Source organism: Lepeophtheirus salmonis, chromosome 7 (assembly GCF_016086655.4).
Source record: "Lepeophtheirus salmonis chromosome 7, UVic_Lsal_1.4, whole genome shotgun sequence".
Lineage (NCBI taxonomy): Eukaryota > Metazoa > Arthropoda > Copepoda > Siphonostomatoida > Caligidae > Lepeophtheirus > Lepeophtheirus salmonis.
The window spans coordinates 4,759,036-4,903,214 of NC_052137.2; the positions used below are offsets into that span (position 1 = coordinate 4,759,036).

The following is a 144,179-nucleotide window of genomic DNA, read 5'->3' on the forward strand; positions in this document are numbered from 1 at the left end:
ATTACTTTTTCTCCAATCTACATATATTATTGGTATAATAAATCCATGTGAAATCCGTATAACACCGATAATACTAGAGTTGTATGAAATATGACCTCAACGCATGCAATATATCTGGAGATTATTATGTTTTTATTTTTCAATGGAGTTATCATTATTCTTAAACTCTTGAGTTCGATATAATCACAAGTGCATGTACTAATGCAAGACGGAGAGTAACATACATGATTTGTTTCATGAGTTATCAGTCTAAGTCCTTATTGGACTCAGAGTAGAATTGAGGATCGACATCGGAGTAAATCTTGTCTATGTCCTTGCTTGATACGGAGAGGGTGTGATGTTTAATATATGTCCCCCGGTATGTAGCAATAAAAGAAACCAAAAATTAATCTGATCACCCTGACAATTTGAAGGATGTTTGGGAAGAGAGTACCTTAGCTTCCATGACGTTTTATTAGATCATCTGTAAGTTGCTATGAGAGGAAGGAAATAAGCACAAATCTCACTCCGTATTGAACAATGTGTAAATTGGTAACGTATTCCTTTTTCATGATCCTCCACTGGTGGTTAACAGAGGTCTTCAGGGCATCACTATTTGCAGGCCTTTTTCTCAATTTGCCCCCAAATGAAGTAATCCAGTGGATTCAGATCTGGGCTCTGAGCAGGTCAAGGTTCTTGGAACAGAAGTTCATGTTGCTACCCATCCACTCTTGCACAATATTAGAAGTATAGGCCAGAGTCCCGTCCTGCTGAAATACATACGTGGCCTTGTTAGATTTATTTATAGTATTGTTGATCTATGGGAGCCCATTTTCGTTCGACACCGTCAAGTAGTCGGCCGAGGGTAACCGATATCCAACAGGAAACCAAATGCGAGGCATTTTTTCTCCAGTTGATGCTGCAACCCCCAACATTATAACATAGGCTGGATGTTTGGTCGTTTTTCTTTTTGTTTAGGGTTTCAACAGTAAGGGCCTTTTCATCAGAGAAAAAAATTACCCGGTTGCTGTTGTGCTTCAGATCATTCAAGAGTTGTTGACATCGATGAAGACGGAGTTCTTTTGACGTTGGGACAGGAGTGGCCTCTCAATTCTTCGAAGCGACTTTCATCCAGCCTTTCAGATGACCTTGCCCATACTAGACAGATGCCCCTTCTTCTTTCTTGGCGTACTCTGACATCTTCATCGTTGGGATGACCTACTCGGCCTGCATGGCTTAACTTTGGTGGGTTTTTCAATCTTGGTTTTGTCATTAAGTTTGTCACCATCAGCCAAAAAATTTCTTGCCTGACAGGCTGTGGCCTTGCCGACGTATAAGGTCTTCCTGATGTCCAAAGTGGTCCTCTCGGCGCTGATTAAATTGTCTATGATGGCTCTTCTGTCCTCCATCGCGACATATACATAATTTTTGTTTAAAACATATACATCAATCAAAGGCTTAGAGTCTAAACTATTCAAAAATATTCGGAACTTTAAGATTTAATCAACAACAACTATGGCAAACTGTATTTTTAGAAGGTATCATTACTTTTTCTACACCAGGAACAATAAAGTAAAACTAATCTCAGAAAAACGTTTATTTGGATACGAAAGAAAAAAAAATGTTCCAAATGTAAGACTATTTCAGATTAACATGAAATTGTATTTAAGTTTTGCAAAAAAATAGGTCAGAAGAACTATCGTTTATATATCAAATTAACCTCAAATGCAATGTTTGATCTTTTCAACTAATTAAATGATGTTGATTCTTTATACAAGGGTTATCAACATACGGTACTTTCACCTTAAGACACATTAAGGCCATTTATTATCAATGATATTTCGCCTAAATGTATAAATAAATGAAGTTTATACGTCGTTATTGTTTATTTTTGGATAAAGTTGATGTTCCCTTTCAATTTTTAAATGAAAACACGTTAAATAGTTGCTTTCTGTTGTAATAATGATGTAATTATGCCCAAAATTTCAAACCATACAATCAATATCTCAATATGTAATGAGCGGGAGACAAAATAGGTAATATAATAAGACAAATAAACCAACACGACATCGATTCGAATGGAAGAAGTAAGAATCACTTCTCCCATCTCTTTCGCCAATTATCATTCGATATGATGGATTATCATTACGAACAATCATAATATGAGACAAAAGCAATGATTTCTATTTTGTTATGATCCATGATGTGTCATATGGAGAGGTGGCTGTCTGTTAATTATGAACCATTCCTTGAGTGCCTCCCCGAATTCTCTCCGTGGTTTGCCTCAATAGAGCCACCCCGTACTTCTTTAGGATCATAACAAACTGGAAATAACTGATCTTACCTCATAACAACTATGTAAAGTAATTCACCGCGTGGTCCATTGAAATCTGAGCACTGACCAGTTCAATAATTAATTTAGGTTGAGTGATTGAAATTAATTCCTATTTCGATCTATATTAAAGCATAAACAATTAATCACAAAACAGAACAAATCTGAGCTGCCTTGAACGTGACCGACGAATTTTCATTCGCGTACTCTTGGACGCTAGGCGTCTACCCCGTCAGCAAGTTCAAAAATGTTGGAGAGGAAAAAGGCTGTGTCAAAAAGGCCAAACTGGAAACGGAGGAATTAAAGAAAAATGGACCTGGCCAATATCTTCAAGTCCATGAGGGCCCATGCAAGAGATTTCGTGTTTAAAAACCAGATTGTCCAAAGAGCTATCAAAAAGTGGTTGGAAAGAGACGTGCGAGGGGGCAAAGGCTACTTTTGACACCAGCTATGGAAGAACTCCATCTTCTCCATTAGAAAAACTATTTGAATGATTCTTTTGAGTTCTCATTCACTATATTGAGACACTTTTGTCAGCCCCCCTACAGCCCTGATACCAACCCCTTGCCAAAACCTGCATGTCGTGGGGAAGGCTGCAGTCATCCAAACAAACCCTCAAAGCCACTGTCAGTCAGTACAAGGTCACCATGACAGTGGACTACATCTGCAGAGGGTTCCAGGCTCTTTACAGCCATATGGAAGCCATCATTGCCGCTAAGGGCGGCTGCATTCCTTATTAAGAGAGTTCAAACACACATCTATTTATAATATTAATTTTGTTGAAGTCTATTGTTAATTAATAAATTATATCTTGTTGAAGTTTAACATTCAAAGTGTTTTATATGATATAAAGGTTTTATATCTCTTAACGTCAGACGGAAGTTTTAAAAAGAAGTACTTTAGTAATTTTGCTTGGAACATTAAATGACTTTTTAAAATTGTATATAATATATCTTCTTCATTTTTTTAAAAAATAATTTTGATTTGTGAATAAAGATTCAAATTCAAAAATAAGTATATTTATTCTTAGATATGAAAAATCAATTGAGATTTAAAATTACATATAATCAGGAAAGGCTCAATATTAAGTACAGAGCAGAAAAACATGACAAACTTTGATAATGAATGAATTTGTTCTAGGTAATTTTGCCGACAACATTTTTTGCCGCTGGTAATTTGGCCTCAAGGAGACTTTGCTCCAAGACATATTTGCAGACTTTAAAAGGGTTCATTTTATCTGTTCGTACTAACTGTTGTATCTCGATCAGATTAATTATATAGCTAGTAAAAAAAGAAAATAATACCATTATTATTGACTTATTATCATTGATCGACCCTTGATTAATGAATTTTGTAGTCTTCTTTGATTTTGAATTGCATGGATACAGTCGATCCATCATTTTTGGGATTTCAAATATTATCTCAAAATAGAGAAGTTACTTAAAATACCACGTGATGTTGATATGATATAAAATTATAACTACGACTTATGGCCTTATAATTGTACAAAGTTTGACCAACAGGAGTTTCTCATCAGAAATGATGTTGTTCTCTAGAACAGGTTGGGTGATTGAGGATTGGACTCCTCCACATAGTATACCAACCAATTTATTATTCCTGTTCATTATTATTTCATCGTTATTTTTCATCTAGCTATATAGTTAATCTGATCGATAAACAATCGTACAGTTCGATCTGTTAATATAATAACATAAATAGGCGGCGAATATGTCATGCAGCAAAATCTCCTCGAGGAAAAATTACTACTGGCAAAAACGAAGGCGGCAAAATTACCGGTCACGGAATAAATCTCATCTTAGATTTTGTACTGATTGCATCATAAGTAAATGTCGAAATATCGGTATGTTGCAGATACTGGATATCCTTCCCGATATAGCGGGTTCCCGATTTTGATCCGATGATTCATCTCACGTCAAGCTATACCCATGAGCTTGTTTTTTTTTCAATATATATCTATCAAAACAACTGGTCATAGAAAAATCAGGTATAATATTCAGAAATGTTTCTATAATACTAATATAGGTATATTCTTGTATTTATAAAGTGAAAGAGTGGACACTCAGCATAAGGAGGGCATATTATTTATTTCTCATTCTTAATTGGCTCAAAGTTGTCCGAAAATGTATATTTTTATTTGAAAAGTCTTGGAGGCGTTCTATTAAGTCTACATAACACCAAATTTAATTAGATTCTTTATAACTTTGAAAAAAAAGAACAGAGTCACGTTTCGATAAAACTTTTACAAGTTGATGAGTAGGGTTGTAAATCCTATGGATTTTTTAGCAACCTGAACAAAACTTACTTTCTATAGCTGTTATGATTATTCTTTCATACTTGATTAGATATGTTTTCAAGTATAAATTGTAACCACGAGGATGTGTGCACATAAAAAACAGAGAGAACCCCCTTGAATTTCAAAATTCAACAATATATAATTAATTAATTAACAATAGAATTTCTACAAATTGATAGTACAAATAGATGTGTGTCTGAGCTCTCTTAATCACTGTCCTTAGTCAGATGGCTTCAGGTGGCGGTAGAAGGCCTGGCACCCCTGTGGAAGTAGTCCTCTGTCATAGCGTCCCAGTGCTGGCTGACAGTGGCTTTGAGGGCCTCGGTGTCTGGGGAACCAACACTGCAGGCCTTCCCAAAAACATCCAAAAGGAGTAGTCAAAAGGATTGGTATCAGGGATGAAAGGGGGCCAAAAGTGTCCAAAAAGAAAAAGACTCATTTAAAAGAGTCTTGCAACACATTAGATGGGTTTATTTTATTGCTGGTATCAAAAGTTCCTCTTTACCCTGACAAGGCTCTTTCCATCCACTTTTTTGGAAAGTCTGATGTGAAACCTCGAGATCTCTTGCATGGACTCATTACATGAGGGATTTGCCTGGACTGTTTTCTTTAACTCCTTTGTGTGAAGTTTGGTTTCTTTTTTGACAGAGCCCTTAGCCCTCTCTCCAACGTTTACGACTTGCTGACTAACCAGACGGTCGTCCTGGAGACGCTGGACTGCTTGGAGTGTCTGAATGGAAATTCATTTATACGTTCAATGTCATTTTCTCAACTTGTACCTAAGCTAAAGAGGTAAAATTTGTTTTGCATTGTATCTAATTGATCATATTTTAATGTATCGAAATATGAATTAATTTCAAGCACTCAACCTTCATTAATTATAGAATTAGCAAGTCTTCATATTTCAATGGACCACCCGGGTAACGTGTAACCCCCAATTTATTTTTCTATATTATTATTTAAACGCTGAACGGAACACTAAAAAAATAAGTTGAACGAAACGCTTACAAGTCTGTTTATGTAATTAGGATAAGTCCCTTTTGGACTCCGAGTAGAATTGAGAATCGAAAGCACGGCTAATACGATTGCTTGATACAGAGTGGGTTTGTGTTTATTTTCTTTCTCTCATAGGTGCTGCTCGCAGCTATTCTATTAAAGCACGATGACAGCTAAGCTACTCTCCACTTAAATATTATTTAAATTGTCAGGTTAAACTAGTTTTTTTTTTTTTTTTTTTTTTTTTTTTTTTTTTACAAATAATAATTGCTTCCGATTTACAACTCTATATGTTGGTGTATATATAGAGGTGTAAACCATTATTCTCTCTTTCTTGCGGTGAGGGAATCTAATTATACAGTGTTGATCTTATCTAGTGGTACACATTTGATGCTTTTCCATTTTAAGAGTAAAATATAAAAAAAAGGTCTTGTGAGGGATTTATTTGACAGAATCATCTGAAACTTGTGCTCCGCACAACTTTTATACAATATGTGAGCCCTCAGCTCTAATACTTCCCTTAATCCCTTGCAGACCTTCACTATGTACTATGTAGTCAGACTCGAGCTTGGACTAATCCTTCTTGATGGAAGCCTATAGAGACTGGGTACACCTGTGAGGAGTAGCAAATACCCCCTTCTCCAGAGGTGCCTAGAAAGAGTAGTCTTAGGGCTTCACATCTGAAGAGAAGGGCGGACACGTGTTGAGGTCCCAAAAGTCCAAAAAGTTGTTTCTCAGGATGGTCTTAGCGTCACTATAGCATGGAGTTACGTCTTGAGTGAAAACACAGTTGTCCCCAAACTTTTATCTGGCCCAAGGTAGCACTTTCTTCTCCAGAAGTTTGATGTAAACATCTGTATTGAACCGCTCCTTCATTTCCATAAAAATGGTAATGCATACTTCCACTCTGCTGTCCACTAAGCCTGAGACCATGATTGGGGATGAGTAAGTCCTTGGAACGATAAACAGTGCTACAGCTACACCTGAGGGGCATGCCGTGTGTGAGAAGCTTCAAAATTTTACTCCTTTGTGGACCCTTTTTTTTTTCTTGTTCTCGTTTTTTTTGTTTTTAACTGAGTCGAAACTTTACATAAGGAATCTTGTGTCACAAAACCTATCCATCACCGAGTTAGAAGACAATCGATGAAAAAATTCTTAAAATCTAAATTTAGTGTAGCACTAAATAAGATCAACCCTATAAGGAGACTAATCATAACACAGAGTGACGCTGAGGATTTGTTGGGGAGTTATATGATATGGGTTTTTTTCCTTGCCCACGAATGTGGGATTTTATTTCATGTTCCTTTAATTGATCAGATGGAGTTGCACTGATTCAATATAAGTCAACATTACAGTATTACAGTTACTTCATATGAATATGGAATCTTCTTTGAAGTCCATATACATAAACTATATTTCCTTCCCTGAGAACGACCGGAGCGCGAACCTACGTACATTGAGTTCAAAAGAATAATTTCTCCCAAGCGTGTTGTCCATTGAGCTACATTGTTCCATTAAAGGCTTGCAGTTCACAACTCTACTGATTGGAATGCCAAAAACAGAGTTTTTAATCAAGTAACCCCCACCATGTTATTTAATTTTTTTTTTAGAGAGAATATAAAAAATTACTTTATTATTATTTTTTTAAATTATAGGCAACTCCCGATAAATAAAAAAAACAGTTTACCAAACATAAATGTTTTGCAGGATTATTTATCAAATGTCATACTTGAATAATTTAAAGCATTTGTTAAGTAAAATTATACTCTTATAAATGATTGTTTGCATTGTATATATTAAAAGTTCCTTTGCTTATTTGCAGGGTAGCCAGGGTAGAGTTGGAACATTTTATTTTTTAGGCTCAATTATCTGGAGCTGGTTATATTAAGACTCGCCCAATCTTACCACAACATACGTAGCTTTTTTGGCTATTGTTGAAATCTATTAAAATATTATATCAGTGAATATTTTTTTATACAAATTACATTTGAATGGTACTCGTCAAATGTTGCAAATGTTGCCATAGCACAACATACTTACAGTTTGTTAATCCAGCGCGAAAATAGGCTATATGGACAAAAGCTAGAAATGTGGCATTTAGTTTTCAATATTTTAGTGAGTATACAGGGTTGATCTTAGCTCAATCGGAGGAGGACAACAAAACATATTAAGGCATTAGAGATACGGGTTCTCATATTGAAAAAAAGTTGTACCGAACACTATTTTAAGATGATTTTATTATATAAATGTCCTCACAAAACCTCTCATTTAAATTATACTCTTGAAAAAATTGTAAATAATAAAATGTGTACCCCTTGATAAAATCAACCCTGTATCTTCGCAATGGAGGAAAGTTACTGCCATTGTTGCAACTGTCCCCTTTGAACTAAGCGTTAAAATATCTCAAATTCCTCGTCATTATTTTATAATTTTGATAACAATGTACCAATTGATAGCAAAAAACAAACAACGGACTGCATTATTTAACTAGTGACTTTACCCGGAGTAATTACGGATCAACAAACTGACAAACTTTGCTTTAATAATATTTAAGATAACTTTTCCAACAAATCATTCCTCTCTATTTTTCATGAGCAAACTCACACGTAATTACTTAATACTTGGATGGTCTCTCCTCAAGAACAAACAAATAATAATCACAGCTTCATATTTAAAAAAAAATGATGTGATGAGTTAGTGAGTACTTCAATCTTTAGGGAGCTCACTGTTGCTAAACATTATCTAACTCCACAATCATTATTTTTTATAACAACGTACTCTAAAAAAAAAAAAAAACTCAGAATAGCCAAAATATAATACGACAAACCCAACATATGTCTCTTATCTCTAATGTTAAAAGTTTATCCACAAATTGCATTTGAATGCAACTTGTCAAATGTTGCAAACGTCCTCTGAGCACAACATATATAATCCCGAGAGAAAATATATTATTTCAAGGTTTCGCGTCTGGAGGGTTATATATATATATATTTGGGGGGGAGTGGTGCTTGTTTTTTTTTTCTGTTTTTGTGAAAAATATTTCACTCTGATGGATAATTTATGACCTTTTTTTTAGAAAATATATCCTTAAAAAAATTTTGGGTCTATTTTCGCATTAATTTTTTCTTTAACAGAAATTATTTGTTTTAGTCCAAAACAAAAATTCTTGGAAGGGAGCGGGGCTACATCCCCTCCATATCACCTCCAGAGGACGCCCCTGTATTTGGACAAAAGCTTGAACTAAGATATTTAACTTTCAATATTTGTGAAACTATATCTTTATAAATATTGAACATAGGGGATTTAAATTTGGCTATTATCATTAGGATAATCTAGTCCAAGGATGTCCAACCTTTTAATATAATGGGCCACGTTGCCACTTGAAATATTTTAATGGACCACAGAATCTATTAAAATAAATTTGAAGAAAATGTCTTCATCAACAAATAAAACTATTAAATACACATTTATTTTAAATTTAGGCAAAAACTAATTCTTCCAGGCCAAATAGCTTCAAAAAAGTCCAATCTGGTAGTTTTGTTAATGAAAATCCGCAAGAGGCAAAAGTTAAAGGCCCTCTCTTGAATAAGCTTGTGTTGGATATCAATTTGTAAAAATATAAATGACAAACTAAGAAAAAATTTGTATGGACAAAAAAAAAAATGAAAAACGATTGAAAAACTTTTTAAATTTATTTTAGAAATCAAAGAAATATTATTTTTCGAAAGAAGAAACCTCATTTAATTTAAATTAATAAAAATTTTAGCGTGTTTTTTTTGTTTTTTTTTTTAACTTTTTGCTCTGTTGCATGATTTGGTCGAATTTGATCGGAAAAAATGTTTTCTCTGTGTTTCTCTGATTGCAAGTTTCTTTAATTACGTATGCTTGTTATATACGTTTACTATATAGTACATTTTTGCAGGAAATATATATTAAATTTTGTGTTGAACAGCGTTATCTGTTTTGGATTGTATAATCCCCGTTTACATTTCGATGTTATTTATAACTACATATTATATTATACTAAGAAATGAAACAGTTTACTAAAAAACAGATGATGTTCTATAGTTGTCGGTCCGCAGAAAATAAATTAATATTTGAATTTTTTTTCCCTAAAAATTTAACTTTTTTGTCAAAACTATGGATTTTTGTAATTTTTTTCTTCAAAAAATTAAACTTTTTGTGAATAGTTGTGGATTTTGGAAATTTTTTCCCAAAAAATGTATTATTAGAAACTAATTAATTACTAAACTAAATTAATTTTCTGTGAATAGCTATTGATTTTTGGAATTATTTTCTAAAAACATTAATATTTGAAATAGTTTTCAAAAATACAATATTTGATTTTTTTTTTTGAAAACTATGAACTTTTGAATTATTTTTCAAAAAAATTTAACTTTAGAAAATTACGTAGCAACTTAATAAAAATGTATAATTCAAATGTTACAGGAAAAAAAAAATGCAACATTATTTCACATTAATTTTCAAAATCAATAATTAATAATCAAAAAGGTCAAACTGGATCCGGAAGAGTCAAAGAAAACAGCCCAGGCCGATCCCCTCATTTTATGAGTGCTCATGCAAGAGATCTCGGGGTTCACACCACACTGTCCAGAGAACTATCAAAAAAGTGGGTGGAACGAGCCTTGCAATGTTGAAGAGGCCCCTTTTGAAATATGCAATGGAAGAAACCTATTTCCTCCGTTGCAATAAAGGCGGAGGAGTCGGTACAGAAAATGCCCGACTCCGAATCCACTATTTTGAATGTCACCGACTCCGATTCCGACTCCAACACACATGATTATTTTTTGATAATATGTTTTCTAGCCAATATAAGTACTATTGAGTCATTTGAGTGTATATGTACCCTTTAAATATAGATTAAATTAGTAGTTATTAGTTATATGTAGTAAATAATTGTACCAGCTATGAAGAAAGTATTTGGAATATAAGATATTTAACTAGATGAACAAGAAATGAAATGGATAAAAATCTATATATTGCTAATATATTCATAAGTTTCGGAACATTAATTTATGTACTCTTAACCGAAGAACAATACAAACAACCTCTTACTGCAACGTTACTCTTTACATTGACTATTCACAAGTCCAATTAATGAACTATAACGGCTAGTGGCTATGGTTTAAGCAATATAATAATTTAGACTTTAGAAGTGTTTGGGAATGGTGATTGTATGGACTATAGAGCACCTTTGAAATTTGTGAAGTAAACATATAAAATAGTAAGTTGCATAAATTGATAGAACTTAATACTTATAATTTATAACCATTTAGAAAATAACTTTACAAATACTCAATATAAGCCTTAGACTATAAATAACTTTTATTTACACAAAGTATAATAATTTTTGTAGCCGGAGTTGCAGTTTGTTCAAATTTTCCAACTCCACAAAAAATGGCAACGACTCCGAATCTGCAAACCTGTTTGCAATACTATTTTGAACTTTTTTTTTTACACATTTGGCCATCCTACAGCCCTGATGCCAATCCCGTCGACTACAACTTTTGTGTGCATGTCTAGTCCTTCAGTGTCTATCATCCAATCACTGAGGGCCTCTAAGCCACTATCAGTTAACACTAGGACGCCATGACAGAGGTCTACATCCGTCTACAGCAGGTGCAAGGCCTTCCGCCACCACCTGGAAGCCATCATTGCCGCTAAGGGCGTCTACATTAATGATTAAGAGAGCTTTATTTATAGTACTAATTTTGTTGAAATTTAATTGTTAATTAATAAATTATATGTTGTTGAATTTTAAAACTTAATGTCTTCATATTTTAATAGACCACTCGGTAGATTGTAATGTAAACTTTATGATTGTAGCTATTTTGATGTTCGAGAAAAAGAGACTGTTGTAACTATCTGGGGTTGCAACACTCTTCAGTCCACCCTACTAGATATTTTACTTATAAAATGATGTGAAGGGCATACATAATATGATACTATAAAGATGTTTATCTTGACATACATGGACTTTATGTAAAGAATATTACTTGTAAACATATGCTACTAAATACATACATAGCAAATATATACTGAAGCTCATCTTATAAATAATATTGAGTAATTATTACTTGCATAGCCCGAACTCATTCATCCTCCGTTAGTATCCTTATAATCCTCCCTTGGGGTGCGTAATAACCCCAACACAACTTATTTACCCTTAGTTCTTACATATGATGCCACAAGCATCATATGAACCAATAGGGAATGCGCAAAATAAAAAATATATATGATCACTGATCTGCAAGGTGATATCAATATGGTGACGTCATTGGCACGAGTCTTGGTTATTAATACTACATAAACTTAAAAAGAAAAAAATTGTGGTCAATTGATATTTCTTAAGCCATATTTTACTAAATATAATGCCAAAAATAAGCTTTTAGATTTAATAAATTATTAAGAAATAGACGTAACACTTGTTCATCAATTAAATGTTATAATATTTTTGATTTTTCATATATTTAATTTAGTTAGGTAACTAAAACTATAAGATTATGTCCAGTGGTTATTTGTAAAAACCCAAAATACGTTTCATGCCACTGATTACCGAAATACCTTGAAAGAGGGAAGGCTTGGATTTTGCCGAAGACAAGACGAATTCAAATCTGATGAAACCAGAATTTGAACTCATTATTTTGATACTTAGTGTTTGTTAATTTATTAAATTTAAAAACTTACTTTTGATATTATATTTAGTAAAATATCTCTTAAGATATATTGAGTAACCCCTTCTATGATAATGATATAATTTATATAATATTTTACTTTTAAAACTTATGTAGTATCAATAACCAAGACTCGTCCCAATGACGTCACCAGAAATAGAAAGAGAGAGATATATTTATTTAATAAATCTGAAAATGGCCCAGCCATTTTCTTGTTGCCTAGCCTTGTTGTAGTAACATTGGGGGATATATAATATGCAGCTTCTTGTTTAAAAAATGGCGCATACTCAGAAGAATTTTGATAGCGCCCTCTATGTGAGAAACATGGTTTTACAAAATTTTTAGTGATGGGACGATTCCAAAAAATATCCCGATAATGATTTTAATCTTTATTTTTTTAAATAATAGTTAAAAAAAACATTTCGCTATAAATTAAAGAAATTCTAAAAATAACAATTGATAAAATAAGTCGCCTTCCCTTATTTAATATAAACAATATTTATAGTGATGTGCCTAGACTTGAATTTTGCTCCTGAAAAACAAGCAAAAAAAAAAAACACTATAGGAATTACGGGCTTTAATCGTTTCTCGCTTGCTAATCCCCTGAATACCCGTTACTCCCCTGAATACTCGTTACTCACCCCAACACTTTTGTTTGCTAAAAACCCTGTCAGACAAAAAAATTATATTTTTAAAAGAATTATTGAAGCTTGAAATTTAAAAATTGTTTTTTTGTAATTTATTTTCCAAGCTTAACTTAAAAGTTAATTAACTTATTTGAGCCATGTTCATAAGCGTAATTCACCTGTAATTTCATGTAGGAAAATAAAAGTTTTTAGACGGCTAATATTTATTTTTTTCATGTTCGTCATTAAAGAGGGGAAAATGATTTTCTTTAAATATATCGAATATGAATACATAATAAAATTTTAAACATTAAATTCACTTCAAGTTGTAACTACTATTCAAGCAAAGAAGATAATGATGGTTACGAAGATTATACTCTAGTACTGAAACACTACAATTGCTAGAGGAATAGGGTTTATGTTGAAGCTAAAATCTCAAAGGATATGCCAAATGAATTATTAGCGCGCAGATTGAAAATCAAATTTGACGATTCAGATTTATGTTTAATAGCGGTCACTCCCACATGCATTTGGAAATATTCATTTATTAATTATCATTCATCTATATTAATGCAAACAAGTTTATCGCATGTCTATTGGTCTGCAGAGGACTTTAGAGTATTGCTTAAATAACTGCGTAAATCCAAGCAATGTCGATTACTCCCGTTTGTCTAAAACAAAATTAAGGAAATATTACTTTTGAAACGAACTGCAATTAAGAGTACACATTGATCAGAGGTCAACAAGTTTCCACATGGTGGAGAACACGTAAATTCTAAATTTCAAAGAGAAAGGAAGCCAGTCTTGGAAGATTTACATGTTATAATTGGCTCGAAAAAGAATAACAGAGAATCCCAATTAGTAAATAATATTACATAAGAATCGAAATTGCAAGTTAAACTTTATTTTTGTGATGCCGATTCCAGAAAAAACACTCGATTCTCTTATTTCCGATTCCGATTAGTCGTCCCATAACTAGTAATTTTGCCCCGAGGAGATTTTGCCACATGACATATTCGTTGCATAATTATGCTTACATATACATATATTATAGGTTCGAATTTTAATCTCGATCAGATTATTTATTTAGGTAGGAGAAGAAAAAATATCAATATGATTGATTGAATTATTCTTAGTGAACCATTGATTAATGTATTTTATAGCCACCCATGTTTTCCTTTGATTTGGAATTGTATACATTTAGTCGATCAATCCTTATTTGGAATTATTTCTTCTTCTCTGTCTTTGTTTCTATCTCTTCTAGCTGGGGCTTACGAATACTTATGCACTTTTATTATGAGATCAATTCAAAAATGAGTTTTTTCCTTGAAATATTGTTGTGGCCTTATCTCAAATTGACAACGATATAGACCGTTTTTGGAGTGGCTCTTTTTTTAAATTAAAGTTCATACTTTAAGCTTTCTAATGCAATACTTTTAAACTTTTTGAATCTATTCGTCTTGAAGCTATGAACCTCTGAATAAAAAGTACCTATTTTCCAATTTAAACAAAGATGACTTGAATTATAGGTATGCTGCTGAAATTTTTAAAATGGGTCTAGAATTTTTCAACATTCGGCTTTAAAAGATATTTATATAATTTATCCATATCTTCCATACCGAGGGCTTAAAACAGCTATGAACATTAAAAATATCAAAAAAAAAAAATGTATGGCCTTTCTCTGAAGGCCACGAGGCTATGTGAGAAAAAAATAAGGCTATATTTGGAATCAGGGGATCAAACTGTACTAAGTTGATCATATGCTATTCTTGTGCTTAAAAAAAAGTGTGATTTGGTTGGATAGTGTTATTTGCACAAATTGTAACAATTAAGTGTTGATTAATTAATGCTTCATTCATTTTGTTGTACCATGCAGACACTATTGCAGCCTTCTAGTCGTCGACACTGCAGTAGGAAGTCACACTAACCTCCTTCTCCAGAATGGACTATAAGCAAAAATCCATTACCTTGAGATCTGGGGAAGAAGTGCTTGAAAGGGATTTTGCACACCACTTGTACAAACTTAGAAGTATGTGAAGGGCTTCATCCTGCTGGAAGCAGAACGACCCTTCCCTTTGATGTTTCAGGATCCACGTAAGTACTTGGGATAGTAACATGCACAGATAGACACGTTTTTTGAACTTCACACACTCGGGAATGAAGATACAAATGCCAGTGTGTTTGTAAATTCAGTTTTTATTTCACTTGGTATTTCTGTAAAAAGAAATCTTTCTGTATAGTATTAGTAGGGATTTAAAAATTGTTCGAACCGCGGTGAGTGTATTTACTTTTTTTTAAAAGTGTAAATCCTACAAAGCGGGAGTGGCTTTTTCTAGTTGGCAATCTGAACAGTACTTTTTATTGTCCAATGCTGCATTCATTATTATTTAATTCTTGAGAAGGGAACATCTTAGTATAAATTAATAACTAGAGACTGTGCTCATGAAAACGGAGAGTAACAATGAAAGTTTGCTCCGGAGTTATAAGCTGTACTTGGAGTGGAATTGAGGATTGGCATGGGAGTAACTCCAGCCTACATGATTGATTTTATCTAGGGTACATTTAATTTAAATTTTAATGAATCCGAGATTTATTCATTGATTGTCGTCAAACTCAGTGAAAAATAGGTTTTGTGACTCAATATTCATTATGAAAAGTCTCGACTCAATTAAAAACAAAACAAACGAAAAGGAGTAAAGTGGAGCTACAAGGAAGTGAAATTTTGAAGCTTCATCGACGCGGCATGTCCGTTATTGCCATATCCAAGTAACTCATGTCATGTTCATTGAGACATGACTTCAGAACAAAAAAATCCAGCCGGAACCATGGTCTTGGGCCTTTTGGCCAGCACAGGGGAAGTTTACCCACACATTTATGTGAAGAGGAAGGAGCGGCTCAATGAAGATGCTTAGATCGAACCTCTGGATAAGAAAGTGCTACCTTGAGTCAGAGAAAGGTTCGAAGAGAACTTTATTTTCACTGAAGACGTGAACATGTGGACGCCCTCCTCTCCAGACACGAAACCCTTGGACTACTCTATCTACCTGTTATTGGAGGAAAGGGTGTGTACTACTCCTCACAGGAGTGTCTTGTCTTTAGAGGCTTCCATCAAAAAGGAGTGGACCAAGCTCCAGCCTGACTATATAGTCAAGGTCTGCAAGGGATTTAGGCCTCGTATTGAGGGAGTTCTTAGAGCTGAGGGCTCACCTATTGAATAAAAGTTTTGTGGAGTACTATTTTCAGATTTGTGATATCACAAAATCTCCTGTTTAAATATTACTCACTAAAATTTAAAATGATAAAATGTGTACCACTAGATAAGATCAAGCCTGTATATGTCCTTGATGTTTATTAACGTTTTTACACCAATCAAAAGTAGTACCTCCCTCTTGACATGTCTGATAGCTCTTTTGTTGTGAGAAGGAGTTAGTTTACAATAAGCGGACAACCATAAATGTCTATAGAATTATATTTCTATATAGATATTGACAAACTCACTTGCCAACCGCAATTTCTTTACCATTGTTTACTATAAAATTATCCAAGTATTCAATATCTTCATGTTTCACAATAGTGTATTTGTCCAGTACTTCTTGACATGAGTGATTTTTTCTACATTTCACTTTTTTATTATCAAAGATGTTATATTTTTTAATTTTCCCCGACTTTGAACAAAATACTTCTAACATTATTCATAACTAGCGGCAATACCCGGCATTACCCTCAGTAATTAGGCGTCGGCTATGAGACAAGTTTATCCTTAATAATATAGAAGATAGCTCCCTAAGAAATCGCCATTGTTACTCTCCGTTTTTCATGAGCACACTCACACGTAACTACTCAATACTTATAGCAATTAATATGGGTTCTCTCCTCAAGAATAAAAGAATAATGATACAATTTTGAGATTTAAAAAAAAAAAAAATATGATGTGATGATTGTTGAGTACTTTAGATACTAAAGTTATGCACTTACTGTATGACTTGATACATTTGTACATAATATTGTTTATATTTTATTCAAATCTTAACACACAGTAAGTGCATAATTATCATGATATACATCAGAGAGCAATAAAAAAGCGGAAACAGTTCTCCTTCTATAAATGCACCCGTCTGCAATATTTCATTCATATAAACTACTTGTTATTTTAAGATCAAAATATGTTCATGATATACATGAGGAAGCAATATACGAGGTGATTGTGGTGTTGTTTTCCGAATAAACTTTGCTGACACTCGTCTCATGTCCAAAACATTCCAAAAAAAATTATGCACGATCCAACCGATAAGTCAATATCCTGAGCAACTTCTCTGATAGTGATTCGACAGTTTTCAAAAACCATTTTCTTCGAGTGTTTTGGAGCAATTAATATCAATTTTTACACAAAATTTGATGCGAATTCTTTGATTCATGTTTTGCAATAGCAAATAGCATGGATCAAAACATGCAAAGTACTTCAAACCGTTATACCTCTCACAAACAAACTAAACATATTATATAGCTGAAACAGTACATATATGTTTGTGGTGAGTGTAATAATTTAAAAAAATAGAGCATACCAAATGTACCTTGCCCGCGAAATTTGAAACGTCATACTACTTTTTGGAGAGACTCCGTATACAGTGCACTCTTTGACTGTTTTTCAGACATTCATATATATGTATATACAGATAAACTTTGCTTTATTAATAAGATGTTATGTTTATTTTCTGCTTCAAAATATATCTTTTCTGAGCAATTGTTATGATAATTCATGATTGCAGCCCTTTCTACATACGGGTTACTACTTTTTAAATGGAAGATTTTTGTTGAAAGGATCGATATGGCGAAGTTTTTTTTTATTGAAATTTATTTGAAAAAGCTTCTTTTTAGTTAGGATCGATTAACCATTTACATTATAATGGCGAGGAAACAGGAGAATATCAATTGACTAATAATCATTGATAAAATCATTGCATAAAGGACTTTAAAATGTATATATTTTTAATTTGGTCGTCGATTTTATCCATCCTCGGCATTTCATCCGTGTATAGGGACTTAAAGATGTTATTTTTCCGATAATAAATATATGAACATTCCGAATTTTGCATTTTTAAATCAATTTACAGCAAGGATAGGCAAGAATTCTCCTTTTAGAGGGAGATGTTAACACATGCCCGCAACTTATTAAATAATGAACAAAAAAAAAAAAAAGAGCACACGCATCAACCGTTTTTATTTTTATAACCGCTATACTTAGTTCGTTTCTTTACACAGGTTCCTTCTTTGGTTAAAGCTTACATCCAATCTAGAGAGAATGGATCGACTCATTATTTCCGATGACGTAGTTGCAAATTAGAAGTACAAAGCTAAAATTCAAAACAAGAATATAAAAGAAAACTAACTATAAAGAGTTTCGAAAAAAATACCATTATAAAGGACAGCTCTTCATACAACATATCATTTCTGCTCTATATCCATTTCATTTTTTATTTAAAGTTTCATCTATCTCAGCAAATTATATGCATTTTATCCCTTGTCCTCAAAATCGCCCACATCTTCCTCCATTGGATTGATTAATATCAAATTACTAGTTTGAGAAAGTCATTATTTTTTAAGCTTCAGAGATTATTCCATCTCTCTTTTTCCTTATAATGAAACCTTTGTTGTGATTTTTTTATGTTCAATGGAATAATATCCTTAGATTGAGTAACTAAAGACAAGCTTTCAGTTTGTCTTCTGGTCAATATATAATTCAATGTCCAAATATTCAAACTCATCTTTGGACTTGTTATACGACAGTGATTCCAAACCTATTCATCACGGAGATATAGACTTATCCAATCGTTCATTAAAAATCTTCATTTGGGATCTAAGTAATCAATCTTGGAATTGTGGATCGTCTAGTGAAAGATTTCGACGGAAAATTTCGGGATCGCATCACACACAAAAAAAAATCCATCGGATTCAGAATCGGCTTGTCATCAAAATTGTCAACTTCAACCTTTGACCTCAGGCCGCATTGCTGGTGCCTCTAAATTACCTTTAGTTGTCTAAAATTCCCTTCTAATCCTGCAAACCAAAGTATCTCGTTTTTTTAGGTGAAGCTTGAAATAGTCACCCAAAAGCAATTATTAAGTATGATTCAATTCTAATAATTTTCAAACGTTCAAAAAAAAAAAAATCATTTATAGACGCGTTTTGATTTGAAAATTTGTAACATAATAAAAAAAGGAAATTTGGATGTTGTTTCTCTAAAATTATCGATTTAAATCCACTTACATGATTTTTATCTTTTTGAGTATTATAGAAGAAATGTATATGTTGCAAAATTATTTTAACAATCTTTCTGTAACTTGCCTCATGGTATGAGTATTTTAGTTCCAAACATGCTACAAATAAATAAATATTCTCTTTCGGTACACCGTATTGCGCGCATTTGTTTCAATGTTTCTCTTCATTTTTATTACGAAAATCTCATTTTTTAATACCAAATGTTAAATATATTATAACTGAATATATTATATTTCTTCATTTACGCCAAATAAGAGACCCTATTTTACAAATTTATAATTTTGCCCTACGAAAACTCTGAATTAAACTCTTAAAAATATAACCTTCTATTTATTATTCAAAATTTCTAGTGTTGATATCTTGCTTTTTAAGCATATTTTTATGTTATATAAGCTTCATGTTTTTCATTTACAATGAATATTTAATTTTTTTTTTTTTTCCCGATAACCTTTCAAAAAAGAAACTATCAGTCAATAATTGCTTCTGAATATTTTTTTTCTTTCATTAATACGGAAAATTTAACGTAATTATTATTTTCCACTGTAGTTCTCCCTCCTTTTTTCCATAAATTTGAGCTGAAGCGTTGGTTTCTTCTTTTACTGCACGTCCACAACTTTGTGTGTGGCATGGTATTTTGAGAAGTCGAAGCAGCGAAGATACAAAACTAATCAGTTGACTTTGAGGAATGACTACTCTCATAAAAGGTCCAGTGTCGTTGTTCCAATCCTGGATATTAATAATTGAAGTAGCATCCCAATGGAGGTTAGGTGAACAGTATGGCCGTACACTGAACCCTCCCAAATCACTTCCATCTCTTATGTATCTTATTTGGGATATTCTGACTTGTCTATCTTCTTGCTTAAAGCGTGATAGTATTGATAGTAGAGCATCATGCTCAGAGTGAGCAAGCCACACACCTTTCACCACAAATTTCATGGCGATACTTTATCACTTTCTTTAAAAATGCATCTTTATCTTCTCATGTTCTGAATTAATTATATTTGATGTACCGTTTGTGATGGACCGGTTAAAATATTTAAATCTACTTTTATTTCGAACCACATATGGAATTAAAAATTAACTATGATCTCGACTATAATGTGCAACTTTTTTTTATCTCCAGCCAACCCATGCTTTGAGATGTAGGTTCGTACGAAACGAATGAATTCGTATGAATCCTATTATATGTGAAACAATGACTATTTTCATTTTAAGAATTTATTCTTCTACAATTCCTAAGATTATCATTTTTACAATGCGATATGCATAAAATTGACCCTTAGACAAATCATCAACGACAATATCAGACATTTAATGCAGGTAGGTAAACTTGAGCTTATTTTTCTGAATCTTATCTTAAAATCGAAGTCGTGAACGTTACTACAAATAATTTAACACAAGTTTCCCTATTTATAATAAATAAACGTATAATAAAGTTGATATATATTACTCATATAGTCTAGGACACCTGTAAATGAGTTAGATCAATTTTTTAGACCATCAAGTTTAGTCATTATGTGGAATAAAGGTAATCTATTAGTATGAAGTTCACACCCTATTCAAACAAGTTTATGGACCAAAAGGTTGTCTATTAGTTCCACTCTGAGAATGTTCTACCTACATCTTTATTATAAAGCTCTAAGTAAGAAGATAGAATGGGATGCAGCCCAGCTCATTATTTGGGCAGCTGTTCCTTTATTCAATGGGGATTCTATTCTGGATATAATCCGAGGCAAGGTTAAGAAACCTGTCTTTTTTTGAAATCTTAACACTCCAAAGAAATTAGAGGAAGAAACCCTGGAAAAAATATATTAACCTTTCATGACCTAAAGGCGCAAACCCCTTTTGCGATAGGCGTTTTTCCTTTTCTTTAAAATGAGCGAAAAAGGATTTTACTGTTCCTAGACCCTGGCATCGTAAAATGAATTTTATTAAACCAACAGACGAAGCTCAATCTATGTATTTGTGATTTAGGATTTCGAGAAAATTGGAGAAAATGAATTTTGTATTCCCTTATGCATATTTCGGATGGTAGGAAATTTACTGCACAATTTCGAATCTCTGACAATTGTATCAAATTTTATAAGCCATGCAGTGCCTTATTAGATTGCAGGGCTGTCAAAATTCTATAAAGATTCTTCGCCATCAACATCAAGGGTCTGAAAAATGAAACTTTGAATTTAATCAAAGCTTCTATACTCTTCAGATTATCTCAAAGGAAGAAGAATTCTCCACAGAAGTCTAAAGCCATTGATTTTGCTTTATTAAACACTGAGGCATTAATTGCTGGAAAGCTTACATATATACCCTTACGAACTCAGAGCAATTTTTATGGCATCCACTGCTAGATATAACACACTTTCCTTGTAAATACCCAATGCTGATGACAAATCCTGGATCCCGGTGGCAAAAGAAGTGAAATTCTATCCATCGGTATCACTCCAACATATGAAGTTGCTAAAGTAATCCTCCGAAGTTTTAGAATTTCTAACCCGGACTCTTGATTGCTAGTGTTTATTTTTATATAGTAACAATTATGGATGTATTTTTTTAACGATATTTTTATTTTTATTATTATTGATCTTTGATAGAAATTACGTAATTGCTTAGTACATATAATATGAACAGTAAAATAAAAAGATACAACAATTCGGGCTTTCAAAAATACACGACATAAGAGAATCATTGTACGGCCATACAGTTAACCTAACCTCCATTGGGATTCTACTTCAATTATTAATATCAAGGATTGGAACAACGCCACTGGACTTTTTATCACAGTAGTAATTGCTCAAAGTCAACTAATTAGTTTTATTAAAAAAATATATACATACATATTCATCTTGAATGAAAAATATCAAAATGTAAATATGCTGAAATAAAAACAAATCAACCTTAGAAATTAAGGAATAATCCATAAAGGTCGTATTTGTAAAAGTTTAGTTGACAGTTTTTGTAGTCCAAAATTATAAATGGGTAAAAATAGGGTGACTTATTTGGCATAAATGAGCAACTAAAGTATATTTGATAATAGTATATTACAAACTTGGTATAAAAACCGAGATTTGAGTAGTAAAAATGAAGAGAAACGTTTATATAAATACGCGGTATCAAAAGAAAATATTTTTTGATTGGCAGCATGCTTGGAACTAAAATACTCATCCTTTGAGGTAAGTAAGAGAAAGTTTGTTAAAATATTGTTCCAAAATATATGTTGTCAAATCGATTCAAATCGATAATTTTAAAGAAAAAATATCAAAATATCCTTCCTTTCAATATTTTACAGATTTTCAAATTTTTAAATTTCATTTTCCTTCTAATATGCTAGAATACACCCACGCCCACGGATTGTGGGCTGCTGGTCCCTGACGCAGATTAAATTCTTACACTGCCACTTCCTTGACCATCAAAAAACACGTCTAATATTCAAAATACACCCTGCCCCTCAGGTTGTACAGCAGAAGTGCAAAAAAAAAAAAGATATTATAATGCCGCCGTGGGCCCAAAGACAAAAAAAAAGTTACCAGAACCGTTTCTGGAGCCTTTGAAACATAAATAAAAAATTTCAACAAAATCGATTCATTTAATTGACCGTGATTGAAGGACAAATATACACAGACACATTTTGGTGAAGGAACATAACGCAATCTACGACACTTGCAGATTTAATTTCATACGACTCCTGACTCATTTTTACACTGCTGGACTTAGAGACTAATTTCCTTAACGAAAAAGTCACAGTGTCATTTTTAGTCCTTTTTCAGTCTAATTTCTTGAAAAAAGCTTCAAATTGCGTTATTCCTTTGTTCAAACGCCTTTATACAGTGGATAAATTTTGACGTCTTATATGTCTTCCAAATCAAAGATCAATACCGTTAAAGTCATTAATGACTATGCAGAAAGAGGAATAAAACTAAGCTCGGACTTTACTGGCGTTGCTCAATTAAAAGTTTTACAGGTAATAAAAACAAATAGGATTACGCAAGAATAAGCTAATGTAATAGTGAGTAAAACATAAGTAGCTGTGAAGATTATTTATTTACTCTTGATTTACATATTTCGGACTTCGACCTTCAAAAAACGAAATTCGAGTATTTTTTTATTAACAACGAAAACAAATAATACAATTTGATATCTTATGTATTGAGCAAGAAAGTATAAACGGGATATATACTTCTTATGATTTAAACTACTTTTGTCCCATTTATTTAGTTTATGGGCATAAAAATTGTAATATATTTTAACATTGATATGGGGCCGGTAAATGTTAACCAAAATTTATGAAACTTCTACAAAATTATTTTTTTATGAGGTAGAACACTTTTACTATATCGCCATAAAGAAATAAAACATTTTTTTAAAATCAAGGGGGGTAATGTATCATAGAGTACCCATAGGCCATAAGTTTTGAACCCCACTGAAGTGATACAATTTCTTTCATTCATTTGGCTCTCTTACACCAATTAAATCCATACTTCTGGATCAGTAACCCTGTATTTCTTACTAACTAAAATTAAAGCAACATATCTTCAAGGATGTGCATGTTAACAATAGTAATATTAAATACATAATTCTTGAAAAAAATGTTTGCGTTGCTTGCCATAGTAATATAACCATATACTATAATATTCTCATTTCAAAATACTTACTGTTGCAGCGTTAAAATTTATTCGAATTTAAAAATATCTTATACCGTGTGTTTTTATTATAGACTAGATCTAATTATTCTATAGAACATTTTTATCATACTGCCAAAGCAATATTGTTTACTTGTGGGGGTCTGATGCACCGTAACATACATACAGACACAGACACTTCATTATTAATTAAATTTTGTACGCTTTAAGAAAAGTTTTGTGTTATGAGTTCTGTTGCAAGACCATGGGGCATGTTACAGGAACCATCAGTATCAATACTACCATAGATATTTTTTGTTTTCGTAACCGTAAGTCATTAGTTTTTGACAGTGTCATAATATTATCCTTGTCAGACATCGTCATTGTTTCGTCGTAGTTATCTTTTATTTTGTCTTCGTCAGAATTACGTCTTTGTCAGGTTCTTCTTCGTCATGATTTTTTTCAAATTTTGGTTTTTGTCATGATTTTTATCAAATTTTCGTTTTCTTCTCGTCTACGTCATGAAAGAAAGTTTCGTTGACGAAATGATCTCGTCTCGTCAGCCTTGACGAAGTTAACACTGCTTCTACATTATCATTCATTGTTATCATCAGTGATTAATCATCACACATATTTATATAACTTATTGAATCAAAACAGAAATACTTATAATAAAGAGGCTGCGTGATTTTAAAAGTGAATAGTTTATCCAGATGTTAAGGCTAATTAAACCAAAGCCACTTATAGGGCTCTGAACCAAACAACGAGCTTAAGTATTCCCTGGTTCATCAAATCATATTATATTTTCCCCCAAACTATTATTACATTTTTTTATTCTTGAAGAGAGAATGTCTAAATATTGACTGAGTAGCTACGTGTGAGTTGCTCACGTAAAACAGGTGGTAAGACCAATTATTTTTTGAGGTGGTATCTGTCATATTATGAAAGAAAAATTGTGCTTCGTCGACGCCTAATAACTCCGGGCAAAGCGGGTACTACCACTATTAAACTATAAGGCTAAGCAATTAGACAAAAAATTAATAACATAAGCTTAAATCAATGAAGTATCAAGATGCATAATAATGTTGTTGCATTTTTTACAGCCAGGGGCGTCTACAGGGAGAGGGTTAGAAGGGCTGTAACCCCACCCCCCACCCCCCGTCTCCATTATAGAATTTTTGCCTTGAAGAATAAAAAATTAGTTAAGTTCAATTGATCAAATTCCAAAGCGATGAATAAGTTTAAATATAATCCTGCGGACGCCCCTGACAACAACTGATAAGTATGAATGTTTTAAAGTGTGTATACCATATTAATATACTTTACAATTGTTAAGAAAGTTAATTTCTCATAAAAATCATTTATTGAGAATAAATACTAAAATAATTGTTATTCAGATATTGTTTTGTTATATTTTCTTCAATATAACAACATAACTAAAACTCTAAAAAAACCCTTATGGGAATTATTAAGTATAATTGATAATTTATCAATTTATGTGGATATCTTAGATCCTCACATCGATGATATAATTATGTAATCCTTATCATTCCTGACTCACAAACTTTTAAAATCTGGGCAATATTTATATATTGTGCAGTTATTTCAATATAAGTCCACTAAAGTTAAGAACAAAATTATAATGTAATAAAAATATAATCACTTAGAATTTTGTATCACTTCATGATCTAAGAATTTCTAAGAACTACTTATACATATAATATCATAATCAAATACTGATTTGCAGACGAAAATATCTAGAAAAGAGAACCACATTATATTTTAGTCTAGGATCGTTATTTCTTAGTATTTACTGTTTAGTATTTTGTATATAATAGGTTCCATGGTATTTTATCTTCTCTATCCATAGAAAATTGAAAAGAATAATGAACGATATCTTTTTTTGGAGAATGCTTATTTTGACTAAAGTGCAAAGAATTTTCTCATATTAATAAAGTAAATGCATTAAATTGAAACTTAAACAACTCATATTTTAACGATATAAAAATATATATATATATATATATGTATTTATTTATCCCAGTCTTATAATTAAACACATATATTTTATTATGTACAATAGTTATATACCCTAACACTGAAGATAAAATTAAGCTAATTCACAAGTCCATCAAACTTACTAGAAAAAAATTAGCAGTTGAATAACTTTTTAAAACACTTTTCCTTTTTGTATTTCCATAAAGTAGGCTGTTTAATACAGAAACAAAAAAATTAGCCAACTTATTGAATAATTTTGATGTAATTTAATGGAAATAAGAGCTGAGTATGTAGTGATTATTGAATGGCAATTATAGGGGATTTTGTTCAGGCCCAAACCCGAAAGCCCACAGTCCAAATTTCATTTTACCAAGCCCGAATCTTTCAGCTCGACGTTTATTTTTAATGTAAAATAATTATTTTACAACTAATCGATGACGTATTCCTCAATTTTCCACATTGTGAAAAATAAGCTTACAATTACGTTATGGATTAATTATTTTTAAGTGTTACACGTAACAAAATGGAAAATATTAATGTTTTGGCTATTTATAATCTCCTTGGCCCAAGGTTAAAAGGCAGATTATTTAGAGAGGAAGAACTAAGTTCAAAATTGATCAAACTGAACGAAAATGAAGATATAAGATTCCAAATTACACAGAAAATCTCTGCATCAAATATTTCATATGAATCTTTGAGTTTTTTGGGCTTCTATTGACGGATAAATTGACTCTTGAGAGAGAGAGAGAGAGCAAATTTCAAAATCCCTATATCCCGAAATTGAATGTCAAAAATTACTTTGACATTCCATTACATCCTAAAACTTCAAATCCTCTGCAGTGGTGGCTTTTCCTCTTATTTTTCTAATTGCTATGTAATATTTGTCAATACAAGCAAAATTTCTCCCCTCTATTCCATCGTATTTTATGATTGATTTTGTACCGATTTACACTAAACTACAACACTTAATATCATAAAATCTAAAATTAACTGACCTCCAATAATATAAACTGAAAAAATAGGCATGTTTGTAAGATCAAAAAGTCATAAAAATATGTTGATCAATATATAAAGCTTCAAAATTAATGCCTTCTTATTGAATCTATTCTGTTATATTTGAATTGAGGAATTAGTTATTACAAGGATATGTTTTTAATATATTTAACTCTAATGAGTAAATATTGGAATGAATACCTTTATTGCATAGATTATCATATTTTTGCCCAAAAGCCCGCGGGTTGGTCCGAAATCCGACACTTTGTTGATGAAACCCCGATATTTTCTAGCCCAATATACCTCTAATGGTAATTTTTAAAACCATGTTAGTTAGATATAAAATTGATTTGCTCTCACTCATTTGCAGAAATGGGCTTGGATACATATTGTGTAATATAATATTTCTATTTGATTTGATTATGATAATGAGGTTAAGTTTAATATATATGATACATATTCTATGTCATTCAAATGATAATTGTTTCATTTATAAACTTTCTATTAAAAAAATATAATTATGACATAAAATGAACAAGATATGAGCTGTTAAAGCTTCAACTTATGTAATTACTTTATGAATATGCATTAACATTCGTTTGCACTCCCGTCAAGCACAAAAAAGAGGGAGTTATATAATTTGCGTACAAACATTGTAACTTGTATAAAAAACTTGACAAGTTACAGCCAAAAAATGAACTGAATAATTTTAAATTTAAGGATTTACTGTACTTGGGATGAGGATCATGCAATAATTGAATATACCATGGATGATCGATATATTAATGCTATAATTTTTAACTAAGTTGATAAATATTACTATAATATATTATAAGGCACATTATAAAGTTCAAATGCCCACAGTTATATTACTCATAAATACATAACAACCATACAATGTTAATAGATCAAAATTAAATGACAGTATCAATGCATAGTTGGGTATTAGAATGACCAATCTTGTAATTCAACATTGCCAATACGATTTTAATTTATTTTGTAGATATCTGTAAACAAATGTAGAAGAGGTTGCGATGGTAGCATTTAGATGGGTCTTTGTTATACTTATTTACAATACTATGACGTCATGCTGCTTTTATTACTCTTCATCACATCATTAATAAATGAAATTTACTGTTTTTTACTTTTCTACTTACTTTATCCATGGACAACCAGAATAAAGGACTAGAAACATAGCGGAACAGCTGTTGACTGCAGTCTTCAAATTAAATAAATTTATTCATTGTTGATTTGTTTATTCTGGGATTCATTTTATGACGTCACAAATAATAATGAGCAATGAAGTACAAGGACTACAGTCAACAGCTGAATCAATTCCATGTCCAGTCCTTCTCTCTAGGTGTTCTTGTTTTGTCAACTTTATTGACAACCTATATTCATCGAATCATCTGTTTCTTCCGAATTATTATTTTTTTGTACACACTACTTACTGAATTGACACTCAAAGAATGATAACGAAGAAGTCTCATTTCCGAAGTATTAAGATTCGTTTTGAACTAGAATTAGCGTCAAGCTCCTTTGACACATCCCACCTTCTTCAAGTATTAGAAGAGTACCCCTCACTCCATTGGATAGCTTCTGAATTCGCAATTGAATCCGATTCTTTGGAAGAGTCATTGCAGTTTTATGAGTCTTATAACCCTTTAGAAAAAATATCATCTCCTCACTCTCAAAATTTGAACTTGCCTCTTCGTTGTTCCTTATGTTCCTTTTCTACTCAGAGAAAATCCCATTTCCTCAAACATGAGAGACTTCACAGCATCGTCAAAAATATTCTGTCATGTCCGGAATGCCCCTATCAATGTCTTCGAGCATCAACTCTCTCCAAACATCGATCCACTCACGCCTCATCTCTCCTTTCTTGTACCAATTGTTCCTATCAAACGCCTAATCCAGTCTTGTTACAAAAACATCAACGCTATACTCATGAAAAGCCACCAATCAAGTTTCCAAAGGAATCGTTATCCTGCCCACAATGCCCCTACTCTACAAAAAGCCCTCATTTCTACAATCGACACGTTCAAAAGCATAACTGTCCCATCAAACGTTCTTCAAAACCATCTTCTCTTTATGTAGTATGCCAACGTTGTCCTTACACAACCAGAAAGAAGGCTAATCTTAATCGACACATCCTATCTGTACATCAAAATAAAAGACAATTCACGTGTTCAGACTGTGGAGCCAATTTCAAACGAAAAGACACTCTCAAAACACATAGTTTGCTTCATAATAAAGACAACACCTTCAAGGTTAAAAAATCACTACAAACCTATATTCTTAATGAAACTGGAGACTTTGTACTTGCATCTGAAGGCTCTAATATTCCTCTCTCTTTACAGTCTCTTGAAATTATTAGACCCAATGACAGTTCGTCTTGAAATAAAATATCCTTCATCTTTGACTTATCTCATTATGTATTAATTAAATTGTTTATATATATTTTTTTACAGAACGAAGAGTGATTCTGAATGTTCAAAATGAGTGGAACTGCAGGAAAAGTCTTTAAGGTAATTTTTATCTTCTTTAATATGCGAAGTGGAAAGAAAGAGTTCAGCTATTTTATCTTAGGCCATTAAATCATTTTTTAACAAACCAACGAATACAAATATGCTTCAAGAGTCAATAAAAGTCCAAGAAAGTGCTAATAAATTAAATGCAGTCAAATTGGATCCACAATCTGGTAAAACCAGTCAAGAGCAAATAAAGATCGTAGAAAGTGCTCAAAAATTAAATGCAGTCAAATTGGATCCACAATCTGGTAAAATTAATCAGGAACAATCAAAGATCGTAGAAAGTGCTCAAAATTTTAATGCAGTCAAATTGATTCACAATCTAGCAAATCCAATCAAGAACCTGTAAAAGAAATTGATCAGAGTAATTCTACTTTAGAAGAGTTTAAAGAACCCTTGAAAGTCGTCAACGTGGATAAAATACTTGTCAATGACGATACAACATGTATTAATGAAGATAAAATGAACGCCAATGAAAAAAATATATCATATATTAAGGAAGTGTCGACCAAAGAGGGCAAAGCTGAGCTTTGTGACATAAAAGAAGAAAAGGTCCTTGAAGACCTCTTCCCGAAAACCTCCAATATTAAAGAAGAAGCTTCTCATTGCATTCCTCCAACAAAAATTGATATTCCTATCGTTGAAGATGTGATTTTAAAGCAAGTTCTGCCATCCAAAGATAATTCTCAGTTGAGAACGTTTAAAGTAAATTTGCACTCCTCTTTCTTTACATTTCGCATGCTTCTTCGATTATTGCACATCTCATTTTCACTTTGCCCGTCCACAAAATTTATATATTCTTATTTTCTCTTTTTAGACAATCAAACCCCATATTCCATTAATTAAGTTCAGAAAAGGCGGACTTGCTCTACAAAGTATTGCAGCCAATGTTGGACAAGTTAGTGAAATGCCTGTTGATTCATTGTCCAATAAGACAAATCCTATGGCCACAAAAGTGTACTCTTTAGAATGGTGGCAAACTCCTTCAAAGTTTAAAAGGCGAACCATTGATGAACTTGAATGTGATGCTATTAATAATGGCGGTGGTGATCGACTTTGGCAATGAAAAATTGCCTTTATTATTATATATAATTAGAAAAAAAATCAATTATAATAGTCATAATGATGTATTTTAAAAAAAAGTAGAAGGAAGATATGAAATAATGGTGCTAACTTGAAAACTATGTATTGAGGATCTTTCTTAAAAATAAATCAAACTTTTGAAAAACAACATTTGTATTGTGAGACAGCTATTTAATAATTCTAGCATTTTATTATGTACGAACATAGTAATTTTACATTCTTTTTTGTTAATTAAAATAATTAAAACAAATCAAATAATTATAAAAATGCATTGACCATACAAATTAAGTAGAAGGAATTGAGTGCTATGATAATGGATGCGGAACTTTGACAATTGTACCAAAAGCTCTCAGGAACTCCATGCGCTGTATGCAAATACATTGGAACTGAAAGTTCCCCAACTTTAATCCATTTTCCCGAATCCTTATATTGAATAATGTGTTTTTGTGGGACTATTATGTCTACCGCCTGAAAGATATTTAGAAAAATTACATTTTGTACATTGTTTATAACTGATAACGTCTGGATTTAATTTATTATCATTACTTGCGTCAAATGTCCTCCTATAAGGTAGAGTTCATTTGAATTGAGAGAAACCATGGCTGCCTTAGTAATTGAGTGATTCAACCTTGGTCCAAAGAATATCTTGTTAAGAACAGGATCAAAAATCTCTGTGACATTCAATGCCTTCCCTTCCTCATTTTCGCCGCCCGTAATAATTACTTTTCCAAGGTGAAGTCCGCATGAGTGAAATTTACGACCAATGTTAAGCTCTGGCCCAGATCTCCAAGTTTCAAATTTCCAATCATAAATAAATGTCCTTGGTGATATTTGATCTATAATTATTAATAAAGGTTTTACTTTTGATCTTTTTTGTCGGTAGAATTAGAACTTACTCTGGATTTCCCCACCAATGATCATGGTTGTATTTGAATTAATATTCAGAGCACAATGATGAGCAATTCCTAGATGGGGTACAATTATAATTTTAAATTCTTATGAGGGTCTTAAATGTTATTATTATATATTGAATTATTTTGATTGAAAACTAAGCATTTCTAATAATTTAAATCCAATTATTAAGTAATAGTTTGAGAAAATACATTTAAGTGCATTTTTATAGTAGGATATTAACTCAATTACTCTTAGTTTATGTTCTTTTAGTTTATTTTGGAATACTGTTACTGATGTTTACAATATCCATAACGATAATAATTTATAAAGAATTAAATACACTCATTTGGCAACTTATAATATCATCTTGTAAATAGGTTATTCGGCTAAAATCTATTAGATAAAATTTGGAAGGTAATTATTTTTTAAATCAGAAGTAAAACTGAATTATACCTAATTAATTCACCAAAAGTTAGTAATAATTGAAGAATACAACATTAATAATTATACTAGTTATACATTTTATTGAAGAAAAAATCAATAATAGCATGATAAAATAATATATCAAAACTCCATTGCTTAGAAAATTATATTTTGATTTATTTATTTCCACTTTAATAAAATATTAGTAATTTTTACGGAAGGTTAAAAATTTCAGTACTTAACCTCAATAAATTTCTCCTTATATAGATCGAAGAAGTTCAAATCGATATTGTTGCTAAACTAAACTGAGGTTGAGGTCTAGGCTCTGCGGCGGTCAGAAGTGCATATTGGTATGGAACTACTCTTGGGGTTTCTTTGCGGTGTGGGCAGATGTTCCATCTTGTTGAAACACCCAGGGAGAATGGCCAACGATGGATTTGATCCATCGGATAACTTTAGTGTTCAAAATTTTGATGTGCTCATCATCCTTCAACCTGTCTCCTAAAGGGAGTCATACAGGATTAATAACCTTCCCGTTGCATGAAACCAGGCCTAGCATCGTCACTGAAGCAGGGTCTTTGGTGGTGGAGACTTATAGGTGCTCCTCTGCTACATCCACAAATGGCACTACTCGATCATTCTACCTGTTGAAGACAGAGTCAACAGAAAAGGTCTTCTCATCAGTTAACATCACAATGTTTCCACAGGTTGAGGTAGTTCAGGATCGTACTGTGTGCTTATGATGGCAACTAGGAGAAGGCTTTTCTTAGCAATCGATAGCTTATTAAGTGTTCTACAACATTACTCATGGGAACATTGTAAAAAAATGACTCTTAACCTTTCAAAATATCCATAATAGAGATGAGTAAATAATAACGGTTGGCCTGGTAAAGTATTATGAGCACAAAAGAATACATTGGTTTTAATGTAGACTATTGTGGTATCTTTTTACTCAAGAGTTGACTCAAGCATATGTGGAATAAGAGTAATAATACTAAAAATAATTTTATATTCAAAAATTTTCTACAACCGAATTTGATACGAAAAAACTAATTACAGATTCATGATCAGCGTGTTAAGTATTGCTTGAATTATATGTGGAATTTAAATGATTTTTGACAAGTCAAATTTTGTTTACTTGCGTTATGAATAAACTAAACTTATGTGGAAGTGAGATATGCTTGAGTCTTTAACAATGATCAGAGGTTATTACTACAATCACAGATCTGTTTAGACTAACTTTAGGAATATTCTACCAGATGGTTGGAAGTTGGAAACGTTAGAGAGGAAGGAGGGTTCTGTGAGAAAGTTAGAAAAATAAAAGAAAACGGCCCAGGCCAATCCCCTCTAGTTTATGAGTGGCCATGCAAAAGATATCGGGACTTCACACCAGACTGTCCAAAAAGTGCGTAGAAATACACTTTTTAGGGTGAAGAGTCCACTTTTGATACGAGCAATGAAACAAACCCATCTCCTCTGTTGCAAGACTCTTTTGAATGAGTCTTTTAAGTTCTTTTGAACTCTTTTTAGACACTTTTGGCCAAATACAGATCTGATGCCAACCTTCTCGACCACACCTTTTGGTGCATGCCGAGGAGAAGGCCTGCAGTGTCCTTTATTCAAATACCGAGGCCCTCAATGTCACTGTCAACCAGCACTGGGATGCCATGCCAGAGGTCTACATTCGTTTAAAGCAGGTGCAAGGCCTTCTGCCCCCACCAGAAGCCATTATTAGCCCTAAGAGCGGCTACATTAATGATTAAAAGAGCTGAGACACACATACATTTATAGTATTAATTTTGTTAAAATTCTATTGTTAATTGATAAATTATATCTTGTTGAAGTTTAAAATTCAAAGTGTTCAAATTTTAATGGACCACTCGGTTGAATCATTTTATTTTTAATTAATGGTATACTATGATAGTTAACGGTAATTGACGGTAAATACTCTACCCAAAGATTGATTTTTTTAAATGTCAGAGGGATCAAGAGACAGATTAAAGTTGCTACTGTTCAAAAAATTTCATATTGCTTGCACTAGTTACCCTTGACCAATATTTATTTATTAATTTAATAGCTCAGGTAGTAGTTCCGGATTTCCATGAGAATAATAAAGGTAGGTAAACTCAATTATCTTTGATGATTCATAATATTTATTAAGTCAATGAAAATATGCAGTAATATGTCATCTAAATATAAATTTGATTAAGTACTATTTATATTTCAAAATCTTAATGACCTCTCTGACGAATCTCCTCAATAAAAGTAAAATAAAGAAATTAAAGACTACAAATAATCCTAGTAACACCTCTAAAAAGGCTACATATTTTGTCTGCCTCAGGCTCTGCTAACAATAAAACCGCCCTTGTATATGACAGGAGGTAAAGGCTTATAATGGTCCCCTTTTATATCATAGATAGTGAGGAAATTTGATCATGTTAAAAAAAAGAAACGGAAAATTCATTCTTCAGATTACCAATTCCAAAAAAAGAAAAGAAAATGGACCATCTAAAAAGTTCACCAGATTAACATCAGTGTGTAGCATCTGTTATGACTTAGGTACTTATTAAAAAGTGTCTTTCCTTGGGGGTTAGATTATGTAAAAAGTCAAAGGCTTGTCAAGTCTGTCTTGCATAAACATCATTCTCTTTTTTAACCCTGACAATTCGAAGAATGGTTTAGAGGAGAGAAGCTACAATCAGCTGTGACAATGTAGGAGGGGAGAAGGAAATAAACAAGGGCATTGGCAAGAATTACTCACATGTCTATCTTCAATTCTACTCTGAGTCCAACAAGGACTCACAATTATAACTCTGCAAAAAATCCTTCGGGTTACTTTTCGTCTTTTAGGAGCACATACGAATGTTCAATCAGGTTTTTAGTATAATGGAATGTATTATAAAAGGAAATTCAGTACTCAGTAATGCAATAATAATGACAATTACTTAGGAAAGGAAATTCATTCTTCAGATTTCCAATTCCAAAAAATGGGCCGGCTTAAAAATACACACGCTTTACATCACTTTTCATCATATGCATCTTTTGCGTTACTCTCCTTCAGTCATGGGCACACACACTCGTGGTTACACTAAGATGTTCTCTACACAAGAATGGAAGAATAAAGATAATAACATTAGAGAAAAAAAACTGGTCATGTTGTCAACAACAACCAAACTCGCACTCTAAAAAACCCTTATGATTGAAAACCCTCTGTTATGTACTCCCATTTTCAAACTTTACTTTTGAACTTTAATTACAAATGGGCCTTTTCTATATTGTTATTTCTTAGATCAAGTAGTTATGCGGTTCTATGCCTTTAAGCGCAAACTCAAAAATGAGTCAACCACAGACCAACAGACAAACTTTGCTTTATATTTATATGTAATGCGAATTTTTTTATATGTATAATTTGTATCTTAATCTCACTTTTGACTCTTAAAAAATTTATTAATGAGAGTAACATATTTTTTTTGGAACAAAAATGATGCATATTTGAGATTATATCCTCGAGCTATTGATATGATTAGAATGCATGGGATTTTATCCAAATAGGGATGACTTCAATATAACCTTGAAATGTAAATGCATTTCGCTTATATTAAGGTGCATAAATGTTCAAGTGGAAATAAAGGATATGGAAATTTAAATACTCGTATACTTATTTGGAATATAAACAAGAGTGCATTAAGCTTCATCAGATATATATACAAAGGTGAAAATTCAGAGTAGAATGGACATTTAAAAAAAAGAAAAGAAATCGAAAATCTATATGGTAACCCTAAATATTTGAAAAATATTTTGGAGGAGAGAAAGAATAATGCTCATGACGTTTCATTAGATCAGCTACAATCAGCTGTGACAAGAGATGAAGGAGAAAAGGATATAAACAAGGACATTTCCTAGAATTACTCCAATGTCGATCCCCAATTCTACTCTGAACCCAACAAGAACTTACAATTATAACTCAGCAACAAATCCTCAGGTTTATGCTCCCTCTTTTATGAGCACGCAATAATGTTCAAACAGGCTTTGAATAGAATTGGATCTATTTAGGAAAGGATGTTCACTAATCAGGTATTAAATAATAATGACAACTGCTACGGGGAAAAAATCCTTCGTTTCATTATCAATTACAAATTAACGGGCCAGCTAAAAAACAAATCGTATTTACATCATTCTGCATACAATTTGTAAAGTATACCGGATGTTTCATCAGTTGTTGAATACTTTTTAAATTTAAGGTATGGATTTATAAGAGGTTGAATTAATATATATACTATTTGGACTGTATGTTTTTTGTATAAATAAAGTGTCCCAAAAAAACAAAACATTAGAGCCAACGTTTTAAAATAGACTACCTACGGAAACAGTGATGGTGCCGTGGAGACCGACCAGATGATATTGCCAGCTACTTTTGTATCTCTAGGGATCCTGTAAATAACATAGATAAGTTGAATAGTAAGTGTGGCAACGAGAAAGGGAAGCCAATGTATGAGCAATCTGGATATGTTCGATCCGAGGACCTTATTACGTCTGTCAAGTTTAAGACATTACAAAATCTTGAATCGGCCAAATACCAATGAATCCGGCTCATTACGTTTTTCCAGCCCTGGATGATTCATCTGGCTAGTGAAAATATACATGAACTCAAGACGGTGCCCCTTCTATTGATCCAAAAATACCTAGGCGTACATCCGCGAAAAGTTTAGGCTTTCCATATTTTGGAAGAAAAAGATGTGGACACCCTCATCTCCTAACTTATACTTGCTCAGCAACTACGAATGATCGCGAATTCTTTGAGAGGCTTGTAGGAACAGACACCGCAATATTTAAAGATTGAAAAGGCTTTTTTTGAGAAGACGAGGAGGAAGGAATCCAACATTGAGAAATCTTGCAAGGCCTATTCCCATCGAATGGAGGCTTGCATAAATCATAAAGAGGGTTCTTCAGAAGTAGTAAAATATATTCCCGTAAATATTACTGTATAAAAGAAAATTTTCGGTAACATTACATGTCTTTGAAAAGGATACTATAATTTTTTGATAATTTCTATAATTTTTTAAGCATATCTTTAGTATTAAAGCAAAGTATATCTCTATGTCTGAATGTATGGAAAACAGCCACAATGCTCTGTATATTATTTTCCCTGATGTATATTATATACATTTTTTTGACCTAAGAAATAATAACGTAGTCTTATAAATGAAGTATTGGAGGCCTGTGCATATAGCATCGAATATGTAGCAATGTTTATGTTTGTTTATGTTATTGCTCTCTGATGTATATCATAATTCATATGCATCTTCACTATATGCTAAGATTTGAATAAAATATAAACGCTGGTGTAGAAAAATGATTTTTTTTATGAGTAAGTGTTTTTGTTAGTGAGGACTCTTCAGACTACACTACTCATCCGTCATCCTAAAGTATTTATTTTTTTCTAAATCTCTTATTACTATTCTTTTATTCTTGAGGAGGAAACATGTCCAATGAATTGTTACAAGTATTGAGTAGTTACGTCTGAGGGTGTTCATGAAAAACGGAGAGTAACACTGAGAATTTCTGGGGGAGTTAGAGGTAAAAGGGCATTTCACCAATTATGCAGCAGAGGAAAAAATTGAATTTTTCGGATTGTTTCCAAAAGTTCGAAAAACCAAGCCCCCCCCAAAAAAAAAAAAAGTATATATATGTAATCCTGCAGACGCCCCTGAGTGACTATTTGCTAGAGGTGGATTCGGTATAAGCCCGAGCCCAAAAGCCAGCCATCCAAACCTCATTTTGCTAATCCTGAAAAACCCGTGGCCCGATCCTTTCAGTTCGACATTTATTTTTAATATAAAGTAATTCCTTTACAACTAATCGATGACGTCATTTTATATCTGAATCTCTATGTAAAATAAGGTGAAGTTGAGATTATTGATTAATTATTTGTACGTGTTCCACTTAAAAAATATCTTTTTTAGATCGTATTTTTATGATTGATTGTGTACTGACATACGTTAAATACCTAAAATGTTTGTTCAACCAAACGCTAATATTAGAAATGAAAATAATAGGCGTAAAAGGTCATAAACACATTGATATGAGTTTATTAATAGCTTCAAAATTAATGCCTTTTTATGAAATTGATCGGGATTTCATTGTGTCTGAAGGGGAGGGGGGATGGAGGCGCTGTAGCCCCCGCCCCAATATACATGTATTTGATCCTGCAGATGCTCATGTTGTGTGCGATATTTGACTTCATCAATTAGTTATTACATTCTAATGTTTTTAAATATATTTAGTTCTCATGTGTATATATTGTAATACTTTTTTTTTGTGTGGTATAGATTCTCATATTATGGCTGGAAAGGCCACAAGCGTGCTCAAAACCTGATATATCGTAACCTGACTTAGTTTTAAGCCCGATATTTTACATCCCGATCCAACTCTACTACTTACCATATGGTAAATTAGGGCCTGATCCCCATTGTTTCCCGTTGAATACCTCAGAGTCTGCATCAGGTGTGTCTTTTGAGTGGTAGATGTGAAAGCCTCCAGTTATTAAGAATTTTGAGTCAGAGAGTTGAATACTGGCTCCTCCTTTTTCATATTGCCGGAACATGGATGAGCTTCTCTCCCACTTATCTGTAATGTCATAAAGGATTTTTTATAAATATTCATCTAGGAAAAAATTCCTTAAACAGACATTTAGCTATTCATAATAAAATATAATAGTTTAAAAAATATATAAAATGTATTTGTTTATTAAAAGAATTAAATAATACAATTAAATTAAAAAACCATTTTTGCTGAAAAGTTTTTTTTTTCATTATAGCCTTTACTTTTAAATCTGTTTATCTTAAATGCTTTTATGTACATATACATTTTTGCTTTAGGGCCAACTTAATTTGAATTTATTTTATGTAAAAAGCAGAATACATTATTTTTGAAACTAATTACATATTTTATTGTATTCTGTTTAAGTATAAACGTTTTTCAATTTTGTAATAATCAGAGATCATGTTGTTGCCTTTATTTTATTTTGCAACCTTTAATACATAAAGAAAATTGTCATTGTTGAAATTGTGTTATAACCTAGTAAATCCTTTATAACCTTTGAATGATTTATAAGAAGTGTTACAATATTCCAAATTAAGCCAAGTATGCCCCGTCCTGTTCAATAACTTGTTGCCAACGAGAATCATCAACTTAATAATGTTCTTCTCGTAGAAGCCCATATTCCTATTGGCAAAAAAAACTCGGACAACCAATTTATTAGGCCTCTATTGAGGCCTAATTTGTAGGGCCAAGTGCGTTAGCTATAGACAGGAACACATGGTAGTCACTTGTTACCAGATCCGGACTGTAAGATGGATGCATATGAACTTCCCATCCGAGCTCCCGGAGCTTCAGGCGCGTTATCGAAGGTGTGTACAGCCTGGCGTTGCCTTGATGATGTCTTGTTGTCTCCGATTCACCAATGCTGGCCGCTTCTGTTCGATCGCCAGCTTCAAACTGTCAAGTTGTTCACAGTACAGGGTAGAATTGAGAAGGAAAAAAGAAAACGCTCGAACCAATGTGTACAACACGAACCGAAAAAGTTTCAACCCCATATACATCACAAATTTCCTTGTTCGCTTTCGATGCAGTTTTCCTTTTACAATAATAAAAATGTAAAATACGGGGAATTTCTTCTTTTTAGACATCCATACTCGACGCACGATAACTCACGACACACCGTCCAAGCACCATAATGTTAAAAAATTGTTTGTAGTATACATCCAAACTTTTACAACGCTTTATCGTATGATCCAATGTGACCAAATATGTATAATTTAATTGTACAAAGTGCAACCAAAACATAAGATGAACAGTTTTGAAAGATGAATTTACAGTACTTGGGATAAGGATCATACAATAATTGAATACTCCATGTATGATTGACATACATACTAGTGGTCTAATTTGTAACTATTTGAATACAAATAACTAAAATATAAATATTCTGTAGCACATTATAGAAATTGCAACTTGTACAGTTTGTCTGTACAATATACATAATAATTTGAATTTTCGACCGAAATTCCGACTTCCTCTTATTCTTAATAATTAGAGATCCTGTGAGTTTTTGATTGGATAAAGGGCATCGCAGAAGCCATTCTTGTACATCAAACAGATCCTCTGGTCTAATTTTTTACAAATTAATGTCTTCTTTGTAAGACTCCTTATTAATAAATTAATTTAAATCCTTTGACTATGTAAACAAAGCACAATATATTTAGTACAAAAGGAAATTATTAAGATCTTCAAAGTCTTTTAATTCCTCTCTGGACTTATCTTTTAATAGTAATACATAAAGCAACCGTATGTAAAAATAAAATAAACCCAAAAAGAACGTGATAATTCTCACAATTTGAAGAATGTTTCGGATGAAAACCGCTTAGCTGTCAACATGTTTTATTAGATCAGCATCAAGTACCTTTAAAAGGATGGCAATAATCACAAATCCCAGAGCGGGGATCCAAAACTTGCAGTTGCATGACTAATTTACGAAAAACAGGATATTTATAGAGTAAAAAAAAAACAACATTTTAAAACCAATTGATGATATGTTTAAATACTATATTTAGTACTATTTTTTATTTAATATCTCCTCCTTTACAAGCAATAACAGTCTCGACACACAGGCGAACAGATTGGCTGCTCTTGACGATGAAGGCCATGTCCATGGTGACAGCACGGATAGAATCCAAATTTGGATGAGAGGTGCTGTATACATTTTTATCTAAGGCATCATAAACTGCACAGTCCAGGGGTTGAGGTCAGGGCTGGAGGATGGCTATATGGAAGGAGGTCAGAAGTTAACCATATTGTTGCTGCATAAGTTTTGGTTCTTATTGGCTCTATGGGGATATAATTGACTTTTGGATGTTGTAGGCAGTCCGGAGGGAGTAGTCAAGGATCTCTGGAGTCGGCAATGACGTCGGTGCAGAGGAGATAGCACAATGTACAAGTGTAGCTCCGCCCACTTAGAGACATGGGATTAAAACAAAAGAAGTGTGGATTGGTTGCGTGATGAAATCTCTAAATTAAAAATAACGTAGATTAAATATGAATTATATGCTATTCCAAATTTTGGATACCCGCTATGTAGCAAAGACTGGCTTACTCTGTTGGCAATCCTCAATTACTTACACTTATAACTCCTGAAGAAAAAACTCATTGTTACTCTCAGTAAAACGACGCGCTCATTCTAATCAGCATTGGTAATCATGTACTACAATACAAATTTACCTTAATCATGAAAAACCGTCGATAGCTTCATGACAATAAAATAATAATGAAGAAATAATACTATTCAAAGTCCTAAAATATAATCTTAATATAGGTAAAACGCCATCAAAGTTATCGTTTCTTGGTGTGCGCAATTTGTATATTATATACTGTGCCTTTGTAATTATTGCATCGATTTTTTCGTCTCTTTCTGTTGAAAAATAAATCATTTTTCAGGGATGATTTGTACGCCACTGTAGATTTCTGTTAATCTGCTGCATTCCTAGAGTATGTGGTCGGTTGTTTCTCTGGTTAAACTGCAGAAAAAAACAATCTGCAAACCCGTCTTTGTAGTATTTCCCGGCCGTTTTAAGAGTACCCGAAAGTACACAGTATAGTTATTACTTTATACTAAGATTTTCCCTTCTCAGGAATGAAATAATAATAAGGATAGCAGCTTCCAAAAATAAAAACCCTCTTCCAATTGCCAGTTAAAAAAAGCCCCTCCTAATTTTTAAGACATATTTTATACAACTCTGTTTATTATTCATGTTTACATAAGTATATCAAATATGTTTGTAGGGACAGTCCTACAAAATATTATGTACACTATTAATTTTTGTATGAACACATTTATAAGGGTTCAAAGCTTCTAGAAAGGCATTAACCTTTTCTTTTTATAACATTCCTTTATACAGTGTTACTATACCAAGTGGTAGATTAAAATCTGAATACTTTAAATTTGAAAAATATAATTACCAAGTTATTCAAGCAAAATTAATCCTATAAATAGATTTGTGTCTGAGCTCTCTTAATCATTAATGTAGCTGCCCTTAGAGGCAATTATGGCTTCCAGGTGGTAGAGAAAGGCCTGGTAGCCGCTGCAGATGTAGTTTTCCGTCATATCGTCCCAATGCAAGCTGACAGTGGCTTTGAGGTCCTCAGTGTTTGGATTATGGACCCCTCGACATGCACCAAACATGTGTTGTCCAGGGGGTTGGCATCAGGGCTGAAGGGAGCAAAAATTGTCAAAAAAGAGTTCAAAAGAACTCAAATGACTCATTCAAAAGAGTCTTGCAACGGAGGAGATGGGGTTTTTTCATTACTGGTGTCAGAGCTCTTCTTCCTCTACAACTTTTTGGAATTACTGACCGTGTAAAGGGTGGTCCTGGAGACGTCCACCTGTTTGGAGTGCGCGAAAGAAGCTCGTCGATCACATTCAAGACTCATTTTCTCGACTTGTACGTAAGCTAAGTAGCTCAGATTAATTTTGTTTTCGTAACTAATTGTATATGTTTGGATATATAGAAATATGAGTTAATTTCAACCACTCAAACTTCCTTTATTATTGAAGTAGTAAGTGTTCAGATTTCAATGGACCACCTCGTAGAGGAAGGAAGAAAAATAATAGATTTGACATGGTATGTGAGAGACTGTTGTTGACTCAGCTTCATCGTTGGTGTTACCTCAACAGTTTGAAAGTCTACACCCTAGATAAATTTCTTTCTTGATAGTGTACACTTTTTTCAATAATCAGCAGTCGATTTTGCTGCTTCTTCTTCCTTTATCAATGTTCTTAACACTGATTGGTTAAGTTTGAATTAGTTCTTTCTAAGATCTGAACAATTATTGAATAATAGTTTCATAGTTAAAAAAATTGTCTGATTACGAACTGTTTGGCCCCTATTTTGTTTTGCTTTTTAGGAGGAAAGGTTGCCATATATAATAAAGTTAAGGACGTGTTTACTATTGTTGATACCACATTTTTCTACGGTTCGTTTTTAAATGATATTTTCTAAACCGATCTGATCTGAAATTTCGGTTCAGATTTTTGTTTGAAACCGTGAACCCAAAGACCGGATATCTATTTTTTTTGCAGACCAAATTTTACTACGACACCGAACGAGATCAAAGTTAAATGTAATTAGTTGTTCTTACAAAAATTATAACAGTCTACCGGTAGTTGCATAAATACGCGAACTATTTGTGGCAAATAATTAAATGTGTAATAAAATTGGGATGACGTAATTTTTTTGAGAATTGTATAATAGAGAATTTATTCTGGTATAAAATTTAATATAATAATTACTGAATATAACCGCCATCAGCTGCTATGCCACTCTCCAAGCACCCGCGGAAGGCCTTGCACACATTGATGATGTAATGGTCTTCCATGTCTACCCATTGCTCATTGACGCTGGCCTTCAATGAGTCCAAATTGGGGTGGCAGGAAGCACAGGCCTTCTTCTCAATTTGCCACCACACTCTATGGTCAAGGGCGTTCAAATCAGGTGATTGAGGTGGCCAAATGTTTTTGTGAAGGCCTTCTTCGCCTCATCCTCATTGATTTTCCGTGGTCGGCCGGTCTGAACACCCTCCTTCAGATCTTTTCCCTCCTTGACAAGCTTCTGGACCTTGAGCACAGTAGTCCTGGATAGTCCAGTGTCCTGATTATCTCCTTGACAGACCTACCGGCGTGGAGGAGAGTGGCAACCATATGACGTTTGGCCTCGTCATTCATCGTAAACGACTTTGTTTGATGCAAATAAGAAAAACAAAAACAAAGCCAAAAGATTTACCGAGTTAATTGTGCTGAAATTTTTTATTTTCGCTCACGGAACCTCGATATATAAGCGTTTAAAAATTAGTCTGCGTATTTATGCAACTACCGGTAAAACCTGTTTGGGATTTTGTGACTGCAAACCAGCATTATTAATTACTTTCTATTTTTGATACATAATATTTGGTTGATTTGAAGTTAGGATAAAGTAATTCTTCTTATTTTTCGCTTTATTTCAATGCTTTAGAAGAAGTGCTACAACCATTTGATTTGATAACATTTTGCCAACGAAGTCCAACTTCATAATGCTCTTTTCGTAGAAGCCCTTGTCCCTATTGGCAAAAAACTCGGGCAACCAATTTGCAAAGGCCTTTATTGAAGCCAGGTTTGTACGGACAGGCGCGTTGCCTATAGACAGGATAGGTGGCAGTGCTTAATAACTGGTCCAGACTGTAGGGTAGATGAATAAGAGCTTCCTTTCCGAGCTCTAGGAGCTTCTGGCGCGTCATCAAATATGTGTGTGGCCTGGCATTGTCTTGATGAAACACAATTCCTCTCCTATTCGAGTTTATTTTTGTATGAGGCCTTCTGCAAATGGTTCCAAACGTTTCTAGGATCGATTTTCAGCTCCAGGGCGATGGTACGACTACTTACATGACGATCTATCACGATATTTTCCATGATTTAATAGAAATTTTCGACGACAGGCCTCCCAGTTTATGGAGCATCATTCACCTTCGCGTCACCAGAACAAAAGCGCTTGAACCACTGTTATGGTACACGATCGAAAAGATTATTAGCCCTATATACATCGCAAATTTTCTTGGCCACTTCTTTTGAATTTCTTCCTTTGAGACGTCCATACTCGACGCACGATAACTTACAACTGAACCGGTCAAGCGCAATACTGTCTAGCACCAGTTGTAGTAAGCACTTCACTATTTACAACGTTTTAGCGTATGATTCGATGAGACCAATAAAGAACAAGATATACTTTGTTAAAAAAATATTGGGGAAAAAGTACTTTCGAATTTATTAACATAATTTGAATTGAATTATATTTATGAATATGGAATAGATTTTGAAAATTAGGTTTATTTATTTACGGCTTAATGATCTGTTTTTTCGTTTAAAAAAAAAAATATATATACGAATAATTCCTTCATCAGTATTTTATTCACAGTTTTTTTCTAATCTAATTTACATTTGGATACTTTTATGAAAAGGCATCTTTGCCAATTATATATTAGATATATTATGAAGGTAAAAAAATATATATATTATATAAATTATACTAGCTACTAATGACTTTATTACTACGAATTAGGGGAAGGCTTCAGATTTTAATTAAAATATGTGGGCTGACTTTTGGTTGAGTTATATGTACGTTAGACCGGTTTGAATTTCAGCTTTTGTCGAATTTCGAATACAACTACTGCAGGAAAAGTGTTGATATTGAATGAAAATGACCTATGCAAATTTGCATTGTTCCTACGAGGTCATCTTTAGGTCGCACATCCCTATCAATATACGAAAAAAGACAAAAACTCTTTACTTAGTGAATATAGATATAAAAAAGTCATTTTTAGTTATTTTGCATAAAATAATTTGTACATACATTTTTTTAACCTATAAAAAGTATTTAAAAAGTTTTTTTTTAATTTATAAATTGTCCTATGGAACAAAAAAAAAGAGAAAAAAGTTAGGAAAATGTGATGCTCCACGTATAGCGCGCATCCCTTTTGTTATATTTAAATAAGGATTTTTTTTTGTTTTAAATGTTATTTCCACTTTTTACACCATAGAATAACTTTAGAAAATAAAAATAATGAATATTTTTTATAGGTTAGAGTAATGTCCTTAACATGAATTTATGCAAAATCATGATTAATGCTGTAGATTTTCATACTTATTGGTGAAAAAAGAACTTTTATCTCCTTTGAAACTTTGAACAAGGTTTGCTACCTAAAGATGACATCATAGGGGAATGAAATTTTGTATATATAATAACCATACCATATGACAACTTTTATGCAATAGTCGTCATCGAAATTGGAAAAAAGTTGACAATCAAACGGGTCAATTGTACGTAGCACAAATTATTACAATTATTCATTTAAAACCATTTACCATTAAACCATTTACCCTCGAGATATTTTGCCTCAAGTATATTTTGCTTCATTATATACAGGTTGCGCAAGCTAAATGTGCAGGTAAAATATTTTTTTGATCAGATATGAAAAGGAATGCCATATAGATCAATGGACAACGCACTCGGAAGAAATTAGTTTCTTGAACTCAATGTGCGTATGTTCGTGCCCTGATCTTTCCTAGAGAAGGAAGTATACATTATAGATATGGCCTTCAAAGACGATATGTAGGTCAGATGGAGTAAATCAGTGCAACTCCATCTAAGCAATTATAGGAACATGAAAAAAAAAATATGATAACAGATTATAAAAGTCTCAATTATAGTCTCTATAAGAGGTCAAAAGTACGAACAGGCCTTTACCACTTGGTCTCTTGGAATATCTTGCAATTTCTGCATGATCCTACTGGTGTTAAGGGGGTTCAGGTGGATTGTCGAGTAAAACCGAGTCCTGCTTCCCCACGTAAGGCCTCCCATTGTCAAACATGTTGATCTAGGGCTTCACCACGTGCAGGTAGACATCAATGTTGACACTGAGGCCTTGTGAGGGGGGAGCATATAAGAGGCAGGTATTGGCCTTCAAAGCTAAACACACCATACATCATGTCGTGGGCTGGGAACTTCGTCTGCATGACGACATACACATCCTTGGAGTAGAAGGCCAATTACCTGTTATTTTGATTTTTGACCTTCGGTTTCTAGCAAAAGTTTTTCTCGTCCTAGAAAGACCAGAGCATGTCTCGATAAAGTGGGTGTTTGAGGAGCTTTTGGGAGTGTTTGAAGCCCTTTTCCTTAACCTTTTTTGTCAATATATAGCCTTTCCTTATCTTGTATGAGTAGTAAAGAAGGATTTTTAAAATAAAAGGATGGATCAGCGACTCTGACCAGCAAACTTATCTGAGTAATTGCCCTGATGAACTTCCCTGGGTTCTCAATGACAATTTACTGGATTATGCCCACGAATTTCGGCGGCTGGGCACAGTCACTTAAATTTTTGACCTCAATCCGCATGGCTCTTGCCTCAAAATCCCCTTTCGTGGCCTCAAATTCCCTCATAGCCTTGCAAACCCACGTCTCACACATGTCTCCGAGTTCGCGCGATGAATATGTTGACTCTCTATGTGCAAATTTCAAAGAGTGCTGCGTGCTTTTTCCAAATATTGGGACAAAGAATTCGTCAATTGATTCCTTTTTTTTTCTAACTGTCACATGTTAATGCATAGTCAAAGTCTGCTATGTAATGAGTTCGAACTAGAGGTATAATAACTAATGAAACTAGTATAATAAGACAAATAGAAATCAATAAACACGACAACGATTCGAATGGAAGAATGGATAATCACTTCTCCTTTGTTTATTATGATTGGAAGTGATGGATTATTCATATTAGAAAATTTTCCTTCTTGATAAAATGGATAATGAGACAAAGAAGAAGATATTCCTCGTCCAGAGCGAAATATTTGAACCACAACGATCTATTTAAGATAAAATGAAACACTGAGCAATAAAAGTTTTTTTTTTTTAAATATGTCATCTGTTTATTTTCTTTACGTTTTGCTCACTCATAATTGCATATACCGTAATGAGACCTTCTTAAAATACAGTTATGAATAGTTGTTGTTGATTAAATCATAAAGTTCCGATTATATTTGAATAGCTAAGATTCTAAGCCTTTGATTGATGTACAATGTACATATTGTAAACAAAAGATATGCATATGTTGCGATGGAGGCCACAAGAGCCAGCACAGACAATTTAATCCGCCCGGGAGGACCAACCCGAGCATAATAAAGGCCTTAAACGTCAGCATATCCACATTCTGTCGGGTCAGAAATCGTTTGGCTGATAGGGAAAACCTTAAGGACAAACCAAAGTGTGAAAGATCCACCAAAGTGAAGCTTCTAGACGTCATGGATGCATCGATACTGTGGGGAAGGGCATCCGAAAGGTTGGAGAAAGTTCGCTTAGAATAATTGAGAGGCCACTCTTGTCGCAATGCAAATAAGAACTTCGTCTTCAGCGATGGCAACAACTCCTTTATTACCTGAAGCACAACATCAGCCGGGTAATTTTTTTTGTCTGATTCTATTTTTTCTACAACAAGCAAAATGATTGGGTGGTTTGCTTTGGCAAGGCATTCAACAGTATCAGGGCGGCAGTTACTAAGACCAACCATCCGGCTATTGCATCAACTGGAGAAAAAAATGCCTCCAATTTGGTTTCCTGTTGGATACCACGTTATCTACAGCCGACTATATGATTTCAAAGGAAAATATTGTCTAATAGTAACCAAGAACATGAATAAGTCCAACAAGGCCACGTACATATTTCAGGAAGACGGGGTTCCGGCTTATATCGCTAATATTGTAGAAGAGTAGATAGGTAGCAACATGAACTTCTGGTCCAAGAACCTTTGGCCCCCTAAGAGCCCAGATCTGAATCGACTGGATTACAGCATTTGGTGGCAAAATGATAGGAAGGCCTGCAAAGTCCGGCATTCGAATATTGATACCCTGAATTCCTCCGGTAATCAGTAGTAGATGCCCATGAAGAAAAAAAACCAGTGTTACCAATGTAAGCAAGGGGCTCTGGAGGAGATTTGGGGCTGCCATTAAGGATGATGGTGGACAGATGCATAATTAATGTACATTGCTATAGTAAAAAATATTATAAAATAATTTTTTTATGTACAACATGATCCCGACAATTATAAGTATTTTAGTTAATTCTTAAAGACGGGGCTCAGTACTTTTTCCACACATCTTCAGAGACCTTCAGAGACCATTCCTAGGTCAGTTAGATCAATTTTACAGGGTAGACAAGGTAAATTTGAAATAACTTTAACGGCTAATTTTGAGACTTGTAGATATCATGTGGCCAAAATTTCAAAAGTTAAGATAAGTTAAATGTGTTAGCTGTCGAATTTATTTTCAGTTTCTTTTGTTATCCTGCCGTCCAAGAATGAAAAAAGTCAGAAGAATTTCCATCATTAAAGCTCATCGCACGGGACAATCCGTACAGGAGATAATTTTCTTCTTTGAATATCCAAAATCAACAGTTTATGACGTGATTTGATGAGGAGGAAAAGTCTGAGAGAGCTGCTGATTCAACAAGATCTGATAAAATTATAACGGAAAGATTCCTACTTGCTTGAAACGATCAATTGACACTCATCCAGACACGCCAATCGGTAATCTGTCTATAGACCACAACGTGAGGAAAGGGATTATCAAAAATATCATCAGAGCCTCAATGCATCCGCTAAAAGAGCAGACTAAGGAAGATAGAATGAGCAAAGGAGATATTCTTACTAACCAAATGAAGCGCAATTATGGTTACATGGGGTTTTTTAGACAAGAAAATATTCAACATTGACGCTAAGCATAGCTGTAGAAGCAATAGATGGATCTGTTGAGACCCTGATGAGGACTATCCAATCATGAAAACAACGAATCCGATAGCAATTATTGTCCTAGCGGTCGTCAGCATGGAGGGACATGTTATTCCTCCCAATTCTTCCTAAATCGGCGTAGCTCATGGACAACGCGCTCAAGAAAAAATATTCTCTTGAACTCTGTGTGCGTAGGTTCACGCACAGGTGATTCCAAGAGAAAAAACAAGATTCCTAGGTTATTTGGAGTAATTGTAATACTATAATGTTTAATGAGGTCACTGATGGGAAGGCATATACATTCCATTTTTCTTCTTCAAAAAGTATCTTATTTTTGGTCTTTATTCTATGTGGCAGCCAACATCCCGTGCCTCAATCCCTCTGACTTATAGAATAAAGACTTTATCAATATAGGAATAAGAAATTACGACAATAATCTTTATATTATCGAAGGTGTTTATTTTCTATTTATTTTTCTTACATGTTAAACACAAAAAGCATTGTGTCTAGACATATTTTCATTTCTCTCTTTGGTTGATTCCTATTTTAGAAATCCTAATAATGTTTTCTTAGATTGTAGATATAGGTATGTACATAAATATTTAATCAAGTTAAAACCGCAATATATATTTGATTTTTTTATTCAAAATCACACAGTACCATTGTTCCTTATGAACAAATGATCTCTTTTTAACCTTCCAACAATGTACTGTTAATAAGGATACAAAGAATTAGTAAATAGAAATAATTGGATTTTAAAGAGTAACATAAACTTTAAAAAAAAACATTCTTACTTTCAAAAAAGTTCAGGAGAATAATATTGTTCAAAAATGACCTTCGATAACTGGTTTATTTTTTCAAATATTCCAAAACATTAAGGAATATAATGTTCCGGAATCTAATATACTCATTTGAAAAGCTTGGATTAAAATTTTTATGTCCAAAATGCATCGTTTTTTGTATAGCTTTTTAAAAATTCAAAATTGACGTTTGATGAAAAATAAGGAAAAATTTGAAAAGTTATTAAGAAAATGACAAATATTTTTGTTAAACAAATAGTTTATGTGCCATACTTATATGCAAATGAATCTCCAGACAAATTTCTACAATGTTTATTTCATTGACGAATCCTATATTTGAACTGTCACCCTGTCTTACCCTGACAAGATTCTGTTGTTAAAATCAAATCACATTTTACCCCTATTTTTCATGATTATTTTTGGGATGCAAGAGCATCTTTTAAGCACTCTAGAAAGGATATTTTTTTAATTAAACGTCATTACGGCGCAGCTGTTCTCCTCCAAAATATTCTTAAAGATCTCAGGATTATCATGCTAATTTTCTATTTATTTTTTTACATACCAAAAATTAGTGTTGTGTCACTCCTTATTTATTCGGTTCAATCCAGTCTTAGGACCGTTCGTTCGGACTGTCAGTACTAGAACTGATTAAAAAAAGGAGAATTAAGGTTGATCCATGTCATCAAGGACCGAACTTCATAAGTTTGAACAATGATTTGCAGGACTGAACTGGCCCATACTGTGACTGAAGTCTTCAGTCCTAAATCAAGACCGACACAGCACTACATAAAACGCTTACGATCTACCCAACTATGGAACTATTATTCTATAATTGTTGAGAATTGTTCATAGTTTAGATTGAGTTAATTATAATTCGACCAATCAACGATCCAAACAATGATTATGAGATAAAATGATACCAAAACTGCTCTTCTACAAAACATTCTTCAAATTATCAGGGTTACCATGCTAACTTCTACGATTACGATCCGGAACCCCTGCAACTGCCCTTGTTTCATCGTCAGATTGAAACTCCATTCCGAAGAGTTCCTTTGCTGTCATTTCATGACAGGTAAATATAAATATGTTCTTAGTGGGAGAGCCTCAAGTACATATGAATGCCTAGAGCAATTATTATGATAAGAAATACAGCAAGAAATAAAGCAATTAAAGCAACAATTTGGGACAATGGTGCATACAGATGTATTGAACGATGTTGGTTTGAAAAGTTTCCGACCTGCACGTTAAGATGCCAGGACTCCTAAATAAAAGCTAGTCACATCTATCGAGTATCCGTTGACAGTCATCTACCAAACTTTTTAGCCATTTTGGATGCATGGTTGTTATTTAACAATCGTTTGTGTGGGTCGAAGTGAGTGTTTTTTTTTTGGAAATGAATAAAATTGAGTATGTAGCTGTCATTATTATTGTTATTTTTGAAATAATGACCTTTGAATAGATTCAAACAATAGCAGATATTTAAAGGATTTGTTTGTAAAAATTTGACGCGTCTAAGTACAAAGAAATAGAAACAATCAAGCCAAAAACAAAAGTGTTTCGAGAGCAATCGTTTTGGAGAGAAAAAAGTCAACGACTATTTGGACCGATTTTTGAAATGGGAGCATCACTGGGAGAAGTGTGTAGAGTTACAAATAGGCTATCAGCAGGGTCCGCAGGGGGTGGCCTGGAGGGGGTGTAGCCCCACCCCCACCAAATTAAGGAATGTTTGCTTTTAACTAGAAAAAATTAATATTTGAAATTTAATTTTTTTCAATTTTCTTTCTAAAAAATTTATTTTCTCTGAATGGCTATTTGTTTTTGAAATTTTTCTCAACAAAAAAATCACTTTATGAACCTTTTTCTCACAAAATGTAATTTTTTGTCAACTCCTGTAGATTTTTGAAATTTTTTTTAATTTTTGAAATTTTTCCCAAAAAATTATATTTTTGAATTTTTTTTCCAAAAAATGTAATTTTTTCTCCACTGCTGGGGTTTTTGATATTTTTTTCCATAAAAGTTCCAATAGCCAAGCCCCCAACCCAAAAAAAAAAAAAAATATATATATATATAATCCTGTGGAGGGCATTGAATATGCTGCAAAATAAAAATTCTAAAAATATGTATTGTATCTTCTGATAGGTCCGAAACTTTTCAGACCATCCTCGTCTGCATTGTATATGCTAATTTTATTAGCATATCTATTCTACATACATTCGAATGTAAACGCCATAATATTATTCATTTTATAAACTATGACGTCTATGTACTATGTATTGTGTAATTCTCAGCGCATAAACTGCTTCTTTAAACAAATCTTACAATTGTTTATTATGTGACTAAGGAACGTTTCATCCTCTTAGAACATTAAACATTCTTATCGAGGAACATAATTAAGACTCCGTGTACACTTTGTGCATAAAATTGCGATCTTTCTCCTGTAGGCTATAATATTATTTTCTCTTTAAAAAAAAGGGGTTTTGTGCAGGGGAAAGTTATTTATTTTTGGAAGGAAATTACATATTGTAATGTATATAGAATTTGAAGAGTTGACGAGTTTTCAAAATTGTGAGCATGAGACCAATTGTGTTTATTTTGAGCATGTTAAAAACTAAACGAAAATCAGCATGGTAGCCTTGACAATTTGCCATATGTTTTAAAGGAGAGCAGCTTATCTGTCGTGACGTTTCATTAGATCAGCTACAATGAGCTCTAACGAGGAAGGGAGAAGAGGAAAACGGAATGAATAAGGACCTAAGCAAGAATTACTTGTACGTCGATCCTCAATGATACTCTGAGTCCAACAAAGAACTACAATTATATCTGCAACAAATCCTCAGGGTTACTCCTCCTCATTTATGAGCTCACAGAATTGTTTAATCCAGTTTTGTTTAAAAATGTATGCAGTAGAAAAGAATGAAAACTCCTCAGGAATTAAATAATAATGACAAAAGCTAAGGAAAAGAAAATTCAGTAATAGTATCTTACAAAAACAGCTCGTTTGTATTAAAGTATTGTCATTAGTTTTGGATCGGACTAACAAAACTAAAAAGACTGCAGTAATATCAGTGCACTTCTAATAAAATTTGTCAGTCCTAGGACTGGTTCTTATCCGTCTTTTATGGTAACTACAACAGCTGAAATGACGTAGTTACTAACATTGTCCTTACACCTATTCAACATAAGGAATTTTTAAAGAGACAATGCAGCCCACGGGCGACGAATTGGACATCCCTGGATTGGGCAATATATCCTAGGATTGATCCAACACCAATAGTGATGGAAATCGTGTTTACCAATTAGAAAAAATGGACCTTCAAAAAAATACACACGATTTACATCACTAGACTTAAGTATATAATAAATGTTTTTGTGAATGAAAAACGACTGTATTTTTTCTTGTACGATTGTTGATGTCCTGTCTAGTCCCGTTCTAAATCTTACAGACGCATCTAAATGGGATGAAATAGCCGTTTCATGGAACAACCTTTCGCCAAATGGACGTAATCATAGATATACGCTAGTGACTTATAGTTTTGCAAAACTGTTTTAATTGATAAACTGAAGCACTTCATTATAACCTCAGTGATAATAATGCTCTGGAAGAGTGCAGCTTAAAAATTTGGAACGTTCATCAACGACCAATAACAAGAAAGGGACTGGACAGGACCAATACAATCCGAGATAAAAGGAATACTACTAGTGTTGTAAATCGGTGGTTTTTTTTAGCGTGCGAGTTTTTTTGCCCTTGGTACCCGGAAAAGTGTTTTTTTTAGTATTACTTGAATTGGTCAGATGGAGTTGCACTGATTAAGTGTATTTAAGTAAACATTATAGTAATACATATACTCCATCTGACCTTGGAATCATCTTTGAAGTCCATATACATTATTGATATTTCCACCTCTAGGAATGACCGCAGTTAATATTAGCAAGAATATTGATTCAGTAATACCATGAGCCTTGCTCCTCCCCTTGCACTCTACAAAAATCCAATTCCTAGTTATATAGAGATTTACAGATTACATGCTTTTTCAATTATCTGTATCATATAACTCTTATAGTTTAGAATGAAGCATTATATTTTCTACACATTATAAAAATATATCCTTTGATTAAGCCTCCTAACTAAAAATATTTATTACAAATTCAAAATTTGTCACATAAAGAATAACGCTCAGAAATGTGGAGAGACAAATGAAAATATATGTCTTCCAGCACGACGAAGATTCAAAGCATACACCCCAAGTGACAAAGGAGTGGCTCAACTAAAAAACACAATAAGGTCATGGAGTGGTATAGGCTGTCTCTGTACTTCCATCGCATATAAAAATCTGTATAAGTGGCGGAAATTACAAAATCGGAAAGGGTGGAATATTAATTTCCTCCTCTGTCAAAACGTACACTGTTAATTAATGTTAATTTTCTTATTATATACGCAGGTTTCATGATTATTTTTGACATTCTGGTTCAAACGTCTTTTGTGCATATATGAACTATAATAAACATTTCGTCATCATGTGTGAGCAATAAGCCAAAAGGCAGCGCATCTCAGATCTCCTATATACTGAAGTTGAGCTGGCGAGGATTATCGAGGTTATGAAGTGCTGCAGGAGTTTGGATTTCAGGATGGCATATGTATAAGACCTCTCCAGGAAAGCAGGAAGTAGAGGGTACAATTTAAAGAGGGATTTGGAATTCCTGTCGAGCTTGGAGAAGAAGACCAAGGAGTAACCCACCAAATCGATTACTTATCTGTGGGTGCTAGGAGCATCAAGAGAGCCACGAAGGGTGACTTGGGGTTATCATCATACGCGAAGACCCCATGTCAACTTCTGACAGAGGTTATGAAGGCTTGAGTGGTATAGAGGAAATAGATATGACTCCCTTTGTCCCTAGATTTGAACCCACTGGACTTTACTGCATAGGGTACTTTGGAGAAGGAAACTAACAAAACTCCACAACCAAATGTAGCCTCACTGAATGCCGCCATAGTGCTTGCATGGAACAGCTTGCCGAAGGAGTTTGTCATCAACACATGCAAGGGCTTCCGTCGAACGTACTAGGGCTGTTATTGATGCTGACCAAGTTTTCAAAATCCATGTTTTTAAGTTTTGTCATAATTATTGTAAATAAAAGATATTGAATCATTTCTAAAGCAACCTCTCGAGTCCATGTTTTTCCCCCAACTTCTTATAAATGATGTAACAAAATAAATTGTACCTAATTATTTACTTTTCGTAGTCCTTGTTTAAGATTGTTTTTGTATTAACTCAGAACAGTCAATTGATATCTTAACACTTACTAATTCAATCATAAATGAAGGTAGAGTAATTGGAATTAATTCATAATTCGATATATTAAAGCATAAAAAATTAGCTATAAAAAAAATCTGAGCTCTCTAGATTACATACAAGGCGAGAAAATGACAATTGAACTTAATCGACGAATTTCCATTCGTGCACTTCAAGCAGTTGGGCGTCACCAGGACCACTGTCTAAGCCCTCAACAAGTCCGAAACGTTGGAGATGAAGAAAAGCTCTGTCAAGAGAGCAAACTAGACCTGGAAGAGTTCAAGAAAACAGCCCAGGCCAATCTCCTCAAGTCCATGAGGGCCCATGGAAGAGATATTGGGGTTTCATCCCCAGATAGCTATCAAAAAAGTGCCTTGAGAGGCCTCTTTTGAAAACAGCAATGAAAGAAACCTTTCTCCTCGGACGAAGGCCTGCAGTGTCCGTCATCTAAACACAGATACCCTCTAAGCCACAATCAGCCAGAACTGGGACGCCATGACAAAGGACTACTTCTGTTGTGGGTGCCAGGGATTCCACTGTTGCATGGAAACACTTATTAGCACTGAGGCCGGCTATATTAATAATTAAGATTACTCAGACACCTATTGACAATATTAATTTTGTTGAAATTCTATTGTTAATCAATAAATTATATCTTATTGAATCTTAAAATTGAAATTATTCATATTTTAATGTACCATCCACACTTTAAAGTTATAATATATAGTTGTTAACACATGGAATTAATATTTAAAAGTCTAGACCAGTGCAAATTAAAAAGGATCACATATTTATGTACGTGATTCTAATAAACATGATAACATCTAAACCTAAATCAAAAATGTCATGGTCATTAATTATACAAAAGATTGAGGAGAAAAGTCACATTACATTTTATTACAACCTATTTGGATATTAGGGATCTACATAATATCTAAAAATACAACACTGCCTTACTTCACACTCACACTATCATGCCTAAACATAGATATCAAACATAATTAGATAATCTTCAAGAGAATAGTACAACAAAGGGTAAATCAGTATTTATAGTGACATCCTCCTCTTCCAACAGCTGGAAAGTGACTAAGTGAGAGATTGTGCAAGGTTAGGGCATCGCTGTCAGTGAGATTTTAGAATGTTATAACTATTACTACTATTTACTGGTATTCATGTCTGATTGATCTGGTAATAGGCTATATACAAAACGGACTTGAGATGTCATTCACATGACTTCAATATTATCAAAAATATGAGTATGATACACATCAGGAAGCACTACATAAAGTGCACCCTGTATACACACTCAATACTGCACGTAAAACACAGGCGAGATTTCAATCTTCTGACAATATTGTTATTTCTTAGACAAAATGTATTACTATCATATAAATCAGGGTGTGCTATATACAGTAAACCCTATATACACGCTCGATGCTACATGAAACACTTCTGCTAGATTTCATTTATCCGACTACATTGTTATTTTTTAGATCAAAAATATTAATATGATACATACTTTTTCACGCATCCACTTATTATTTTTTACTCTGTAGATGCCTTATAATTTGAGTCCATGTTCCTTTTTTAAAAACTTTTTCTCGACAATTAGTTAGAGGTTTTACAGAAGGGCAGACGTTTTATTCAATTCAGTCAAACTTTATCTCATAGTCACATACTGAAAGGTTAAGAATCGCTGGTCTAAGTATAAAAATCAATGAAGATATTTAATTCAATCCATCAATCTTCTGTGCACTGATAAGGAGGGGTGTGGGAATAGAAAAATCGATAGGTGACATCAAATGCAATTTAAATTTTGTGCAAGTAGAGTAGTAGAGTAATATAATGATCGCACTATTGAATTGAATGACGTCATTGACTAATTAGTAATTAGCATAATATAATACCTATTTTTAACATCTTTTTCAAGGATATATAAACTAAAAATGACATTTACCTTTGGATAACGGTTTACATATCTGCTAATACTAATTAATTAATATAAATTACCATGCCCACATGACGCCTCCATAAGTTCATAAGGTGTGTTAAGTATGTAGTATCAATAAACAAACACTTAATTTCGCCTTATAAGATTTGGTCAAAAAATGCATACAATTGAAATCTAGACTTGATTTTGTAAATACGTATATTTATATATTTGCATATTGCAGAAAAAAGATATATATTTATAGATATATAAAATCCTTATCTAATATTAAAAGTTTTGCATAACTTTTCCCTCCGATTACATCCCATTTTCGTATCATACATGAAATAGTTTGCAAGTACATAGAGCAAACTTTTACATAGAAACAAGATTTTTCTATGATTTCAGTTATATGCAATTGAAAGTAGTAATTATTTTCATTTTAATGTCAAGTAACTTAATAAGAGTCCAATCCAAATGGTCCTCAAATAACGACTATGTGTGGTATACCGGATGATTCATGGAAATCGGAACGCTTACTTATGCAATAATAAATGAAGGTTCAGTGATTAAAATTAAATCATATTCCGATATATTAAAGCATAAACAATTAGTTACAGTACAAGGCGAGAAAATGACACTTGAATGTTATAGGCAAATTTCCATTCAGGCACTCCTTGACACTGAACATCTCCAAGAACACCGTCAACGTCGTCAGGAAGTCCGAAACGTTGGGGAGGAAGAATGGCTTTATCAAAAAGGCCAAACTGGACCCAGACAAGTAGCCCAGGCCAATGCCCTCAAGACCATGAGGGCGCATGCAAGATATCTAGGGATTTCACACCAGTCTGTCCGGAGAGCTATCAAAAAGTAGGTGGAAAGAGCTTTGTTAGGCTGGAGAGGCCAGTTTTGACATCAGCAATAAAATAAATCCATCTCTTCCGTTGCAAGACTCTTTTGACCACTTTTGGAGATAACTCTTTCTGAGGGACAGACGTTACTGGTATTGACAAATATTTCCTAGCAAGACAAAAAATAAAAATAAAACTTTTTTGTCCTTCGTAGAGCCAGCACTTTAGAGGATTTGAAGTACTAGAATATAGTTGAATGTCGAAGTAATTTTTGCTATCAATTTCGGAATAAGAGTACTTTGAACGTCAAATCCCCCCCAAACTCGAAGATTCAAATGTAATACTTAGGGGAGGGATTTTATCTTGTATCTTCATTTTTATACAGTTTGATCCATTCTGAAATTAATTCTTCCACAGTTCTTCGTTTACTCACTTCCTCCTTGAATAATCTGTCTTTTAACCTTGTGTCTAAGAGAATTGAAAAAGCCAAAACATTAATTTCTTCCAATTAGTAAGTTTAACATTAATTAATAACATTGGCCAACACAATTTTTCTTGCATGGATTTTTTAAAGTAAATCTAACTGAAATTTGGCTGCTGATTCACAATCTGTCGTTATTCTTTGTCTATCATATCAAGTTTTTAAACAACAGGGCGATAAAAAAATACTACAACACATACCGAAAATCCTTAGTTTACGAAACAAAATAATGCATTATTTTTGTTTTAAGTGGTTTTATTTGCATATTGGGAGCTGATTTCAATGTGTCACTAGTTGTTGGTTATCAAATAAGGTTTTTAAACTATAGGTTGATTAAAAAAATTATTTTATTCCATTCTAATCCAGTGATCCTTGTCCCAGTTGCAAAGGAAACAAGGTTATTTTGTATAATTTCCTTGGATGATCCAAAAGGAAGTTCACCATTTTTAAATCCACAACAATCAACCGTACTCCTCCTTCATGGAGACTGAGTGTCCAATACGTATACATAGCTTTATGCTACAATTGTGAAGTAAAACAAACCCTAAACTTATTTTTGAGTGATCAATAAAGAGTCTCCACTCACTTGAATAAATCCAATAGCCACAATAATCCCTTCAATGTCCCTGTAGTATACAAAATGATTGTCGGAATCAAAGAACTTCCTTTGTTCTGCATCTCTGTTACGATAAAATGTGACGCTTGTGATGGTGCTTTTCAAAAAAAAATATTTTTTGTGCAAATCTTTGAAAAAAGTTCAAAAATCCACAGTTTTTCATAAAAAATATACTTTTAGGGGAAAAAATTAAAAAATCTATAGGAATTCACAAAAACATAACTATTTTTGCAAAAAAAAAAATTAAAAATCTGCAGGTAACATAAAAAATATAATTTTTGGGAAAAAAATTCAAATTTTAAATTTTATGGGAAAAAATTTCAAAAATCTCAGCTATTCATAAAAAATCAAATTCTTTGGAAAAAATTTCAAGAATTAAATTTCAAATATTATTATTAGTTTGTTTTTAAATTTCAAATATTTTATTTTTTTTTAACTTCAAATATTTTTTTTTTTAATTTCAAATATTTTTTTTTTTTAATTGCAAATTTTAAATATTCTATTAAAAAGCAAAAATTCCTTCACTTGGGGAGAGCAACACCACCGCCTGCTCATCCCCGGCGGTCGTTACATTTGGGAAAAGGAGCAATGTCTTCTATATTCCAGGTATCTAGAGTAGCGGAACAAGGAATCACGTGATCAACAACTGAAAAAGTATTCGTGGAAAGAAACTTATTTTGTCGGCTAGAGCTACTGTTAAATTATTAATGATTTGGAGATATAACTTGGACTTATGATGTTATCTAATTTATTTGACTTTTTAGAATATGTTCATCGAGGTCCAAAATATGGACTCAGCTTATCTAGACAGGAATTAACTGTGGAGTCCAAATCAAGTCTCGAGTCCATGTTCCCACCTCTGACAATAATTGACCATTATATCTTATATTTTACATTTATTATTATACTCATAATTATTATAATAACTATTAATTAGTCATAAATGTATGATTGAAAACTTCTTTTCTCTTTGGTTGGGTATTTAAAGATGGAAAAATTGAAAACTACAATAATTAATTCTTTCCCCACAGCAATTTTAGAGCGTATGGCGTGCTCACCAAGATATATTATACCTAATAAGTGGATACTCAATAGGCAAAGAAGAGGAGAGTCAACGGTATGCTGATTTTTATGTTATATCTATGTCATAAAAATCCAAGTAGTAGTATTTATGTAGTAGCCAACAGCTGAAAGACGAGTTGATCTTTTTCTCCTCCTTATTCAATTGGTTGTGCATACATTTATTATATAGGTCGGTGGGTGTGCATCAGTGATAAAAATCCAGTGTAGAATGGGCATGTTTAAAAAAAACCAAAAATCAATGTGGTAACCCTGAAAATTTGAACAATGTTTTGGAGGAGAGAAAGAAAAGTGCTCATGACGTTTGGTTAGATCAGCTTCAATCAGTGGCACAAGAGAGGAAGGAGAAAATGATATAAACAAGGTCATTTGCTTGAATTACTCCGAGGGATATCTCCAATTCTAGTCTGAGTCGAACAAGGGCTTACAATTAATTCTCTGCAACAAATCCTCAGGGTTACGCTCCGTCTTTTAAGAGCACGGACGAACGTTTAAACAGGTTATGAATATAATTTAATATATAAAGGAAAGGGTGTTAACTACTCAGAAATTAAATAATAATGGCAACTGCTAAGGAACAGAAAATTCCATATTATACTACCAATTACAAATGAACAGGCCAGCGAAAAGATACATTGGATTTACATTATTACTCATTATTATATTCCAGTCTACGTGAGTAAGAAAAATGACTGAGTGACGACATATGAAAAGCGACATCTTGCAAAAAAATTGTTAAAACGATACCCCATTCTATGAAAAGAACAGCGTATAAATAAAAGGTAAATAAGAAATACATTCCTCAAGAATAATCACGATACCATCTGATATTATTATTATTAATTTTAAACGCACAAAGATGTAGTTTTTATTTATGTCCATCAGGATCGTAGGAGGGGAACACGGTCCCCTTGTGTGTCCCATAGTTATGACACTCCAGACTATTTGATGAAGGGACAGCCGACAAATACATAGAAATTATTGATGTTGTGGGGATAGCATAGTGTACTAAGGCAGTGGTTCTCAAACTGTAGTACCACTGCGTGGTGCGTGAAGGAACATAGTGAATAGTTTAAGCCTCCACTCTTGTATATAGATTTCGATCTTGTCGATCCTGATATTTGTTCAAATAGAACACACTATAAAAAGTTTGAGTGTCACTATCCTAAGGACATAATTTGAAAGAATGGTAGATTTTATTTGAAAAGGGCTATATCAGGGCACTGAAATCAAATAAAAGTTATAAAATATAGTTCAAATTCTTGGGTAACTAAACATACCATAAATTTGAATATAAAGCTTATTATTGGCTTAGAGGTGTCTATGAAATAATGGGCTTTTTAAATAAAAAAAGTTAAATCAAAGAAAAATTTGAGTATGTGGGCTGTGGTGGTTCATTTTAAGAAAATAACTTCATCTTCAATATTATATGGTACTACAATATCAAATAAAAGTGTGGAAAAAATGAATATATGAGAATAATCTAACCACATATGTGTTCATGTCTGGAGAGTTGGGTAAGGGTGCATGTGGTACAGTAAAGCTTGCTTTTGAATTTCGGATGATAAGCACGTTGTAGTCAAAATTATTTAAACATAATGAATGAAGTTAAGATACTTCAGTCCATTAGTCATCCTTGTGCCATTCGCCTTGAGGAGGTAATTGATACAGAACTATATATTATGTTAGAATTAGCTGATGGAGGTGAGCTCTTTGGTAAAATCCTTGAGAAGAAAAAAATTTCAGAGAAGGATGCAAAAATTTGTGTTCCTTCAAATTGCCTCAGCCATCAAATATTTGCATTCCAAGCAAATTGCTCATCGAGACCAAAGGCCTGAAAATGCTCTTTTGGAATCAAATGAATTCGATAGTGATCTATTTATTAAAATATCCGATATGGGTCTTTCTAAGTTGGTTGACTTGGAGTCTGTACTTAAAACCTTTGTTGGCACACCTCAATATTTGACACCTGAAGTTTTAACATCTTGTGTTCGAGGAGAGGGAACTTATAGTCATAAAGTTGATTGTTGGTCAATGGGCCTCCTCCATTCTCTGAAGGTCGTAGAGATGGAAAAGAGCTTGTGCGTCAAATTGTGGATTCTATATCTGATCAAGCTATCGACTTGGTGCGAAAGCTATTAACTGTTAATGTGTCTAATAGACCTAGCGTAGCTCAGATACTAAATCACCCATGGCTGAAAGATGATTCAGGGAATGCAATCTGAGTTCAGAAGGTAATGAAACCTCATGTTGATCCATTTAACAGTCCTGAAGCTTTTCATTTGTCTAAAAAGTGGGTACATAGTGATGCTGATGAGATTGGACTAAAGAAGCAAAAAATTCTTTTTTGCATTGAATTTGAAAATGTGGATAATGAATGTGATTCCTCCACTGTTGAGGCGCAGTCGAATATCATCGAAGATATTCCCAGAAAGTATTATTAAATCTATCTACTATGTAATGATGAACTATTATGTTGTATTCACTTTTTAATTATTTTAGAATGTTCCTATAAAAAAAATTTAATGGGGAAAAAGAAAACTGGAAAAGTGTGCTTCTATTTATTATAAATTTATTATTCTTCGTAACTGTTACATTAATATTTATATATATATATAAATAAACCAACTTACTTTCATGACTTTTAAAAAGAAAAAAGTAATTGTCGAAGAAATATAATTATGTATAATATCAAAAAAACAAAAAACCTACATATGTTTGGTGCATTTTCATAAAAACAATTTTGAACAAAAATAAAAAAAGGGAAAAAACCCAATTATTTTTTTACTTCATATATTCCGGAGGATCCATTGGCATATGAACACTTACTAATTCCATAAAAAATGAAGGTTAGTGATTTAAATTAATTTATATTTCGATATATATAGGCATACACAATTAGTTACAAATAAAAAAACCCTGAGCTCTCTAGCTTTCGTACAAGTCGATACAATGATACTTGAACGTGATCTACAAATTTCTATTCTCGCACTTCTTGACGCAAGGTAACTCCAGGACCACCGTCTTCGGTGTCAGCAAGTCCAAAACGTTGTGGAGGAAGAATAACTCTGTCAAAAGAAGAGGAGTTAAAGAAAACAGGCCAAGCTAATCATCTCTTGTCCACGAGGGCCCATTCAAGAGATATCGGGGTTCCAGAGAGCATTCAAAAAGTATATGGAAAGAACCTTGTGAGGATTGAGAGGCCCCTTTTGACACCGGCAATGAAAGAAAATCATCTCCTCCGCTGCAACGCTCTTTTGAGTTCTTCTGAACTCATTTTCGACACTTTTGGCCCCCTTTAGCCCTGATGTCAACCCCTTGATTACACTTTTTGGGTTTTTGTCGAGGGGAAGGTCTGCTGTTTCCATAATCTAAACACTGAAGCACTCAAAGGCACTGTCAGCCAGCACTGGGACGCAATGACACAGGACTACATCTACAGGGGAGTCCCTTGCCTTCCACCGCTCTTGGAAGCCATCATTGCCGGTAAAGACGTCTACATTAACAATTAAGAGAGTTCAGACACACATCCATTTAAAGTATTAATTTTGTTGAAATAATATTCTTAATTAATAAATTATATATTGTTAAATGTAAAATTCAAAGTTTTCAGATTTTAATAGACTAAAAAACCCAATATTTCATAAACATATTTAAATAAATTATATACGTTTTTTTTTTTCAAATTTGTGGGATTGGTTAAGATATTCAATAATGTTAGCTATAGTTTAAAACCTTTATTTATTTTAAAAGAAGATCCATAGTAAATTGTTGCTATTTTAAGTACAATTTGATTTGTACACAAGAGGCTTATAAGAATAATTAGTTGATATATATGGATGATAATTCGTAAAGAATACAAAAGAAATCCACACTGAATTTAGAAAAAACAAAAAACATTCTATATTTCTTTTGTGTTGACGGGTCCCATACACATTCATCGCAAAGAAATAGTGATGTGACGATAAATTGGAATCTTTTGTTTTTTCTGCGATCGGCATCGGATAAATAAGATGTATTTGCCGATTCTCCTAATTCGATTTCCGTCAAGATACAGAAAACGACCATGTGAATTTATGTTTTCAGTCCTAAAATATTGTAATAAAATAGTTTATGATCAAAAAATGCTCGAAAACTAAGGAGAAACAGATTGAAAACAAACACAAACGTCTCTGAACACATGCAGTCTGTACTGCAGTAATTGATATTTTAGTGGAATAAGTTTTGTAAATGTCTCATATTTGGAACCATACCGAACATTTATGAACGTGTATACGTGTTGTGTATTTTGTGCATTTGTAAAAAAGAAATCGAAAAACAATATGTTAACGCAGACAATTTGAAGAATGTTTTGAAGGAGAGCAGCTTAGCTGTCATGACCTTTCATTAAATCAGCTACAAGGAGCTCTGACGAGGGGAGAGGAGATAAACAAAGCCATTGGCAGGAATTACTCCAATGCCCATCCTCAATTCTACTCTGACTCAACAAGGACTTACAATTATAGCCCCTTAACACATTCTCAAGGTTACTCCCCATCTTTTATAAGTACACACGAATGTTCATTCAGGTTTTGAATATAATTGAATCTATTTAGGAAAGGATGTTCACTACTCAGGAATTAAATAATAATGAAAACTGCCCAGGAAAAGAAAATTCCTTTTTTATACTACCAATTAACAATCAACGGGCCAGCTAAAAAGTAAATCGAGTTTCCATCACTATTAATTATCAATGTACTGCACCGGTTGACCCAGTTGTCCTTTATTAGTCGACTTATACGTACGCATTTGTACATAGTCGTATTACGCTCTAACTAGTGATTGTTTTAAGTAAGTAAAAATACGAATAGATGTAAAATACTCTAAAGACAGTTATAAATAATGTTGGAATCAAATTAGATATCGGCAATTTTTATGAGAAACAGGATCGGCTTAATAACCTGAGTTAATTGACTACTACTTATTTGATTACCTGTAACGCCAATGATAAATACATGAATACGATAGTAAAGAAAATATTGGAAAATCGGTTCAGCCAATCAAAGTAGGGCTCTTATTCTCTACATAAAATGCATTTGTACGAAGTATGCCAAAGCAATGGAATAGTTATTCCTCAGAGAAATGTTATGGTTTGATTGTACTATTCTCTTATTTTTTCCCTTGGATTGAGATGAGGTGTTGCGGATTTTTTTTACTTCAAAATCATGAAGATTAACTTTTTTGCCCAATTTTTTTGGTTCTCTGTTCTACTGAATATATATTTTATATACTATATATACCCCTTCATATTTTATATTTTAATATAGATATATTTTGTATGTTGTATTTATAACAATTACTTCAATAAATGATGGATGCCGTTTAAAAAAATAGTGACTTTACTCTCGTAAATAACTAATTATCTATTAGTTATTAACAAATCTCATTTTTTTATTAATAAATTTAATAAAGTGACTCATTTATAAAAAAAAAAAATTATATTTCCCAAAGAATAGTTTAATATCATGTTGGAATTTCAAGAGATAATAATTAAATACCAAGATCGCATTATCCAAGATATGCTCATTAAAAATGGTTATTGAATGAAAAAATCAACATAAACCTACAACAAGATAAAAAATATATATTCCCGCTCTAAGTAATACAACTTATCATTTTTACATCGACAATTTACCAAAATTTAAATAAATGTGGCCCATCAACCCAAAAACAAGATTGAGAGCAAATTACATTCTTCGACAAATTATCGTTCATTTGTATCGAAAAAATTAGTCTTATTCACTGTGTTTGGAGTGATGCAATTTGCACTTGTAGTAGTCAGAATAAGACATTAGCGATTTTTACTTATATTAGTTTGTAAACAGAACGAAATATAGTGGAGCCGTCTCGCGGAAAGTTTATACAACTCTCTACATGATAATATTATCTAATAGACAGGGGCGATCACTTAATTGGAATGTTAGTAAATCAGAAATTTATTCGTAGATTGTCTTTAAACTCAGTGAAGGATAGGTTTTGGGACTCAAGACTCCCTATCTAACTTTTCGACTCAATTTAAAAAACAAAACAAAACGAGAACGACTAATAAAGCTTCTATGACGCGGCATGTCCCCCATGGCCATATACAAGGAGCTTGTCTGCAATTGTGGCACTGTTGACCGTGCCAGGGACTTATTTACCACCATGGATTTTTGGGGACGTCCCTCCATTCTCCATACACTGAACTTTTCATTTTTATGTATCCTCTTTAAAAAACTTTTCAGCAACATCCTTTAAATGAATAATTATTTTATACAAAAAGATTGAAAATATAATTGGCAACGTATCTTATTGCATAGTACTGGATGATTAGTTGATTAAGTAGTTAAAAATGGGTTAATTTGCAAAGATCTGAAAAATGTTTAGTTTTCCAGAATAAATACAACTTTTAGTAATAAATTTGGACAAATTACACTAATTTAAAATCCTTGCATGGCGCCAAATTTGATAGTATCTACTTCAGTTTTGTAGTACCATTATTTATGGAGTTAGTTGCCTTCAAATTTCAAATTATGAGAATGAATTGAAAAAAACATTTTTTTATAATAGGTAAAATAAAAAGTTCTGAGCGGTTTTTTTTTTTTTTTGCGGCATGCTCCTCCCTTTCACCTTGGTCGCAGTGATACCTAAGAATGTATCGAATCTTCTCTTTTTTAAAGTGAACGCTTAACCTTTAATGATAATTCATGAGAAAAAAGCTTTGCAATTTTTACTCTATTTAATACTATAAATTGAAACTATTAAATGATTTTCCTAAATCCCACCAATAAACATTCAAGCACAAAATTTTATATGAAACCATACCGCCCGTTGATGCTTCCATAGCCTGATTGCCACACATTATATGATAGGAAGCTATGTTGCCGCCCCCTTAGTATAATACTTTAATTCATTTATTTGACCAAAGTGGCATTACCATTTGAAAAAATCATATACAGGGTCTTGCAGATAAATTGGGACTGAATTTAACTGCTTCTGGATCAATAAAGGTTACAAGTAGAAACAAAGTATAAAGATTCAATTTATTCTTTATTTGATTGACAATAATGTTATTCAATGTAATGCCTAGTGCTTGGTAATAGAGACCTTCAGTTCCTTGATGCTGTTGTGGCTGATAACACAAACCTGTCTCTCCAACTTCCCCTAGAAGTAGAAGACCAAGGGGTTCATATCATGGGAGTTGGAGGCACGGTTTTGTGGTTTCAAAATGGGATTTTATTGCTGTTAAGAAGGTCCTGAGTCTTTTTGTCCGTGTGTACTGGACCAGAGTCTTGCTGAAGCATGAACTGGGTTCCATTGGCCTTCTCGATCATCCAGGGAATGGCAATAGTCTTAAAAACCTCATAGTATCTATCTGACTCGACTCGGTCCTTCGAGTTAAAGAAGAACAGGGGCATCACTGACCCGTTGCTCTCCTAGACGCCCAAGGTCGTGATGGATCCTAGAAACTTGGTATTGAAGAAGTGAGGAACGGCAAACTTCTCATTGGACAGCCACCTGTCATTTTGTCTGTTGTTCGTTCGGTTAACGGTTCGGTTTTTCTCGTCACTGAAAAGATTATCATTCCCCGTTGTTGTTCCCTTCGTCAGCGAGTTCGACTATTGTTGACTTTCGTCGCTGTTCCATAGTTATTTATTGTCTGATCATATTTTGAACGGACTCAATCAAAATAAGTCATTTGTAGATCAAATAGTTTTTACAATTTAAAAAAATATATAACAAAAAGTAACAACTCTATTTTTTTCACGAGTTTGTTTTTTTCAAAAAACAAAACAAAGAACCAAATAAACAGATACTGCGTACATATACATACATAACATTAACGTAAAATTAAAATGAATACTTTGTTCAGTAAAATAAACTTCACAAAACTTCAAAGAACTTTATTAAATTATCTGTATACAGAAATTGTTAAAAAAATATATATTAAATATACTTGATAAAGATTATGAAAAAAGGAAAAAAAAAAAGTTTCTTCATTTCTGACGTCAATATACAAAAACAACTAGTTCAATAGTATCAACATTAATTTAGATTAATTAACTTTGAAAAACAGACTAGAATGGGCACTAGGTGGATTGCCAAAATCTGCACCACTTTTGCGCAACTTACAATTCAAAACATAGTATTCAGATAACGGAGACTCGGAGGAACACCATAATCAAATTGGCTGCGCGGGACACATCCCAGCGTACATCAAGAAGATGCTCGGGTATCCAAAGAGCACAGTCTACAACGTCTTCAACCGCTGGAAGGAGGAGAGGGTATATTATAGAAAATCCCACAAGGCCCAGAGTGATAAAAACTGCACTTCAACATTCTTTGTAGGCTTGAAACGGTCTGTGAAGGCATCTCCTGGTACTCCGATAAATGTTTTAGCCAAGTAAGCCATGCAAAAGTCTCTAGGGACATAAACACCGAACTGAGAATTAAGTCTCTACAAACGATATACCCTTACAGACAAAATGAAGGCCACCCTGATAGCCCATGGAAGAAAATTGCTGAAAGATTTGAAGTACCATGGTAACCGAATCCTATTTGATTCGGATGAGAAACAATAGACTTTTGACTGATCCCACAGCATCCAGAATGACAGATGATTGGCCACAAGCGAAATATTGTCACTGTGTATTTAAAACCAAGTTTCCGGCCAGAATCATGAGTCATTAAGAGCAACGGAAGTGCCATGACCCCATCTTTTTTAGCCAAAATAGAGAATGAGTGCCGACAAGTACTATGAACCTATACTGTTTGACCAAGTGATACAAGTGAAAGCAGAGGCCAATGGTGCCGAGTTCCTGCTTCAATAAGGTTCCAAAAGATCAAATAAAATTAATATTTAATTTTTGGAAATTGGGATATTGGGAGGGGGCTACAGCTCCTCCAGCTCACCCCTGTTGACGCCCCTATGTTGCTCTCTACAGTCCTGACTTGAACCTTCTTGACTTTACGTTTTTGCCGCACTAATGGGGAAAGGCCTGCTAGCATTAACCAGCAGAAAATCAACCTGAATGGCTCTGTCAATGAGCACTGGGAGGAGGGTATGAGCGAAGTGACTACCTGCAACAGGTGGGCAGCCTTTAGAAACTGCTTGGAAGTCATCATCGCCACCATGGGTGACTGGATTGAGAAGTGATTGTTCGTAAAGAGTGTTTGAAGAAAACTTTGCTATAAATATATGTTAGTGAAATTATAACTTCCCCATGGAATGCCTGGTATTTCGCCAATAAAAGTGGCAGACATTTCTTTTTGATTACTCTCACGAAGTTTTAGACAACTTTCACATGTATAATGATAATATGCATTGACAAAATGAAGAGACTGACATAAGTAAATCTTTCACATAATGGCATGAGTGAGTAAAAAAAAGTTGTATGGATCATAGATCTTGCCTTAAATTATCTTTCCTTTGGACAATTGTCCTTCAGGACATTTTCCCTTAAGGATATTTCGCACTAAATATATAAATAAATGAAATTTATACGTCGTTATGGTTTATTTTTGTTTGAAATTGATGTTCCTTTTTAATTCTTAAAACAAAATATGCAATATTTGTTCGAGTCAAATACATTAAATGTTTGTTTTCTCTTGGAGTAATGGTGTATTTATGCTCTGGCCTCATATTGTGGTTGTTTTTTTCAATCCATGAGTCTTTTCATGAATAATCCATCATGTCTAATGTAAATAATTAACTGAAAAGGGATTAGCAATTCTTATATTCGAATAATTGCCGTGGTTTTTTTTTCTTATTATACTAACTTTATTACCAATTCTGTCGCTCATTCGAATTCATTACGTAGTGAGATTTTGTTTTTGTATTCATAGAAATTTTGGGACATGATTCCATCATTTTCCGAAAATAATCCAATCATTTAGTTCGTTTTATTAGTAATACAAATAACATATTTATATTAAAAAATTTCAAAGGAACTTGAAATTTAACCACAGATAAAATAAAATGATTTATTAATCTCATTTATCTATATATTAAGGTGAAATATCATTAAGGACTTTAAGGCAAAATCACCTAGAACCAGACATATCAGTGAAAAAATAATTATCATTTAAGATTCTGAAATAGATTTTGTTGACTCACATTATTCTTAGAATATAATTTTTGTAGAAAAATGGTTTATTTGAGAGTCATTATTGTAAGTCCCTATTGGACTCAAAGAAGAATTGAGGATCTACTCAGGTGCTCCATTGAAATATAAACACTTACTAATTCAATAACTAATAAAGGGTGAGTGATTCAAATTAATTCCTATTCGAAATATTAAAGAATACACATTTAGTTACAAAACAAATCGAACCTGAGCTCTTTAGCTTACGTACAAGTCGAGAAAATGAACCTTGAAGGTGAACGCCAAATTTCCATTCGCGCACTACAAGCAGTTGGGGGTCTCCAGGACCACCGTCTATCACGTCAACAAGTCCAAAATGTTGGAGAAGAAGAAGAACTCTGTCAAAAAGATCCAATTGAACATGGAGGAGTTAGAGAAAACAGGCCAGGCCAATCATCTCATGTCCATGAGGGCCCATGCAAGAAATCTCGGGGTTTCACACCAGTCTGTCCAGAAAGCTATCAAAAAAGTCGGTGGAAAGAGGCTTATGAGGGTTGAAAGGCCACTTTCGACACCAGCAATGAAAAAGCACATATACTTCAGAACACGTCTCTTTTGTATGAGTTGTTTAAAATCTTTTTCCCCCAATTTTGGCCCACCTACAGCCGTGATGCCAACCCCCTCTCCTATACCTTCTGGGTTCATGTCGAGGGGAAGGTCTGCAGTGTCTGTCATTCAAACAGACAGAGGACTACATCTGCCGCAGGTGCCAGGACTTCTGCCACTACCTGGAAGCCCTCATTGCCGCTAAGGGCGTCTACATTAATGATTAAGAGGGCTCAGGCACACATCTATTTATATTATTAATTTTGTTGAAATTCTATTGTTAATTAATACATTTTATCTTGTTGAAGTTTATAATTCAAAGTGTTCAGATTTTAATGAGCCACCCAGTACAACGGAGTAATTCCTGCCTATGTCTTTGCTTGATACAGAGGGGGATTTGTGTTTATTTCCTTTTTCCCCACTGCTGCTTGCAGCTAATCTAATAAAATGCCATGACAGCTAAGCTGCTCTCCACTCAAAGATTCTTCAAATCGTTAGATTTATCACTTTTCCATTCCTGTTTCTTTTTCTTTTTTGACATAGCGGCAGGTCATATTTTATACAATTCTAACTGTACTTGTACATATTTTCTTTCATAATGGGAAGTTTGGGAAACAAAGGATCATCTCATTCCCATCCTGCAGAATTTAAAATGTGCTTTATATATTTTATTCAAAAGAACAATTTCCATTATATATATATTTTTTGCCCTTTCCATCTTGATTACCTAAGTGTTGGAAACGCTTTGTTACTAGCTCAAAACTTTTCTTTAAGTCTTTTTTGTTTTGCATTTCTTGTTCCTACATATGTATAGTTCCATAATATGTAAGTATTACTTATTCAATTCTATCATATACCTGACCAGAATAATTAAATAAGAAAAAGTACGTTTTGATATGTAATGCATGTATGAAATAAAAAAATTCAAAAAAGAGAAAAAAATTTGCCGCGTAATGAGGTTAAACAAAGACCATTATTGGTATTGATGTGTAGGGATGGAAATCCTTCGTATTTTGGGCATGTTAATCAACATGGTACCGCTGATAATTTAAAAAAAAATGTTTTGGAGGAGTACAGTTGAGCCGTTATGACGTTACCTTAGATTAGTTACAATCAGCTGTGACAACGGAGGAGGGGGAGAAATATATCGACAAGGACATTGGTAATAATTACTCCAATGTCGATCCTCAATTCTACTCTAAGTCCAAAAAGGACTTACAATTATAACTCTGAAACAAATCCTTAATGCTACTCTCTGTCTTTTATGAGCACCCATGATTGTTCAATCAGGTTTTGAATAATAATTGAATTTAGTAGGGGAGGAAGTTAGATAATAATGACAGCTGCTAAAGAAAATAAAATTCATTTTTCAGATTAGCAATGCCAAAAAAAGCGGGCCAGCTAAAAAATACAGACGATTTACAAAACTATTGATGTGACATTTATACCATGGAATTCTAGACACATGGAATAATCATGCATGTAGCTTAGCTTTTATATCTTTATTTGCCTCTTGAAGGAATGGAGTTGAAATACTTTTATACATACTTTTATTTTGTTTATTAATAGGAATAGAAAAACCCTTTGATTCAAAAGGAATAAGAGCGTTGACCTTTTGTTTTCCTTCTTTTTCAGCAGTCATTCCTTTGATATTCCCCTCATGTGGGAATAACAATTCTGTCTGATTTTTTAAGGTCTGTAGAATTCCATAATTGGAAAGGGGTTGAGTAATAACTATACCACCGTATTACCTACAAAATTTTGTATCCTGGGAGTAAAAAAAAAAGAATTTGGATCTTTATTTTTTTACAGGTACCTATTTTAAACCAGCTATTCATGATATATCTAACACTTTTGACAAATTATTTTAAATCCTTCCCTTTCGGTATTAGTATTGATGAATACTAGGGGTGGGATTTTTGTAGAACAAAATAACAATCAGTAATACTCCCACCTTCTCTCCGTGCTCTACAAAAATCCCATTCTGGTGTATATATCACAAGTAATGACTGAACAAACGAATTAGTTCATATTTTTTTCTGACATTATGATATATTTTGAGATCTGAGCAAGCAAATCTTACAAGTACATCACATATAATTATACATTGCTTGTGTATCACGCTCACCCTCAACAGGGTTGCCGGAGGCAATCCAAAAAATGGGTATAAGTTTATACATCTATAAAATACAAATTACTCGAGCCCAAAGCTCAATTATCCGTATCTACTCGGCTCGAAAAAATACATACAACTCCACTCAGAGTATCTTTTTTGAAATTCTGTATATATATATTAGATAAATGTACCTCCATTCAGCTGAAAGCATTTTCCTGCATTGTCTGGTCCTTTTCCTCCACAAGTCACTAATATTCTTTCTTCATCATCAAGTCCCATAAGTATGGCTCCCAGACTCCCCTCAACGATATGATCATTTGCATAATTGAGGCAATTAAGTGTCCTTCCATCTTCCTTGTTGTATATAAGTACTTTTTTTTGAGGATCGTCTTCTCCCTTGAAACCACCTAGAAGTAGGATATACTTCTCATCATCCAAAGACTGAGCAATTGCAAACCAACCTAGAATATAATATAGGTAGATATGTAAATACACATTTATTTATAGAGTTGATATTTTTGTAAGTTTTAAAGTGAGTTTAGTAATTAGAAAAGAAAAAACCCGTTGTTGATAGTGCTAACTTCTAGCTCTAAAGTAAGCATTATTGTCTATTTTTGGTGTAAATTGTTTAAAAAATGCATAATATAATGAATTCAAATAAAAATATAATATTTTCTATGCACTAATGCTATTTTAACTGTAGAAGGTTATCCTCTTTATAACTGTAATTTTTTTAAGGTCAACCAAACAATGAAGATGCTTATAAGAATCGAGAGGCCACACCTGTCTCATCGTCAAAAAGAACTTCGTCTTCGGCAATGTCAACAACTCTTGAATTATCTGAAGCACTACTGCAACCGGGTATTTTTTTTTTTTTTTTTTTTTTTTGATAAAAGACCTTTACCGTTTACCCCATCTACAACAATCAAAATGATCGGGTGGTAGGACAGTCACCAAGACCAAACATCAGCCCCTTTGATAATGTTGAGGGTCGTGGCATCAAGTAAAGAAAAAATGACTCCAATTTGGTTGTTTCCTGTTGTATGCCGGTTACCCACGGTTGTCTACTTGATGGTGTTCCAAGAGCATGAAGAAGTCAAACATGCCACCACGTACGTATTTCATAAGTACAGGTTTTGGGCCATAATGCTAATATTGTACAAGAGTGGTTGGGTAGCAAAATGAAATTCTGGTCCAAGAAACTTTGGCCTACTCAGAGCCCAGATCTGAATCCACTGGATTACTCCATTAGGTGGTAAATTGAGAAGAATCCCTGCAAAGTTCGCAACCGGAATATTGATAACCTGAAGATCTCTGTTAACCAGCAGTGGAGGATTATGAAAAACTACTACGTTGCCAATGTGTACAAGGGGTTGCAGAGGTGCTTAGAGGCTGTCATTGAGGCTAATGGTGGTCGGATTCATAATTAATGTACATTGTTATAGTAGAACATATTATAAAATAAAATTTTCTATGTACAACATAATTCTGATCAATTATGAGTATTTTAATGACTAATTAGTGGCAGGTCAAAGTACTTTTTCTACACCCTGTACGTAGTGCAAGAGGTTGTAACTTCAAAGCCATTTATCTCAAGATAGGAAATTCTTTTACTACACAATTTGTTCTTGTTCCTTTAAATGTTAGTTTAGCCTGATATGACTGAAATAGAAAATAATGACATTTCTATAGAATGGGCAGGTACCAACCGATATTATTGTTATATTTTTTATAATAACAAAAATTTTCATCACAGGGGCGTCCCCAGGGAGGGGATGTATCCCCCCCCAATTAAAGAATTTTTATCTTTTTACTTAAAAATTTAGTATTTATTTTTTTTTCAAAAAATTCACGTTCGAAATTTAATTTAGTTTTTAAATTTTTGCATCAAAAAAAATTAATTTATTGATTTTTTTTTTTCAAAAAATTTACTTTATATGAAAATTTCTACATGAATGAACTTTTTTACAAAAATATTAAATATTTGTCATTTAATTTTTGAAATTTTTTTCAAAAAAAGTTAATGTTTGAAGTTTACTTTTTTAAATTTTTTTTCTAAGAAAAATTAATTTTCTCTTAATAACTATAAATTTTTTTCCAAAAAATTTCATTTTTTGTGGATAGGATTTTTGATTTTTTTTTCAAAAATTCAAAAAACCAACTCCCTTCCCCTTCTCCTCCCAAAATAAAAATATTTATATTCTATAAGAATTTGACTGGACTATCGATTAAAAAAGTATAGCAATATTCTCTCATTAATTATAAATAATAATTAATTATTGTAATTAAAGAAAAAGAAACCAATGAAAATATAGTATCATATTGTATCAAATGCACATATTAATTAATTTTTCAAACCGATTTGCAAATAACAATTCCCCCCCCCTTCCCCAAAAAAACAACGGTTTTTATTCTTCTTTAATAAATGATTATAGAAGGGGGGTTATCGAAGTTCATTCAAGTGGAGTTTTACTCTAAAAATATTATACAATGAATTATAAAAAAATAAATGGTCGTTAATCACTTTTCTAATTACCTCATTAAAATGAGTTGAATTATTACACTATATGTATCTTTAATTAATCAAAATACACAAAGACCAAAATAAAACCATATATAACCAAACAAAGGTTTCATTTATTGAACCCTACCCTTCCAATTTTAACACGAGTACTTTCCTGGGATGTTCAACTTCCTCAACATCAAAATGAATATTTCAACTATATTAGTTCATTGACCTGTAACTTGGCTGACAATTTTCCTTCTGGAGATTGGATGCCTAATTTGCAGCCTTTTTATGTTCACCCCCAAAGGAAGTTTTGCTTTTTACTAGTAAATTTATATTTAAAAAAAAAAAAGTTAAAGGATTTCTGTGAGATTTTCCTCCAAAAAATTTAACAATTATAACATTTTTTCGACAAATCTAATATTTGAGATTTTCTGTGAACTGTGGATTTTTGAATTTTTTTTTCTAATATTTTAACTATACTACTGGGTGTAGCGAAAAAATATTTACACTTCATTTTTACTTAATAAATCAAGACTTTGGTGTACATGTTGAGTCCAGGGACTGCACTGTCCATCCTCCAAATATCAACAGCCTCCAGGACACTGTCAGCCAGAACTGGAATGCCATGTTCCACAATGGGTGGAAGACCTTCTGTAGCCCCTATTATTACCAAGAGGAGCTACATCGATGGTTAAGGTGGTCAAGACATCCAATTAGTTATTTTTATTTTATTGACATACCCTTTTACAATTGGTTGCTGAAATACATCTTCATAAAGCTTTACATTGAAAGAGTAAAGATTTTTTTGGCCGCACCCGTTGGTTCAGTTACTGGAAATTTTGAAGCCAATCTTTTCATCTTATTTTGCTGCATATTTAACGCCTTTTTATGTTAAGGGCCGTCTGAAAGGGTGGGCATGAGGGTCTCTTACCCCCCCCAAATTAAGGAATTTTTGCTTTGTACTAGAAAATTGAATATCTCATTTTTTTTTCAAAAAATTTAATTTAAATCTATCACTTGTTTTTTCCACAAAATTTAATTTTCGCATTTTGTTTGTAAGCAACTATGGATTTGTAAAATTTAATATTTGAAATTTTATGTAGCAGCTGTTGATTTTGGAAATTTTTTGTGAATACCAATGGATTTTTCAAATTTATTTTCCTAAAAAATTTTAACTTTCAAAAACCAATTAATCAGTTACAAGTACCGAAATTATTTCCGAAACTTGTTAATGTACTAGCGATAGATATATTTTGATCCATTTCATTTCTTGTTCATCTAATTAAATATCTTATATTGCAAATATTTTCGTTGTACATAGCACAATTATTTACTAAATATAACTATTAACTACCTATATCTGAAAATTAAACATATATTTAAAGTATATTGACTCAAAGGACTCAATAGTACAAATATTGGTTATAAAACATTTCATTTAAAAATAATAATGTTTATTGAAGTCGGACTCGGTGACACATAAAAATACTAGAGTCGTAGCCCTGATAAAAACATTAAACGACTACAAAGTATGCAGAAAAATTGCCTACGGTCCTTGTGAGTTTGGCCAAAATGCTAAAAATGGTACAATTAGTATCAAATTTCAAGCATTTTGAATCTATTGACTATTGAATCAACGATAACTCTGATCCCAAAGCTGAAGAAAGTAGGGAGCATTATAAAGAAAAATGGATAAAATTAATATTTATAGAGGGGAAATGGATAATGGGGGTGAGGAATCGAAGAAACAGAGCTCTCTTGTTTTGGAGGTAAAAACTTAGAGAGAGTGTAATCAGGGTAGTTACTATGGAACGATTGCTCTAATACACATTTTCTACCTAAAAACGCAAATTTAGATCAAAAATGCAAGAAAAAAAATGTAAATTAAGGCCATAAATACAAATAATTAATATTTAAATAATATAAACATTACTACTGATCAGTACAAAGATCTCTAGAGCCCTCACTAACAAAAACAAATAGCCAGTGCTCCCCTCATGCTAAATACAAAACGCCTACGAGGTTTAATTCATTTTGACATACCATAAACATTGCTCATTGTATACGTGGACATGCTGCAAAGATCAAAAGATGTTTAAGATATACTTTTGTTATGCATACATAAATTCATACAGACATGAAAAACTATTCTTTATTAAAAAAAAGATTCATTTGGAAGAAAGAAAAATTCCGTCTTTATTCAAGGTATCTGTTGTTCCATGCCTAATGATACCTTCTTAACCTGATGAGAGATATTCTGGTGGTCGTAACAATGCTATAAGAAGTCTGACTGGCATGCGAAATTTTAATTGTTTTAATGGTACGTTTATGCAAACAATGAAATGTGACCTAAAACACAAAATGAGCATTTCATTTATATATCCTAATATAGCCACACCAAAGACACATTTGTGTGGCATGAAACCATTTCCTTCTGTATAGAGTGATAAAAATACTACCCTATACATTATAATCTAATCTACATTTTGGGAGGTTGAATTTGCATGCATGTCGATAGAATTATTTTATTTTTTAGTAACATGCATAATATATATGTATTAGGTTGTTCCTAAATGATTAAGACTCCCCCAGTAAGACAGAAAATTACATTCAAAAGTTTAAAAAAGTACTCAATCATATCACAGCAACAGCTTGGATCACGTCCAACTCTCAAAACTTCCTGGAGAACTCCTCCTCGTTCACTAACTTCATCAGCCGCTGAACACCGTGTGTAAGGTCTTCATGGTGTTCACCCAGACATCCCTACGCTGGCTCCTGTCGGAGAAGAACCAGGACTCACCCCGTACAAACAGGTAGTACTCCAAAAACTGCTTCCCGTGGTCTTGTAAGAGCCTAAACAAGGCCCTTCAGGACTTTACACACTCATCCTTGTTGACCTGAGAGAGAATGGGGGAACCCACACGCTGATGAGGTTTTTGAAGTAGGGATCATCAGTCAGGATTCTAAAAGCCACTGAGGGCCGTGGGGAAAGCTCAACTGAGACCTCTCAAACGATCAATTTGGGTTCGTTCTTTTCCAGGTCCTTTACTTGGGGATGTTGTTGGGTGTCCTTGTCTCCCGGGGATGTCCTGATGAGGCACCTTTCTTGAGCTTAAAAATGTCACCCCGGATTTTACCAGCCCACCGAAAGATAGCTGCACGACTAGGGCTGGCATAAGGGTAAACGATAGGGGATCTCAAACACTGCTTTGCCCAGTTTGTACCGTATCAAAAAGTACGAGCGAAAATTGTGAGTTTCCATGTTCCACTACGAATGGAGAAACTTGTCAAATGTGCTATGTTGGCATTATCTATTTAGTTTTGGAATAACCATAACATTCAGGAGAAAATCCATGGTGGTGGAATTAATTTTGTAGCTAACTCTTCTCCCTTTCCTTCAAACGACCTGTCTCAATCATTTCGGAACAGGCTAATATTATGTATATAAGCAAAGTAATTTATTAAAATGTTTTTGGTTATGTTATTATTTAAACTATTAGAGTAGATTAAAACCATTTTTATGAGAGGGATATACATCCGAAGATGTGTATATATTTATAGATAATTGTTTAAGGCAAAATGAGGTTTCACTATCCCATTCGTATATTCATGATTGGTATATGTAAATATAATCCTCATTACAAAAAGTTAAATACTTTTTGACGAAATCCTTTAGTTATTTTTTTATTTACAAAACAAAGTTAAAAAATAACCCCTAGGACTTTAAAAAAATAAATAATTTTTTCTACCTGATCTTTTTTAAGAAGCAGGGAGTAGTGTAAAAGGGAGTAAAAAGGCCCCTGTCATAGTTAGAGGTGCATAAAATATGGCATACAAAAACGAGAACGGTTTTTTCGACAATCTGTACAGTATTTCTTTTTTTATTATCAAAAGTATTTGTAATAATTATTTATAGTGATTTATAGTGTGTTTTTTATTTTTTTAGCAGGCCTTTTTTTTTGAATTGGTAATCTGAAGTGTAAATTTTCTTATCCTAAGGTATTGACATTATTATTACCATTTATGAGGAGTGAACTTCTTTCCTACCTAACTAGAATTATATTCAAAACCTGATTGACTATTCTGGGGCGTCTGTAGGATTATAATTTTTGGGGTGGGAAAGCTTTGTTTTTGGAATTTTTTTACCTTTGGAGTACTTGGATGCACTCCACGGGGTACTTGAGATTTTGAAAGAATATATATACAACAGTTTTTAATGTTAATTTAATTGGTTAAATGGAGTTGGACTTAGATATAAGTAAACATTATAGTATTACAATTTCTCCATCTAATCTAGAAATCTTTTTTGTGAAATCCATATACAATACATACATAAAGTATTATATATTTCTTTCTCTAGGAATCCCCGTATATTGAAGGCACATTTATTTCATAGAAAGAATATTTTAAATGTGGTAAATAACTCAAAGACGTCCGCATGGGGTCGTCCGAAGGGGTTGTAGCCACCCACAAATTAAGGAATTTTTTTTTTACTAGAAAATGTTATATTTGATTTATTTTTTTTGTGAAAAATTAAATATTTGTTTGGTAACTAATTTACTATGCATGACTATGAATTTTTGAATTTTTTTTCCAAAAATTAAATTTTCTAGATGAACTGTGGATTTTGAATTTTTTCCAAAAATACTTTATTTTTTTTATATTCAATCTGATGTATTGTACCGACTGCTGGGTAAGATAGGCAAATTTTGACAAAAAATGCAACCAATCATAGTTTATGACATCACTATTGATAGAGTTTTCAATTTAATGTATCGTACCGACTGCTGGGCAAGAAAAACAGATTTTGACAGAACCCACAACCACTCCTCTACTATGACGTCAACATTAAAAGCGTGGTGGAAGTCAAATAACAGTCGTACACGCTTTATGTATACCTTTGTATTTCTGTTAACCTTGAGCAAGGACTCCTCTAAGCAGGACCGGGCAAGCGCAAACATGAATTCCAATGGTGTGTTGATTGACAAAAAGGACGTACCACACATCACCTCAGAAGACAAGGTCAACACTGTGATTCAAGCCATCAATTTGGCTTCCTTTCTAGGAGCAAAAGAAGAATTGAATCAAATAGAAGCCTGGGAAGACATTCTCAACAAGTTAATGAAGTTTCTCAACTCCTCAGAGATTGAACTGACACAAGCTTCTAAGCTCCGTTTCATTAGTGAGGAAATGGCTCTCCTCTTCACCAAACCAATAGCTAAAAAATATTCACCTTGTATTCTTTCAACCGCACTCATGTGGGAGAATGTGAGCTCAGGACTTTATCTGTAGATCTGCTCATCTAATTTGGTGATCCTGCCAACCCCAAGACACCTGAAAAGAGTTGCTGTTCCAGTCATTGTTGAGTCTGGGCTACTGTCATCATCAATCACGTATCTAAAAGCCAGAATCAAAGGCCTCAGCAGAAGAGAGAGGAATGTCACCCTGATTGTAGATGAGGTGTACTCAGCTCAGAGAGTCGACTCCATCCGACCTTCTCCTCTACCTCTCTTGTCTTTATGCTCACTCCAGATTTTCTTACATCACAGCTAATTCTGAAGAGAAAGACGGAATTTAGGTTGACATAGGATAATTCCAGTCTAAATATCCTTACTATATAATTAGTAGGATTCAAGGTTGTGCCTTTATCGGTCTTGCAGTTCAAGCAGTTTGGGTTCTTGAACCACCAGAACCGGAACCGAGAAGTAATATATTCTTATCGGTCTTGGTTCTTTTGCTTATGTTCCTTAATAGAATATATAAAGAAAACACAATGTACATATGTATTTATTTATAAAAAATTAATTAGCAACATGTCAATTTTCTGAGTTTTGTTTGACAATTGTAGCGTTTTCCAATTATTTTCTTACGTCGCTAGGGCGATACAGTTGTATCTGATTTTCAAATACCTAAGTTCTTCTTATAGATCTGTAAAAGTGATTTTAGGGATCAAACTGTGTAAATAAAAGAGGTAAGGGGTTGGAGTAGATCCAGGTCAACTACTAAGCTTATGGGCCCTATAATAAGATAACTATTATATTTCTTAATCCAGGGTTTCCCAAACTTTACAATGTCACCCCCCCCCCTAATACACTAATACTTTTTTAGCTGAAGCTCTTTTATACAAAACTGAAAGCAATCCTCAATTCATCATGTTCTTGCCCCAAAGCCTCCCCTGACGGTCCCCCACTGTGAAAACATTGTCTTTAACAACCTTATTTTTCGTGGACCCAGCTGGAACTTGTGGCACTAGGCATTCTGTGTATAAGGTAACTGTGGCCCTGTTTGTATCTAATGTCATTTCCTGGGCCGAATTTTCTAGTAACGCCTCTTATTTAGAGTGTCTGTTACCAAACTGTCTGTAGAAAAAAGAATAGAGACTGAAGACCGGAACCGAGACCGAAAGCGTTGAAATGAAAGAACCGAGACTCGGACCGATAGAACTGCTGAACCTGAATAAAGCGTCATGAACGCTAAGCTGCTATCCTTCAATACATTCTTCAAATAGTATGGATTATGACTTTTATTTTCGGATTATTTTATTTTTACATACCAGGAGGACATGTAGTATACGTCCCTGTGTATGATTTACAATTTTGCCTCCACACGATATTTTCTTTTTGTATATCTAAATTGGAGACAGCATAAGCAGCAATTTGGAACTCAATGATCAAAACCTTTTTAAAAATATGGAAATAACTTTGCTGAGCCAAGCGAATCAACACAAATGAGATACAAATAGAATGTGTGGAACCAGTGGTAATTGAACCATGAACTTTTGTACACTGAGTGTAACAGTTCAATAATAAAATTATAAGGTTGCGTGATTATGACATGACCACTATGTAGTTTGGACCTAGCACTTTCAAATACACTCCAGTACCGCTGAGTGGGTTATCGAGAGAATTCTAAGTTCGTCGTTGATAGAGTATTAGATGAACGGACTGTGGATGGGCACAACACAATAAATCGCAGGAGCAAGACATTTTTGATATTTAAAGTAATTAACAGAGTAACAAGGTTGTATACTTATCAAGTCATTAACTTTATTGTATCACACAACCTTTCCTATAAAAATAAACTGAAAAAAGGCCCAAAATCATTTGCTTGTAAGCCAAATAAGTCAATTATATCAACTGCAATTTATCTCTTCATTACTCTCGGTCTATCATCTTATTTATTTACAATTTGTAATATGAACTTCATATATATTAAATGTGTACTGACGAATTGGAATTGTAAAGAATCGGGCTTTTTGAAGAATCAGAAGGGGCTAGAATAATGCCAATTCAACTTATACCTATCCATACTTATTTATGTGGATAATATGACTTATTTGAGAGCTCATTTTTGGAGACAAAATTAGGTTATAATTCAATAAAATAGCTAGATTAGACTATATTGTTCATATATACACAAAAAATTATAAGAAGGGGGGCAAGTACATAGAAGGATTATACAAATTTGCAATTTTTGTACAAGAAATTTCCTTGCTGGTAGCAATTTAGAAATAACCATATTTTTTTGTGCCCATACATTTGAATTGTATCATGAGTCATTCAAGAAGTCCGTAACGGTAGGATTTGGGTTGAGCAGCTTACACTTAAAGTAACTTAGCATTAAGGTTGTGCCCTTGTCGGTTTATCGGTTCCGGTTCTTTAACTGCTAGAACCGTAACCGAAAAAGTCGAACCGATATCGCAATATATTGCTTATCGGTCTCAGTTATTCTGCTTTTGATCGTATTTAGAATATATAAAAAAAATATTATATATTTTACAAAAATAAATTAGATTTAACAAATAAGTCAATTTTCTGCGTTTTTTTTTTTTTTTAGCAATTACAGCGTTTTCTAATTATTTTCTTACGTCGCTAGGGTGATACAGTTGTAAATGATTTCCAAATAGCTAAGGGCTTCTCATATTCTGTAGAAGTGGTTTTAGGTACCACACGGTGTAAATATAAGAGGGAAGGAGTGGGGTAGATTATAGATCCAGGTCCGCTACTAAGCTTGTCGGGTCCCTTTAGTAAGATAAGTTTAATATCTCTTAATCCAGGGCTTACCAAACTTTACCATATCAAATCCCTACACTAATACATTTTTAGCTGAGGCACCCTTTATATAAAACATGTGTAGTGTGTATGTGTAGACTGAAAGCAATCCTCAATTCTTCATCTTACTGACACCCTCACCTCCTCCTCCCGAGCCTCCCCTCACGGCCCCACCTTGAAAACTATTATCTTAGGCTTAGTTTTCGGGGCTCTTCTGGAACTTGGGGCACTACGTATGAGGTAACTGTGGCCTTGTTTGTGTTTAATATCATTTACTGGGCTCAAATTTTCTAGCGACACCCCTTGTTTTAAATCTCTGTTACCAAACTGAGCCTGTATATAAAAGAACCAAAACCAAAATTGTTGAAAGGCATGGACTGATAGAACTGCAGAACATGAATTGGGCACAACTTTGCCATTTGATCTCATATGGGCCAAACAAGTAAAATATTAGAAAATAGCCTGTTTTTAGTGTTGCAAGTATTATTTTCATAGCAGTGATGCAGTTGAAAATAGATCAGAGGCCAAGAGGTGTGGAGGCTAACTTTAAATATCTAACTAATAAGGGGAATCAAAGTCCCATGTATAAGCCAACCAGAAATTAATTTCTGTAGTAAAAAGAAAACATTAAAAAAAGTAGAAAAAAAAAAATCTTATTTGGTTATGAAATTCCTTTATGCATAATAAGGAATCGTCCATGAAGATGTTATCGGAATGCCCCAGTCTAAATTTCTAATATCTGCCTACATTTTCAAGTCATTAAATATTTTTATCAACTCCTCAGATTTCTTTTGAGCATATATTTTCAAGTTCATAATCATGGTATTGAGTTAATTGAAATGTGAAAGCTTTTTTGAGTTTAATATAAAATAGATTTCGAGTCCAATAAGAGTTGCAAGTCATAGTTATTCAGTCTAATTCAAGTCTCCAGTCTTTGTTTTTTTTGTTAAAACAACTTCAGATGAAGGTCATCAAAATATGACTTGAAGTCTAATTCAAGTTCCAAGTCTTCAAAACACGGCTTTAAGTACAAGTCGAGTCATAATTGAGGAATCCAAATCACTAATTCTTACAAAATCGTCAATATTTTTGACAAAATTTTGTTTAGATTTGATGTTCTTATTTTTTTTAATTATAAAAGCTAAATTAAAATAAACACAGAAGACTTAAGAAAATTAATAACTTTCTTCCCCACCGCTTTTTCTCTCTTAAATCATGATTTATATAATCTTATCTGTATTTTTTTTTCTATTTTGTGGTAAGCCTTATTAAATTATAAGCTTTACCCATAGACTCTTGATACCAATAACATTTTTATAAAGGAAAATATGTAAATAAAGTTTCTTTTTTTTTAATTTTAAGAATTCAAAAAATTTAAAACCTTTTCTTCCCAGTATCCAAGAGTTATTTAAGCAAGTTATAAGCAATGTAATATTGAACTGAAAATCTGACCTCTCTTACTAACATACAAGTCGAGAAAATGACATTTGAACGTGATCGAAGAATTTCTATTCACACACCGCATGCAATTGGGCGTTTCCAGGACCCCCGTCTACGACGTCAGCAAGTCCAAAACATTGGAGAGGAAGAAGGGGTCTTTCAACAAGAACAAACTGGACACGAAGGAAAAAAAAGAACCTGCCCAGGCCAATCCGCTCAAGTTCATGTGGGACCATGGAAGATATCTGAGGTTTTACACAATATACTCCAGATATATATCAAAGAAGTGTTTGCAAAGAGCTTTGTGCGTGTGCAATGGTCACTTCTGACACCAAAAATACAAAAGAATAATCTCCATCGTTGCAAAAAAAGAGTTTAAAAGTATCTTTTGAGTACTCTTTTTGACACTTTTGGCCCCCTGTATCCCTGATACCAACCCTCTCATCCACACATTTTGTGTACATGTCGAGGAGAAGGCCTCCAATATCCGTCAAATAAACACAGATGCCTTTAAAGCCACTGTCAGCCAGCACTGGGACACCATGGCAGAATACATCTGCAGCCGGTGCCAGACCTTATACCGCCAGCTTGTTGTCATTATTGCCACTAAAGGCAGCTACATTAATGATTAAGAGAGCTCAGGCACACATTTATTTATAGTTTTCATTTTGTTTAAATTCAATTATTAATTAATAAATTATATCTCATTAAAGTTTAAAATTCAAATTGTTCAAATTTGAATAGACCCTTGGTGACTGTAATAAGTAATTAATTAGTATTTTGGAGCCAAGAAGATTAACTTCAATTAAATAAGTTTTATATAAAATGTATTTGACAGTATTAATTAGTTATTACAAAGTCATCTAATCGACTAATTTATATTTTATTTCGGAACTTTTCATGCAACCTTTTTATTACCTATTTATTAAATATTCAATACGCAGATTTAAGTTAAAAAATCAATCAAAATCAACCTTCTTTTTTTTTTGACAGCAAATCTTTTGAAGTTGTAGTCTAAGGTTTTTTCTTTAGTTTTACCTTTAATATAATATAAAACAAATATTAGCTTCCAAATATGAACCATCATTTTACTTGATTTTTGTATGATTAGACACATTTTGTAGGAATTGTATCCGAGATAACTTAATAAATCATTTATGTTTCAAATGCTGAAATGTTTTTATTAATTAATATCACCTTTAATTTTTTTTCTATATAGTTATTTCATATCAAAATTTGGCTCTGAATTGGAACTATACTCTAAAAACGTGATTGAAAAAAAGGACCTTAAAGGCCAAACCTATTGTGATTGAAGGTTTTAATTATCATTTTCTTGTTTTATGGCTTAAATAACTATAATAAATGTGGGGCTTGGCTGACAGGCATTGCAAATCCTAAATTTTAATGTAAAATCTTTTACAAAATTATACTAGTATTGAGATTCAGCACTGGAAATTCATAGACCGGTTTGAATTCGTTATAACTTTCACAAATCTGGTTCAACTTTGATCTGGACCGGTGTCTAATTTAAATCGGTCTACATTAAAAAATCTGTATTGATCCGATTTCAAAGACTTAAAGATAGCGGATTTTTAGGAAATATAATATATCATGTGTAGATATTTTGGTCCACAGTTTCCAACTGTGGTCTAGGGAGAAATATCGGCCAAAAGGGCTAGAAAAAATCAACTTACAGGTGTCTGCAGGATTTTTTAGGGAGAGGGGGTTGTTTTTGATATATTTGAAACTAATTTTCAAAATCTATAGCTATTCACTAAAAATAATTTTTTTTTGAAAAAAAAACACAAAAATTAAACTTGAAATTTTAAATTTTTTGAAAAAATATTCCAAAATCCATAGCTATTCAGAGAAAATATCGGGGTCTAGGGAGAAATATCAGTCCATATGATTCTAGAAAAAATTAACTTAAGGTTACCACATCAAATTATCCGTCTACACGTATAGGTGTATATATGATATTTTTGCGATGGTTATTCTTACAACACTCAAAAGGGGATTTTCTTCCTTCCACGTTCACACTTGTTTTCTGAGCGACCTCAATCTGCTTTCCCCAGCCACATGTTGGCCTATGACACTCCTTCGGGTGCTTGAGAAGCGCTACTTCACCATTCTGTGATATCATATTTCTTAATAGTTATTTGAAAGTTTCAATTAAATAAAAATTGCATAAAATTTGCTTCCTTACTCTAAATTTGGATCGATACAGATTTTTAAGAGTCTTTAAAACCATCTGCTTTTGTTTTTAATTCATGCCCTTTTTCATTTTTGAACTTATTTTTATGCAAGCGGCAAATTAAAAAAGAGAACATCAATTTATTGACATACTGTATATATACAGTGACGTAAATCCACTGAATTTTTTAGCTGGCCCGTTTTTTTGGACATGGTAATCTGAATAAGGAATTTTCTTGTCTTTAGCAGCAGTTATTATTATTTAATTCCAAAGTAGTGAACATCACTTCCTAAATAGATTGTATTGCGGAGTTATCATTGTATATCCTTGTTGGACTTAGAGTAAAATTGAAGATCGACATCAGAGTAATTCTAGTGAATGCCCTAGTTAATTTTTCTCTCTCCTTCCTCCCTTGTCATTGGTGATATTAGCTGATCTAATTAAACATCAGGAGGATTATTCTTCTCTCCTCCTAAACATTTTTCTAATTGTCAGGGTTACCATATTTATTTTCGGTGTCTATGTTTTTAACATGCCTATTGTACACAAGATTTTTATCACTTTATATATACTAGTATATGTATACACATAGATTCACAATAGATATGTGGACCTGAACCTGAAGAGAGAAAGCAAAATATAATTCAATCTAGGTCGATCCAATAACGAATAAATCTCAATACAAATCAGGGGCGTCCCTCTAGCCCGCATCCAACTTAAGGAATATTTGCTTTTTCACTAGAAATGTAATATTTTTTTATTTTTTTTCAAAAAATTTGAAATTTAATTGAGTTTTTCAATTTTTTTTGCAAAACGTTCTGTAAATAGCTATAAATTGTGTCTCCTAAAAATGTAATATTTCAAAAAAAAAAATTAATATTTCAAATTTAGAAATCTTTTGTCCACAACTTTGAATTTTTAAATATTTTTTTCCAAAAAAATTATTTTTTTGAATAGCTAGGGATTTTGATATTTTATTTTTATAAAATTAAGATTTAAAATTTTCTTTCCAAAAATTTTCTTTCTAAAATTTCTAAAATAAAATAATAAAAAATTGTTTTTTTTTTTTTAAATATCTAAAAATCAAGCCTCCCCCCCAAAAAAAAAAAAAAAAAAAATATATATATATATATAATCCTGCGGACGCCATGCCAATAAATAACTATATAGTAGGCACAAAAATATGTAATTCCCTTAACATTATAATTTAGGTCATTACTATTAGTCAGTGTTGGGTAATAATATTTTGTTGAGTAATAAATTATTTATACCATATTTTTTTGTGAAAATGTAATTTTTTATCATTACACATATCTTAGAATCAAAAATAATAATATTAGGGTATCCTTAACAAGTTTGCCCACCCGCCATACTTTCTTTTTCTATCTCAAAATTGGAGACAGCGACAGTTCAAATTCAATTATCGCAACCTTTCAATAATAAGGAAAAAACTTCGATACGTCAAGCGTAATGACGCAAAGCGAAACGAGGAAACTATTGACGGAGGAAAATGATCTTGGTTAATTAGTACTTCGAAGGGTTACAAAAGTAGATAGAAGGTCTCATTTTGTGGAAGAAGTTGTAAATTTGGCACTTATGGGAGTATTCTGAGGAGGAGGGGGAGGGAGGATTGGGTTAGTTCTCTCGGAGTCCATTCGTTGACTGAGGGATGAAGCCGGAGATCATATCTAATTATATCAAACTACCCCAGGAAAGTGATGGAAGGTCTCATTGTTTGGAAGGGAATTCTTAAATACAGAAAAGAAGTATTCTTAAATAAATTAAAAACATTAAATTAAAGCAGTCCAAATTTCCAATTCGTTTAATTCGCAATCCTTCCAAAAGAAAATGTTTTGATCCAAAGCTATCGAAAAAGTCAAATTTGGGAACGATATTTCAAATATACTTCTTCCTTTTCTGGGATTAAAGTAATGGGCTTCATTGTGAAGAACATATATATGGCATCAAATCTACTAAGTCAGGAAACAAAAAGTGAATCATAAATGAACTTTAAAAAAATCAATGAAAAATATGTAATAACCGCATATATTACATTGGCTCATAATGTCATCAAGTTTTTATAAAAATGACGAATATCCTTGAGCCACTTCCACTCGTCCAGATAAGTCTGAAAGAACTCTATAGATGTATTTAAAAGTACATATAAAGTACAAAGAGTAAGGAGTAAAGTGTGGCATATCTAACTCATTCCCAAGGTTGCGATAGACTGCCCAATCGTCAGAAATGACAGTTGTTCCGGGTAAAACGTAGAAATTTATTCGAACAATTCTGATCGATAAGATTATAATACAACTTCATATAGGTAACAAACAAATAAGTACGTTTGAACAGAGGACATAATTATAGACTGTAAACTTAGCCTTAATTGATAAAATTTGATTTGTTCATATCTTTTAAATAAGAATCTTAATTTAAACGTATTTATATTTTAGTAATTGCTTATTTAGTATTATTGTATCCTTGTTCGATTTATATATATATACAATAAAATCTCCTATGATTATATAATTCTACCTGTAAACTTATTCCAGCAATTATAACCGATCAAATCATTATAAAATCAAATGATATTTAATGTAATATAATATTAAGACTTATTATTAGGTAGCAAATAATTAAGTTTGAATAAGGAACATGATTACAGACTGTAAACTAAGGGTAAAAATATTTTAATTAGCCTTTGAATTCACTCTTAACCGAGTTCATCGATGTCCAAGAAGAAAAAACCACCAGTACGAATTTGCACCCTACGACTACCATGCAAAGTATTCCGGTAAATCATGGTAGATATAAGAAAAAGTCGTAATACCCCTTACATAATTAGAAATGATCTCCTTCGGCTTCATCTCTCAGTTAACGGATGGACTCCGAGAGAACTCACCCCTTTCCTCCTACGAATAATCCATAAGAACCAAACTCACAACTTCTTCCACACAATGAGACCTTGCATCTACTTTCGTGTGACCCTTCGAAGTGTTAATTAACCGAATAACCCGTTCCTACGTTTGACTTATAAATAACTTTGGTACGAAGTTATTTCTTTATTATTAAGAGGTTGCGATCATTGAATTTCAACTATCCTCTGTCGCTGTCTCCAATTTTGAGATAGAAAGAGAAAGTATGACGCTCGGGCAAACTTATACAGAATACCCTAATATTTATAACTAATCTTGGTGGTATACAAACTTATTGTATCTATCGTGCTCATTTCAATAATTAAAGTGCTTTCTTTCAAAATATATATGTTATATTATACGGGCATACTTCTAATCAGGGGATGAGTTGCTTGACTTTTTTGTTGTTCGTCTTCCGATTAGACAGGTTATTAATAACTTAACTCTTGACAGATGCAATGAAGTAGTACCGGGTGGTAATTTGAAACTAGTGATGGGAAGATTCTAAAACAAATCCTCATGCCGATTCCAATGCGATTCAAGTAAAAATTCCCCATTCCAATTCTCCAATATTTTAAATAATAGTTAAAAAATACCATTTTGCTATCAGGGTTGTCCACAGGATTATATTTTTTTCATAGAGCGGGGGGCTAAGAGTGTTAGGTTTATGGATTTTAAAAAAAATCCAAAAATTAAAAACTTAAGAAAAAAATTGAACAATTTATTTTCTTTGAATAGCTATTCAAATATAATATTGTTATATAAAACTTTTTCAAAAATCCATTACTAATCACAAAAAGTTTCAAAAACCCATGGTTATTCCTAAAAAAATTCAAAAATCTACTACTGTTAACAAAAAATAAATTGTTTTGTAACAAAAGTTTATATATTGAATGTTTGGGAAAAAATTACAAAATCTCCAGCTGTTCTCAAAAAAATAAATTTTTATACAAATCAAGTTTAAAAATTACATTTCTGAAATAAAATTTTTGAGAAAAAAAAAAAATCAAATATTAAATTTTTCGGAGAAAGATTTTAAAAATACATTATTTTACAGGGAAAATTAAATTTTTTGCATAAAAATTTGAAAAATTAAATTAGATTTCAAATAGTAATTTACTAGTAAAAAGTAAAAATTCCTTAATTTCGGGGGGGGGGAGGACTTTTTTTTGTTCTTCATAACTTAAAAAAAAAAATAATAAATACTAGTAATAAAAATGAATTGGAATTGCAGATTAAACATTATTTTCCGGATGGCCATTCCAGAAAAAATACACGATTCTCCTATTTCGATTAATTGTCCCATCACTACATGAAACTTACAAATTTGGGACAGAAAAAAGAAAATAACCTTCCATTCTTTAATTATACGTTTATGGATCTTTTCTGATACATAACCAATGTCGTATTGATTTAATCTATTCGGCAGCCATTGGACTCACAAATGTCGACAAGCCACTTGAAAAATAGTTGCAAGTATTCTGAATGAATTTTGTGAACATGGGAGCCCGTTCCACGTGTAGGAGGCATTCATCTCTTAAACTACAGGCCTTTTTCTTGATTACAGACCTTCTTCCCAATGTGGAACTAGAAAGAAAAGTCAAGGGGATTGACATCCGGACTGTATGGCGACCACATTCTCTTGTCCCAGAAAGCAATGTTGTTCGATATGAAGGTCTGAGTAATTTTCTAAGTGTGAGTGGGGCCCCATTTTGCTGATAGACGATGTTACCGTCAAAGAAATTTGCCTGGAGGAAGGGGAGTAGGTTAGCCCAGAAAATGTTGATTTTCATAGCTCTCTATGATCTCGTTGTGGTCTGGCCTCCCCTTAAATTGTAGATGGTCTTACGAGCTATTCCCGTTATCCTAACCACCTCTGTGGGATTGTGACCCGTATGAAGAAGAGTTGATACCATTTGCCAATGTGCTTGAGATACGTGGCTACCTATACATGTACAGATAGATCTAATTTTCTCACACAAAACCTCTCAAATCAATATAATACAAGTGTGTAAGTTTCAAGTTTCCAGCAGTTATATAATAAGTTAATATACAGGGAGCGGGGATCAAATTGTCGCCTACTTTAAACCTTGATAACTTGAAGACGACATTATCAAAATACCGGTTACCAAATAGGAAAGCTATTTTCGTCAGCTGACGATACGTAGTTCAGTTAGCATCATGCCGTCATCATATGAGGAGATAAAGAGCTATAAGTGGAACGAGGAGCTTTCGAGGTCCGGCGTAGTCATGGCATTGGTTAATAATGGAGGTGAAATCTCCAATTCAACGATTGCTTCAACCTTAGGAGTGAATTTACGGACTGTTCAGCGTATCCGTAAGAAGCTAGAGGACACCTGGGATGTTGATGCCACAATAAAGAGGGCACCCAAGGAGGAGGGCGCCGACAGGAAGGTCAGGGACACCGACTTTGTCGACAAGGTGAAGAAGGTGGTTGAGGATGACCCTACCAGGTCCATGAAGGCCATGGCGAGGGATCTGGGCTGCCATGAGAAAACAATAAGGGACTGTGTATCTGAGGATTTAAGTTGCAGGAGCTACAAGATGCAGGTGGGCCAGATCTTGACCCAGAAGGCAAAGGATAACAGGCTGATGAAGTCAACAAAATTGCTCAACAAGCTCAAGCACCCAAAGCAGCCCAGGATGTTGTGGTTTTTCTCTGATGAAAAGAATTTCTGTCAAGATCAGAAGGTCAACAAGCAGAACAACAGGTGGATAGCCACCTGCACCAGCCATGTGAGGAAGGTAATGAAGACCAAATTCCCTGCAACGGTCATGGTGTTCGGGGTGGTCAGCAGTGAAGGTCATGTTATGCCTCCCCACATGTTTGAAACGGGTCTATAGGTCAATACAGAGATCTACCTGGATGTTATGGAGAAGGTGGTTCTGCCCTGGATCCAAGGGGTGGCCGGAGACAGGCCCTGGGTGTGGCAACAGGACTCAGCACCCTCCCATGTGTCCAAAATCTCCATGCAGTGGTTAACCGAGAACTGTTATGACGTCGTAACCAAGGATTTGTGGCCTCCTAACTCTCCCAACCTTAATCCTTTGGACTATTTTGTCTGGGGCTATGTCGAGAGACATCCTCATAGCAACAAGGCCAGCCTGATGGACTCTATCAAGGAGGTATTCGGCAACATGGACAATGAGATGGTCAGAAGAGCCTGCGGCTGGTTCAGAGGCCGTATTGAGGCTGTTATTAATGCCAACGGTGATTATATCGAATGAATGGCTACTCTATACCTATATGCTCGTCATACTTTTGATTTTCAATAAAAAAGTTAAAAAATGTATATTTTGTGTTGTTTTTTGTAGAAAAATATTTTGGCGACAATTTGATCCCCGCTCCCTGTATATATCTGAATATACATTGGATACGTATTCAAAACTTGAAACGATCATACTTACATATTTCAAGTTTTTTTTCTAGGATTCACATAAACATATCCTACACCGAATTGTATATAAAGACCACTCCTATTCCTTTCCACAAGATACAACGGACGAATCTCTACGTCTTAAATGCAATCGCGTAAAAACAATTTTAACGACCAACAGCAAGATTGAAGCAAACATTACAATCGTTTGAGTCGTGCAAAGAAAGCGAATTGGGAATTGAGAGATGTATTCTCGACCATTCTTGGTGACATCAAATCTATTCGTTTTTTGATCTCAAATTTGGATTCAATGGAGCTCTCGTACCTCAAAAAGAATTGGTTTCAATTGAAACATTCACAAACAAATGTATAAGATAAATTGTTCAAAGCAATAAGATTTCCAATTGACGGTTTAGATTATATTTTATGCATAAATTACTGAGATCAAAACATTTTGACCTTTGCCTCTTGCTCAACAACTCCTAAGTTATGTTCTAATTCCGCTCTTATAGTTTCCCCCTAATTAATCTATCAATAATAATTGAGCTACAACAATTTTACCTTCTTCTCAATTGATATTAATTCTTACATAGCATATCTCCTGTATAAATTACTAATTTACTAGAAGCTTTTATTGATAAATATAGATGGTTGCCCTCACTGAACTGGGGACACTATTCACTGCAATATACCTCAACAACAGCGTCAATAGTCACTCTACTATGGTAATAGTTCTATGGCAATACCCATCACTGCTATTAGTAAAGCGTGTTCCAGATAAATTGAGAAAATCTTTATAGGCTTATGACAAACTAAATAGATGTGATAGAACCATATTTTTTCGAAAGCTACATTTAATTACCTTCAATTATTTAAAATGAGATCCACCTCTTTTGATAACCTCGACCACACGGTCTTTTTTGGCTTACGGACAGACGCACTATCTTATTGGAAATCCATAATTTCTTCCTTGGGCTACTCTATCTATCCAGGGAAAGTGCAAAATCGGAACCAGTACAATGGAAAAGCTGTATTGACAATTGAAACCCAATCTTGGGAAAGATTCAGGCGTCGTGTGGCCGAGATTATCAAGAGAGGCAGATCTCACTTTAAATAATTAAAGTCATTAATTGTAGCTTTCAGATAATAAAAAATGGTTAGTTTTATTCCATCTAGTTTGTTCGTTACAAGCCTTCAAAGATTTTCCTAGTTTTTCTGGACCACTCTGTACACGATCAGTAATGCATAAAACATTTCCTGTCGTTATATTTAAAAAAAAAAAAAAAAACTTAAAATGAACATGGTCCATTTAAGTAATGTTGGGGAGAAGAGCAGCTTAACAGCTGTGATGCGAATTAGAACAGTTGTGTACAGCTATGAGAGGAGATAAATAACCACGAATCCCACTTCGTATCTACCTACTACAAGGGCAGGAATGACTCGGATCTCAATCCTCAATTCTAATCCGATTCTAAAAAGGACTTGGACTTAAAATCCCCATTTTTACTCTCCATTATTCATGAGTAGAAGCATTAGACATTACTTTATACTTAGATGTTCCCTTCTCAAGTATTAAAGAATAATGATAGCAGCTTTGGAAAATAAAAAAAACCTCTTGTGATTACCAACGCATTCTAGGGCATATTTTATATATGCTCATTACATAACTCATTAAGGTCCTGCTTCCACGATTAAAGCTCATTAGATATGAAATGTATACACTTTTTTATTACCATTGTACTTTTTGAAAGGTATCTAAATAATAAAATACTGATGAAAGCCTTTTTTAAAAGAGATTAAATGCATCAAACTACACTTCCTCTCTTTCTCAGTAGTATTCCTTATTAATCCCTTTTCTTCTCAAATCAAATATAAGCAAAACAAAAGAAAATAAGATTTATATTTTCTTGATTCCATTTCAATGGATTTTTAAATATGGAGTACAGTAAACTACATAGAAATGTGGAATATCTAAGCTTATATCATAGAAAAATATTAAATGTATAATTTAAAAAAAAGTGAATTATTTAAAAAATATGCTCATTTTGTATTTTTTAAGTGATTCCATTTTGAAATATTGAAATGATCTATTCTGGTAGTTTTGTTCGGATTAATTCTCCTCTTGTTGTCCCTCGTGGAATTCGGAACCCGAATTCAATCATCTCTCTTGAGATGGATGATCAAGTTAGACGTATGTTCCTTGTATTGCTTCGATCTTGCTTTTACGAGGTATGACGTCATGAAATTGGTAATGGAATCAGAAAAAAATATGATGATAATGTTAATTATTTCCTTGTACACACAATAAAAAATGGGATCACTACAAAATAGAAACTAAAGTCCTTGGAGATGCATATTTTTTAAATATTTAAAAAAAAAATTATACATTGAATATTTTTCTATAATATAAGGTATGATACTCTTCATCATGGTGTATCAAGAATGAGTTAAAAGAGTCTAAAGAAGAGAATCGTTTTTAATCATTTTTCAGCCTGAAAATGGAAATATATCGAGTTCAGAACAAGATACAAAATCAATAAAACACTTATTAATGATAAAAAAACACTTCTACATAAGTTTTAAGATTTTTTTAAGGGTTAAAAAATGACTGAAAGATAATAGTCCTAGATATTTCAGAACTCAGATGACTCCAAGAAATAACTGAGCTCAGATTTGGATTTTGCACTCATAGATAAATTAGATCATTGTCTTCCATTCATTTGAATAAAAAATTTCCGCCCCCCCCCCTAATTGTTTCCCTGTGCAATTCAAATATGGATGGGAAGAAGATATAGTTCATGTGTAGACAAGTTGGCCACTAGAGGTATGAAAAGGTCGTTATACAATAGGTTTTTTGTCATTTTACCGCCAAAAATTTTCCCTGAGAGTAATTTTTGCAGGGACGTCCGCATGATTATCATTACTTTTGTTTGGGGACACTTTTTTTGCAAATTGTCATTCGAACATTTTTGGGCCATGCCGGAAATGGATCAAATGACATTTTTTTATGCTAATTTTTTTTTGAACCCCTTTACACATTTGAAATATTTTACACAAGCGTATAATTTTGATGAATAAAGACATAAATTCGTTGATTTGAAGGGGAGGGGGTCTACATCTATATGCTTTATGCCGACGCCATATAACTCTTACCATGCTTGTTTATAAAGTATTCAAAATATTTGAAAAAGCAAAAATTACAATAAGCCTTCATTTTCAACTGGAACGACACTAACAGCGTAGCTACGCCCCTGTTCCCCTCGATAGGATGAGTTGAAAAAAAAAATAGTTGGCAATAAACAAAATGTAATGGTTAGCCGCGACATAAATTTTGCTGCATGAACATTTTCGACTTTCTGAAAAAAATAATCGAGGAATCAAAAGCTTTACTCGTTACTCGTCTGAATTCCTGTTACTCACCCTAACAATTTTTATCACTAAAAACTCAACAGACAAAAAAAACAAACATATTTTTAAAAGAATTATTGTAACTTGTAATTTCAAAATTGTTTTTGTAATTAATTTTCCAAGACTCACTCATAAATTAGTTTATTCTATGATGCAACTACTTTTTAAACAAAGAAGTAGATGATAATTACTAAGATAATACTCAAATACTGCAAGTGCTAGAGGAATGGTTAAAGAGGAATCATATTAAAGCTTAAATCTCAAGGGATATGCCAAACGAATTAGTAGTTAGTAGATTGAAAATCAAATTTGACAATTAAAATTTATGTTAAATAGTGGCCCTCTCTCATGCATTTATAAAGATTCATTCATCTATATTAATGCAGGATGATGACTTTTTGAGGTTGTGCTTAAAAAACTGCCTAATTCCAAGGAGTGTCGATTATTCCAGCTAGTCTAAAAAAAAAGATTACTTTTAAAACAAACTGGGATTACGAGGTCATATTGTACAAAAGTCGACATGTATCTACTAGTGTTCCGTATAGGAAACCATAAATTCTAAATTTAACAGAGAAAAGAAGTAGATCTAGGAAGATTAAATTATTATTATCATGGGATCGAAAAAGAAAAACATAGAATCCCAAGTTTTGAAGAGTTCCAAGCTTATGACGAGTTCCGAGACGCACTCTGGTTTTTAATCTTACACGCCGAGTTTTTTTTGTGTCGTTTTTTATTTACTTCATAAAACTCGAATAGCAATTGACGAGTTTTGCACAACACTATAAAAATGGATGCCAAAAGTTGTATACTCGTTTGAACTTTACGCAAAAAATATATGCAAAAAAAGTGAATTTTTTGTCAACTAGTACAACTCTTTCCTCCCTAATTAAATTAACAAGTTCTATTATATATTAATTTCGTATTTCCCACCGCTTTTTTAACCAAGTATATCTTATTCATTATTGGTCACATCAGATCATACAATAAGATGTCTGTGAGTGTATACTACAAACACTTTTTCTAGTGTATTACAGTTCGCCAGTTCATTCGTGAATTATCGTCCATCGAGTATTGAGGTCTCATATTTACATTTTTACTATCTGGAAGGGAAAAAGGGTCGAAAGCGACCAAGGAAATTTTCGATGTATACACAACCGATATTTTTTTCTGTTCTAGGTTGCACAACAGTGGTTCAAGCGATTCCCCCTCCCCCTGCTCAATTATTCGCTCTACTGTGAACAACTCGACCGTTTGATGCTAGCAAACAGAAGTAGCCAATATTGGTTCTGAAATCCTGTTTTATCAAGTAGACAACTCAAGGCTGTACACATCCTTCATCACATGCCAGAAGCTCCCAATTCTCGGACGGGAAGTTATAATGAATCCACTCTACACTCCGGACGAGGCAACAAGTGAATACCACCTGTTCCTGTCTATGGCAAACGCTCTTGCAAATAGGGACAAGGGTTTCTACGAGAAGGGCATTATGAAGTTAAATTATCTTTGGCAACAAGTTATCAAACAGAAAAGGAATACATACTTGTCTAAAATTGAATGATTGTACAATTTCTTATAAAGAGTTGAAATAAAGTGGAAAATAAGATATTAATTTATATTATAATTGAAACCATTCCTACTATGATCAACGTTTTTTTTTTAAAGTCGTGGGTTCATTTTTGCATTAATAAATTGGTTCTAATGAGATATTCATTATTTTCTGCATATGTTGATTCCTTTAATTGCTCATTAGGAACTAAATTGATATTATAAGTCATTAAACGGCTTAATGGTCTGTTTTTAACATGAATCAATATCTCTATTCAAACCGCAATTAGTGTTGTGTCGATACGTAGTTATAACTGAAGGCTCGTCTAGTTCAGTTTCAGTCCTACATATCAATCCTAAAATGTATAAAGTTTGGTCCTTGATGACGTCACTTAACTTTATTTCTTCTTTTTTATATTAGTTCTAGTAGTGATAGTCCGGAGGACTGGCAGACTTAAGGACCGATCCCAAGGCCTGATAGCACCAGTCCTTAGACTGGACTGAACATATTAAATAAGGACTATCTAGCTTAAATATGTGACTCGTCCACAAAAAAGTAAGCTAGAATGATTTCTCTCAAAATTGAATATGGATTACATTTTTATTCTTCGACAAATTATTATCAATTTCTAACTACAAATACACTTTTTACCCCTTTGGTTATGTCCTAAATATCACTTAAAGTACCTTAAATTGATCGTCACAATAAAAGATGGAGAAATTAATAGATTTTTAAAACCATATCGGGGCTAATATCAGTCTCTATAATCAAATTATGAATACAAATTATGGATAAAAACTTGGGTATCGTAACTCATCCAGCAAATTTGAATACAAAGCATATAATTGGCTAAAAATATATCTATGAAATATTGGTTTTATGGATATATGAAATAAAAGAATACGTGGTCTTTTTTCAAGACTGTGTTTATCTTGTCACACTAAAATAATATCTCAAATTAAAGAAATGTAAGTACATTGTCAATAGATCAGTTAATTGGATTTCACACTTGCTAATCATATCCTTTTAAAGAACTTGTAAAATACGGATAAAATACATTAATTTATTTTGCAGATACTTTCTTTAAAAACAAAAGACTAATTATGTATACAAAGATGGTATAAAAGACAATGCCTTCCTATAAACACAAAAGACCTTCTTTTTCACTTTAATTTATGCTTAATAATTTTGTGCTACATAAATTAAAAATATAATATACATTTTGATAGAGTGATAAGAAGTGTTTAAAATACATTTTTATTAACAGGGTGGGCCTTAAAAATCCATGTTTTATTTTTCTTTTCGATCACCCTTCCCCATTTTGTTCCTTTCATAATAAAACTTCGCATTTAAAATTGCACTAGTGCAGAGAAAATATTGTAATCTGTATATATGTTACGGGCAATCTGCCAAATGCAGAGGCAATCTATAAAATTTCGAACAGAGTGCTCATTTTACGTTCATAGTCAGGCAAAATGATTGAGGTTAATTTGATTATTAACCAATACAATGCCGATACAATTTCAAATTAAGCAATGTGATAATTTAATCCATTTTCATGGAAATTTATATCGTATTCAGACAATCAAAACTATTGTATCATAACAAATTGTCACGAGAGACTTCATTTTATTTTACAAAATATATCTCGGTCAACAGTTTGTGTAGGTGGACAGCTGATCCCTAAGGGAGATCAAAATCTGTTGCCACCACTATCCTGAGTATGAAGAACTTCATCTAATATATTATAATACACCCTGGCCCACGGGTTACGCAAGTGAACTACTTTTTAATAAGGGGTTTCAAAACCTATCGCCGCCTCTATCTTGAGTATCAAGGACCCCTTATAATATCTTATGATAGACTCCAGCTCATGGGTTGAGCGAGTGAACTGCTATTCGAGAAAGTGTTTTTTTTTATTGGAATTTTTAAAGATTGCCCAGGCATTTTGCTCATTGCCTGCTCTAAAGTGAATTACACACCGTATTTTTTTTTAGCTTAAGGAGACTAGATAGGGATTTGAGTTATCTATCAAAACAAATCCAAAAAATAAACTGAATCCTCAAAAAAAAACAAAAAAACTATACAAATCCAAATCAAAAAAGTTATGGGAAAAATAAGAAAATGACCTTTGTTCAGGTACAAAAAAAAAAGTAAATAAACGATAGAATATTGGATTTATAGATGAATAAAGTTTGAAGAAATTTGTCTGGAAATTCCTTTTCATATATAATTGACACATATAAATTGATGTTTAACTAAAATATATGTAATTTTCTAAATATTTTTTCTATTTTTTTCTTTTGATTTTCCACTATTTTTCATCTTACGTTAGTTTTCTATTTTTAAGAAAAAATGCCACAAAACATGCATTTTAGTTATTATAAAATAGTAATTTCAATTTCGAGAACATTTTATATTTTAATTTTTGCAATAATTTTTTAGACAATATCCAGAACTTTTTTGCTTTTGTGATTAGGATTTTTTTTTTGGTAGTTTTCTTTTATTCTTCACAATGCCAATAAATAACATTTTTGCAAAATTAATGTAAATTTATTTTTTCTTTCAAAATTTCGATTTGTCAAATTTTTGACCAAAATAAAAGATGAATTTCCCATCTATAATTTTTTTATGCATAGATGTTGGTATGCTATTTGAATTTTATAACCTTATATTGTTTTTCAAAGTCAAAATGAGGCTTTGATAGACAGAAATACAAAACTATATTCTTAAATTATTATCAGGACATAGTTTATAAATTAAGTTATTTTAAATAATTTAAACATTCATCACAAAATGCTTTCACTTCAGTGTTCTCTTTTATTGCATAACTGTAAAGTGTCAATATAAAAACAATTTTGAACAAAAATCAAGGAAACAAAAATATCGTCCAATTAATTTTTTTATTGCAATTAATAAACGGGGAAAAAATCTTTACACATTCAATCTAGAGCTTTATCAAAATGTATTTCAGCAACCAGTTGTAATAGGGTATGTTTATAAAATAAAAATAACTAATTGGATGTCTTGACCACCCTAATCATCGATGTAGCTCCCCTTGGTAATAATAAAGGTCTTCCACCCATTGTGAATGTAGTCCTCAGACAGGGCATCCCAGTTCTGGCTGACGGTATCCTGGAGGCTGTTGATATTTGGGCGATGGATAGTGCAGACCTTGGACTCAACATGTACCCAAAAAGTGAAGTCCAATAGGTTGGAATCTGGTGAGTAGGGGGCCAAATTTTATTTGTCCAGAAAGACAAGTTGTCCTCCAATCACTTCTGGGCCTTTCTGGACGTGTGTGCAGGCGCACTATCCTGCTGGAACAATACGTTCATGTCCGAGTAGTTGGTCTGGACTCATGGTAACAACTTCTTCCCCGTTGATTTCTTACCAGCGTCCAAAATTGTGTAAACCGAAAGTCGTTGGTTTTTTTTAAGTATTTGACAGGAACAAATTTACTACATTAACAAAAACCTTGATTTATGTAGCAAAAACTGACTGTGAAGATTTTTTCTCCGCACCCAGTATTAGTCAATTATAGATTGTGTATCAAATTTGTGGCATGAGTTAAAATACCCAATAATTTTGGTCATAGTTTAAAACCCAGGCCTCCACATTTCGGGGGTTGCTGGGTTTTTAATTTTTTTCGAAAAAAAAAATCAAACATTTTTAGTTTTTTGAAAAAAAATTTAAAAATCCATTGATATACACAAAAAAATTTCGAAAATTAAATTTCAAATATTAATATTTTGGAAAAAAATATAATATTTAACGTTATACGAATAAGCGGGGGCGTCTGCAGAGGTTGGGCTATAGCCCCTCCCCCTATATTAAGGAATATTTGTTTTTTAATTTAAAATTTAATTTTTCAAAAAACGAAGTATTTGAAATTTAATTTAATTTTTGAAATTATAAAAAAAATATATATATCTATGAATAACTATTAATTTTTGAAATGTTTCTCCTAAAAATTTATTTATTTGCGTTCTGCTGTGGATTTTATATTTTTTTTCAACAAAATTTAAAACTTGAATTTTAATGTTTGAAATTTTTTTTTTTTTGAAATATTTTTTATAGTGTGGATTTTAGAATTTTATTCCCAAAAAATTTCTTTTTTTGAGAATACTTATGGATTTTTGAAATATTTTTCCTAAGAAATTAAGTTTTTGCCATGGTTTTTTTTTTTTGAAATTATTTCCAAAGAATTTAATTTTTGAGCTTTAAAAAAAACAAGAAAGACTACCTCAAAAGATACATGGAATAATTATACATACAACTAAGCTTGTTTTTTTATATTTCCATTCAATGGAGTAAAGGATGAAGTTGAGGATTTTTTTTATTATAAAATAGTTACTTATTTATATGGGAATACAAATTATAAATGATTATTCCAGGTCTACAGAATTCCATGCTAATGTATACAGAACGAAGAAAGTTCTAGAAACACAATCACGCACCCTTTGTAACAAATAGTATATCTACTTAGCAGTGACATATATTCTATACATAATTACTACAAATATAAACAACATTCATACCTAAGAATTCCACGAGGAAAAACCAAAAGCTCTTCCGCATTCTTCTCCCTTCTCCCACCCACAAAAAGTGATGCTCACAAAAATTAATGATTTCTTTAGAACAACAAATATACAAAACAATAAACAACAGAAACTCTCAAGTATTTTATTATTGTATGTCTTAAAAAGTGATTTTCAACTCTAAGGAAAAGACTTGCCAGAATATATTTCTACACATTATTTTCTTTGATTGTTGATGAAGTTACTATATTTTAGGAATTGCTTTCTAAAACGTATCCGTACTTGCAGGGGGGTTCATTGTGACAAGCGCGCGAAAAGAACAAAGAAGTACTTTAACCAACTAGTCATCTTCTACAAGATTATAGTACAATTTGGTGTTGAGACTCGGACCGAGAACGATTTTTCCCTGTTCGATCTTAACTATAGGTGGATCGGCTCATAAAATATCAAAGTTCGGGCAAAGTTAGGGATCGGTCTAACCTGCAAGTTTTCACGACAAAATATGATTCAATTTAGGGGGGTCTGCAGGATCATATTTTTTTCTTTTCTTTTGGAGTTAGTTTTTTAAATTTAAAAAAAAAATCCTAAAATTAAATTTTTTTGGATAAAAATTAGAAAAAATATTTTTTTGCAAAAAATTTCAAATATAACACTTTTTCCCAAAAGTTCAGAGCTATTCACAATTAATTAAATTAGCTGCAGTACCCCACATTTCCAGGAGTAATAAGGCCTTGGCTAAAAAATATCAATTTAATAATATAGAAAATAACTCCCTCATAAATCTTAAGTGTTACCTTTTGTTTTTCATGAACACACTCAGACGTACCTTATATCAATTTACATAAATTGTGTGAGCTTTGATAGCTACAATGGCGATTCCAATTTCGTGTTTCAAATTGTGAATCGTCAATGTCTTCCTTTTCCATTTGGGGAAACAAAAAAGGTTCCAAAATGGCCCGATAGCGCTCAACATTGACCGTAACGGCAGCTCCTTGCTCGTTTTTTCGTTTTCGGCAACAGCAGCAATATTTTCGATTGAGTGCACTGGACGAACACGGAAACGTGTTGTTTTATCTATTAACGAACCAGTTTCGCGCACACGATTCACAAATTTATCCACAAACTGCCTGGAAGGCGCTTAATTTTGACCGACGTAATTTTCTTGCAGTTTTGGTTAAAGACTCTCCATTTTGGAAGTCAGTCTTTGGTACTTCCCAATTTTTGTCGAGCGTAAACTTAACCATTTTGTAAGCCCGAGACCTTTTACAAAATATTAAACACAATGAGAATGTTACTACAGCTGTCAGACTTCAAAAAAGTGGTAGTTTAAAATGCAACCGCTAGATGGGCCACACGTTATGTTCTCTTCTCAAGAACGAAAGAATTATAATATGAGTTTGTGAATAAATGAAAATATGATATGATAAGACAAGACAAGGAGTCGTTTAGTCTCTAGAGCGCACACAAGCCTTGCTTAACTTACAAAACTTTGTTCCTAAGCCACATTACATTTCAGATTAAATATTTAAGTAACAGTAACAAACAAGAACAGTTCTCTTTTTACACCTGCTTGATGCAACGTGCAAAATGTCTTCGCTATTTCTTTAATAAGACAATATTTTAGTTTTTGTAAATCAAAAATATGTATAGTTATACATCAGGGAGCATTATATGCAGTGTACCCTGGGGACTCTCTCGAGGCTACATAAAAAGTCCCTGTGATATTTCACGAATAAAAATACATTGATATTTCTGTAATTCAAAATATGTACGTGATAAACATCAGGGAGAGCTATTTACAGAGCATCTTTAATACACGCTTGATGCTACATCCCAAATGACTGTTTGATTTCAACAATAACTTTTTTTTTATTATCTTCTTTTAATTGATATGTACTTTGTTCTTCTTTTCTTTCTTAATGAGCTCGTTCTTAAAAATGAGTCCTCATCCGTTACACAAGATAAATAAATGGATAAACAAGTTTTTCTTTAGTAATAAAGATAATACTAAATTAATATCCATCTTAAATTTCCATATCTTAAGTATTGATAAAACAAGGGGGAATGCAAATTATTGAATAGCACATCTTATACATCTAAAAAAATTAACGGATAAATTGAATACTACAAAATATAATAAGTATAATTTTTTTACTCATAATATAATATTTGGAACGGGTAAGATGCCTAAATTTGCCAATTTTACTATTTTTACAAACTAAAATGAACTGTACCGGATGGTCTATTGAAATCTGAAGACTTACAAATACAATAATGAATTAAGGTTGGGTAAATGAAATAAATTCATAGATCGATTTATTAAAGCATAAAAAATTATATAATAAAAAAAACGTCAGTAAGTCAAAACGTTGGAAGAAAATGACTCTATCAAAAGGCAAAACTGGACCCGGAGGAGTTGAAGAAAATAGCCCAGGTCAGGCCTCTCAAATCCATGAGTGACCATACAAGAAATCTCGGAGTCTGTCCAGAGAGCTATCAAGAAAGTGGGTTGAAAGAGGCTTCTGAGATTGGAGAGGCCACTTTTTACTCCAGCAATAAAAAAAATCAATTTGTTATTTTGCAAGACTCTTTTGAATGAGTTTTTTGAGTTCTTTAGAACTCTTTTTTCAGACTTTTTGTCCATCTATAGCCCTGATGCCAACTCAGTTCACTACAACTTTTGGGTGCAAGTGGAGGGGATTTTTGGCAGTGTCTTTCATCCAAAGACAGAGGCCCTCAAAACCTCCTTCAGCCAGCACTGCGATGCAATGACGGAGGACTACATCTGTAGCGGGTACCAGGTCTTCTGCCGCCGCCTGGAAGCTATAATTGCCACTTAGGGTGGTAAGAAATAAGAGAGCTCAGACCCACATCTAGGTAGAGTATTCATTTTGTTGAAATTTTATTGTGAAGTAACAAATTATATTTGCTAAAGTTTAAAATTCAAAGTATTCAAATTTTAATGGACCACTCAGTACCGCCCCAAAAATGGCCTGAGAGGCCTGTAAGTTTGCAAACACCAGTTTTTTTATTCTCCCAAGGAGAAAAAGTCTTTGTGGAGGGAGCAACTAATATTCACCCTAAACGAGACAGTCTAATATATACAAAGTATATAGATATATGTATGTAAAAAACTAAAAATCTATTACATCTATAGGGGGCCAAACTTTTAACAGAGGGGAAGTTGTGATGAGTAAATTAACATTCACAATTTACACCGTTCTGTTTTATTAATAATATTTAGTTTAATGGATTTTTTTATTGTTGAAGAGGGGTTTTCTACAAGTAATGTGGATAAAAAGTTGTTTTTTTTGTGTTTTTCTTCGTGTTACTATTTGAGTTATTGTAGCTTATAATTACTTTTTCTAATATATGAGAACTATTTACTTGAAGAAACTATACTAATACATACATATGGCTCGTCATCACAAAAGCAAGCTAGAATACATTTCCTCAAAATTGAATATGGACTTTATTTGTTTTCTAGGACGAATTATCATCCATTTCTATCAACATTCAACAAATGTCTCTTATTCTTTCAAATTGTAATCCTGATTAAAGGATTTCTTTTAATGAATTGGAGATTACTCGTTCAGCTGTTCTACTTGGCTACAAAAAGTGTGATATTAATATACTACTTAGGTTCTTCTATTTATACACCCTTCTGCAATCAAATACACCAAAAAATAATCAAGATACGAGATGCTTAGGTATGTAATAACTAAAAAAACATATATTTCACAAGCCGGAGTAAGATCTTTGCTCGGAATTAGAACCTTGGCTCCCTTTGTATTAAATTAGTGTGGAAGTCTTTAAATATGTTTTTAGATAAAAAGGATTTTTCCTAATAAAGATTTTAGAGTAATAAACATTAAAAACGGATTTTTGAAAGATAGGGGACGTTGTTTTTCTCAACGGATTTTCATGGATCTTTTGGAACTATTAGAAACAATAAAAATGTGGTCACTATAGGAAAGAAATTAGGATTGTCTTACACCTCCCTCTCCTGTGAATTAATGAGCCTGTCAATTTCAATGATACGAGCAATAGTAGGGACGAGTTCCTCGACGAATATTACAACATTACATCTGTGAGTCAATTTCCGTTCCAGGGAAAGCCAAAATTTAAAAAAAAAATTATTTTATATTGGAGAGCTAAGAAAATTTCAAGGATTCGGGATTCCCCTCGAAGAACTAGATTATCTAAATCTATATTAATAAAGCAAAGTTTGTCTTTGGCTCTCTATGAATGTCTGAATATATGAAAACAAGTCACCGGGTGCACTGATTATAGTATTCCATGCCGTATATAATAAACATATTATGATTTAAAAAATTCAATGTAGTCGTATTTGATGAAATATTGCAGGCGTGAGCATATAGCATTGAACGTTTTTACAGGGTGCATTCTATATATTGCTCCCTGGAGTCACTCATATAATTTTTTTTGATATGAGAAAGAATAAAGTTGTTGTCTGAATGAAATATTGAAGGCGTGTGCATTTTGAAAAAGGGCGCTGTTTATGTTTTTTTTGTTATTATTGGTCTCTAATGTATATCATAATTCATGTACATTTTCAGTATATATTTAAGATATGAATTAAATATTTCTGCAAGTATGTTAAAATAAATTGTGTTTGTTTTTATGAACGAGCGCTCTTAAGACTAAAGTACTCACACTAGTGTGCTCATGAAAAACAGGGAGTTACACTGAGGATTTCTCGGCGAGTTATCTTCTATATCTAAAGCAAAGTGAGTCTATTTGTCGACGCCTTATAACTCCGGAAAATGTCCGGTACTTACATTAGTAAATTATTGTTTTTTTTTGTTTTTTTTTCAGAGTTAATATTGATTTATTCAGTCCAAGGTCGTCATTATTACATTATTGAAATTTATACTTTTAAATGTCGGTACATAGAATAAATTAGAAGTAACAGAGCTGTATTTTAAAAATGAATAAAAAAACAATGTTGCATATGCCTCAACCTATAAATAGGTAAAAAATCCTCGCTCGCAGGATCCTCACTCATTCTTTTCCTTTTCTCCAATATATCATTCAGTATGGACTATGCATATAGTACATATATGACGTAGTATCGATCAACGTGACGTCACGAAGCGGGAATCTTGTTAATTTATTTAATAAAAAAGTAACGAAGAAGAGCCATCTCGAATCTAGAGAGAACCCCTAGTCCACCCGTCTGTATAGCCTTATACGAACTCAGCGAGAGCCGTCCTCTCTAAAAACGTCTAAAATGGGGATTAACTTCCCTATGAGTTTATGCAGCCCCATAGGTATGTTGGAATTGCAAGACCTGGCCGCGTAAAGCACTAGTAAAACTTTAATTATAACTGCTTCCCGTTTACAGTGGTTTTTAAGACATTATCCATGCCCCTCATCGAAAGAGATTGGTATCCCATATGCTTCTTGCAGCGACCTGGAGGCTAAAGTTACCATGTGGGATACTCTTGGACAATCATGAAATAGATGCCTCAAGGTTTCGATAGCTGAACTGCAAAAGGAGAACATCCTCTTCTCTTCATCCTCCTTTTCTATATCTAAAGCAAAGTGAATATGTTGGTCTACGCCTTATAACTCCGAAAAAATGCCTGGTACTTCCATTAGTAAATAATAGTCGGTGTTTATCTCAAGATGGACTATAAAAATTGTTTACAACAGGCTCGCTTCCCCTCTCTTTTGTCTTCTTATTTACATTATGCACATTAGTATGTGACACGGTCAATGGAGTATGTCATATATATTTTCCCATTTACGGGCAAGTGAAAGAGAGAAGAAGAAGAATAGGTACAATTAGGTGGTGCCAAAGCATTGGGTATTGTGAGTAAATTATGAACGAGCTGTATAAAAATAGTGTTGGATCTTTCCTGTGGCGTCCGTGTTACCTGCTAAGTTTCATTTTTTATCGTTCCAATCTTATTTAACTTTCTGATACATAGCCAATGTCAAATAGATTTAATCTTATTTTACAGTAAGAAATGATTAAGATTACGATACTTAATTAAGCTCCAATGCATGATTAGATTTGTTTATTTTTTTTCGAATAAATATAGAGTTGCTTTTTTATAACAAGTTCTTATCAGTTGTCCACCTTAAAATGTTAATAAATCAAAGCTATATTCATTAGCAACAAGAGAATATGAAACATTTATTGTAAAACTAATCAGTTATTTATTTTATTTACATCAGTACCCTGGTAACCGCTGGTGTTTTTTTTTAAATGAATAATCTCTAAAAAATAACCTCTAATTTAGATATGATAAACCATGTGGCTGTAACAATACTGGAAGCCACTCAATGAGATATTCGATTTTTTCCGTGTGTTGAGTGATTCAATAATTATATACTAACAATAGTATCCATTAATTCAATACAGAGTTTGTAAATAGCATTTCGAATAATTCAGAAAAATGGTTGAAATATTATTTTGGTCTTAAAGCAGACTGAGTGAATCAACTCCAGCAGTAATTTACATCTCTTTTAATAAAGCAAAATTGATTTTATCGGTTGTATACTTTCTGTGAAGTCGTTATTGAGTGTATCTTATGACTGCGTAGATACTTGAGTTGATGACTCACTTTTAACAAGAAACGGGTGTAGCTTAAGTTCATGTTAATAAAAAAGAAAAGAAAAGCACATGTGACTTTAGATTACGTTTAACAATGAGTGCATGTTGCTAAAGCTAAGCCAGGGAGCGCTGTAGGGACTAAGCTACAGCCTGGCTTATCACATCTTGCTAAAAGAATCGCAAGCTGTTATTATTATTCTTCCATTCTGGTGGAGAGAACCTTTACTTATTGTGAGCGTGATCATTCAAAACAAAGAATAACACCGAGTATTTGTTAGAGAGTTATTTGCTATAAAAATATATATTTGCGTCTAAAACTGAGCACTCCACTAAATTTTACGCCATGCACATATTCGTGATTTTATTGAGTTGAAACCGGGTTATACTTCGAGGGTAGGGCCTTGACTAGTTATAAACAAAACTCCAGCAAAATCTAAATAGTAACAGATAAACAACAGCCTATAATATGGAGAGACGTCGAGTCGCAATTTGGGAACTTTCCACGTGGGGAAAAACTCCCACTGAAATTGCCAAGGTTATTAACTGCAGCCGCACCACCGTTTACAGCGTCGTAGCCAAAGGGAGTCCTGAGGTGACAACAAGATCTAAGTCAAGGCCTCGAAGGTTAGACGAAATGGTTGATGCCGTAAAAAAGTATGTCGAGGACAAGAGAGGCAAGGTCACCGTCCTCTCCAGGGAGTACAAGGGAGCTACTCCCTTGGGGCAGAAAATAGTTAAAGAACAAGTTTGTTTTCACTCAAAGCAGAGCTCCTTGTCATCTGCCCCTAAAACCAAGGCCTTCCTGTGAGGCAACATTCCGGACTTTTGGGACCTCAACATGTGGCTTCATGATTTCCAGATAGAAATCCCTTTGATTACTCTGTCTAGGCACGTCTGGAGGAGAGGGGGTGAGCTACTCCTCGCAGGAGTGCCAAGTTTCTAAAGGCTTCCATCAAGAAGAAGTGGACCAAGCTCGAGTCTGACTACATAATCACGATCTGCAAGGAATTTAGGCCCCGTATTGAGGTAATAATTAAAGATGAGGGCTCACATAATGAATAAAAGGTGTGCCGAGTACTATCTTTTAATTGATTTTGTTAAATAAACTTTTTCATAAAAACTATTGTTTTAACTTTACTCGTGAAAAATTGAAAAAAATAAAATGTGCACCACTTTATAAGATCAAACCTGGCTTCCCTAAGTTTTACTTTATCTCGGTACATTTTTTAACAACAAATATTAACATTTTAATCTTGGGAAACAAATTAATCTCTTTCATGATTTAGTTTATTAAAAAAATGATAACAAAGTTTAAAAAACTATTTAAAAGATCACTCAACTAAATTGATAATCAAATTAATATAATCCAGCAAAATGAAAACACTCTTCGTGACCCTCTTATTTATTGGACTTTCCCTCGGGATTCCAAGACAGAGCGAAGAAGCAATTTCTTCCTCCGCAAGATTATACTCCGAAACTGGATTTCATGGGCGCAGCACAGAAATCCGAGACTACGTTGGGGATTTGGACACTTTAAATTTTGACGATGTTTCGCAATCTGCAGTCATCAATGGAGTTTGGGTTTTCTACGAAGATGTTGACTATAACAAATACAACTTTGGAAGACGCTCATTCTACGGTTGGGGAAAGAATCACCAGATCCCCTCGTTCGGACGGCTCAATCGGGCCTTTTCCTCTGCCCGTTATTCTGGAGCTAACGAAAACATGAAATATAGCACTCTCAATTTTTACGAAGAATCTGGATTCATGGGTGACGAACAGTATTTTTACTTAGACAATCCCTCCTTTTATCACGATAATTTTGGAAAATCCATCATTCTTACTGGATGCCAGCCATGGACTTTATATGAACATACATTATACAGAGGCGATCATATTTGTGTTTACCCTTCCTCTACTCAGAATTGTGAGCCTGGATTTTTTCCTGAACCTAAGGATTTTGGTTATTTGGGTGAAATAAGATATCAAGTGTACGAATGGGATGTTTCTCCGAAAAAGTTTTCAAGGGAGTTGGTGTTCCAGCAAACTCAACAAGAATTTTTACACCAAAGCAACTCTAAACCTAGCAATTTCAATTAAAATTATATAAATTCGCTAAATGGAAATATATTCATTCTAGTGTAAAGCATTAAATGGTCATTTATTTTTTAAATTAAATTTGACATTATATATCAGCTCAATTCTAAAGTATTCTATTATTCGAGGAAACACAGTCCTAAAAACTTCTTTCTTTTTTTTGGAAAAGGGGATGGGGGGAGTCTTTTCGAAGGAAGGTTGCCTGATACAATAATACTTATAGAGCAAGAAATTGAGAATAAGATAATACTAAGAGCCATCGATAATATTTCTCCAACAAGTCTGTAAATGACATAAAAAAGGATTTGAGAGGAATAACATCCCATTCATATGAATAAATATTATATAATTCTTAACAAAGCAACCTAAGGCCTTGAAAAATAAATCAACTTTTGAATACTAGAGACATGGATCCTCATTTTCTTTGCCTTCATTCCTTATATATGACGCGGATATAAATGTGTCAAAATTCAAAGAAAAGCAGTTAAGAGAGTAAAATACTTCGAGTTGTAAAAAATATGACTTGAATGCGTAATTGTTTTTTTTTTCTTGTTGCCAAACTAAAAAGTGATTTTTATTTTCAAAACTCTTATCATGATTAAACAGTGTAAAGTAATCATTGGTGTTAGAGGATAATTAAGGATACAAAAAATTATATTCTTTGGAAAAAACAATAAAAATTCAAAGCTGTTGAAAAAAAATTCCAATATTAAATTTTTGAAAACTAATTTATAAATCCAGAGCTATTAACAAAAAGTTATTTTTTTTGAAAAACAATTATATAAATCCACAGCCATTCACAAATAAAAATGGAAAAAAATTAAAAAATTTGAAAAAAATTCGGAAAATAAATACTACAATCCACAGTCATTCAGTGAAAAAAATAGAAAAAATTTCAACTATCAAATTTTTTTGACCAAAAAAGTCAAAAATTCAAAGCTATTTTCAAAAAAATTAAATTTTTTTGAAAACAATTATAAAAACCCAACAGCTACCCACAAAAATAACTTCAAATATTAAATTTTTCTGAAGAACAAAAAATCGCAAAGCCATAGTTATTCACAGAAAATTTAATTTTGAAATATTAAATAATTAAGGATCGACATCAGAGTAATTACAGTCTAATATAATAACTAAGGTTGGATTTGCATTTATTTCCTTCTTCTAATAGCAGCTTGTAGCTAATGTAATGAAACGTCATGACAGCTAAGCTGATTTCCTTCCCAACATAATTCACATAGTCAAAAGACCACGTTAATTTCTTTTATATTTAGTTCATCTCATGATATTCTACTCAAATGAACATATTATTCCATTTACGTGCAAGATTTTAAATTTAGATTTTTATTTTCCAAAGCTGTTATTCGTGTGTTGGTTTTCGATCTGGAAATCCGCACTAAAACCATTCAAATTTTTAAATGAGCAGACACATTCGATAATACTTTGGTCTGGGCGGGTCTCACGTAGTAAAATTAAGTCAAATTAAAACATCAGTCATGATGAGTCACAAAAAATAAAAAAAATATTGATATATTTTTTTACATTTTTTTTTTTTCTTTAAACATGTACGCCCATGACCCCGGTGCAGATTGGTCTAAAAAAGTCCCTTAAAACTGAACCTGAAAAAATATTAGTTACCTGACTGAGTCTCAACACTAGTTGAGCCTCGGTATAGCACCGATTTTTTTTCCTTTTTTGGTTCGGTCTGAATGGATTTTTTCTAGACCGATTTTTCGGTCCAGACCGCAGTCTCAGATTGTGGACCTATTTTTTTCAGTCTCACTTTTAGACCAATTTTGATTCGGTCGCACTTTATGGACCGATTTTTTTAATTTTTGTCCGGTATCAATTTATTGAAGTTTATTATGATGGACCAATTTTTTTTCTAGATCCACTGTCATTCGTTCTTTTCAAAAAATCTCAAAAGTACACGTTAAATTCTAGAACAAAATCTGTATACATATAAGAGACGGCAGGATCAAAATTAATCCGAGCTATCTCCGTTTAAACTTTGTATAATGTCATTGTACTTGAAAAAAAAACCCAGATTATGTCATGTTATAAACAATTTATCTGTCGAATTGGTCTAGACCCAAATTTGTCCTTTGGACCGATCTAGACTGAACTTTTCCTTTGGTCAAATCTAGACCTACTTTTTATATGAGACGGCTCCAGACTGTGCTTTTTCGTTGGACATAACTAATTCGGTCCAACAAAAATATAACGGTCTCAGACTCGTCTAGGATTTTCAGACCCAAGCGCAACATTAGTCTCAACAATACAGATCAGTGGCTCCTAACCTGGTTTAAATCGAACCCTAGGCGGGCGGTGGAGCTCAAAACAAACACGATTTGTAATTATACGCTCCACTTGACCAATTAAGATGGCTTCCCTGAATATACATAATGAAACTGGTGGGATTCAGCACCTCCTACAAGATTAAGGACCAGTGCTTTAGATGCAAATTAATTTAGGGATCAGCAACCTTTTGGAGAAGTAGGGACAAGTAACCATGTAGTATCATGACAGAGGGTCAAACAGCTAACGCTCTAGAGTTATGATGGAACACTATATTATTGAATATTTAGAGAAAACAAGGATTTAATATATTTTTATTTTTTTACTATAGGAATTATAATAAATAAATGAAAAATAAACACAATTTAAAAGAAAAATCTATATTTTTCTACGAAAGTTGGGGAAATACTCATTATTTAAATAGAAGGTAAAGTATTGGTGGATTTGGTTTTTTAGAGCAATCCAACACTACTCACAACTAATCTAATAAAACGTCGTGACAGCGAATCTACTCTACTCCTTAACATTCTTCCAATTGTCTGGGTAACAACGTTCACTTTTGGTTATCTTTATCTTTACATGCCCGACAGCTACTATTTGATACAACACGGGTGTTAAGGGTCTAAGTCCTAGATGGACTTGTAGAATTGAGAATATACATCGGAGTAATGACTGCCTTAATCCTTGATTATTTCCCTATCCCCCTACTCACAGCTGATCTAGCTAAGCTGCTCTTCTACCAAACATTCTTCAAAAATTGTACTGGTTATGATAACCATTTCCCCTTACTTTTTGTACATATCAAAACTGCTTACAATTTGCAACTTTATCCACCAATAACGTAGAGGGTTTATCTTATAACGCTTCAAAAGTAAAATAAGTAGGGTTAGAACTAGGAACATTAAATGCTTACTCACTGAACAAATTTTATATAGTATGTAGTTATGAATGCAGCTTCAATCTTTTACAGAGAAAGGGGCGACCCAGTCATGTGTGGACAATATTACGTGTCAATGTCGAATATTTTCTCATGTTAATTTGTGTGACAAGTCATAGTAGTCTGTATGTTGTAGTAGTGACTCATGGCTAATGAGAAGGAAGAAGAAGAAGCATTTGCGATTCATTATTATGAAGTATCGTATGAAAATTCATATGATATCATAAGATTGATTCCAATAAATACTCATCAGAGCTAAATATATTTAGGAACTTAGCATGGAATAACTAATTCATTAAGTCAAATACCGCACGTTCAATTAAATAAAGACGCATTAATTTGAAAACTTTACATATTGATAAACTAATTTTAATGTTTTTATGACTTTTTGATCTTACAAACACCCCTATTTTTTCTATTTTTAATATTGGAGATTGGTTGATTTGACACTTTAGTTGTTTAATGTATGTCGGCACAAAATCAATAATACAAATACGATGCAGTGGAGAACATCCTCTCCAGACCCGGTGCTCCCAAAGTGAGCTTGCGAGATAGATTCCAAAAAACAAATACAATTATTTATGTATTTTTGTTGTATAATATATACACATGAGTTGATATTATAATAAAACCATGTAATTGTAGTCGAGCGTTTAGTTATTGCATTGAATAAGGCCTCAGCCTAAAGAAGATACAGGAGACAATGCAGTACAACCCCTCAACATAAAAAGAGGTACGAAATAAATAGCTTACACATTTACTATCAGTTTTTTTTCTTCATTTTTTCCTACACAAAAGAAACATGGTCCTTTTTTTATCTTGCGACACAGGTTATTGACAGTTCAATTTACAGCAGTAACAGTCATACGGTAACTGGGCAAAACTCTTTTGGAAACAACTGAAAATTATTGACAGTCTCAATGTATAGCTGGCTAATACTAAATGGAGGAGGACATAGGAACAAGGCAGGTTAGCGTAGAAGGAGATGCTACCTGAGCTTGACAAGCCAGCTTAGAAGGAGGGGCCAGTGGAGATTGAGATGCAACATTAGCAGAAGAGGTCATCATACCGGGTCGTGCAGAATTATTTACCGATTTTTATTCAGAACATATCGCGGACAATATTGACATTTCCAATGAATTAGACATAATTTATTCATACATTTTTAGAAAAAATAAAATAGTTTATGATCAAATTTAATCAATGTAGCCACCATTTGACTCAATGACACTGGTCAGGCGATGTCAGAAGCTGCCACAGACTTGCTGGATGTCATCGGCGTCCATGGAGGCCCAGACCTTGTTGACAGCAGCCTTTAAGGCATTTATGTTCTTGTGTCGAGTTAATAAGAACACCTTCGGATTGGGGGTACTATCATACACTAAAACATATATTCGGTAAGGGATTACATTTAAAAGGACGTACATACATTTGAGTATTAAAATATACAAACTCGTAAAAAACTACCTATCTATTTAAAACAAATCCCAACGTCATGATATAAAACTAAATAAAAGACAATACATAACACCACCCCTCATTCAACTTGTACTCGAGGACGAAGTTGATTCATGTGTCTTTTCACCATTCCTTGAGGGGTCTGAACAGACCACAGCACATCTCCAATCTTCTTTTGTAACACTCCAGCTACCCACTTGGGCTGGCGAAGGCCGTACCAACGGCACCACACGGTCATTTTGATTTTAAATTCTTTCTTTCGTGATGAAGGAGGAGAAGGAGACGAAGGATGAGGAAGAGTTGCAGGAGACGGAAGGTATCCATCCAATCGCGTGCGAATGCGGCGTGCGCCCAACAGCTCAGCCGGCGTGCTCCCACATTCTAACGGCGTTGCCCTGTAGGCAAACAAGATTTCCTCTAGTGAAGCACCTATGTTCTTCTTTATTCCATTTTTAATAATTCTTACTCCTCTCTCAGCCTGCCCATTGGACTGTGGATGATATGGGGGAGAGAAGGAATGGGCTACCCCCCATTCGGACATCTTAGTTTTGAAAAGATCACTAGCGAATTGTGACCCATTGTCCGAATGTATTTTCTTCGGGAATCCAAAACGCGAAAACCACGCAAAAAGTTGCCTAAGTGTAGCCTCTGACGATGTATTCGTCATGTACGCCGCTTCTATCCACTTGGACCCAGCATCCATTAGTATTAAAAAATCTTTCCCCTTTATTTTTCCATAATCCACGTGGACTCTTTCCCATACATTTGCAGGCGAAAAGGGAGTGAATTGTGACGCCGGGGCTGGAGCACTCTCCTGACATGTACGACACGCTGATACGAAATCCTCGACATCATTATCGAAACCGGGCCACCAAATCACACTTCGAGCAACAGATTTCATCTTAACAACGCCTCGATGCGTCAAATGCAACTCTTGCATAAACTTTCTTCTCAAGGGAAGAGGAACGATGAGGCGGATACCCCAAAACAACAAGCCATTCTTGAGGGACAAACAATTCTTCCTTTGGGAGTAGGCCCTGAGGGTGGTACTGTCCCATACACCCGTTCTAGCAGCCTCCACAGCGCTGCAAAGCTCTTGATCTTCCTGTAACGCAGACAGGAGGGACGATTCAGAAGAGCATGAGCTAGAGATAGCTCTACATTGTAATAATTCCGTGGGATCATCCAGACACGGAGGATCGTCGACTGGTACGCGGGAAAAAGCATCCGCGTGGGAATGGTCGATGCCTCTCACATGTTCGATTGAGTAATCAAACGTCGACAACAACATTGAAAATCTAGCGAGACGGGCAGAGACGACACTTGGCAAGTCTTTACATGGGTTGAGAATATATTGGAGTGGTTTGTGGTCCGTCTTGATCTTGAAATGACGACCAATCAAATATCTTTCAAATTTCTTCAACCCATAAATAATTCCTGTTGCTTCTTTGTCAATTTGCGAGTAGTTAGCTTCGCTCTTTGATAGCTTTCTTGAAGCAAACGCCACCGGGCGCTCCATACCATTTTCCAACTGTGCTAGAACGGCTCCAAGACCAATAGGGGAGGCATCCGTCGACAACACCAACGGCAGAGACGGGTCATAATGAGTGAGAACAGGTGAGTTAGCTATAGCAGACTTTATATTTTGAAAACTCACCTGTCTTTTTTCAGACCACGAGAAGACAATGTCCTTCTTCAACAGTTCGTGGAGGGGAGAAGCTTCCTCTGATAGATGTGGTATAAAATGACCATAGTATTGTACAAGGCCCAAGAACGATTTCACCTCAGTACACGATGCAGGAACAGGAAAGTCCAGGACCGGTCGAATCAACTCTGGATCCAGGGATCGGCCACTTTGGGATATGCGAAACCCTAAATAAGTTAACTCCTCACCCATCAGGATACACTTGCCGGGCTTCAGACGACCTCCAGCATTCGAGATTCGACTGAACACTTCATTTAAAATACGAAAGTGTTCCTCCTTACTTCTGGAGAATATGAGGACATCATCTATATAAATCTTGACACCCCGAATACCACTTAATAGCCTCTCTTGAGCTGCCTGCACAATAGCAGGAGCCGAGGCCAGACCATAAGGTAAGACGTTATATCTATAAAGTCCTAACTGTGTATTTATAACCAAAAACTCTTTTGATTTTTCTTCCATTCATATCGTTCATAACACCTCGAAAAATCCAATTTGGAGAAGAACCGGGCCTGAGCAAGGTCTGCAAACAATTCATCTGGATGAGGGAGTGGGTGCAACATCTTGTTGACAACTGGAGATATGGTTTGAGTAAAGTCGGCACAAACCCGAACACTTCCATCTGGTTTGAGGACTGAAACGATTGGAGAGGCCCATTCTGACGAATCAATCTTGGAAATGGTACCGCGCTTCTCCATCTCTCGGATCTCCACAGCGACCTTCTCACGGAGTGTGAGTGGCACTGAACGTGCTCTGATGTAACGGGGACGAGCATTATCTTGCAGGTGGATCACTGCTTGTGTATGTTTCATTGTACTTCCTTTGGAGTCGTCGAATATAATATTATACTTTTTCTTTAGAATTTTCCACGGGATTCTGTAGAAGCGCCAGCCGTACATGCGTTGATGGAATTGCTCAATTTCACCAACCCGAAATCTAGGCAATCACGGAAACCCAGGATTGGCTGCCCAATAGGAGATACAATAAACCTACGAACCACCGGGTCAGAACCATTTAATGAAACCAACAACCTGATAGAGCCCAGAGTCTTGACCTTTCCCCCACCAAAAACCTCTATTGGACCCGTATTCTTGATCAACTTTGACATATCCACCAGATGTTTCGGTAAAATATTTACGTTCGATCCAAGGTCGAGTAACATTTTAACTCTTCTCCCATTTATCCTCAGGAAGGCATAGGCCCTATCCCCTACTCCATCATTCAACTGGAAAGAGATGGAAGAACTAGACAGCGCAGATGACGGACAGCATACTCTAAAATGGCCCATCTTCCCACACCGGGAACACTCCTTGCCAAACGCAGGGCATTTTGCCTTCTGGAAAACATGGCTTCTTCCACAAAACTTGCAGTTCCCTCTGTCCATCTTTGGATTAGCCTTTTGCGTCGACCACGTCCCTTTGGAGCGACGGAGACCTTTTGGCCCCTTATACTCTGATGCCATTACAGTTTCACTCGATTCCATTTCTTTGGCGTGGCTGATGGAGGTTTCCAATGCTCTGGCTAATGACAACACGTCTGTCAATTTCGTGCTACCTCTCTCGAAGACAGTTTGGCGGAGCCGTGGGGACGACGTGTTCTTAACCACCACGTCTAGAATAATTTCGTCTTCGAACGAAACTTTGCAGCTCCCACACGCAAAGCGACCAAACTTTGCCTGGCCACGCAACCGAGTCACGTAATCATCCACAGGCTCCCCGACTCCCTGTTTCATCTCAGAGAGCCGGAAGCGTTCAAACAACAGACTTTCCGTTGGGGAGAAAGCATCCCGAATTGCCCTTACCGTCGAGGTGAAGACGTCCTCCTCAGGCAATGCAACAATCTGTATGGTGTTGAACCATTGTTGGACCTCTGTCCCAGCACAGTGAAGCAGGAGAGACTTTTTACGTTCCGGGGACAATTCCCCAAACAAGGACACGTATATTTCGAATTCGTCCCACCATGACGACCATCTATGGCCTCTACGTGGACCATCCATCACAAATGGAGAGGGCTGCCGTACCCCAAGCTGTCCCGTCGTGCCTGAAGCACCATCTCCAGAGGCTTGAGCCCCATCGTTGAAGTCGAAGGACTTGGGATCACAACCACAACCCTCGATGTACTCTCTCACCAATACCACGAGTTCCAATTTCTTTTTACCCCTCAACTCGTCCTCACTTCCTAGTTCCAACCTGGAACATTCGCGTCTCAGCTCCGCGAGCGTGAGCCTTGGTAGTAGTTTCACCATCTTCGTCGCCACTTGTAATGTTCCGCGAACACCACTTACAGACGGAAGCAACGGACCGGAGTAAAGTTAATAAGAACACCTTCGGATTGGGGGTACTATCATACACTAAAACATATATTCGGTAAGGGATTACATTTAAAAGGACGTACATACATTTGAGTATTAAAATATACAAACTCGTAAAACACAAACACCTATCTATTTAAAACAAATCCCTACGTCCCTTGAGCCACTCCTAAGCTTTCTTGGAAGCGTGGGCGGGTGCTCCATCTTGTTGAAAACCCCAAGGAGAGTTGTCGACTATGGATTTGATCCACGGAAGGACCTTGGACGCCAGAATCTTCACATAATCATCTGCTGTTAATCTGTAGCCAGTGGGGAACCATACCGGCTTCATGGCCTTCCCATTGGAGGCCACGATACCCAACATGATCACCAAAGCAGGGTGCTTTGTTGTTGCCGCATAGCGGTGCTTATCTTGCACATCTCCAAAGCTCTAAACACGGTCATTTTGCCTGTTGAAAACAGGATCGACCATAAAAATTTTCTCATCTGAAAAAATGATGATACGTCCAGATGAGCTCTTGATATCATTTAAGATTTTCTTGGCACGCTCAAGTCTGACTTCTCTCTGACGTTCAGTTAGCAGAGGGCGTTCAGTACGCCTCAGGGACTTTCCTCCAGCCCTTTTCAATGCCCTTGAAACAGTTGATCTCGACGTTCTCATCTTTCTGGCCTTGTCGGCAATTTACCTGTTAGAAGTCCTCTTGAACACTGCCTTTACTTGCCTTGTTGAGACAGTGGGCTTCCTGCCAGCCCCAGGGGAATGCTTGAGATCACCCCTAGCCTCCAAGCGCTTGGAAACGTTGTAAATTGTCTTCAACGAGGCCCCAACCTGTTCCTTAATGTTGTTATGAGGAACTCCCGCTCGGAGGAGGGCTGCAATTTCGATCCTCTTTGTTTCCTGATTGGACATGGTCTCACGTGTGGAAGTTGTTACGCTCTCACAGGAAGGATTTTTGTTTATTTTAATAGTAAAAATACGAAACAATCAGATTGGTTGCCACAAAACCTCTTAAAAAGTATATTTAAATCATCGGTAAATAATTTTACACAGCCCGGTATGTAGAGAGCAGACAAGCATCCCCGTCCTATCTTCGGCAATGGAAGAGACCTCCCAGGTAATATCCATCACCAGTCTGAAAAGCATGCGAAGGATCGAAAATATTGAGAGGAACTTATCCAGTATGTGTTTGCATTTTTTATAATCTCAAATGTGTGATATGCACTGGCACATGAGAGCCTCAAGCCGGTAAAAGCATTGACTCTTGAAGACCAAACATCTGTCATTTGCTGATAAACCATTTGATTTTTCCCACCTATTTGAGTATTCTCCATATATGTGTTAGTTGTATAAAATAAGAAGTACTCTATCTAAAAAATAATAATTTTATACAACTGCAGCCTAATAGCTTAAAAATATATCTTTTAGTTGACGTAATATTAAATAGTAGAGCAGGTTGGACTAGAGGCGGACACAGAAACTCAGTACAAAGCATAAGCAGCTTCTGATCTCTGATCTGCGGCACTGATCTCTGAAAAGCCTTCAACAGAGAGAATCTGTGTTTCACTGTTTCAACTGTTAGGAAGCATTCAGTCACTGATCAGCTGATTCACGTGAACTAGCTCTGATCTCACTGTGTGCGTCGGTCGAGTGAGCGGGGCCCCTTGGCTGTATGTGTGTGCTCTTTCTAATAGAACAGACACGCACATAATAAAAATCCATAAGTATTCGTATGCCCCAGCTAGAAGAGATAGAAACAAAGACAGAAAAAAAAGAAAAGGATTTGTTCCGTGGACCCCCTTGAATGTCCGTTTTTTGGAATCCTCTTCACTCACTACGGTTATGCAACGAGTCCTCTTGTGTCCATGAGGATTGAAATAATTTATTTAAACAGTTTGAGACATGAAGCTAAATATTATAATATGTTATGTTATGTTAATGTATATTAATATAACACTTTTTGTAGCCAAGTAGAACAGCTGAACGAGTAATCTCCAATTCATTAAAAGAAATCCTTTAATCAGGATTACAATTTGAAAGAATAAGAGACATTTGTTGAATGTTGATAGAAATGGATGATAATTCGTCCTAGAAAACAAATAAAGTCCATATTCAATTTTGAGGAAATGTATTCTAGTTTGCTTTTGTGTTGACGAGCCATATCTATGTATTAGTATTGTTTCTTCAAGTAAATAGTTCTCATATATTAGAAAAAGTAATTATAAGCTACAATAACTCAAATAGTAACACGAAGAAAAACACAAAAAAAAAAACTTTTTATCCACATTACTTGTAGAAAACCCCTCTTAAACAATAAAAAAACTCATTAAACTAATTATTATTAATAAAACAGAACGGTGTAAATTGTGAATGTTAATTTACTCATCATAACTTCTCCTCTGTTAAAAGTTTGACCCCCGATAGATGTAATAGATTTTTAGTTTTTTACATATATCTATATATTTTGTATATATTAGACTGTCTCGTTTAGGGGGAATATTAGTTGCTCCCTCCACAAAGACTTTTTCTCCTTGGGAGAATAAAAAAACTGGTGTTTGCAAACTTACAGGCCTCTCAGGCCATTTTTGGGGCGGTACTGAGTGGTCCATTAAAATCTGAATACTTTGAATTTTAAACTTAAGCAAATATAATTTGTTCATTCACAATAAAATTTCAACAAAATGAATACTCTACCTAGATGTGGGTCTGAGCTCTCTTATTTCTTACCACCCTAAGTGGCAATTATAACTTCCAGGCGGCGGCAGAAGAACTGGCACCCGCTGCAGTCCTCTGTCATTGCATCTCAGTGCTGGCTGAAGGGGATTCTGAGGGCCTTTGTCATTGGATAAAAGACACTGCCAAATTTCCACTCCACTTGCACCCAAAAGGTGTAGTAATAGAAATATATGGTTATACCATAATGTTTTATATCTGATGTTTGACTTCCACCACAATTTTTAATAGTGACGCCAAAGACTATATACTGTAACTGTTAATCATATAATTTTTAGCAATATATGCTGTTAATATACCGTTGTTATACTCTATGACGTCAAAATATGTCTGTTTTGCCCGCAGTTCGTATGGTACATGAAATTTTTAAAAATGGCAATCCCTATTACATGATTGAATAATCTTGTATTTTTATGGACCTTGATTAACGCAGATTTGTATGAGCGCCGACACCTAATAACTTCGGACAATGCGAGGTACTACGGCTATGCTTGAATAAATGAATAATCAATGTGACTTTAGAGGAGGTTTAACAAAGAGCGTAATGACGTGTATCTTTTTTTTCCATTATTATAATTACGTCGTTTAAATTTTGTTTCATTTTTGTAACTATTCCCTTCATTTTGCTCTCTTGAATAACAATTAAATAGCTTAAAATATTTGTAAAAATTAGAATACAACTAGAAATGCTAAATACTTATATTTAAATAATCTTAAGAACATATGCTTGGATTTCAACAAGATATAATTAATTATTCTAACAAAAACATAAAAATTTTATGGGCCATAAAAATTTCTATCAAATATCCATTACTTTATGCGAATATGAGTAATTCAGTTAGTAAATTAGTTTTTTGATTAAAGTTCGTTTATTATATCAATTTAGAGTTACACCATAGTAATCTGTGAAGTAAAAAGTTCTGAGCGTTTTTTCGCTCTATTTTAATAATAAAATTAGCATAGTCACGATTATCCAATTTAGATGGTTCCAAACAGTTTTCTGGGTAATCTTTAGTTCCTGGGGCAATTGAGGAAGAGGAGACATGCTGTTCTAACTCGACGATTTCCATTATTTCATCGACTTTTTCTAAATCCATATTACTAGAACGGAATTTTTGGAAACACCACTTTGCTGTTGCATTCGATACTATATTGGGTCCATAAACAATACAATTTTTTGGTACCTACTCTGCCTTTTCCCCTTGCTCGTAGTGATACTGAATAATGTTCCATTTTGAAACGCTGTAACACACAACTGGTTTCACCAAACGCAAAACTGAAAATGAACTTTTTTAAGTGTACGCTTAACCTTTAATCTTAAAGGGTAATGCCTCAATAATTACAAAAATTTTAAAAGCCATTTTCAATTCTCCATATTTTTATTTTGTGCCATTTTTTGGTAGAAAACTTTTGAAGCAAAAGTTGGTAATTCAACAATTTTTTTTGCTCTTTACTCAATATGTCCCCCTTCCATTCTGAATTATGCCTTCAATACTGGGGCAACAGAAGCACAGCTGGCCTGGATTAAATCCGAGAAGAGGTTGTTACACTCCTCTCTTATCACGGCCTTCAGGGGATCGACATTCGGGTGAGAAGTCTTGTTTGTCTTAACTTTCAAGACACTCCAAACAGCGAAATCTAAGGTGTTCACGTCGGGTGAGAAAGAAGGGCAAAAATCTGCCTACCAGATCTACCAAGTTAACCCTACAAAAAAACTGTCCTTCTTGAACGTGGTTGCGAGGCGCCGTCTTGGGTAAACGCATAGTCGTTCATGGGGAACGTGCTCTTCAACCATGGCAAGACATGGTACTTGATGACTAGTAGTAGACGTCCATGTCGACTTTCTCGTTGGGCTTGAATAAGTAGGGAACATCTTGCTTCCGTCGGACGCCACGACGCCGAGGACCATGACCTGAGATAGATGTTTGGTACTGAAGGTTCCTTTAACCTGAATTCTTGATTCATCCAAGATATGATCATTCCTTTTCAGCGATTTAAACATAGTCCACTATAAAGAATCTTCTTGTCGGAGTAAATCTTTACCATTTCTCTTTGGTGCTTGAAGAACGACAGCACTTTCTTGGCCCTCTTTAGCATCATCGCCTTCATGAACCAGTTCAGCAGATGCCTTGGCATCCGGACGAAGCTCTTCAGGCACATGTCTTTGTTGATGGCCTTCCTTATGGTCGTGAGGTCGATTTCCATCTCGTTCGCCATCTTTCTCAGTGATTTTGCTGGGTCCTTCTCAATTTCCTCCTTGACCATGGCGACGAACTCAGCACTCCTCTTTCTGTTAAGGTCTCCACTTCCAGTCTTCCTGGAAACTGTGTCGTAATTATTAATTGCCTTCCTGGTGTTGTTATACTTTTAAAACTGAGGCTAAACGGCCTTGAAGATCATTCTAATTTTTGAGTTCTCAGACTGTTGTTGAAGCTTTTTTTTATGGAACGTGAAATATGGGTAAAAAAAAATCTAGGGAAAAACGCTCAGAAATGTGTACTTAACCTAATAATTTTGTTGCTACAGTTGTACGCCTTAGTCATCACATTAAAAAAAATATTTCAAGAAATAAACAATACAAGCAAAAACAAATAAACCACTTGTAAAAAAACCAGTTAATAATTTAATTGAAAATGGCTAAATATGCAATATATACTACAAAAGAGATTATCGAAATAAATGAAGAATAGCATTTAATCGAATTTAGTGTTTTTCGAGGATACTGAAAAGGATTGCAATAATGTAGATTCTAAGTAAAACACAAATTTATAAATCTCGGGGTGTTTAATATCCCAGTTTATTAACCGAGGGTTAAAAAAAATAATTCATGCCGTTTTTATTATTCTTTCACTCTTTAGGAGAGAGTATCTAAGTATTGAGTAGCTACAAAAGACGACATATGAATTTATTATTATGTAGTTAGTAGCCATGTGTGAATGTAGTCAAGAAAATTAGAGAAACACTGAGAATTTCATGTGGAGTTGTTTTCATATTATTAAACCATAAATTTCTGGATTACAGTCCGACAAGGTGCTTCACGACGACCCAAAAATGTTTTAGTTTTACGAACCGTCTCTGCCAGATTTTCCCCTTTTTTAAAATTCACTATAAAAAAGTGGAAAATCTGGCAGAGACGGTTCGTAAAGCTAAAAACATTTTTTGTGTCGTCGTGAAGAACCTTGTCGGACCGCAATCCAGAAATTTATGTTTGAAAAGCCTCTCTATCCTCAACGTGTAACTGTTTGGTGCAATTCATGGTCTGGCGAGGTCATTGGACCTTACTTTTTCGAAAAGGAGACTGGAGCAACTGTTACGGTGAATAGATTACACTATCGAGAGATTTCTTCCTTTGGGGCCCCGTGAGAGATAAGGTCTACCCCAACACCCTAGCGTCGATTCACGAGCTCAAAGATGGAATTCTTGAAGCTATTGAGCGCATACAACAGCGAATTTGCCATTTGGTGATGTAAAAATTTCATAAAAAGTATACGGTCCAGTAAAAGTAGCTGTGGCGGTCATTTGATTGATATTTTTTCCCATTATTAATGGCATACTATTTAAATTAAAATAAACATCTGTTCATTTATCTCTAAAAATGTCATTTTTCTTTTAATATCCAAATAACACCTCTAATTAGAAAACACGTTGTTTTAAAGTTCTTACATAGATAAAATATGTAAATATAAACAGGTTGTATTGGCTGACAGGGGCTTTGAGGGTCTCGATTTTTGTATAACGCACACTGCAGGTTTCCCCCTATACATGCACCCAAAAGGTGTAATCTAGAAGGTTAGCATCAAGGCTAAAAAGAAGGCGAAAAGTTTCAAAAAAGAGTTTAAACGAACACAAAAGACTTATTCAAACGAGTCTTGAAACATCTAATAATTGAGTAGCTACGTGCTCATGAAATATTGGGAGAAAAGCCGAGGATTTATTGGGGAGTAATTTTCTATATTATTAATGAAAAGTTTGTATGTCTAACGTAGCCTAATTAATCTGGGGAATGCCGATTACCACCACTAGTGTTTTGATAAAAAATTGTTACTTCAAGTCATTGAACACATCTTAGAACCCTTAAATTTACAAACCATAATGGCCTCTACCAGATCAAAAATACCCAAAGGGTCATTCCAATTGAAATCAATCAAAAAAATGACATTTTTCACAGAGCCATCATCGATTTTGTTCAAATTGGGCATATAATTTAATATGTGTTAAAAACTCAAAAATCCAACATTTCAGCCTTTTTGTCCTCCGGTGCAGGTATTGAAGTAAAAACTGTAATAAGACGAAGTTACAAAGTAATTCAGGAACAACAAAAGTATGCAACATATGTTCTGAGCAAAAATATAATAATGAAATTTACAAAAATGCAGTAGTTTTTTAATTTAAAGAAAATAATATGTAAATATAATGATTATGTATTTGAATAACATTGTCACGATCAACACACCTATAAAATCACTATTTATGCATTTGTATATTTAAAAAAGAATTGTTCTATCATTTTGAACATAAGTAAAGATATATTGAAAATTTCAAATAATCTATTAACTTAAATAATTCCTTTAAGAATGGAAATTTTGAAATAAGTCAGTAATAAAAACTAATACTTATTGTTCAAACTCATAAGCATTTAATAGTATTTTTTATCACATTCAAATAGAAATTCAATGTAATATCAATTTTTATGAAGAAAATTCAAAATAATTAGTAATTATACTAAATACTATACTCGATTTTTTGGAATATATATGCTTGGGTTTTTAGCATGTAGTGGAATCGAATGCATCTCTAAAATTTAATTGTATATTTTTATGATATATTGCAAATTAACATATAAAACTTTGAGTAAAATTGAAGATGTACATATTTAATTTTTTTTTAGGTCAAAATATTCACCTTGTAAACTTATGGGTATAAACTCATTTTGTTGGTTTATACAATAAAATACGCCAAAAGAACAAAAAAAATCTATTAAATTGTAGATTGAAATCTTCAATAACATTCAAAATACAGCAATTGAAAAATAAAGTAGGGGGCGTTGAGGACAAACATTTAAAAGCCTATAAATCCTGAACTGGACGACAGAAAAGGCTGAAATTTTGGATATATGTGTTTTAACAGATATATAAATACTTGCCAAATTTGAAAAAAACTAAGTTGGTGCTGGAATTGGGTTGGAATGTCCCCTAAGAAGTTTGCAAAAGTTAGCTTTTTGTTACGAGCAGAAACTGTCTTTTCGTCAAGGGTAAAAAGTATTAAGAGGAAAACGGGGCAGTCTATTTTTAAATATGTATATATTATGTAGATGATATCCGTACAACTTTTTTTTTTGTCTACGATTACAAAATAATGTATATAAACGTTTGCAAACTATTTCATAATTTATTCATGAGATCCTTTCATTTATTTAAATCCATTTGCCTTTTAGTACACTATGAATGACAAAAAAAAAAGGATATGGACAAATAGTAATTGTTTGTCTTTCGTTATGATTATCTTATTTATCTTTTCATTTCCAAAAAAATTTGTAATTTGACTTTATTTTCTAGTAGTTCATTGAAGCTTTTTTTTAATACAACAAACCAAGGTTGTAACTCCCTTATAACTAGTATTGCGTCGGCCTTTAGGTAGGAACAGAGTCCAATCTGGTCCCACCCCGTTCATTCCTACTTGTTGGTCCTTAAAGAAGGAAAAAACGATCTCTCCTGACGTCAATGAGGTTGTTTATCCAATTTTTAATTATTCCATTATAGAATATAATCAATTATACAATGTCTGTTTAAAAAGTAGGGTGACTTTTCAAATTTTGCGGGTAATGTAGATTTGGTATACTCGATTTTTTTATTTTTTTTTACGTTCGTACCCTCAACACGAACATAATATATTTAATGTTTCTGCTATGTAATATGTTTAGCTTGTATGTGAGAGGCATATCAGTTAAAACTATTTTGCATGATCCGCGATTTTTTGTGATTGAAAAACATGGATCAAATCATTTGCATCAATTTTTGTGTAAAAAATTGAAATTAAGTGCTCAAAACACTTGAAATGTTTACAGGGGCATACAGTGAAACTGTTCTGAGTAAAAAAAAGTTTTAAAGGGTGGTACAAACCCTTACAAGATGGCCGGGAAGATGACAATGACAAATAAATTTATGATATCTCTTTTTTTTTTTTTTTTACTACCGTGACGTAGTGCATCAGAAGTTCTTACCATATGGCTATACGGTCAATAAAGAGTATTCTCTTAAATTCATGCACCTTGTGCAAGAAGCAACACAAAGAAAACGTCCGGAATTGTGGAAAAACAATTATTCGTTTTTTTGCATGGTCGATAATTCCCCTGCTTACTCATCTTTACTTGTGAGATATTTTTAGAATAAAAACAACGCCACAATCATGCCTTAGCCACTATGTTCAAAGGATTTGGCCCCATGTGATTTTTTTGTTCCCAGAACTGAAGAAACCTTGAAAAGACGGAGATTTGCAATGATTGAGGAGGATCAAGATTTCATAGCTCAAAGAGCTCAAGTTTAACGAAAAGTGCTTATGATAAGTGCTTTGACGATTGGAAAAAGCGTTGGAACAAGTGTATTGTATCTGGAGGGTATTATTTTGAAGGGTACAACATAATTATTGATGAATAAATAGGTATTTTCCCCTAAAAAATCCCAAAGTCAACTTACTTTTTGAACACACCTCTTATAGCTAAGCAATAGTATAATATATTCATATTATACTATAGCATAATGAAAATAATGATATTTTCTGGAAGATAGCGGATGTAGAAAAAAGAAATGAGATTTCTAAAAATACAGTTTTGAATAGGTGTTGTTGATTGAATCTTAAAGTTCCAATTATTGTTGAATACCTTAGAGCCTAAGCCTTTGATTGATGTACATATTGTATACAAAAATATGTATTTGTCGCGAGGGGGGCAAGAAGAGCCATCAAAGGCAATTTAATCTGCACCGGCAGGACTATTTCGGACATCATGAAGGCCTTAAACGTCAGCAAGGCCACAGTCTGTCGGGTCAGAAATCGTTTGGCTTATGAGGACAACTTTAAGGACAACCCCAAGATTGAAAGACTCGCCAAAGTGAAGCCTCAAGGCATTATGAAGGCCTTAAAGGTAAACCCAACGATGAAAATGTCTAAGTTGGGTAAAGCCATCCAAAATGCTGGAGGAAGGTCGCTTAGACGAATTGAGAGGCCACTACTGTCTCAACGTCAAAAAGAACTCTCTCTTTTCAACGATGTCCACAACTCTTGAATAAGCTAAAGCACAACAGGAACTGTGTAATTTTTTTCTCTGATAAAAACCCCTTTACCGCTGACCCCGTATATAAAAAGTAAAAGTATCGTTTGGTATGGATTGGAAAGGCTGACAACAACATCAGGACATACACCCAAATCGCTAACAGATTTGACACCCCCGTGAACAGATTTGCAGCTCTTGATGATGAAGGTCAGGTCCATGGCGCACCGCACTGTCATAATGGCTTCTTAGAGTGAATCCAAATTTGGATGTGAGGTGTGGCAGATATTCTTCTTCAAGACGTGTCAAGCTGCAAAGTCCATGGGGTAGAGGTCAAGACTCAAAGAGGTCTACATGGAGGCAGGCCAGAAGTAAGGCATATTGTTACTGCAAAACAATCGTTTCTTCTTGTTAGTATGGGGCTCCAATGGACTTTTGGATGTTGTAGGGCGTTCAAATGGAGATGCCAACGGTATCCGGATCCTTCTCGGGACTGACACCGGAAACGAAGGATATAGCACACATCTTGCTTTTCTATGTTATGTATTTTTTTACTTAGGTACATGGTATATACTGTTTGTTTTTTTTTCTTTATTTGTTTTTTAGTCACAAGGAATACTACAAAAGTTAGGGATCGATTATTATTAAACTTGGTAAAAAGATTATATATTATGACAATGAGAGGCCATTAAATTTTGAGAGGTCAAGGTAGCACAAAACTTAAACGTCAAAGACCATAACCAAAGAACAAATGGAGATGCATAACTCAATTTGATTTTAGGCAAAGGCTTTTCATGAGAGTACCCATTCTGGCTTATTTTTGTTTTTAGCTGTCATTTTGTTTAATAATGAAACATCGAAAATAAAGATTGGGGCATAAAATCGTAATTAAATCCTACTGTTAAGATTAATATAAATACAAGGTTTTACCATAAAGCTTTTCCAACTGATGTTTGACTTGCATCACGCTCTTTAATAGTAACGTTAAAAAGTATAACTATTGCCAAGAGTAGCTATATATTGGAATTATTACTGTTCCAGTAAGGATGTTATACTCTATGACGTAAATATCTGTCTGTCTTGCCTAGAAGCCGGTACTGTACGTCAAATTGAAAATTCTGGCAAGCCCGATTAAATGATGGTATCGGCTTGCTAATTCTATTAATTTGTTTATTGGATTATCTATTCAATTAGGATCAGTATAATTGTTCAAAATAATAACAAACATTCCTTCATTCCAGCACACACGTATTCTCATTCACTTTGAGAAATGGAAAATAAAAGATGGAAAAAGAAAGATGCTATTTAATGGGGTGCATTTTTATCGTTTTTCATTACATATACAAAAGTATCAGAGGGAAGGGGGGAGATAGAGAGACGAAACGACAACAAGAAAACTAAATAAAATAAAATAAACAAAAGCAATAAATATTTAAAATAAGAAATTAAAACTTTTTTTAAGTTCTTTTTTTTTCTTCCCCTCTTTTAAATGAATTACAGACATACCTAAAGAAACATGCATCCATCCTCTTAATTTTTTATTTTGTAAGAATGTAAATAAAGAAAGCTGGAGATGAATACTTAGAGTTGTAAATTATAAGCATTTTGGCTATGAAAAATAAAAGAAACATAATAATCTGTACAATTTAAAGTCATGACGTTTTACATATTAGATTAGCTATACATCCTAAAAGTTACTCTTCACACAATAGTGATTATTTTATAATTATTGTTCTTTACTCAATAATAATGACGACTGCTTTGGTCTTTTATAAATTGTTAATTGAAGGGATGATACTTTTGTAGAAATATAATAGTATAGTTTAGGGTTATAAAAGCCCCAAGGATGTTGCTTCTTCTCCAAATCGTTTTGATCAAAATATATAGGGACAAAGTGTATCCAGGAATGGAATTTTTGTAGACTGCAAGTACGGGATGGTCCATTAAAATCTTAATAATTACTAATTCAATAATTAATGGAGGTTGATTGATTGAAATTAATTCATAATTTGATGTATACAAAACAAAACAAACCTAAGGTATCTAGCCTAAGTACAAATAAAAAAAAAAATGATTGGTGATCAACAGTAGACTGGGGCGTCTACCGGACCACCATCAACGCTTTCAACAAGTATTAAACGTTGGAAAGGAAGAAGGTATCTGGCAAAAAAGCCAAACTGGACGCGGAGGATTGAAAGAAAACAGGTCAAGGTAATCCCTTCAACCCCATGAGAGGCCATGCAAGAGATATCTGGATTTTAGGCCAGACTGTCCAAATAGTCTTCAAAAAATGGGTGAAAAGAGCATTGTGGGGGTGGAGAGGCCGCTCTTGACGCCAGGAATGAAAGAACTCCATCCCTTCCGTAGCATCACTTTTTTGAATGAGTCTTTCTGAGGTCTTTTAAAACTCTTTTTGAAACTTTTCCCCCTTCTTACAGACCTGATGCCTACCCCCATCGAATGCACCTTTCAGGTGTATGTCGAGGCGAAAGCCTGCAATGTCTGTCATCCAATCACCGAGGCCCTCAAAGCCACTGTCAGTCAGTACGGGGACACCTTGACAGAGGACAGCGCAACTAGAAGCCATCATTTCCACTAAAGACGGTTACACACATCTATTTATGGTATAGTATTAATTATTTTTTTTAAATTCTATTGTTAATTAATAAATTATACCCTGTTGAAGTTTAAAATTCAAAGTTTTCAAATTTTAATGGACCACCCAATATAATTTACATAATTAGAAAAAAGAACAGTAATAGACAATAATGTACTTTATGTCTGAGTTTGTAGAAAAAAACGAAGAACTGCACCGTCTTTCTTTTAGATATTCTTCGTCAGGGTACCATGTGTGCTTGTCTTTTTTACATACCGAAAATGCTACCAATTCACAGCCATATAATTGAACTATAGAAAGGGATCATTATAAATCAATTTATCATCTTTTGTGTTGTCAATACCTCTGTCAATCTATAGAACCATATAATAATATTTTTTGCATTCTTTGGTTGTATTATTTTCTTCATAAAAATAACTGCAATCATTTAAGTATACATAAAATATGTGCTACACAAGCGAAGAAATAAAAAAAATATCAAATAGATAAAAATTCCTTAGAAATGCGATTTTTATGGTTGCAGTTTTCTATTGAATATATTTTCATTTACATTTATTATTAAGGGTTTTCATGATGTTCTATAAAAAAAAGGAAAAATTGCTATTTGAAAAAAAAACAGAAAACGGTTTCATTAGAGGATTTATCCTTTAAAGACTTTGAAACTTCTTTGATTTTTCAAGAACTAAGTGGACCGTCTCTTTTCTTTGATAAAAGTTGCCTTTTTGTCAAGGAGATTAATTTATGAAAAGATTTTTTATATTAACTTCCTTTAATAATATTTTTCATTATTAATTCTTAGTAGATGGGTCCGGGTGAATCCTGTACTCGGAAATATTGGGATCTATATTTATTAGAGAGTCTTCTTTTTATCCGGGCATGTGTCATACCCTTTTGAGACAACTATGACAGCAGCTGGAAGCTTCGTTTTCATGACTTTTGGCATATTTTTGTTGTTCAAAGCTATCCAGCGATGGTTTTGAGGATTATTAATCTGATCGTGACAAGATTTTTTTAAATCAAATAAGAACCTGAGCATCTGTGGTTCCTTTGGATTCTTGAGCTTGTTGAAATGCTTGGCTTCCTTGACAAGGAGCCAGTTTTTTGTCTCTTCAGTGGGAAGCTGACATGTAGTCATCCTATAAAATGGCCACCGTAGATTTTTATGCACACAGCGAATAATGTTTCGCTTATTGGTGTTCAGCTCTTTTGCCTTGCAAACGAAATAGTTTATATTCTTTGTGATGTCATCATCTGTCTTAAAAACACAACAAACAAAAAAAAGCCTTACAATTATGTCAAATGAAATGATTAATTGTGTGTTGTCCGTACTGTTCCTCATCATCAGAGGCGCTGGAATCAATTCCAAAGTAGAGGAGAGCTGTTTCATCAAAATGACGTAAAATATTGATGACAAAATAACCAGGGAAGGTAAAAAGACAATTTCCCTTCATGGTTCAAGTGCCTATTTTCATCACTCATGTGTAACTTAGTTATACCGAAGGTGAAATTAAGGCTATTTATCAACATGTGTCATTTTTTCTGACTGGACAAAACAGTATTGAATAGGGGTTTCCCTTCGAATCTCAGCTAATCAAATATATTTGTAGATATACCAAGAACATTGGTAGCTTATATTTTGTAATATTCTGACTAGTAAATTTTTCACAAGGCTTGGAAAACTATTGGAATAATGACCAGTGGTTCAATATATCAGAGTAAAACAGGGCTCCAATATATTTTGTTTCACATTTTTGAAATACCAATCTACAAATTTCAGCAAGGATTGGTCGACTTCACATTATTTATTACATATTTAAATCTTATTACTTATTTTTGACAATAATTTTATTTTTTTAAAATTTAAAAAAAAAAAAAAAACTCATTACTTACGAGGGATATCGTTTAATATATTTATTTCCAATGAATTACCAACACAAAATGTATCTAATGTAATTCACTAAGAATTGTAAGTGTATCAAGTACATCAAAGAAAAAGGATTTATAACTCGAGTGGAAAAAAAGTAAAACAAAATAACATTGATAGACTTCTACGTATGTAGAATATCATGTCTGAAGTTCAATTACCCGTGTCTACCTGGTTAAAAAAATACTCGAACCCCATTTCTAATTGTTAACAAAAGGGATATGTACAAAACAAAAAAAAACTAGTACCTTTCAATTAGAACTTTTATAATACAAGGATATATGTTTGCGTCAACATAAAAAAAATCTTGAAAAAAGTCAAGAAAATGAGAAAATCCCAATTAATTTTTTTACGAAATATATTGGACTGTACAGTAATGGCAAAAGTTGGGAATTTAGCATCACAAGATATTTTGTATTTTATGCCTCTAAACAAGAGAATATCTATCGAACGTGCGAAAAAAGGTTATTCATGCACATATTTTGAATTGAAAATCTGTAAAATGTCGAAAGAAATAAAATTTTGATGTTGTTTGTTTAAAATTATCGATTTGAATCCAGCTACACGATTTTTATCTCTTTAAGTGTTATAGATGAAACATATATTTTGAAACAATATTTACACAATCTTTCTTGCCTCATGGAAAGAGTATTTCAGTTCTAAACATGCTACCAATAAATAAATATTATCTTTTGGTACCGCGTATTACGCGCATTTATTTTAATTATTTCTCATCATTTTTACAACTCAAATATGGGTTTTGATACTAATATGTCAATCATATTAGTATCAAATATACTTTCATTGTTGATTTATGCCAAATCTGACACGCTATTATACCAATTCATAATTTTAGACTAGGAAAACTTTCTGATTCAACTTTTAATACGACCTTTATATATACACTTGTGTGTACACGAGCAAAATTGTTGCACTAGGTTCAAGAAATCTTGAAAGTTACATAAATTTAGTGAAACATAAGTATGACAATTTTTTTTTTTTTAAATTTATTAACCAAACTATTAATTATACTTTCTATTCAAAATGTGATCCTCTAGCAGAAAACACTAGCCTCCGCAAGAGGCCTTTCAGATATTCACAACATAACCTTTGGTATGTTGCTCCACTCACTCACCAAAGCAGCTTTGATCTCGTACCCATTCCTGTGAGGAGTAGCACAGGGCTAGCCCTCCACGAAGCCCCATATTCCAATGGTGAACAATCTGGTGAGGATCAAGGCCACATTGTTGCTGCCTAGAAATCCTGGAAATTATCTACTTGCCAATTTAGGGTCTCATTGCTCTTGTGACTAGGGGCACCATACTGTTGCCACACATAAGAGATTCTAGTATAATTGGCATCATTCCAGGACCTCCAGAATCACTTTAATCTTCTTTTTGCTCACTTAGTCATGGGAAAGATCCACAATCATTTGCCTTCTACACCAATTAAATATCCAACTCTGATATGTGGTTACTTAAAAGTAAATAAGAACTAACCCTTTCAATTTTTCCCTAAAATATTTGTAATAAAAGTACTTTTTATCAAATAGTTAGACTCATTAGCAATCGAATGACTTTTTTTAGAAATTTTTGTATTTTACCTGTCCTTTCTGGATCCCCTTTCTTTGTTTCTGCTAATATTTCGTAAAAGGTACCTTTTTCTGGAAATTGGTTTATTTTTCTTCAAAAGGGATTCATACATATATCCATTTTTTCATATTCCCTTAGCAACACCCCTGATTCTCAGTATATCATTTCTTAAATAAATTGAAATGGAGTTCTAGCTTTCTAAAAAGTATTAACTGCACTACGTCTCATATTTTATTCATTGTCACCACCATTATTTTAAATACATTACTCAAATGAAGAGTGTAGAATAAAAGTAGACCGGTTTGATTTTGTTTTATTTTCGAATTTCGATTACAACTATTGTGGAAAACTTGTCATATAGTATGAAAACTACCATGAACTATTTCATTGTCCTATGAAGTCATCTTAAGGTAGAACATCTCGATCGAATTATGAAAAATAGGAAAACATTCTTTACTTACTAAATATAGTGAGATACTAAGAATGCATTTATTTTTGATAGACATTTTTTTTCCAAAACTTTTTCTTTAAAGTTATCCTATGGAGCAAAAAAAAAAAAAAGAGAAAAAAGTGAAGAAAATTTGATAATCGGCGTATAGCGCGCATTTTTTTTTAAATTTTTTTTTTTTTTACATTTCCTGAGAGACAAGATCAAATTTTTTCCATGTTATTCTTTCTTTTTACTCCTTAAGGTAGCTTAGGGAAAATACTTTTTAAATCTTTTTTTATAAGTTAAAATCATTTATATCATCATTAATTAATATAAAATAATGATTAATGCTATGTTCCAATCTTTATCGACGATATAAAGAACTTTTATCTCCTTTCAAACTTTGAACTGGATGAGCTACCTAAAGATGACAACATATGAAGTTAAAATTTTGCATAGGTTATTTCCTTACCAAATCCCAACTTTTCCAAACTATCCGTAATCGAAATTCGATAAAATTAAAAAATTAAACAAGACTATCATATACCCAAAAAAAAAAAAAAATGCCCTTTCGAATGGTTTTTAATTCGTAGTCTAACTGTTAATAAAAAATAATAGTTTACCTATATTCTTTTTAACTTCTTTAATTTAACCTTTACCTCAAATATTCAATTTAGCTTTCATAAGATATATATATTCATATTGGGGTGGTCCATAACAATTAATGTTTTACTTTGACGTGTCTCACCCAACTCCATCTTGTGTCCTTCATAATAAAACTTTTTATTCAATTTTTTTTATCAAACAAACGATTATTTGGGGTTTTCTTTTCTTCTCGGTAGTGGATAAATTTACATTTATTCTTCTTTTCATATGTGTTTTCAAATGAAAACGTCAGCAAATGTTGATAAATTTACTATTCTAAACAAAAGTGTAACAGTCGTGTGCAACTAAATTCATTATAGCACTTGAAATTCCTATAGAAGATAGGGATAAAATATTAAAAGACGCAGTAGACATTTGTCCAACAGTCGAATAAGAAATATTAATCTTAATGTCAAGTTGGATAACACATATCGTTATGGCTAAGGCCGCTCCCATGGATGAAAAAACGACCATAAACTAAAAAAAAAGACTCGTAGGAATAAGGAATTTATACACATAAATTGAATAAGGCCGTAGCCTCCTATTTAGATTAAAATTCCTGCTAAAATGATGGACCCCATTAAAGAGGCTTCTGCATGAACTAGAAGGAGCCATCAGTGAAGCGATGAAATAGGAGGTTTTACTAAAACCCCTCTAACCTCCTCACCAATAACAACAACAATGAATGGTTTTTCTAACAGAAACCATAGTTTTATCAATTTCTATTTAACGGTCAAGCAAGAGTTCAAGTATGAAAGAGGGGAATAATGCTTAATAATTTGTGGGCGCCCACCTATGAATGTCGATCAAATATTACAATTTTTAGAAAAGGAGCATATATATTTAGTAAGATACGCTAAACCCAAGGTTCGGTACAAACAGCTATACACCCTTCACGGTACGCGGTTCGGTACGGTATAAGAGTAAAATGTTTTATCTTTTTCAATGAATTAATGAATTCTTTCAAGTTTTTTTTTCATATTTTATTCCTTAATAATTTATTTGCTGTAAAAAGAAATTATTCAAAAATATACTTAACTTCTCTTTAAAAAAAAAAGGTTGATATAAAATATTATTGGGTTATATAATACTATTATTCATGAATTTGTAATTTTTTTCTGTAACAAAATGAGCTTGTCTACATATTCTGGTTTGAACGTTCGTGTGTGCTCATAAAATAAGGAGCGTAACCCTGAGGATTTGTTGGGGAGTTATTATTGTAAGTCCTGGTTGGACTCAGAGTAGATTTGGTGATCCATATCGGAGTAATTCTCACCAATGTCCTAGTTTATTTTCTTTTCTCTTTCCTCCCTTGTCAAGGCTGATTATAGCTGATCTAATGAAATACCATGAGTATTATTCTTTCTCTCCTCATTCTTTAAAGTGTCAGGGTTACCATGTTGATTTTCGGTTTCTTTTTTAACAAGCCCATTCTATATAAACCAAATAAAGAACGATTAAAAAAATAACCAAAATGTTATAATATCAAAGTATTAAATATACGTATTGCACAGAGGGTAAAAATGTTCCCAACCCAATCGTACTAATATTTACTGTTAAACCCGTTTGAGAGAGTGAGAGAATGAAAATAAAAAAAATGATTTTTTAAGACACCCAATAAGAGCCACCCTAATATACATCCGTACAACAGTCAAAAAATTAGACTAGGTATGTACTGATTGGTTAGTTTTTTAAGAAAGTTTTGAAATAGATATTCTATTAATATCAACATATATTTGTAGATATTAATGTTGTTCGTTATACCAGTTCGTTGTCACGGGGTTATCTCAATAACACAAAGATACCCTATCTAATTTGATGTCAGCTGTCGATTACCTCGTCTCACTTGATACGTCATGCCTATTTCATAATTTGTGTATTTAAAGAATACTTTACTGATGCTTCGTTTCCAAAAGGACAGAAAAACCATTAAATCTTGATCTCTCGTATTTATATTTACAAGTATATATATTGGCCATTTTATTATTCCTATGAAGAAATTTTGGCTATCATATACAAATGAATATATACGCTTAAAGAAAATATTCTAAGCATTAAGCAATATTACAGCATCGCTTTGTGGACAAATAATGTAACAATGATAGTCTGTGAATACTTAAGAAATAAATATCAGTTGATATGATTGACTTATTTGGCTGACCACCAGATGATTTTGGGCCGTTGTTCTGTTTATTTTTCGAGGAAAGGTTGCATGATACAATAAAGGTTACGACGTGTTATGTAGATATTATAAATGTTGCTTACAGTCCCATTAAGGACAAAACCTTCTGCCAAATTTGACGTAACCTCAGCTGGTCACCCCCTCTCCAAAAAACAAAAGGCTATTCTTTATTAACAAAGCAAACACGAATATTATCTTCTATGTAAAAAAGTAATGAAATTTCCAATTTTGGTAGCAGAATCTGTACAAATATATTGGTATCGAGAGGACACTATTTTGGTGTACTTAAGTACAACTATATTTAAATTTGTAAATGAAGAACTATTTAGAAACTACTCAGTCCTTGTTTAATAGTCATATCATTCTTTGGTACCGTTCCTCATAGACGTACAGGAAATAGCGTAAGTGACCTCAGGGAAGAAAAAAAAAAAAAGGAGGGGGAGTATTTGCTTTTTGATAAGTCTTGATGTCTGTTGGTTGCATAATTTAGTGTTGCATGAAAAATGAAAAAAAAGATAATAACATTTTAGTTTTGATTTTATCAACAATAAAAATGATTCATATTCAACTGAGTTGTCCTTTTTTGTAATGTAATTTGAACACATACACTCACACGTATTAATCACCCGGTATATCTATTGTCTGGATTAAAATAGCCTATAAAGTCTCTATTGTCAGAGCTACCGTATATATATGCAGTTCCTTAAGACTGTCGGTCCTTAGGACTGTCAGTACTAGAACTGATTTTAAAAATAAACTTAACATAAGTGGCTCATAAAGAACCAAACTTTATAAGTTAAATGATTGATATGCAGGACTAAACTGTATCAAAAAGACATTGAAATGGACGAGACTGCAATCTTCAGTCCTAAATAAGGATCAACACACCACTAGTGTCCGGCATTGCCAGAATTGTTAAGCATCGTCGAACAGACAAACTTTGCTCTAAAAATATGGAAGAGAACTACCCCAGAAATCCACAGAAATCTTATTCTCCATTATTCATGAGCGCACTCAGACGTAGTTACTCAGTACATGGATGATATATTGTTCTCTCCTCAAGAACGAACGAATAAAAATAACAGTTTGAGAAAAAACAATTAATATGACATTATGACTGATGAGCCAGGGAATACTTTAGTCTCTAGAGCGCTAAATGACTATGTACTTCCATCTTCTTTTCTTTTTTAATAAGCTTGCTGTTAAAAATAAGTCATTATCCGACACACACAATGACATAAATATACATACAAGCGAACAAATTTTGATTTATTAATAGATGTGTATCTGGGCTCATTAATGTAGCCGCCCTAAGTGACATTGACGTCTTCCAGGCGGCGGCAGAAGAACTGAAACCCGTTACTGATGTAGTCCTCAGTTATACTGTCCCTATGCATAACTGACAGTGGCTTTGAGGGCCTGGGTCTTAGAAACTATTCTATATTTAATTCAAAATGGTTAACAATCGAACAAAAGGATTTTTGGGCCTTTCACTATATCATGAACCAAAGCATCGAACCCAAATACATTTTTTTTTCTTTTGTTTTGGTTCAAATGTTGTGACCACACTAATCAGTACGACTGTTGTTTGATATACTCATGCTAGGTATTGTAATACTGTAATATTGTACTAGGATACTGAAGCATACTTTAAAAATGTACTCCATATACTATATTGATATATAATGTAATTAGGACTAGGGATATACTGTACAAATCACCGTCTGGGACTATTATATTCGCTCAAAAGGAACTTATTTGCCGTAAAAAAATGAAACCCCCATGAGTTATTCTTATTTAAACAAAGCCCCTTTTTCACCTTTAAACAGCATTTTATGACAACTAGATGACCTCAAAAGAAATATAAGCATATATTGAAATTGGCATAAATTTTTGTGAGAAAAAATTTTTAAATTTCTTGTTGTTACTAATTTTTTTTTTTACTCAAAAGTTATATCAAATATATAATTTGTGATCAAATAATGGAAAAATTCAAATTGAAAATTCTCAAAAACCAGATTTGATACGAAAAAATTAGCTATAGATTCGTGATCAACGCAAAATGTACTACTATAATAAAAAATGGAATTTAAAGATTTATTTTTTGTTGACTTTGTTATTCAGGGTAATTTAAAACACTTTTTTATATTAAAAAAGGGATTCATTTCACAAATTTCCCAAAAATTGACCCAAGAGCTTATTTAATCTCCATAAAAATGCATTAAAGACAAATGACTTTCTCGAAAATTGAAAGAGTCTAGTAGATAATATCTTGCAATTATTATTAATGCAAATCCTCCCTTCACAACCGTTATTTTGATGGAGTGTACGTGATTATATTTTCTTTAAATGCTATATTCAAAATGAATAACCATGGAAAGATTTTAGTGATGTCTTTTGTGAGATATATACGTACCTAGCTATTTTCTTATTTGGTTGAAATATGTGGAAAGTAAGTTAGATTGAGTTTTCTTAAATTAAGAGTGGATTAAATTTTTATTCTTAGACGAATTATTGTAAATTTCTAAAAAAAAAATTAATCTCATACACCCTTTTGTGGTTGAAAATTGTACTTAAAGTAGACAAAATAGATTTGACCAATAAATAAATGATAAATTGATAGATTTTATTTGGGTGCATATAAGTCTTTAAAATCAAATATAAGTTATAAACTAAAGCTAAAATCCTAATTTAGTCAACAAATTTGAATCCAATGCCTATATATTAATTTTGTTCGCTAAATGATCTTCAATTTTTATGAACAACTTGTTTGTATTAACCCTTTGGAGCCATTGCAAATTTCACTTAAAGTAGCCAAAATTGATTTGAACAGTAAATAAATGATAAATTGATGGATTTTATTTGAAAAGAGCTAGATTGGGGCTAAAATAATAATTAAGAATAAATCTAAGGACTCACAAACTGTTCCTGTATTGTTAAATGAAGAAAAGAAAATATTGGCGTTTTCTCATTATCTTGATTTTTGTTCAAGATTTTTTCATGTTGACGTCCCACATAGGTACCATATATGTTCCTACTTGATAAATATTAAGAGATAATATTGCAATGCCAACACAAATAAATCAAGTACAGAAATGATATCAGAGTTGATTACAAAGGAGAATATTACAAGGTCAACAAAATTAATCAAGTAAATAATGAAGGCTGTAGATATTCAACTTACATCTTGATTAGAATTTAAAATGTTTTCTCCTGGATTGGAACATTTAATTAAGGTGTCCTTTGACTTGGCTTAATACTATGGGATAGTCAAAATATCTCTCAAGTTCATCTTGGAAGATTATTTGAAGATGTGTATTTAAATATCAAAGATAAGTTTGAGTATGTGGTTTGTGGTCGTATATTTTAAGCAAATAACTTTATATCCAAGATTACGTGGCACTTAAATATAAAATAAAACTGTGGAAAAGTTAATAGAGGAGAACAATCGAATTATAGTAAAAGTTGACATAAAAACAATCTTGAAGAAAAAATAAAATAAAGGAGAGAATCCCAATTTTTATTTCTAAAAACATACGAGGGTTGTTAGAAAGGATTCTGACATAACAAAGATACATTAGATTTTTGCCTTTTTTTATTTTCTTTTTTTATCATAGTCTCTTTTTAACACTACACATTTCTTCAAGCGATGCTCCAATCTCTATCCCCGTCCAAATAGTACTCAAACTTTTTCTCTTCAAAATAGTTGTTCACGAAGTTTATTACCTCTTTATTTGCGAAAATCTTTGCAGTCCACTAATTGGACTGTATTTTTGTTTCGGTCGTATAATGGTGCATCAAAGTTTCATCAATAGTAATTAATCGGCACCAAAACTCGGATTTATTAAGCCTAAACTGCGCCAAAAGATTGATCCTCGATTTTGTCCATTTTCGCGAAAATCCTCACATCAACACACTCAAACGACTGTTGAATTACAACTGCACGTCCAAAATGACTAAATTTTGGGTAAGTAACTGTCAATAGATTATAGATAGATATGTCTAACTTTTATTTACAGTTGCTGCGATCTTTACGTTGAGGTCAGAAACTTTTCAGACTACGACCCTACATCTTAATATTTTAAAACAATAAATGTGTCTATTTTAGGGTTATTTTTCAAATTTGTAGGATGAGTTAAGATATACAAGAATTTCAGCTATGATTTAGAATATTTATTTGATTTAAGGAACTTATATTTGCCCCGATATGGCCCCTTTTAAACAAACTCTATTGATACAAGTGTGTTGCATCAACATAAGAACAATCTTTAACAAATATCAAGAAAAGGAGAAATACAAAAAATTAGATTTTTTGCCTCATAAATAGATACATCTCAATATTTAATATATTCAAATTAGTTTTAGCTTGAATAAAAAACCTTTATTTGATTTAAAGAACGTATATTGGCCCTTCT

The 144,179-nt window shown here is 33.4% G+C and overlaps 5 protein-coding genes and 2 long non-coding RNA genes across 8 annotated transcripts; 4 read left to right on the forward strand and 3 right to left on the reverse strand.

The window, feature by feature from the left end:
- Nucleotides 1-10,080: 10,080 nt before the first annotated feature.
- On the forward strand, nucleotides 10,081-11,397 carry LOC139905962 (uncharacterized). Its single transcript, XR_011781133.1, has 2 exons — nucleotides 10,081-10,866; nucleotides 10,999-11,397. It is a non-coding gene; the product is annotated as an uncharacterized lncRNA (long non-coding RNA).
- LOC121121963 (uncharacterized) lies at nucleotides 10,944-12,446 on the reverse strand. Its single transcript, XR_005865637.2, has 2 exons — nucleotides 11,720-12,446; nucleotides 10,944-11,312 (listed from the first exon to the last, which is right to left on the reverse strand). It is a non-coding gene; the product is annotated as an uncharacterized lncRNA (long non-coding RNA).
- A 15,825-nt stretch (nucleotides 12,447-28,271) lies between these two features.
- LOC121121351 (uncharacterized) lies at nucleotides 28,272-30,587 on the forward strand. The gene is made up of 3 exons (XM_040716242.2): nucleotides 28,272-29,353; nucleotides 29,415-30,061; nucleotides 30,174-30,587. The coding sequence occupies exons 2-3, from the start codon at nucleotides 29,819-29,821 to the stop codon at nucleotides 30,420-30,422; spliced, it is 492 nt and encodes a 163-aa protein (XP_040572176.1). The 5' UTR covers nucleotides 28,272-29,353; nucleotides 29,415-29,818; the 3' UTR covers nucleotides 30,423-30,587.
- LOC121121350 (uncharacterized) lies at nucleotides 28,295-29,298 on the forward strand. Its single transcript, XM_040716240.2, has one exon. The coding sequence runs from the start codon at nucleotides 28,295-28,297 to the stop codon at nucleotides 29,222-29,224; it is 930 nt and encodes a 309-aa protein (XP_040572174.1). The 3' UTR covers nucleotides 29,225-29,298.
- A 2-nt stretch (nucleotides 30,588-30,589) lies between the features above and the next one.
- Nucleotides 30,590-103,218, reverse strand: LOC121121349 (uncharacterized). 2 transcript variants are annotated; one of them, XM_040716238.2, is made up of 6 exons: nucleotides 102,988-103,218; nucleotides 73,177-73,446; nucleotides 38,198-38,383; nucleotides 31,336-31,404; nucleotides 30,986-31,275; nucleotides 30,590-30,907 (listed from the first exon to the last, which is right to left on the reverse strand). In XM_040716238.2, exons 1-6 carry the CDS (start codon nucleotides 103,025-103,027, stop codon nucleotides 30,698-30,700), a joined length of 1,065 nt encoding a protein of 354 aa, XP_040572172.1. In that variant the 5' UTR covers nucleotides 103,028-103,218; the 3' UTR covers nucleotides 30,590-30,697. The 2 variants fall into 2 exon arrangements, with proteins under 2 accessions (XP_040572172.1, XP_040572173.1); XM_040716239.2 differs by lacking the exon at nucleotides 38,198-38,383 and having other exon boundaries at nucleotides 102,988-103,172.
- Nucleotides 103,219-110,912: 7,694 nt separating this feature from the next.
- LOC121121804 (uncharacterized) lies at nucleotides 110,913-111,727 on the forward strand. The gene is given in 2 exon segments (XM_040716780.2): nucleotides 110,913-111,547; nucleotides 111,550-111,727. Coding segments are annotated over 2 exon segments (705 nt in total). The 5' UTR covers nucleotides 110,913-110,947; the 3' UTR covers nucleotides 111,655-111,727.
- A 4,715-nt stretch (nucleotides 111,728-116,442) lies between these two features.
- Nucleotides 116,443-118,880, reverse strand: LOC121121618 (uncharacterized protein K02A2.6). Its single transcript, XM_040716579.1, has 2 exons — nucleotides 118,549-118,880; nucleotides 116,443-118,474 (listed from the first exon to the last, which is right to left on the reverse strand). Exons 1-2 carry the CDS (start codon nucleotides 118,878-118,880, stop codon nucleotides 116,443-116,445), a joined length of 2,364 nt encoding a protein of 787 aa, XP_040572513.1.
- Nucleotides 118,881-144,179: the final 25,299 nt, after the last annotated feature.

What these genes read in the sequence shown, in the direction of transcription:
- LOC121121349 (XM_040716238.2), bottom strand. Translation starts at nt 103,027, where the DNA reads ATGCGGAAGAGCTTTTGGTTTTTCCTCGTGGAATTCTTAG. An exon ending in TTTCCTCGTGGAATTCTTAG is followed by an intron (nt 73,447 to 102,987) that starts GTATGAATGTTG and finishes ATTATATTCTAG; the next exon opens with GTTGGTTTGCAATTGCTCAG. An exon ending in CATTGGTGGGGAAATCCAGA is followed by an intron (nt 31,276 to 31,335) that starts GTAAGTTCTAAT and finishes TAATAATTATAG; the next exon opens with ATCAAATATCACCAAGGACA.
- LOC121121618 (XM_040716579.1), bottom strand. Translation starts at nt 118,880, where the DNA reads ATGAAACATACACAAGCAGTGATCCACCTGCAAGATAATGCTCGTCCC. An exon ending in TCCAAATTGGATTTTTCGAG is followed by an intron (nt 118,475 to 118,548) that starts GTGTTATGAACG and finishes AGGACTTTATAG; the next exon opens with ATATAACGTCTTACCTTATG.
- LOC121121351 (XM_040716242.2), top strand. Translation starts at nt 29,819, where the DNA reads ATGAACGCCAATGAAAAAAATATATCATATATTAAGGAAGTGTCGACC. An exon ending in CTCAGTTGAGAACGTTTAAA is followed by an intron (nt 30,062 to 30,173) that starts GTAAATTTGCAC and finishes TTCTCTTTTTAG; the next exon opens with ACAATCAAACCCCATATTCC.
- LOC121121350 (XM_040716240.2), top strand. Translation starts at nt 28,295, where the DNA reads ATGATAACGAAGAAGTCTCATTTCCGAAGTATTAAGATTCGTTTTGAA.